General features: G+C 37.1%; 5 protein-coding genes and 1 long non-coding RNA gene across 10 annotated transcripts; 2 read left to right on the top strand and 4 right to left on the bottom strand.

The window, feature by feature from the left end:
* Nucleotides 1–5,264: 5,264 nt before the first annotated feature.
* On the bottom strand, nt 5,265–13,641 carry LOC125266123 (coiled-coil domain-containing protein 60-like). Its single transcript, XM_048186582.1, has 7 exons — nt 13,589–13,641; nt 13,394–13,466; nt 13,077–13,151; nt 11,356–11,496; nt 9,073–9,234; nt 8,238–8,809; nt 5,265–5,655 (listed from the first exon to the last, which is right to left on the bottom strand). The coding sequence occupies exons 4-6, from the start codon at nt 11,439–11,441 to the stop codon at nt 8,461–8,463; spliced, it is 597 nt and encodes a 198-aa protein (XP_048042539.1). The 5' UTR covers nt 11,442–11,496; nt 13,077–13,151; nt 13,394–13,466; nt 13,589–13,641; the 3' UTR covers nt 5,265–5,655; nt 8,238–8,460.
* Nucleotides 13,642–32,113: 18,472 nt separating this feature from the next.
* Nucleotides 32,114–49,594, bottom strand: LOC125267376. 4 transcript variants are annotated; one of them, XM_048188941.1, is made up of 6 exons: nt 49,157–49,594; nt 41,074–41,151; nt 38,153–38,226; nt 34,786–34,909; nt 32,983–33,027; nt 32,114–32,842 (listed from the first exon to the last, which is right to left on the bottom strand). In XM_048188941.1, exons 1-6 carry the CDS (start codon nt 49,373–49,375, stop codon nt 32,612–32,614), a joined length of 771 nt encoding a protein of 256 aa, XP_048044898.1. In that variant the 5' UTR covers nt 49,376–49,594; the 3' UTR covers nt 32,114–32,611. The 4 variants fall into 4 exon arrangements, 3 of the variants coding, with proteins under 3 accessions (XP_048044898.1, XP_048044899.1, XP_048044900.1); XM_048188942.1 differs by having other exon boundaries at nt 32,114–33,027; XM_048188943.1 differs by lacking the exon at nt 32,983–33,027 and having other exon boundaries at nt 32,114–32,203.
* A 1,810-nt stretch (nt 49,595–51,404) lies between these two features.
* si:dkey-1k23.3 (heat shock protein 67B1) lies at nt 51,405–60,339 on the top strand. Its single transcript, XM_048186630.1, has 4 exons — nt 51,405–52,828; nt 58,096–58,159; nt 58,798–58,918; nt 59,782–60,339. Exons 1-4 carry the CDS (start codon nt 52,444–52,446, stop codon nt 60,337–60,339), a joined length of 1,128 nt encoding a protein of 375 aa, XP_048042587.1. The 5' UTR covers nt 51,405–52,443.
* A 1,729-nt stretch (nt 60,340–62,068) lies between these two features.
* On the bottom strand, nt 62,069–70,493 carry hspb8 (heat shock protein b8). The gene is made up of 3 exons (XM_048188940.1): nt 69,752–70,493; nt 67,644–67,707; nt 62,069–63,367 (listed from the first exon to the last, which is right to left on the bottom strand). Exons 1-3 carry the CDS (start codon nt 70,140–70,142, stop codon nt 63,166–63,168), a joined length of 657 nt encoding a protein of 218 aa, XP_048044897.1. The 5' UTR covers nt 70,143–70,493; the 3' UTR covers nt 62,069–63,165.
* Nucleotides 70,494–73,624: 3,131 nt separating this feature from the next.
* On the bottom strand, nt 73,625–141,311 carry srrm4 (serine/arginine repetitive matrix 4). Of its 2 annotated transcripts, XM_048188938.1 has the most exons (13): nt 140,307–141,307; nt 101,897–102,037; nt 89,030–89,119; nt 87,448–87,519; nt 87,303–87,329; nt 86,777–86,827; nt 83,638–83,712; nt 81,854–81,992; nt 79,336–79,664; nt 77,948–78,133; nt 77,747–77,851; nt 77,508–77,636; nt 73,625–76,072 (listed from the first exon to the last, which is right to left on the bottom strand). In XM_048188938.1, the coding sequence occupies exons 1-13, from the start codon at nt 140,435–140,437 to the stop codon at nt 75,805–75,807; spliced, it is 1,743 nt and encodes a 580-aa protein (XP_048044895.1). In that variant the 5' UTR covers nt 140,438–141,307; the 3' UTR covers nt 73,625–75,804. The 2 variants fall into 2 exon arrangements, with proteins under 2 accessions (XP_048044895.1, XP_048044896.1); XM_048188939.1 differs by lacking the exon at nt 89,030–89,119 and having other exon boundaries at nt 140,307–141,311.
* LOC125267373 lies at nt 123,327–125,087 on the top strand. The gene is made up of 3 exons (XR_007184662.1): nt 123,327–123,685; nt 123,838–123,935; nt 124,443–125,087. It is a non-coding gene; the product is annotated as an uncharacterized LOC125267373 (long non-coding RNA).
* Nucleotides 141,312–144,179: the final 2,868 nt, after the last annotated feature.

Raw genomic sequence — 144,179 nt, 5'->3', positions numbered from 1 at the left:
CTTGTATTTGACTGAAATTCCAGAATCGTCAGCCAGATCTAGATGGCGCGGTGAATGTTTATATGGTTGTTAATGAATAGGATGCTTAATATCATTTTGGCTTTAATAAGATTTTCCCAATAAATAGGCAACAATAAACCTGGTGTCCACCATGATTCCTGTTCTTTTCAGCAACAAAGCACTTAAATGCGACAAGCTCGTAATCATGACTTCAGAAGTGGGAAGTAGGACATTTCTGATAATGTAAAGGCAGCATTAGTTCTGGAAGTATTTTTGAGCCAATCACCTGAGCCATGTATGTCATGTGACTGATCTTTCTACATTATTTAGAGCAGGTGTGTGGCCTTCGAGGTCCACGTTCCTGCAGTTTAGCTCAGCCTTGATCAAACTCGCCTGTGTATATCTTTCAAGTAATCCTGAAGACATTGATTAACTTGTTCAGGTATGTTTGATTAATGTTGGAACAAAACTTTGGAGGAAAGTGGACCTCGAGGGCCAAAGTTGAGAACCCCTGATTTAGGGGACGTTTACACGACACTGTTTTCAACTAAAAACTGAAAACGTTTGATGCATTTTGGCCATTCATTCACATAATGGCTTTTTGGGGGCCTGAAAATGCAAGCTTTTGAAAACAGGTTTCAAAGTGCTGTTATCGTCGCCATGTACATTAAACAACAAAAATGCAAATTTGTGAAAACGGTGACATCATGCACATGCATATTACATGTTCAGTCTATAGGCGTGTAGTGTTTCTTTACAAAGTGACATCGCCAACTACTGGCCAGGCATGCATAATACAGCATTTTTAGGCATTTTTGAGGATTCGTGTGAACAGGGATCATTTTGACAATGTTGTCGTCTGTAAGCGAAAAAAGCTAAGAAAAAACTTTTCCGTTTTTAGTACATCGTTGTTGTGTAAACGTATACCGTTAGAGTCTATTTTTACAATGTTAAAAGCACTGTTAAGTTAAGATCACTGGTAAAACATATATAATATAATTAATATTTTAATATAATATAATGGATTTTGTGTGATTTAGGCTATGTTGTGAGCAAAAAACAAACAAAAAGTCATCAGAATCATTGTTATTTTAGTATCCTTTTTATATTTTCTGATTTTTTTTTGTCATTTTTATTAGATTTTTAAAAAAAAATATGTCTCTATAGTTTTTATTATTTATTTTTATTTCAGTTATAGTTTAGTTATTTTAGTACATCAAGTTAAACTAAATAAAAACGAGAAATGTTTTTTTGGCAACTAGCTGAAATAATAAAAGTTTGATGTCCACAGATTTCAAACAAGTGTAATTTATATACAAATGTCTGCACATATATTCCTATGCCTTGCATATATATATATATATATATATATATATATATATATATATTTTTTTTTTTTTTTTTTTTTTTTTTTTTTTTTTTTTTTGTTAGACCGCTACAATGAATTCTACAAATTGTGCCCCACAATCAACTCAGAAAATGCTGTTTAATCCATCTGGGCCTGCCAATGTTGTACAAATGGCAAGGATAGACTCTCAGGAGCAACCCTGGGCTAAATGTATTCCATATTGCATGAGTGTTGATTTTGATCCCTGTTGGGATTGAACTGGTAACCTTTAGCTAGACCTTTAACAATTATACCTTCGTTGAGGCAGCATGCTGTCTGATAAAGGTAGAAAGGCTGATTAAACCGCATTCTGCTGTTGCCATGGTTTCATTTCCTGAAAATAACAACTCTTATCATCAAATCACACATTTTAGCCGCACAACAATCAACCACAACATCCCTGTAGAAAGTGCATGCGATTACATCATGCAGAGACAACAATGGCAAGCTATGCAATTTTAATCAATAAATGATTTTCCATGATTTTGACCTTTGCTAATGTTATTAATCTGGTAGGATGACTAATAATGACAAGAAAACATGTTTAAAAGCATTATTATGTACAAAATTAAAACTCGTCAGAGGAGGTAAAAGTTCACACACCAAAAAGCTGTAGTACTCACTTACTCAACACGCACACACGCTATACATATATATGTAGAGAGAGAGAGAGAGAGAGGGAGAGAGACAGAGAGAAAGACACACACACACACACACACACAACATAATTTATATGTATTTTGTCTCCATACAAGAGTATAGACATGTATGCTGTTTTTAGAGGAAGTGATACCAATAAAAGGCAAGGAACATCACTTGATCTAAATCAAATGTCATTCAAAAGCTCTATAATCTTCATTCACACAGTGTATTATAGGGCATAATCCCATGTTTATTCACCTTATAAAGAAGTAAGTCAAATGTACATTGTTAGCTTGCAGCACTAGAGAAGTAAAGGAAGTAGAAAGAATTATTACACAACATTCTTTTCCTGTAAAGATTATAAACCAGGTTTTCTAGTTGGGGCATGAGTGGATGAACTTCCTTATATTTACCAGGAACAAACAAACGGACTAACTTGTCAGTTTGAAATGTAACATCAAATAAAGTTGTGCAGACACCGAATGCTCATGACTGACCCCCACAAAACCACAAACATTCAGAATGAAGCAAAAACATATCCTGTTTTAATGCTTTCCACAGAAAGACATTTTATCTTCCTGTGCTCTTGACTTCACTACTCACTGCGGTTAATGTGTGGTACTGTGAAACTAGAACAACACAGTCACTGAACTGATGGAAATTATATCTTGCGCAGGCTTGTTTGAGACAAACTGGACTTTGAAATCACATTCTAGCAGCTGATGGCCATAAATGTCCATTTAAAAATATGTTAATGTATGACTATATACGCAGTCACTTAAGTTTAAGTTGAGCAATTTAAATTCAATTCAATTTAAGATCCTAATTTATTTCTTTAAAAGGTTGTATTTCAGTAACAGGTAAAGAGGGATGCTCCGAGGGCCAGGTCACAGTGATCTCACTGATGGCACATCATCGCTGCGACACATGATACCATCAGAAAGGTCAAGACCATCACGCTGTCACAACGACTTTTGCAGGAATGTTGCCTGACAGGCTTTTCTAATAATGTATCGGAATACCTAAAATCTTTGTTTTGTTTTTAAAGGGGACATATAATGCCCCGTTTACAAGATGTAATGTAAGTCTTTCAAATATGCTGATTTGCTGCTCAAGAAATATTATTATCATCAATGTAAAACAGTTGTGCTGCTTAAAGGGATAGTTCACCTGAAAATGAAAATTCTGACATTATACAGAATTAAATTTTTTGGGTGAGTAATCTCATTAAAGGGGACCTATTATGCCCCTTTTCACAAGATGTAATATAAGTCTCTGGTGTCCCCAGAATGTGTCTGTGAAGTTTCAGCTCAAAATACCCACAGATCATTTATTATAGCTTTTCAAATTTGCCCCTATTTGGGTGTGAGCAAAAACACACCCTTTTTGTGTGTGCCCCTTTAAATGCAAATAAGCTGCTGCTCCTGGCCCGCTTTCCAAAAGAGGGCGGAGCTTTAACAGCTCACGCTTCGGTTGCTCAACAACAACAAAGCTGGAGAATCTCACGCAGCCAAAATGGCGATTGTCAGTAACGGTGTTCAGCCTTACATTGATCAAACCGGAGTCAACACTGATGGAGAGACTCAGGAAGATGTTACAACTTTTAGAATGAAACTGGATGTTTCTGAATGGTTAGTGGATAAATTTATGTAGTTGCTGTGGAGTTGATTCAACTCATTGACTAGAATGTGCCGTCATGTTAATCTTTTGTGCAAATCCAGCGTTACATTGACCCTCGTTTGTGAAACAGTCAGGCGTAAAATGACAGCATGGTAACAACACTCCACTACAACAACTCTTCCTCTTCTCCAAAGCAGCCCAACATGGCCTCACCACCTTTTGTACCGTGTTCCCAGGGACAGGGTTTTGTAAATTTTAGAGTTTGTGATGTCACTAACCCGGGAAGAAGCTCGTTGTAGTCCCTACCAGCCCTTTGTTGTAGTCCTTAAACAGAGAATTCTTTAAAAGAAAATATCTCGCTTTGCATTGAACTTTTAACGCCGTAACTTTGCAGATGTTGTTTATGCTCAAGCAGCAACATTACACACTGACTAAAGTTTAAAAAAAGTGAAATCATAATCAACCACCCCTTTAAAAATTTAAAAAGTGGGTTTCTAAAACAAATGCAAAATTTTGTTTCACTGTATTTGATGTACTGTATTTTATTTGACTACATTTAATAGCTTTATCACAATGATACAGTAAAAATACAGTAAAAACAGTAATATTGTGAAATATTATACATTTTAAAACAACTGTTTTCTATTTTAATATATTTGAAACTATAATTTAGTCTTGAAAATCATTCTAATATGCTGTGATTTTTGTGATTCTTTGATTAATAGAAAGTTCAAAGAACAGCATATATTTGAAGTAGAATTTATATAATTAGACCATATTAATTTTTAGATTAAGATTAAGAAATGAAATAGAATTACAAGGTTTAAAGTTCATTATGTCACATGACTGACGGTCAACTTTCCATTCAGTGTACATTAGAGGGGGCTGCTCGTAATTGAAGGGTAAATATTGAATTTTCCCTTGACAGAAATGAGACTGCGGTCAAGCACAAGAACAGGCTTCACTTCTCGGCACACTCACACAAACAAACAACCAAGTGGACGCATGTCCACATATGCACACACACACTCACACTCACACTCTCTCTTACATTGCTCAAACTGGTTAATTTGAAAACACATTAAAAAAGTAATATTCCAAATGGCCAACCTTCTGTCTCCTTTCATGCCTCTTCAATAGAACATTTCTCTTTAAGTGCTTGGCAGAAGCATGTACAGTAATTAATGTGGTTAAATTGCTACATCCCTTTAGAACAAAAATATTGCATCAGCCACTGTTTCTGTAAACAGGAAAAGTATAATGCAATCCCCAGAAAGAGCTCTGAAAAAGGCGGAGATTTGTCCCGGACACAGATGCTGAGGCATTCTAGAAATGTCTGGAAAACAGCACTTACCCATGGGCCTCTTGGGTGAACTTTGACACCAGAGTTTCTTCAACTGGGGGGCAAAAATAGAACAGTTTATCATAGTAGATAAGAAATTCTGCTTTATACTTAAAATTCTGCTTACTTCACAGGGCACACACACAGGTCATGACATGAAAAGAGGGGGAAGTTTATCAGACATGATTTATTTGTAAAATAATGTCTTTATGCCAGGAAGAATGACACACAAACATTCCCATTACATATTCTTAAAAACTCCTAACTGTCACCATCTTTGGCCCAAACCATATGACTGATATTGAGGTAAGTGTATTGAGGTGGATTTGTGCTGTTTGTGTTGGCCAGCTGATAGAAGAAACACATGGACGGCTGCCACGGGTGACAGCAGAGGCAGTAAAAAAGAACAGAAAATGAAAACTGAGCAAAATGACGTTGAAATATTGTGAAATGAGATGAGAAAAATTATATATAATGTTTTCACCTTATTTTTTGGGGTGACATATGATCACCTGACTGCATTAAAAAAAATGTAAAAAGCCAAAAAGAGAGTCAATTACAGGTTGTATGTAGCGCTCTTGGTGGTCTGTGATTGGCTGACTCTGTTGTGTAGCCATGAGTCGTACTCTGCTTTGGGCATCTTTACCACATTCTGCCTCAGTATCTGCAAATGACAGGGAGAAAGAGACACACACAGGGAGAAAGATAAAAGAGCACTTCTCATAATTACCAGCCTCTAGCACCCTAACCTCCCAATTGCTGACAATAGCTTATTACACACTGGATAATCCGTCATTATATGGTCCAAATGGCTGGTTGTTATACCGGCATCCTGTCTGGACTTGATATGAGGTCAGCAACATTTTGGCAGTTACAATTAAAGGAGAGGAATAGCTAGGGAAGCTGAGACACCTGAATTCTAAAACTTAAATTATGCACACATTATATGGATTAAAGGAAACTCAGCCAAATGTCCACAATGTGTCGGTTAAACTTTAAAAGAATGGTTAAATAAATAAATAGTGTCACATTTATGTTGTTTTAAGCCGTCACATTAAGACAAGTAAATAATGACAGGATTTTTGCGTGAAGTCTCTTTCATCTTTGTGGAAAAACCTCCAAGAAAATTGTCAAAATACTCAGGTAAGCTATTGCTATTGGTAGAGGGCAAACTCATTGTGACGTAGAAACATGGTTTGTGTGCTAAAGAAGGCTTAATATTTTTGAAGCAAGCTGGTGGTGATATAACACCTCATAAAAATGATTTGATGTATTCTTGACAGGATCATTATCACACTGATAAAAGACCAAATGAAGTGTCATGCTGATCCGAAAGGAAGTCTTGCCAATGAAATTGCAGTTAATCTGTCAGAGTACAAGACTACTGCACTGAAAGAGTAGATAACTGCAGCTGACAGTTCATTAGCTCCTTGTACTCTATTTATACCCATCATTTTCTCAAAAACTCAGTTTCCATGTGTGGCAAGAAATTACGCACAGGAGCTTCTTAGAAACTTATACCGCCCTATGTTGATATATTAAGAACATTGACATTCAGTTAATAACTTAAAGAGTTAGTTCACCCAAAAATTACATTTCTGTCATTAATTACTTACCCTCATGTCGTTCCAAACCCACAAGACCTTCGTTCATCTTCGGAACACAAATTAAGATATTTTTGATGAAATCCAAGGTTTTTTGTATCCCCCATATAAAGCAACGTAATTTACGTCATTCAAGGTCCAGAAAGATACTAAAGACATTGTTAAAACAGTCGACGTGACTGCAGTGGTTCAACCTTAATGTTATAAAGTGACGAGAATACTTTTTGTATGCAAAAACAAAACAAAAATAACGACTTTATTCAACAGTTTCTTTTCAACCCTGTCAAACTCCTGTCAGAGAAGAAACAATGTCTTTAATACTTTTCTGGACCTTGAATGGCGGTAATTATGACTTGAATGACGGGGGATAAAAAACTCTCGGATTTCATCAAAAATATCTTAATTTGTGTTCTGAAGATGAACGAAGGTCTTACGGGTTTGGAAAAACACAAGGGTGAGTACTTGATGACAAAAATTTCATTTTTGGGTGAACTAACCTTTAAATCAGTAAGTATATGTTAATATACACCACCATTTAAAATTTTGGGGACTGTAAGATTTTATAACATTGTTGAAAGAAGTCTCTTACGCTCACCAAGGCTGCATTAATTTGATCAAAGATACAGTAAAAACAGTAATATTGTTAAACATTATTACAATTGGTTACACTTTATTTTAAGTTGTCAGTATTACAGTGTAATTATACATTTAAGTACTGACTATACTTACTATAGGGTTAGGATGAGGGTTTGGTTTAGGGTTAATTGCATGTAATTATACATAATAGATAGTTAATACTAACTACATGTAAAATGTATTACAATGACAATAAATTGTTACACTAAATGACACTAAAGTGTTTCCTTACAATTTAAAATAAGTTCTCTATTTTAAAATGTAATTTATTCCTGTACAGCCATTACTCCAGTCTTCAGTGTCACATGATCTTTCAGAAATCATTCTAATATGCTAATTTGGTGTTAAAAATTTCTTATTATCAATGTTGAAAATGTTGTCTTGCGGCTTAATATTTTTGTGAAAAAAAATTTTGTGTTACATTTTTTCCAGGATTCTTTTGGTGAATGAAAAAAAGTTAAAAAGAACACCCTTAAATTGAAATATAAATCTTTTGTTACATTTTCTATAGCTGTCACTTCTGTCACTTATGCTGAATAAAAGTATTCATGGTGACTTTAATGCTGGGTATATTAGCCCGATTTTGGCATGATCTGTTTGGCGTAGGGTGTCGTGATGATTTGTAAACGTCAGGCATCGAGACGCAAGAATCGATCATTTCATCTCGTAAAGTGTGTCATAGTGGACAGCAACCGACAATGTCACAATGTCACGACAGAAAGACTAGAGTTTTGTTTGAAATCGCCCCCTATACCCTCATTCACTATTCCCTATATTACTCCACTAATATAGTTTACTTGAAGAAATGAATGAAAACGAGTGAGTACATTCGGACACTGAGGCTGTTGCTTTTGCATAGTTTGTGCTTGCTGTTTAAAAATAATTTGAAACTTAGCAAACTAGAAGCTCCAGTAGTAATGAAAAGATTTATCTTGAACTCTGTCATGGAAACTAGCATGTATAAACCTTAATTAAACAATTTAATAATCAATTAAAGAATTTATACCTGTATGATATTACGCTGTAACCACATTGGACCAGCGGTTTGGAAAAAGGATGGATGGATGTTTCAGCTGCCAGCGCCATCTTCTGGTCAGATGGGGGAATTCATTCAGCACGACCCTCACAGTGCATTATGGGTATTCCCTTGTGTTGAGCGTACATCAGTTGTACACTTGTTATCATGGTGCATTATGAGATCGATGAATGAGTTCACTCAATAACGTCCACTATGGTTTCTGTCCCTTCAAATAGAGCCAAATAGTATAAGGGGTGATTTCAGACATAGCATGATTATTTTTTTCTGACACAGTGACTATCGTAGCGGATAAAAAAATATTGTGTAGTCTGAACCCATTGTAAAAGTGCTTAGTAACTGAGTCTTGTACCTCTATAGCCACACTTAGATCTGGGCAGCAAAGCTCCCACAGCTGGAGGGAGTTTAAGATCCTCAGGAAGTTGTGTGGGTGAAGTCGCAGCCTGTGGCCTTGTGTAAATCGACTCAGCTTCTCCAGCAAATGTGCCACCCTCCGGTCTGAGTTTTTGATGGGGGCTAGATCACTGAGCAACGCTGAGAGCCTTCAGTAGACACACACAAACACACACACACACACACACACACACACACACACACACACACACAAAGACTGTGTTGGTGTAATGTTATTGTAAACAGCAATGTTGAATGCATACACACACACTTGCACCTGCAAGCATCCGGGTCATTAACATTAACATTTACCCACACACACACAACAGCACATTAAGTGGTTTTGCGTCAGTGTTCTCTAGAGGATTGGAACTGATGCAGACCATTAAACATTCACTGAACACACACGCACCACTGAGTGCTGTATGGATCCTCAGTGCTGTCGGGGATTTTTGAGTCTTGCGCTCTTGGAGAGGCCATGAAAGTTATGGAGGTCACGGTAGAAGGGATTCGTCCATGGGACACCATTTTGCAAAGAGACCAGTATGTCAGGACCCCAAAATCCCATCTCTTCCTAGAAGAGAGAAAAAGACAAAACTAGAGATATTCACATATATAATGTTACTATAGCTTAGATAACAATTTTCCTTGTTTTGTTGTGGTTGGATATGCAGTCTTCGAGATTGATTAGTTTTCTGGCTCTTACAATTGACTGTAAATTTTTTAGACTAACAGGCACATAGTGCCAGGGGTTGTTTTTTTTTTTGTTGTTTTTTTTTTTTTTAATCAAAATCCTTTCAAAACTTAATTAGTAAAGCTTTTTTCAGCTTTCTTTGCTCAACTTTTTTGTTAAATGTTTTTTTTTTTGTCACATTAAAACTCTCTTGAATTATTTCTTTGATTTTGCAACTTTTCAAATGTACAGATTTTTAGTTTTATCCTTATCCTAGATCTGCAATCTTAAAATATGAAATTCCATCATAAAAATATGAATGAACAAATGATTTATATTAAAGGTGCCCTAGAACTTCTTTTTAAAAGATGTAATATAAGTCTAAGGTGTCTCCTGAATGTGTCTGTGAAGTTTCAGCTCAAAATACCCCATACATTTTTTTTAATTCATTTTTTTAACTGCCTATTTTGGGGCATCATTAACTATGCACTGATATATAGGTTGCGGCCCCTTTAAATCTCCCGCTCCCGCTCCCCCTCCCCCGGAGCTCGCGCTTGCCTTAAACAGCATAAACACAGTTTACACAGCTAATATAACCCTCAAAATGGATCTTTACAAGATGTTCGTCATGCATGCTGCTTGCATACATCGGATCATGTGAGTAAAGTATTTATTTGGATGTTTACATTTGATTCTGAATGAATTTGAGGCTATGCTCCGTGGCTAACGGCTAATGCTACACTGTTGGAGAGATTTATAAAGAATGAAGTTGTGTTTATGAAATATACAGACTGCAAGTGTTTAAAAATGAAAATAGCGACAGCTCTTGTCTCCGTGAATACAGTAAGAAACGATGGTAACTTTAACTACATTTAACAGTACATTAGCAACATGCTAACGAAACATTTAGAAAGACAATTCATAAAATATCACTAAAAATATCATGTTTTCATGGATCATGTCAGTTATTATTGCTCCATCTGCCATTTTTCGCTATTGTTCTTGCTTTCTTACCTAGTCTGAATGGCTTGATCATGAGCTGGCATATGCAAATATTGGGGGCGTACACCCCAACTGTTACTTAACAGTCGGTGTTATGTTGAGATTCGCCTGTTCTTCGGAGGTCTTTAAACAAATGAGATTTATATAAGAAGGAGGAAACAATGGAGTTTGAAACTCAGTGTATGTCTTTTCCATGTACTGAACTCTTGTTATTCAACTATGCCAATATAAATTCAATATTGAATTCTAGGGCACCTTTAATTTATAACATAATTTTCATCACAACCAATGATTTTTTCAAAAAAACAAACAAAAAAAACAAACAAACATGAAAATATAAAATATGAAACAGGTGATGTCTGAAGAAAACAAAAGAAAATCTATATAAATGTGAATTGTGAACAGAATATTTTTTCATGCATAATTTTCAACCATGCTTTAAGTTTATTACATTATGTATCCAGTTATTTTAGTATAATTGAGATAATATTATAGTGTTTTTTAAAATATTTTAAATTAGTTTGAATTTTTGCATTTTTCAGTTTAATTTTAGTTAAAGTTTTAGTAATAGTAGTAAGTTCAACTAAATAAAAATAAGAAATGTTGCTTTGGCAATGAGATAAAATAAAATAAGTATGTTCTAATCGTATTTAATTGTTTTTACCCTGTATGTAACAAGTGTATTTAGGTATTGAAAAATTATTGTATGTATTGTATCTACATCCGTTACTGAATATTTTAGAACACAAGTTATATAAACTACACAGTAAAAAGTGGCAACCTGTAATTATTACTTTAAAGAGCTATTGTAACCCATTACAATTAATTTTGTTGGTATAGGTTTGATTCAGTGATGCTGAATAACAATTTTGACTTGACTTCATTTAAATATTACCATTTTTAGGTTAATATTTTTTTCAGTGTAGTGACATTGTGTGAAGTATATAAAGGTGTGTTATACAGTTAAAGAAACAGAGATCGCTCTTTCACCGGTGTGGTTCCCCATAAAAAATAACTTACTTGGCACAGCGGTCTAAAGCATCAGATAAATTAAGTCTTAACTCTTCTGCTTTGTCCACAAAAGATGTCGTTATCCCATCCAACATGGCTTTCTTCTCATGGATGAGTTGAATAGTGGCAGAGGTTCGCCTCACGGGGGAACTAGTAAAACACAAGGGAGCAATAAAGAGAAATATAATAGTAATTTCATTCTGTACACAACAAAGGTGCCTTTACATGGGCAGTACGCATGTGATAGATGTACAATGGTGCATCAGAGAGCAAGACAACATGAGGATTGAACAGTAAATCTATGGAGCAGTTTCAGCAGGGATGACACCCAGTCTGCACGCTTTTGCACAACAGCTTAGACAGGAGATGAGGGAGGAAGACTGTTGCACAATCATCCGTGCTGTTTACTTCCCACAAACTGTCTGTAATCCATAGAATATTAGTAGGTGGAGTTTTTGTACAGGTTTGGAACAACATCAGGGTGAGCAAATTATGACGGAATTTAAATTTTTGGGTGAACTATCCATTTAAGCTCTTACTTTGTTTAAGGATTAGTTCTCCCAAAAAATTAAATTACTCACCCTAATATACTTCCAAACCCGTAAAACCTTTGTTCATCTTTGGAACACAAATTAAGATTTTTTTGATGAAATAGTAAGATCAGTAAGATTAGTAAGATCATCTTGGACCCCCAGAGGCAGCTGGGGGAACTGTATATAAATCAGACCAGGAGGAAAGCTTTACAAATAACGCAGGTCTCTATTCACCCTCTTTAACATGAATTTGAAAAACTTCCTTCAGGCAGATGATATAGGGTACCCACAGCAACAAGAAATATTTTTAAAGAAATCTTTTATACCATCTGCTATTACTTTGTTAAATAAATGATCTATGACTATAGGCCTAAGTATGCTATGTAACTAAGGGTTGTTAGGCTATTAGTAATATTACTTAGTTATCCTATTTATGGTCTTAGTGTTATTAGTTTATGTATTTATTTTATGTTTTTGTGTTTGTAATCCATGGGGCAGGTAGTTCTTGCAAGTTTTTATGTTTTTGTGTGTTTGTTGTATTGGATTGTGAAGTTAATGTACCTGTGGTATATGTTTTTTATGTTTTTGTGAGGCTGAAGATGAATTTTCACGTGTGGACAATAAAGATATCTAATGTAATCTAATCCTAGGGTTTCTGAACCACACACAGGCAGCAACGTCATTGCACCTTTTGAGATCCAGAAAGGTAGTAAAAACACTGTTAAAATAGTCAATGAGACTATAGCGGTTCAACCTTAATGTTATGAAGAGACGAGAATACTTTTTGTGTTCAAAAACAAAACAAAAATAACAACTTTAATTCAACAAATTCATCTCTCAACTGCCAGACTCAGACGCTATTTTCACAGCAGCACATCCAGGTTCTACATCAGAACGCTGGCTCAGTATTGGCCGATAACTCGGATTTCATCAAAAATATCTTAATTCGTGTTCCGAAGATGAACGAAGGTCTTATGTGTTTGGGACGACATGAGTACTCAATGACAGAAATTTCATTTTTGGGTGAACTAACCCTTTAAATCTGATTTAAAACTTTATAAGTAAGTCACACCTTCATGTCTGTTTCCGCAAAATGGCCTGATCATTTTTAGTCATTTCTGATGTTTCCAACGGCCACAATATCATCTCAGTTCCTAGTAATTCATTACATGGGAATTCTGGGAACAGCAAACAGACCTCTTCACTCTCTGAGACTCTGTCTTCTCTCCATTTGTGCTTTGCTTGACCTCAGGATGGACTTTGACTGTATTGCTGTACCATAATGGAGAGAATGGTCACATCCCACAATCCCACAATAAACACATCACAGCAATCAGGGGTCATCACATGCCAGTCAGATGATATGATAACCGACGAAACTACAGACAACATTACATACAGCTATGGATGACTGCAATCATTAAATTAACATTTTATAAATATTATATTTAAAATTAAATGTTACTGGTGTCCCTAACTATAGTATAGTCATATAATAATAGTTGCTAGTTCACCTGTCTGGAGCAGAGGTGAGCTGGTTACAGCTGGTAACACTCAGGTACAGTTCCTGAAGGAACTTCTGGAGATCTGAAACACACACACACACACACATGTAAACACAGTTTTTCAGAGGCAAAACAATATTCCAGTCATGACAATTTAAAGGGTTAGTTCACCCAGAAATGAAAATTCTGTCATTTATTACTTACCCTCATGCCGTTCCACACCCGTAAAACCTTCATTAATCTTCGGAACACAAATTAAGATATTTTAGTTGAAGTCCGATGGCTCCATGAGGCCTCCATAGGGAGCAATGACACTTCCTCTCTCACGATCCATAAAGGTACAAAAAACATATTTAAATCGGTTCATGTGAGTACAGTGGTTCAATATTAATATTATAAAGCGACGAGAATATTTTTGGTGCACCCAAAAAAAAAAAAAAAAAAAAAAAACCCGACTTATTAGTGATGGCCGATTTCAAAACACTGCTTCAGGAAGATTCGGAGCATAAATGAATCAATGTGTCGAATCATGATTCAGAGCGCGTGTCAAACTGCCAACGGATGAAATCACGTGACTTTGGCGCTCCGAACAGCGGATTCGATACACTGATTCATTTATGCTCCGAATCTTCCTGAATCATTGTTTTAAAATCGGCCATCACTACATAAGTTGTTATTTTGTTTTGTTTTTTTGCGCACCAAAAATATTCTGGTCACTTTATAATATTAATATTGAACCACTGTACTCACATGAACCGATTTAAATATGTTTTTAGTACCTTTATGGATCTTGAGAGAGGAAGTGTCATTGCTCCCTATGGAGGCCTCACAGAGCCATCGGATTTCAACTAAAATATCTTAATTTGTGTTCTGAAGATGAACGAAGGTCTTACGGGTGTGGAACGGCATGAAGGTGAGTAATAAATGACAGAATTTTCATTTTTGGGTGAACTAACCCTTTAAGTACAAGTCCACCGTATTTCTCTAACTAGAAGGGGCATTGATGTGTAAATGATCCAAGCACGCCCTCTGCTGGTCGATTGATATTTCACACACTGAAATTGTGACCCGCCTCTATATGTAAACAGAAGATGACAGCTGAAATTAACATTCAGTCTCTATATTCATCTAATAAGCATTTAAATCGATTTATCACCATGAAAATATCATCTCCCTCAAACACAACACTTAATTAACTGAGACAAAACATATAAATCTTGAGTAAAAATGATTTTTTATTACATAAAATAAACTAGGATGCTGTTGGAGACTCTTGAATAAATTGGCTGGTTTCATGCCTCATAAATACAAACTATAACGATGTCATTTTCAGTCCTTTGGATTTATTATCTATTAATATTATATAGACTTATTAAATTGGAAGATTAATCATGTCTATGTAAGCTTACATAATAAATAATGAATGTTCACGCTGATTCTTCCCATCACTGATTATTCTCAAATACATTCTCATGCAGCAGGTTTTATCCCAAAACCAATTAAACCGGTAACAATAAAACTCCAGTAAAGAGGGATATCTTCAGAGTCCAGCTCTTGGATTTCACTCTTAAATCGTTTGGATTAGTCTCTCGCTCGATTAATTGGCACGACCGAAAGAGGCTTTATTAGGCCCTTTGATTCCTTTTACAAGGAACGAAATAAACAGTAATGACTGTGAGAAAACAAAGGCAGTATCGCAGAGCCCAAGCTTTCATCAGGACTGAGTACTTCACTCTCTGATCTACTCTGTGGGATCTACAGAATCTTCAGGCAAAAATGCAGGACACCTATAGTGTGCATTTGGCCCCTGTCACAATGTGGGGCCCAAACCACTATTGGAGCACAGAACAGCATCTGGGGTGCAGCAGATGCGTGCATTTTAAAACCCAGGGAAGGATTCTTCAAAGATTCAATGTCAGTGAGAGAACAGAGAAGAGAGAGAGATTAGCACTCACAAACTAGCGCAGAATCACAGGGTATAGAAATGAAGCTATCGTCCACACCAAAGAGCTTTCCTGAAAGGGATCATGTCAAACCTAAAATCCAAATCTGATTTTTTTTTTTTTTTGTCTTTCTTTGTCCTGTGAACCAAACAGCACAGCACTGAAGTGTATGGTGATGATGATGATGGCATGCGCTGTTGCCATGACAATGCGCAACGTGATTGTTAGAGCAAGGCAAGTGACAGTTCAGTTGGCAGTGAGATGGAAAACAGATAACACTCGTTTTGTGCTCCACCCATCCAGAACCAGACATCAGCGAAAGTCACTCAGGCTCTGGATCAATGAGTGTGTTTATCTGTAACAATTTCACAGCAGCTGTACCGAATATAATGTCGATTTGTCCCCTAGTTCATAAAAAATTTATTTTGGTTAAAGCACTTGCATGTTTTGCATGTTTTTTTTTAATTTAAAACAATTACTTTTGTTACTTCAGTTGTATATTTGTCTAAATAATACTTTTGAGGTGGAACTCCCCGTCTCTGGTTATACATTACAATTCAAAAGTTTGGGTCAGTAAGGTTTTTAATGTTTTTAAAAGAAGTCTCTTATGAAAAATGTAAAATATTTAATTTTTTAACAGAGCTTGTCAACTTAATTAGATCCTATCTTTATTCCCATTCTCAATCTGTCAGAATTTACAATCATAAATCTAATTTATTGTGTCTATCAACTGGAGTTCCACAGGGGTCTATATTGGGCCCAGTTCTTTTTAACATGTACATGTACATGATTTGCCTACTTTGTGTGAACAATGAAACATCTTAATGTAGGTCGATGACAGTTATTTTCACACATGGTAAAACTAAAGAAAAGGTTGTAAACAAGATGACACATGTTATGGTGAAGGTTACGTCCTGGCTTAACCAATGTTGTTTTTTTTGTTTGTTTTTTAAAAAAAAAATAGAAATCTTTATAAGATTATAAATATGTTTACTGTCACTTTTGATAAATTATATGTGTCTTTGCTGAATAAGAGTATTAATTTCTTAAACAACAAAAAAATCTTACTGACCCTAAACTTTTGAACAGTAGACTCTATTGGGTTTATTGAAGATGGGCATTTTATAAACAGCTTAAACAGAATTTAAAGCCGAAACTATCTATTTTATAAGATAAAGTCATTATAACTAGACTCTAGAACAGTCTAATGTATTAAATGTTATGTAAATGTTATGGGCATAGTTTTAAAAAAGTTTAATACATTTATTTGTGATGCATGTTTGCATGTTTGTGATGATTTTGAAAATATCCCAAATATTCCTATAAAACAGTCAAACTGTGACATCTTGTATGCCTTAACTCAGGGGTGTCAATCATACGGTCCGCGGACCGAAAACGGCCCACAAAGGAGTCCAATCCAGCCCGTGGGATGATTTGAACTATAATAAAAAAATAGAGATGCACTGGTCCACTGGTCATAAATCCAAACTTTTCTTAGTTTTATTTTGATTAATCTTTATTCTGGGGATGCAAGTGCAGTGCTTTGTAATAATTTCCCAAAATTTAATTTGTGTGGAAATATTTACAAAGTCTGTAAACAGGACATTAACACAGGCACACGCTGAATACGGACACAAAGAGGAGAACAGATGCGCCAGCAGAGAAAATACTGCACCATGCACAAGCTCACTGTTTGCCAAAAATAGGAAGAATATTATAAATATTAAATTGGGGTTGATATGAATGTATCTCTGAAGGAAAAGTTTTGATGGCTTTTCCTCTTATCTCTGTATAAAGTAGCAGCAAATGCAGCGCTGCTTTGTGCATAGCGGTAACCAAGGAAATGCTATATCACTGCTGTTCCATAAGCGCCACCTACTGTCAGAGAGTGAATTTGCATTTTCATTCAGTCCGTCTGATGATTTTGTTTTGTGCAGGTGTCTTATGTAGCATAATTTTACAAAGCTAAAGTCAGACCATGCTGTTTTTGCTGTTGATCTTATATAATAATTTCATACATTATACAATAATTTAAATTAAAAACAACTGCTCATGCTCATGTGCGTAACATCTTTGTTGGGATTGTGATAAAACATATTATTATTATTATTATTGCCTATAATATCAAAGAGCTACACATTTTTTTTGAACAAATAAACAACAAATAAACTTGCTTTAAAAAAAAAAAAAATCCACAACCAGTATCAGAATTGGCCAATTTGCTTCTAAAAAAATGGAATTGGCCACGAAAAATCTAAATAGGTGCATCACTAATAAAAAAATATTTAAAAAAGCATTATTTAAAAAAATTGTACAGTTTTTTCGCTATAAAAACAAATGCAGTTTTAAGGAGCAGTGTACTAGTTTTCTTGCAAAGTAATTTGTTGTTTATATGGTTAATCTTAATGCAACTATCAGTGCGCTAAGGTTTTTCTTTCTTTCTTTCTTTTTTTTTATTAATTCGGCCCGCACATGGTTATTTTTTACCAATCCAGCTCTCAACCTAAAATGAGATTGACAACCCTGCCTTAACTGCTTAAAACATCATGGAACTTTGAAGAGCTCATGTAAATCAGAAAGATTCGTGATTGAAGGTTGACTATTGTGACCTACATTCTGATGATGAAGAATCAGAATTGGATTCTTGTACGCTCAGGGTCTCGATGCCCTTGGTGTAAACAGGTTCATCACAGGTGTGCTCTGGAGCTGTTGCCAAAGACAACAAGCTGCCCACTGATGACCCGTTACTGAGGAGGAAAGCACACTGAGAGTGGAGGTCTTCCAGGTCAGATGACTCCCTGAAGAAACACGAAATGACTTGGATGTGAGATGCCGTGCCTGTTGAAAAGGGATGGAGAGAAAAAAATTAATCTCATGAAAACCTGTCGAGGCAACATTCCAGCCAAAAGAGGACAGTTTTTCTTAAAGAAAGTGAAGCCATTTGTAGGATTATTATTTTTTTGAATTATGACAAATTTTCATTACCGCAATATATATAAAATTTGATATATAATTTGATAAATATATAATTTGATATAATAAAATCAATAAATACAATATATAAATATTAAATTTATTTTCAGATTTTTTTCAAAAATATATTACATTTATTATTATGACCTTTTCAATGGAATTAACCACATCATCCCCACACAACCACCCCAAATTCTCATTACTGTAATAAAAAACAATTAAACAAACAAGCAAACAAACAAACTTTGGATTTTAAGGTGGAACATGACCTAGATATGTTCTTGGTGGGTCTCATGAGATTACAGTTTTTTCTGATTGCTTAAGCACATTTTTTGTAACTATTGTCTAATTTTGCAAAACTCTACACACAAATAAGAAAACCTTTCACCCAATTATCAAAACATTGTAGTTCTCTTGCAAAAGCGAACACAGCTAGATTAACTCTTCACACCTTCGTAAAAATGGTGTTTTCGTATCAAACAGTAAACACAAGCCATCATCTACTAAGCACACAATGTGCCAACTACACACTGATGGTATGAATACAAAACACATCTGGCTTTTGCTTTCTCTGTGTACAGATGTCAATTTGAGGTCATACTTTTGTCATAGTGTCATGTAAACATACAAGGATCCAGACTTCAAGTATTGGTGTTTATTCACACTCATCAAAACCAAGACAAAGTCAGAACACAAAATAGTAATTTCACAAAAAAAAAGAAGAAAAAAAAAGACAATCAGCCTACATCATGTCGTCTTTCTGGGTCCGGCCACAAAATTTCGTCCACATCGCATGCGATATCCTCCAGTCCAAGGCACCGGGGAAAATATCTCCTTGAATGCCGTATCCAGGCCTGACATGATGCCTGGTCAATATCTCCACATGCCTCCTCCATTGCCTGTAAAAGGGCTACCTGTTGATGAGGATGATGGTCGTACACTTCCAGCGCCAGGCAGAGAAGAACTCCTCGATGGGATTTAAGAATGGAGAGTATATGGAGGGAGGTTGAGTGCCATGAAGGATGGGTGGTCTGTAAACCAGTTGCGGACCAAAGCAGCCCTATGGAAACTAACATTGTCCCATATGATGACATATCGGGTATGCTCTGGTCTCTGAACAGTGAGCATGTCATGTAAGGTGTCCAGGAATGCAATAATGTGTGCAGTGTTGTATGGGCCTATGGTTGCATGATGGTGAACAACACCATTTTGGCTTATAGCTGCACACATGGTTATGTTACCACCACGTTGTCCTGGGACATTGATGATGGCACGGTGTCCAATAATGTTCCTGCCAGGTCTCCTGGTTTTACTGAGGTTAAAACCGGCCTCATCTACAAAAAGTAGCTCATGTCCCATGACATCTGCTGCTAGTTCCATCACTCTCTGGACAAGACAAAACAAATGCAACACATCAGGCCCATGCACAGCACTACAGTATGCACTTCCAAATTCAGAACCAATGACACTATAGCTTACCTGCACATAGTCATATCGCAGTTGCTTTACACGTTCTGTGTTTCTCTCGAAAGGAACTCTGTAAATTTGCTTCATTCTTATTCTGTGGCGCGCAAGTACACGACTTAGTGCAGAAATGCTTACACTGTGTATATTTTGAAAGATGGTGTCATTATCAATTATGCGCTGCTGTATTTCGCGCAGTCTTATTGCATTATTGGCAATCACCATGTTCACTATATGGGTCTCTTGCTCTGGAGTGAACATTCTTCCTCTGCCCCCAACATCTGGACGTCTAGCAATTCTGTAAAGTAACAATTTCAGTATTTTTGCATGTATGGTACTGTTGTGTTTCTCATTAGAGTATGGCAGTGCTACGAAGTACTTACCGATTCTCATTTCGAAATGTCCTAATGATGCTTGCCACAGTGTAGCGGCTCAAATTAGGCTGAACCCGTTGGCCAGCTTCCCTCGGGGTCATCCCATGGTTGATGACATGGTCCACTATTGTAGCTCTGATGTCATCAGTTATTCTATTTCTTACTCTTCTTACCCTTCCTCTTTCCCCTCCTCGTCCTCTTCTTGCTCCTCCTTGTCCTCTTCCTCTAACTTCCTCTAACCCTCTCGCTTCTTCACCTCCACGTCCTCTTCCTCCAACTTCTTCACCTCCACGTCCTCTCCCTTGGCCTCCTCTGATTCTCACTCTTCTCACTCTTACTGCTCCTTCCATTGTACTCCACACAGACAGCTTACCTGTGGCTTATTTATAGTGCTTAGGCTGATTGCAAAGTGAACTAATTATCTAAAACAGTTTTCACATGTGAAAGTGTGCCAGACAGTTGGCAAAATAGTGTTAATGATAGCCATACATGTGTATAATTTTGCTAGGAGTGTGTTGGAAATTTGGTAATTGAGTGTAAGAAGTGAGTTGTGTTTAAAGTTTTGCAAAAAGAGTGTTGTGCAGTGAATTGTGCCTACAGTTTTGCAAAGTGTGTGTTACAAAATTGCAAACTGAGTGCAAAGCAGTGTTTGTGCTTTTAGTTTTGCAAACTCAGTGAGTGGTTTTGCTATACGTATTAATAGTTTTAGAAATTGTGCTACAAGAATCACGATTAGCGCTTACAGTTTTTGCCCGCTGCTTGAACACATTTTGCAAAACTTCGCTCATTGTGCCAAAACTCTACACACAAGTAAACGTGACACAACACTGGGAAATATACCATTCACATCTCTGTCAAATTGAAACTCTGCTATCAAAACCTAACATTCCTTTGTCAAAATGTAACTCTGATGACAAAATGACACACACTTGCTTCATATGCATACACTTTCAGATCAGCAGCAACACACTAGTCTACTTTATATAAAACACTGCAGTCTTTATTTTTCACTGTTTTTATTCAGTTCATCAGTTAGCATTCTGTGAAGCTCAATGCAACACTTACAGTTTTTGTTCTGTTTTTTTTTTTTTCTTCCAACAAAGGTTTTCACAACAACCAAAAATGAAAGTACTGAAAGGTTACAAATGACATCAACTCAATACTGCACATCACAGTACTACTTTACAGTACAGTATACAGTAAATGCAGTAATGCAAAAATAATACAAAAATAAAACAAAATACACTACTGTAAATACAGAAAAACAGGCCAATTGTGCGTGGGTGGGATTATAGATCCTGCCGTCTGTTTGGGTCTGGCCACATGATCCACCACCATTGCTCTAATATCATCTGAAATATTGTTCCGTGCCTCTTTGACCATGTCCTACTCCTCTCTCTCTTTGTCTTCCTCTACCTCCACCTCTTGCTCTCCATGCTTGCCAAATTCTCAAAATGGCTTAACTGAGGCCTTTTTGTAGCTGGCTGATTGGTGTTCAGTTTTGTAAGTAAGTGTTTTGAGGTGTGTATTTGAGTGGTTGCAATTACCCGATGTGTTTTGTATTTTGGATACATGTGTTTTCCAAATGGCACCCTGAGATTTCATTTTTGAACAAAGTGTCTTATGTATGAAATAGAGTGTAGTATGCAGGACCAAGTGTGTTGCATAAAGGAGTAAGTGTGTTGCAGAATTGCAACTAGAGTGCAAAGCAGCGCTTTTGTTTAAGGTATGGGTACATGTGTTTGAGGTATGGTAACAATAGCTTCAAGTTGTGTTACTTTAGTCAAAGCATGGGTCTATAGTGTTCAAGCAACAGGCAAAAACTGTAAGCATTCAGAAAAAACTGTAATAAAAAATAAAGACATAAAATTATATATTAAAAAAAAGTATATTGTATATGATCATTAGCCATTTAGCTGACACATTTATCCAAAGCAACCTACATTATGCCTGGTACAACATACTGAAACCTGTTCAGAATAGCATACTACCTAAAACTTTTAAAAATCTCCAACATGACTTATTTGACTGGACGAGTTAAGACATATTTACACAATTGTAATTAGATTACACTTTTTTTTCGAAGATAATAATGAGGTCATGTGACAAGAACTAACACTATTACATTTTGTACCAGCTGCTTATATCTGATTTGAACTTGTTTGAAGATTGATGAAATTTGCAATTATTAATTATGCAGTTATTAATATGATACAGTTATTGAACTAAATTGTAACACTCAACTAAACTGAGCTCAATAAAAACATCTTCAGCAGAGCTGCTTTACAGATGAAATTGAATTTGTTTCATAATTGATAAACTTTACAAAATTAAAGTGATAGTTCACCAAAAAATGAAAATTTTGTCATCATTTACTCACCTTAATGTTGTTCCAGACCCATAAGACTTTCGTTCATCTTCGTAATGCAAAAAAAAAATAAAAAAATTATATGTGAATAAAAGCCTAAATCAAATCTTTTCAGCATATAAAGCGTCTCTTCAGAAAATTTTGATGAAACCACTCAATTCATATGCATTAGTTTTACGATCGCTTTATGAACTTTTTGAAGCGTCAAAGTGGTAGATACGTAGCTGTCAATGGAGGGACAGAAATCTCTAAGATTTCATTAAAAAAACTTTGTGTTCCAAAGATGAATGAATGTCTTACAGGTTTGGAATGACATGAGGATGAGTAAATGATGACAGAATTTTAATTTTGGGGGGAACTATCCCTTTAACACTGTTAATCTTCCAATGTGAAGTTGCTTTGAAACAGTCTATATTGTATAAAGCGCTATATACGTAAATGTGATATATACATACTACTGTTTTAAATGTTTCAGTACTGTCTTTTTCCACACATTATTTTGCATTATTAGTATAGAGTGTATACCATGCAGCATGCTAGTATTTTGGGCACAAACACACCCAAAGTTTCTTGATCAAGGCCGTAATGGCGTTGGCTCAAAGCTCACCATTTGGTTACCAGCTCCGATCTTTAGCCATTAAGAAACCCCACATAATTGTTGTGCGAAATGTGTGTTTGAACAAGTTTCTTATTGCAGACAGTGTAATTAGCCCTTTGCTTATTTACTGTGTCTTCCAGAAAGCAACTAATGTGGCACACTTGTCTAAACCCCACCGGCGTGCTCGAGGAGAACACATCGCTCCAGTGGAAGCGGAGCAACTTAAACATTCCAGTGAGAAAGAGCCGATTTGGAAGAGAAAACCTTTGGCGGAGCGATAAACTGCTCCCACTTGGCCTCTATTGCCTTTTCCTTATTCAGCCTCTTTATCGTGGTTCTGCTCCTTCCAGGGTCCCTGAAAGATACAGAAAGAGAGAGAGAAGGAGAGACAGAGACAGATAAAGAGACGTACAAAATTTCTTGACATATTAATTATTTGCGTGATCTCTCCATAATGTGCTCACCAAACCAGGAGTATTATCAAAATCGTATGTCACCTTGAGAGGACAGAAAGAAATAGAAGGATGGAGCAAAACAAGTGCACACATCTCAAGCTCTCTCTCCTCCCGGCTTGAGTCTTAACGGCGGCTGATAAAGTTTCATTATTTTTTGTAATATCTGCTCTCTGCCGTGCTGTACCATTTTCCCATAAAGCTTCACTTTATTGGAAATTGGATTCTGGGATGGTAGGAGCCCCTCCAGGCTCTTCTGGGAGATGCTTCTTACAATCTCTCTCCCTCTTTTTCCATTTGTCTTGGCCTCCCTCTCTCCGTCCATCACTAGCACCGACCTGTAGCTCCAGGAGATGAAGGATTAAATTCTCTCCTCTGCTCGGTCTCTCTTTTTTTCCTCCGTATCTCTCTATTTAACACCACCTAAATCCGAAGGTCTCATCATTTCTCCATTAACTCTGATCCTTGTTGTTCCAGTTTGGTGTTGTTCCTGTAAGATCTCATTAGTTGTGATATAAGATGTGATATAAGATGACAGCAAACTTCTAGCATCCCTTTCTGGCCACCAGACTCCAGAGTTTAAAAACTCTCAAGTGCCTATATGAATCTATATGAACCGTATTTCCAACATGCTTGTATCTTCAGATATCATTTAAAATTTAAAATATGAAGGGGAAAAAAAAGGAACAAATCTAATTAGGTCGGGGATGAACAATCCTGAAGACAATGTTTAGCTTGTAGGGGTGTTTGATTAGGGTTGGAGCTAAACTCTGCAGGACAGCGGCACTCCAGGGCTAAAGCTGCCTATCCCTAAATTAGGTCATGACTTCGGGGGACACTGTCTGGTTGCCTGTATTAGTGTGGGTCAGTTCACACACACACACACACACTACAATATTTTATACGGAGAACTTCTGCCCAGTCTTCCAGAATCAATGTCAGATGCACATATTGTGATACATTTCTCAAGTATTAAACTCAATTTTATGCATGAACAGACAGGTTTGCAATCACTACATGCACATGAAAGCAATTAAACTAAACCAGCATGCACTCTAGAAAGAGGTTACACCTAAAATACACACACACACACACACACACACACACACACACACAAAGAAGAGTTCAGGCATTCAGTAATAAACAAATCACTACAGAGTGGACCATTTGACCATACAACCATTTGGTTCCATTTGTTATTAACATTAGTTAACTACATTAGTTACAGTTTTTTACGATTGCTTAAGCACAATTTTAAAAACAACGCTCATTTTGTCAAAACACTACACACAATTCACAGATCCACACACACACAAGTAGCAGAACACCTCAGGTCTTTTGCAAAATGAAACACTTCATTCAAAACTTTACATGAATTTATCTGTGAAACCCAACTCAACTTTGACACCGTATGGAACACACACATGGTTCATACATTCTGATTCTGTTTGATTCATTTACACACTGCTGTGCTCAAACTTAAACACTTGTAACTTTTATACTTTTCTAATGATATAGTCCGGGTTTGATTTTTACAGAGATATTGTTAGAGTAATGCACATTAATATATTGACAAAAACAAACAAACAAACTACAAGACCAGTACTGCACATTGATGAAAATATTTCTCATCACAATGTAAAACCATTCAATACATCCATGCCTTTCCAAAGGTTACATTTTGCACTGAAAATCAGAACATATTCTAAATACAATATAGTACACGAACAAAAACATTTTTGGAGACAAAACAGAGCATGATTTTACAGTTTTTGCCTATGCTTACACACGTTTTGCTAAATTTGACTCATTGTGTCAAAGGTTTACACACAAGCACACAAGACACAACACTGGGAAATGAACCATTCACATCTCGAATTGAAACTCTGCTATCAAAACCTAACAATCCTTTGTCAAAATGTCACTCTGATGACAAAATTATACTTTCAGATGAGCAGCAACACACTAGTCTACTTTATATAAAAAACTGCAGTCTTTTGTTTTCAAAGTTTTTATTCAGTTCCACAGAGGGCATGTTTTCACAACAACCAAAAGATGAAATACTGATTTCAAAATCATTAAATTACAGTAGTATCTTTTACAGTACAGTAAATTCAATTAAATCAAAAATAAAACAAACAATACACTACTGTAAACACAGAAAAACGCAATTGGCTTATGGATCCTGCCATTCATGGTCATGTTGTGCTTTACTAAGATGCGTCTGATAGTTGTAATGCTTACTCGATTTATGTTGTTGAATACTTGCCTATCTGCAAGTATTTGTTGCTGTAGCTGGTGGAGACGGATTGCATTGTTTGCTCTGACTAGGTTCACTATGGCAAGTTCCTGCTGTTGGGTGAACAGGCGTTGGCGTCCACCCCCAGTAGGTCTTCTAGCCATTCTGTAGAAAAATGCAACCACAAATTGTTCTCGTTTGCTTCTTTTTTACAGTACTGTGTATACTGAACTTTACTGTATTTACTAGGGGTGGGACAGAATATCGATATGGCGATATATCGTCATCCTTCTCTGTGCGATACGAGAATCGTATCGCTGCGCCAAATATCGATATTTTAATTAAAAAAAAAATAAAGCGCTATATATAGATTTCTTTGCTCAAAGCGTCCTACTTCAAGGCGGCGCTCGACACATGAATGAGGGAAACGTGAACTTAAGTTAACTAGCCTAAGAAAAAGAGGTTATTAACAGGATGGCGGACAGCAGTGTGAGTAAAATAGATGCCCCAGCCACGTTTAAGTTCAAAGTCTTGACGCACTTTTATACCATTGATGTGACAGTCGTAGACATCTTTGACGTTCTTCACCGAGCGCTTAGATATACACGGGAGCATTTGAAAGCATATATTAGGGATCCTCTGATAGACGCCTGCTTTCGAACGCTCCCGTGTATATCTAAGCGCTTGAAGAACGTCAAAGGGTCTGTTTGCACCTGGTGACTTCATGCATTTTCTCTGATCGGATAGCTATCCGATCGTGAAAAGACCAGGTCTAAATGCCTAAATACGCATTTGAGACGGATTTAAATCCGATCGCTCAAACCACTTCAGGAGATGGTCTGGGACGCATTCCAGTCAAAACTGTCTATGCTCAGTCTAAATGCATCTGGTTGTTGAAACTACATATGTAAATTTTACTTCTCCCAAAAATACTAAAACTGAAACATGTGAGAGTCAGATATGACAACGCAGACGCATAACACACAATTATCTTCATTAAAAGTAATGAGACCTTATACCAGTGCTGTTGCCGCTCTCTCCTATTGCAGTCTTTGATTTTGAAATTAACTGATGGTCAATAAAATGCACCTCATATTTCTTGCTTTCGGTGACGTGAACTCTATTAAATGTACATATAAGATCGGATTTATCCGTTAAAGCCGAGTTCAGACTGCACGATTTTCAAAGTAGTCGGGTCACTGTTCTTTTCACACTGCATGACTATCTTGGCCAGCATTCAGTCGCTGCTGTGTTCAAATTGCACGATGGATCGGCGACAGAGGGTTTCAAACTGCATGACTTTACAATAGGAAGAATCGCCGACAACTCTGTCTGGCACGCAAACTACGTTTCACAACCAAACACACGCGAGACGTGACAAGGAAACAACGCGATATCACGCGTTCAAGACCGGAGTTCTCACGTGAGACTGGTCCTGCGTTTCAATCAGCTCCATAGCTCCCTAGGTCGTGAATCAGTATATAATGAAAGTGAATGCGGCTGATACCCTGATCAGTGCCCTGACTGCTGAACTAGGGAGCTGATTGAGACACACGGTGGGATTATTATTAAAAATAGTAGTCCGCAAGAAGCTTGAAATATGAATTGCCTGTGCGCTGATTTGCAGCGAAAACAACATAAATAAAAGAAGAATATGGAGGAGGATATGGTTGGGGAGACTGTGGATTGTGTGTTCTGCAACGAGAGTTGGAACTAAATACATAACTTTTCAATGTGCTGCTGTTGCGGATGGTCAAGCAAATGTTTGTGCTTTGTTTTTGTTTTGTATAATTGTAATGTTTATCTGAAACAAAGCCATGCTTGCTGATATTGTGGTCTATAACTCCTCCCCGAACTCCCCGCTGCTCTGTATCTTGCTCTCTCATTGGCTGTCGGTCATCGCCGATGTAGTTTTCAGTCAGAACACTTTTCACACAGCAGGATTTTGAATCGCCGACAGGTCCAGATATTTAGCATGCCAAATATCTCACGGGCGTCGGCGACTCGTCGGCGATTCTCTCAGATCGCGTCTTTGCTCATTCACACTGCGTGATTGTCACTCGCGTGAACGAGCACCGATTTGCCTGTAATTTCGGGCATTTGTCAGCGATTTCTCAAAACCTGTCGGCGAGCCAAAATCGGGGCTAAAATCGTGCAGTCTGAACTCGGCTTAACCTGCACTTAACCTTTTCACGTGCATTTTGTTTTCATATTAAGACCAATATCGCGATGTATCATTATAGGATTGTCTAGCGATATATCGATTATCACAGAATCGCTGACTCGCGATATTATCGTTATCGTGAGCCATTTATCGTGATCGTATCGTATCGTGAGGTACCCTCCGATTCCCACCCCTAGTATTTACCATACACAGTACTGAAACATCTCAACACGTTATCACGGTATGTTTCACAAAACTACCACTTTTGCTGGAAAAGGAGCATTAGCCACCCTTGAATACAATACATGTGATACAGTAACGTGATATGGTACAGTACTGTAAATACTCTAGATACAGTCTGAGTAGAGAGTTGAAGACATACCTGTTTTCCAGTCGGAATGTCCTTATTATGGATGAAACTGTGAAACAGCTTAGTTTAGGATGGACTCTCTGCCCAGCTTCCCTCATAGTCAGGCCATGGTTTATGACATGGTCCACCAAAGTTGCTGTTATGTCATCCGAAATAATGGTCCTTGCGTGGCTTCCTCTCTCTCTCTGTCATCCTCTTCCTCTGCCTCTAGCTCTCCCTGCCTCCATGCTTGCAAAGTTCTCAAAATGGTTTTATTGAGGCCTTTTTGTGCCCGGGAGATTCAAAATGATGTTTCTCTCTCTCCCTCTTACTGCAACATTGCCTTCCATTTTGTTGAAGACACATAAACTCACCTTTTGCCTTTTTATAGTACTTGCACCTGATTGTTGAGTTTACAGTTAAGCACCTAAGTGTCTGCACACCTGACGGCCATGTTTGATCAATTGGTTTATAGGTGTGGTATTTTGGAAAGTAGTGTCTTGAAATGGCAAAGAAGAGACATTATGTTAGATTTCTGTGTCTAATGTAGAGAAGTGTGTTTAGTGTTGTGCAAAACAATGTGTGTAGTGTTTTGCAAAAAGTGTGAGGCTGAGAATGAGCTTATAGTTGTGCAGATCTGGGCTAAGGTTTTGCTCCTTGAGTGTAGAGTTTCAGTAACTGTGTGTTATTTTTAATTTTAGTGTGTAAGCACTCGTAAAAAACAGTAACATGAACAATGAAAAATACTTCTAAAGCATTTATTAATCTTAGTTTATGTTGATTTTAACATTTAATAATACATTATTAAAATCAAAAGTTGTATCTGTTAAAGGGTTAGTTCACCCAAAAATGAAAATTCTGTCATTAATTTCTCACCCTCATGTCGTTCCACACCCGTAAGACCTTCGTTAATCTTCGGAACACAGATTAAGATATTTTTGATGAAATCTGAGAGGTAAATGACTCGTCCATAGACAGCAATATAACCACCACTTTCAAGGTCCAGAAAGGTACTAAAGAGAATACTTGCACAAAAAAGTATTATCATCTCTTCATAACATTAAGATTAAAGCACTGCAGTCACGTTGACTTTTTTAACAATGTCTTTAGTACTTCTCTGGACCATGAAAGTGTCCGTTAAGTTGCTGTCTATGGACGAGTCATTTACCTCTCAGATTTCATCAAAAATACCTTAATTTGTGTTCTGAAGATGAATGAATGACTTATGGGGTTGGAACGATGAGGGCGAGAAATTAATGACCTGAACTAACATGAACTAACAATGAACAGTTGTATTTTCTTATTAATGTTAACAAAGATTAATACATTCTGTAACAAAATATATTGCTCATTGATAGTTGTTAGTCAGTGCATTAAACTTTTTTTACCTTCATAAATAGTTTTCTAAGTCCTTACGATGGTTAATTGACTTGTAGTGGTGTGTTTGAGGCGTGCACTAACCCCCTCTGGCACGTCTACGCCAGAAAACAGCACTTGCAAGTTGAGCTGCGGCGACCCGATACAATCTCGCCTCATGTTCACGTTCACGCGAGAGTGACAAAATGCTTTATGGTAATTCAAAAACAATGTATATATTATGATTTTATAAGACAATTTCGAAAATTACCCACCTCCGTCGAGATTTCTTGTACTGTATTTGCAAAACTACTGCACTGGTGCGCGTTGTAGTCCAGAGCTGCGCTTGGAGTATTTACGACAGTGTGATTCACTGAAGGAACCTGTAGAGGGAGCTTCGCAAATCTTACTGAGTTCTGCTTTAACTAATGTTAATTCATTTAGTTTATTGTAAAGTGTTACCTTTTCATTTGATGTTTTTTGAAAAGTCTCTTATTCTCACCAAGGCTACATTTCTTTCATCAAAAAACAAAACTAAACTAAAAAATAACAGTTTTCTATTTTAGTATATATTAAAATGTAGTTTATTCCTGTGATGCAAAGCATCATTACTCCAATCTTCAGTGTCACATGATCCTTCAGAAATCATTCTAATATGCTGATTTGATGCCCAATAAACATTTTTATTATTCTACAAGTTGAAAACTGTTGTGGTCCTTAATATTTTTGTGGAAACTGATACAATTGTTTTTTAGGACAAAGTTAAAAAGAGCATTTATTTGAAATAGAAAACTTTTGTAACATTTTGCTGTCACTTTTAATCAATTTAATTAATCCTTTACAGTTTTTTTACAGACGCTAGGACACATTTCTCAATACTTAGGTCACTTTTGCAAAACTCTTCACACAGTTCTCCTAACCAACTTTCAGCTTGGCAAAGCAGTTCATTTCACATTCAAAATGCACTACAACTACCAAAACAATTTATTCAGGTCTCAAATCAACTCACTCCTCCAGAACACTAGCAAAGGTTGACAGCCGACAAACACACTTTGTCACCCACAAAACAATGACCTAAAAAATTTAAATTGAATGCATTTTGTGCCAAAGCAATGATAATTGATCCTCAGTTTAGCCCACATAGACTTCTGTTGTGCTTACTGTGTGAAGAGTTTTGCAAAAGTGACGTATTGAGAAACGTGTCCTAGCGTCTGTAAAAAACTTTAATAATCAGCAATAAATAACATTGCACACATTAATATTGCATGCTTGGTGGACAAGTAGTTAAATTACGCTCTTAAAGAGCCTTGTTGACTATCGGGTTTGAGGCTATATCACTTTATTAGCAATATTTTCTCACACACAACTGAAAAAATGGCTGCTGACAAAAAACTGGAAAGTCTATCATGTATTTTGGAATGTCTCAACACACAAAAATCCTCACAAAACACCACTGGTGGCCTAGTAGAGAATGCTCTAGGCTAGTAATTTTAAGATTGCAGGTTCAAACTGTGGAACAGGCAGTTCAAGAACTAGAACACAATTGTGGCCTTGAGCAAGGCAGATAACTTTTGTTCCAGGTTTTTCCAGTGGGGATGGCCGACGTAGAAAGTATTCTGGAAGATGCTAAGAATAAAAACACTGCTGTTGAATGACAAAGTTTTGCAGTTTTTCCATGTTTTTTCCCATTGTCTCCCTTATTATCTGGCTAAGCTTATTAGGCCCTGTGTATATATAGCCCTTGTGTTTCTCTTTTTGCTTTGTCAGTTGTTGTATGTTCTGGTAGACTGTTTGCTTTGTTTCTGTTCCCTTGCTCTCTGTTCTACTAGTTATTTGTTTACTTTCATTAGGTCTACTTTAATTAAAACCTTGCAGTTAGATTCTCTCCTCTGTCCGCCTTCTCTTGCTCCCCACTCATTACAATAAAAGTGAACATGACATTTACTTTATAAAAATCTACTTTTTGGATTAATACTAAAAGGCCTTTTTCTTGCCAAAAAAGTATAAACTATCAATCAGACAACAGAAGCCACGTAGAAGATTTTAGATTTGATTTTCGGTGAACCATTTCTTTAGGATTTGGGATCAAAGATACAGTAAAAACATATAGTGTTACAAAAAGTTTCCATTTCATATAAATGCTGTTCTTTAGACTCCTGAACAAAAAGTCTCATGGTTTCCACAAAAACATTAAGCAGCACATCTGTTTTCAAAACTGATAATAATAAAAATTGTTCTTGAGCAGCATGTCAGCATATTAGAATGATTTCTGAAGAGTCATGTGACACTGAAGACTGGAGTAATGATGCAGAAAATTCAGCTTTGAAAACAGAAATTCAAATGTGAGTGTGAGTGAATGATGACAAAATCTTTTAAATTTTTTTTGGGTGAACTAACCCTTTAAAGAATGATTTTGTCCTAGAACACTCACTCGATCATGTTTTTTCACTCACTTGGCATCCCAACAGAAAGTAACAGGTTCAAATCTTCCAGAACATTCCAGAGTCAGCGCCTCCAGCAGCCAATTCAAACAGCACTACTGACGATACACATAAGAAAAAAAGATCAGATATATTTATAAAGTAAATATCCTGCCAATCATATTTATAAAGTAAAAAAAAATAACAATAAAAACCACCCCCAGTATGCAAATGCAATTATCCTTCAGGGCGCAACATGTAACCTTGTGTCAACAGCAATGTTCAGCTTTGAAATCTCGTATAATTGCTTAGTTTACAAGTTGATGTACAAAATAAGGCCTAAAACATGCTATTCCAAAGAGAGCCTTTCTGACAGCTTTCTTTTCATTTTTTTTTAAACACAATCACATCAGATACAGAATCAAAAGCTTTGTATATCTTGAAAGCCCTCTTGACAGCAAAACAGCAGCAGACTGATGCGGTCTAGCAAATCTTTCATCCAGCAAAATCTATATATATAAAAAAATCTATATATTTTTATATGTGTGTGTTTCCGCGAGAGTCGCTTGCTTTTGTGGGGACTCCTTTAAGATATCAAAATTGTTTTTGAAGAGAGACGTCTCATTTACTTTATTTGTGTCACCCGGGTGAACACACCTATAGACATTTTTTTTGGCATTGTCTGTGGAAACTGTGAAAATCAATCCAATGGTGATAGATTCAGTGTTTAATCTCATGTTTAAAGTTGAAAGACAAATCTGAAAGGAAAAAAATAAATAAATAAGAAACAGAGTGAGAAAGAGAGAGAGAGAGAGAGAGAGAAAGAGAGAGAGAGAGAGTTATTTGTTACATGCTAACATTTCAATGCCATCTCCATTTATAAATTAATTCCGCTCACTTCCTTTTCAACATGAAGTAGAGGCATCGCTTTGCTGTCTGCTTTCTGTTCAAACATCAAGGTTAAGATGTTTAATCAGGCCTCCAATGAATTACATCCACCTACTCACTGTTATCAGACAACAAGCTTCTTGACATCACACAACCTATACAGTTTAGTTAGCCACAATGTGATACATGGGTTAAATATCTGGCTTAAAAGACTCAAAAAAGATGGAACAGGATTGCTATAACTGTCATATTCAATCACAGATGACCAGGCACTTATAGGGAAGCTGTCAGTAATAAGAACTTCATTCAGAATGTTACATAATACAATCACAATGAGATGCATTAATACAAGGGTCATAAATAAATAAATAGCCATTAATGCATTTTAAATGTGGTGTAAATTCTGCATCGTTTTTACTGGTCAAGTCTTTATAAAGACTATCCTTCAAAGGTTTTGGGTCAGTAAAAACAGCATAGAAATCTTTTGTTACATTGTAAATGTCTTTACAGTCACTTTGATCAATTTAATGCACACTTCTAAAAACTATCAATTTCTTGGGTGTGTCCGAAACCACTTTTGCTAGTTTAACGATGGGAAGCGCTGCTGCTGCGCGTCCCTGTGTGTGTAATAAGCAGAGTGTATAGGTGCATATTACTAACGCACTCTTTAAATAACAAAAAAAAAAAAATATTGTGCCATTGACTTTAGACCAGGTTTCAGTTGGTCAATGGCGCAGTCATTTTCATTTGCATCAAAATAACAACACGCCAACAATGCGGCTGAACACACCTTGTTTTCAGACCAGCACACCCATGGGCACAAATGAGTGCAAATGCATTTGCTGTTTAAACAACGTGGTGCAGAATGTGAAAATGATAACTGTGTCGGCTGAAACTAGCAAAAAACACTTGCGTTGTGCCTGGCGCCGCATTGCACTGGATGTATGATAGGGCCCCATAAGTGTGTGTGAAGTACAATGCCCCACAAAATGTATCTGGACACTTTTAGACACATTTAAAGAGTTTATCAGTGTCACTGCAAAGAAACTGCTTGGTAAATCATCATGCACTGCATATGAATGATATTGACAGCCTTCAGATCCAATAGCCTACACTCCTTCCTACAGGCTGCTTGAGGTAACTACAGTATAATCCCCATCAAAACCAAAAATGTTTTTCAAGTGCAAATGCAAATAGGTTATCAAAGGAGTAATGATGCATCGAAGATGTACTTTGATTCCAGCATGACATTATATTCCATCAAGAGACACTGTAAATGAGCCATGTTTATTTTTTCTTTTCATTTTGCTGCATTAGATCCTTCTAGTCAGAGGGTAATCACTCTATCCTGCTGGGTGAGACTGATGGCTGAATGAATTTTGTTTTTCTGGAAGCTGAGACCCTCACAGTGAAAACTCTCTCAGATTGCTGTGGCTCATTTCAGTAGAGAAGGGCATTATTTTCCTGTTTTCCTTCTTGTTTAATGAATTTTTTTTTTTTTTTGTCTGTGTGAACAAAATTTTAATGTCAGGGAGTTTATCTGAGGTGATGTGTCAGTATTCCAACCATCCGTGTAGACATGTGACACTCAGAGGTTATCAGGAATGCTTTAATCATTTGTAGCCAGATTGTTGAATTATGGCATGAAGTCAGGTACTCAAGCAGCTTGTTCTGAACAGGAAGAGACCACCTGACTGGCATGTAAAGTGACTAATTGTAAATCAAAATATGTATTTCTGTAAACTTTTGTAAAGAAGGAAAAAAAAAAACAGCAGAAAAGAGAGTACGAGAAAAGGATGCTGAGTGGTTTTACCTTGGTAGTAGATGAGAAGGTGTTGAGATCAATGATCTGTAGAAAGGGGTAAATGGACGAGCAGCCGCATTTTCCTCCTGTTGGTTTTCCATTCCGAGAGCATGTTGCCGCAACATCACACCACCTGACAAAACAGCCGTGTTTGGTTTAGAGGGTGTGGAGAGGAAAAATTGTAGATGTATTTAAGTGCAAATGCATCCCAGCTTACAGGAAACATTCTCAGAACATTGGATAACATTCTGTAAAGGTTCTCTCAAAGTTATGAACAAACATTCTTCCAGTAACGTTAACAGAACGTTCTATTAAAGTTAACTAGTATTTAATAATGTTCTCAAAACATTAGCACAAAACATTTATACATCATTCATGGAACAATTAGTTTTTTCCTGAAATGTTTTAGTTGGACGTTTATCTGATGTTCATTTAAATGTTATACTTGTTCTCTGAACATTCTGAAACATTCCCATAATGTTTGCAAAATGATAATATGGAATGTTCCCTTATAACATTTGCATAACCAAGAAAAAACATTCTTTAAAACATTGGACTGGACAATTTATACATTCAGAGAACATTCAAAAATAACCTTTTTAAAACTTTAAAACATTTTTTTACATCTATATAAAGATTTTTAACCGTTTATAATATTTTTATAACGTTTTGGGAACATTAGCAAAACATTCTTAGAACATATTTTGTTAGCTGGGATGCCATTATGGTTAAAAAACCCAACTTCATCTGACATCTATGGCAGTTATGCAGCTTTTGATTAATAATTATGGTGAATTTATGTAAATTACATTAGGAATTCATGTCAATGGCAAAATGATGCACCTTTTCCTCCCTTTTTGTATTTAATTGTTGTGACAACATAATAACAATATCAGATAAATCAGAGATTTTAATCAACATTTTTTCCCCACTTTCCTGCAGGCCCAATTTTCCTGAATTCACCCATATATTTATTTATTACACTTGCAAAAATAAAGTCAGATAATCAAAATATCTCTTTTGTAATCATCTCACATCTTTTACTTGAAAAAAGTGGTTGCAAACAAGTAAATAAATGGGGCTACAGAGGTTGTCAGGGACATTAAACATCATCACGATGAACAGGTAAACTATACTAACTCAAACTTTCCAACTTGTAGATTTTAAACAAAGACTGAAAAAGTTGTCAGAAGCTTACTGATGCTGTGTGTTGCATAGATGCATAGTGTTGTTGGTTTGTAGCCTACATTTAACTTTAAAGGGTTAGTTCACCCAAAAATGAAAATTCTGTCATTTATTACTCACCCTCATGCCGTTCCACACCCGTAAGACCTTCGTTAATTTTCGGAACACAAAGATATTTTTAATGAAATCCGATGGCACCGTGAGGCCTTCATAGGGAGCAATGACACTTCCTCTCTCAAGATCCATAAAGGTACTAAAAACATATTTAAATCGGTTCATGTGAGTACAGTGGTTCAATATTAATATTATAAAGCGATGAGAATATTTTTGGAGCGCCAAAAAAACAACAACAACAACAAAAAAAAAACCGACTTATTTAGTGATGGCTGATTTCAAAACACTGCTTCAGGAAGCTTCGGAGCACAAATGAATCAGTGTATCGAATCTGCTGTTCAGAGCGCCAAAGTCACGTGATTTCAGCCGTTGGCAGTTTGACACGCGATCTGAATCATGATTCAATACACTGATTCATTTATGCTCCGACGCTTCATGAAGCATTGTTTTGAAATCGGCCATCACTAAATAAGTCGTTATTTTGTTTGTTTGGCGCTCCAAAAATATTCTCGCCGCTTTATAATATTAATATTGAACCACTGTACTCACATGAACCAATTTAAATATGTGTTTAGTACCTTTATGGATCTTGGGAGCAATGACACTTCCTCTCTCTATGAAGGCCTCACGGTGTCATCGGATTTCAACTAAAATATCTTAATTTGAGTTTCGAAGATTAACGAAGGTCTTACGGGTGTGGAACGGCATGAGGATAAATGACAGAATTTTAATTTTTGGGTGAACTAACCCTTTAACTGCTGGCGATTGTATTTAAACTTTAAAATTCATAAAAATGGCATTGATTTGTGCAGATTATCATGATGGACACAACGTGTAAGAATCATAATCTTTTGTTGGACACAGAGCTTATTTTCTGCAATAACCCAAAAGCCAAAATAAAAATTCTATTTGGTTTTTTGTCAAGGGAACCAGGGTGATGCTGGGGATTGCCTGCAAAAATACATAATCCCTGCAGCACTCTAACAACAAGAACTTTATTTTTTCAAAATGACTACATCAGCAACATATTTCATCAAGGCCAAAAGTAAAAATAACAAAATAACTAAAGCAATATTGAACCAAAAAACACTTGAAATACAGCGGTGACCTCATCCTCTTGCGACTGTTTCACTGAATGCGGCCACAATAATTGCATTTTTCCTTTCAAAAATGCCAGTCTTCATGAGAATGAGTATGAATATTTCAGCACGCTTGGCTACGGTCGTGTCTGTCATAAATGTCAACCATTTTGTGATGCACAGAAAGAGGAGGAGAGGAAGAGAGTGAGAGAGAGACACACACAGCTCTCTTGCCTGTGGTGAGACCGTGTTAAATTCCCCCACAAACAAAATGCCATTGGTGATGCCTGCCAGGTTTGAAACCATAGCCGCTGGGCAAGACGCATAAGATGCTGAGAGTGGGGTGGAGAGGAAGGACAGATAATAATAGATCTTGCTGCAAGAACTCACAATTTAGCATTGAAATTACTGCTTACATATGAATTTAAAATTAATCACAGCTGTGCTGGTGTCATCAGATAAATGAACTCAAACATTATAGTAAAATGGCATTATGACTGCAGAATTTCATTATCTAAAGACTTTTGTGTTCTTTTTTTGCAGTTGTTCTTTTTGTGCTAAATTTTAAAGCTTGTCAAAATGTTTTGTTTGATTAAATTGAAATAAGGATTTCTATGTAGGCACATGATAACAAAAAAGCTATTGAACATTTCCAGCATTATTGCCTATAGGACAAAAAGATATTGTTCTTTGAATGCACATAAATGCTTAGTGGGGCATGTTGTCACAATGGATGTCTATAATGACAGTGTCTTAATTACTAAATATAAGAAATACTGTATGTATGCTATTTTGGGATTTGTAAAGTCATTAAACAGATCTAAAAAGGCATAATCATATTTTATGAAAACATACATATTCATTATACATAAAGTAAGCAATCAAGTGATTTGGCAGTGCTTAACTAGAGCATCTGTGAATGCTGCTTTCTGGAGATAAACTGCACTGGCATATTGATGCAGACATAAACAATAATTATGCACAGTAGGAATCCTAACCTTGTGCGGCATAAATGTTTTCGAAGAACCATGTCCTCTCTTTTCCGTGACCGAGAACACTTTGGTACCCCTTTCTAGCGACAAAAACCCAAAACAAAGCAAAGCAAAAAAAACAATAAGATCGTTTAGAAATTGTTTATAGATACATAAACAGGTCTCAACATAGAGATTGTTATGTCATTGCATTTTTTTTTTTTTTTTGGCCTAGCCAATATTATCACTGGTCCACCACCACTCACACACAAAAATTCCCTTAATCATCCATCACAATGGGTAAAAAACCAAGAATATAGTTCTGATGTGCAGCAAAAGATTATTGAGCTTCACAAAACAGAAAGTGGCTGTAAGAAAATAGCTAAAGCATTGAAAATCCCCATTTCCATCATCAGGGCTATAATTAAGAAGTTCCAATCAAATGGAGATGTTACAAATCTGCCTAAAAGAGGACGTGTGTCTGTATTATCTTAAGGATCTCAGTCTCCAAGGATCACAGCTGGAGAATTGCAGAAATTAACTGAGTCTTGGGGTCAGAAAGCCTCAAAAAATATATCAAACAGCACTGTCACGTGTAGTCAAACATGCATAAGTCAAAGATGAAACTAAAAAAAAGAGCTTTTTGGCAGCAAACACACAAGATGGGTTTGCTGCACACAGGTATAAAAAAAAGTACCCCATGCCTAATGTTGTGGGCCTATTTTTCTGCTGGAGGTCCTGGACATCTTGTTCAGATACATGGCTTCATGGATTCTATCAAATACAAACAGATAAAAACTCAAAACCTGACCGCTTCTGCTAGAAATCTTATAATGAGCCGTGGTTGGATATTCCATCAGGATAGTGATCCAAAAAACAAACATCAAAATCAACACGAAAATGCATCACTGAGCACAAAATGAAGCTTCTGCAATGGCCATCCCAGTCCCTTGATCTTGAACCCTATATATGAGTAGAGTGAACTGAAGAGAAGAAGCACCAACATGGAGCTGGGAATTTGAATTCTGGAGAGATTCTGCATGAGTCTCTGATCTCTTGTCAGGTGTTCTCCAAACTCATCAGGCATTATAGGAGAAAGCTGTTATCTTGGCAAAAGGAGGTTGCAAAAAGTATTGAATAAAAGGGCGCCAATAATTGTGGCCAATGTGTAATGGAGAAAAACATTTATTTTATAATGAGATCATATATATATCTGCTTACCCCCAGGGCATCCAAGATGTAGGTGACTTTGTTTCTTCAGTAGAACACAAATGATGATTTTTAACTCCAACCGTTGCAGTCTGTCAGTCGTATAATGCATGTCAATGGGAACTCCATCTATAAGAGTAAAAAAAACATGCACAGACAAATCCAAATTTAACCCTGTGGCTCGTGACAACACATTGATGTCCTAAGACACGAAACGATCGGTTTGTTCGAGAAACCAAACAGTATTTATATTATTTTTTACCTCTAATACACCACTATGTCCAACTGCCTTGAGCGCGCACACAGCATCCGGTGCGTGAGGTGTGTACGTGCTCTGGCGTAGTTTACGCAAGCGCCGGAAGTGATCTCTCACGCATATACGTCACTCATTGTTTACACAGTGCACAAACATTGTAGGTATGACGGCTAATCAAAATGGTATTTACTTGCGCTTCCACCATGGCAGCCCTCGGCACCTGACCCTCCACGGATTGTTCAAACCGACTTAAAACTAAAAGATTACATTCTCTCGCTCGAACTTATTCGGGAGTGGTGACTTTCCACGTATTCCCAACTTCTGAGCCTGCTCGCCTGAAGTTATGGTTGATCTTCGGCTGGATATCAACACACTCATTAATGTACTAAAGTTGTTGAGGGTCTGCAGCGATCATTTTTCCCCTGATGATTTTTCATACCCAGGAGAGGATCACATACGACTTAAACCATCAGCTGTGCGTATGGTTTTTCCACATCCAACTGAGGCATGTGAACAAGATCTTTGTATGTGTCCTTTCTATTTGTAAAGCTGCCCTTATGAAGTTCTGATGTAATAAAACCATGTTTTTTAGTGGTTTACTTCCATTTGTATAACAACTGTTGTACTACAGGCACCATGTTTAAACTACGCCAGAGCGTGTACACACCTCACGCACCGGATGCCGTGCGTGCGCTCAAGGCAGTTGGACATAGTGGTGTTTTAGAGGTAAAAAATGATATAAATACTGTTCAGTTTCTCGCACAAACCGATTGTTTCATGCCATAGGACATCAATGTGTTGTCACGAGCAGGGTTTAATTTGGATTTGATTTTTTTACTCTCATAGATTTTGTTACCATTGGCATGCATTATACGACTGACAGACTGCAACGGTTGGAGTTAAAAATCATCATTTGTGTTCTACTGAAGAAACAAAGTCACCTCTTGAATGCCCTGGGGGTAAGCAGATAAACATCAAATTTTCATTTTTGGGTGAACTATCCCTTTAAATTGCCAACAACAATTTTCTAATATATATATATATATATATATATATATATATATATATATAAACAAACCTATAATCATTGTGTGTAAGATGTACTGACAACACACTAGCCTGATGGTCCAAAACTCTTTGGCCATTCTTATTGTTTAGCCCTTCTAAAATTAAAATATTTTAGCAGCAGCTCATAAATGCAAAATAGGCAAGCAACTATAAAATGATGGTATGTGCTCTAAAATGACCCCTTGAAGTTAATTTAATGTGACCGGCTAGAGATGGGCACAATTTTCAGAATGTGACATTCCACATCGAACTTGCACCTATTCGCCCAGCGAATCAGCTGACTTTAATTAACATGTTTGTTTGCACCTATGCCGTGTGCCGTCTCATACTTTTCACTCAGCTGCAGAAAGAGGACCAATGTGTGGAGATATAATCATTGGGTATGTGTGAGAGTATTGCTGATAAAGCCTCACACCTCCTTTTCCTGTGAAGAATGTGGAGGGGTTTCGTGAACGAGATTGTCATCAGCTTCAGAGTTCTCCTCCTTTGGTGCCTAGTAGAAAAAACACAAGTCATTTCAGGATGATTTTCCAGCCAGCAGAGTTGCATAGAAATGAGAATTAAAATACAGCCCACAAATCCAAAGATGTGACATTACGACACAAGAGTTCATTACAGACAAAGTGCTTAAAGTTTTTCCTCACTTAGTGATAATGAAGTTCTGGGAAAATTATCTCAGGCTTTGTCAGAGATGTTGTACAGGAGTTAGCTCATGACACATGCAGTTGGGATATTTTGCAATTTTCCAATTTAATACAGAATCATTCACCACAAGTTATATAATAAGAATAACAGCTGAAAAAATCAACATTAAAGGGTTAGTTCACCCAAAAATGAAAATTATGTCATTAATGACTCACCCTCATGTCGTTCCAAACCCGTAAGACCTCCGTTCATCTTCGGAACACACTTTAAGATATTTTAGATTTAGTCCGAGAGCTTTCTGTCCCTCCATTGAAAATGTATGTACGGTAGACTGTCCATGTCCAAAAAGGTAATAAAAACATCATCAAAGTAGTCCATGTGACATCAGTGGGTTAGTTAGAAGTTTTTGAAGCATCGAAAATACATTTTGGTCCAAAAATAACAAAAACTATGACTTTTATTCAGCGTTGTATTCTCTTTCGGAATCCTTTCCATTGAATTGATTCCATTGAATCCATTCATCTGTCGGCGTTGGTAATGCACTTTTACGTCATTGTTTTTGGCGATTAGGACATCCGCGACATGCACACTTACGCACCATTTTAAAAAATATAGCAATACCAAAATACAAACAATGTAGAATAGCTTGAGTACAGCGTGCGTCTCCCTCAGACTGTAAACGAAGCTTGGGCGCACCGGATAACACGTCAGCAGCGTCACTGGGGAGTCGTGAACCCGGATTGACAACAGACCCGGAAGAGAATAAAATGCTGAATAAAGTCGTAGTTTTTGTTATTTTTGGACCAAAATGTATTTTCGATGCCTCAAAAACTTCTAATTAACCCACTGATGTCACATGGACTACTTTGATGATGTTTTTATTACGTTTCTGGACATGGACAGTACAGTATACCGTACATACATTTTCAATGGAGGGACAGAAAGCTCTCGGACTAAATCTAAAATATCTTAAACTGTGTTCCGCAGATGAACGGAGGTCTTACGGGTTTGGAACGACATGAGAGTGACATTTAAGGACATTTAAGTAGTTTTTATAAACGTGCCTTAGACGATAACATTACTGATGTGCATATTGAGACAAAACAATGACACTAACATATTGCAAGTTGTTTTCATTTAAACAGCTCAACAATACATTTTAGTCTGGGACTAGGCTTAAGCATGTGAAACCGGGGGTTAGTATTTTAGAAAAAGTGCAGATTTTTTATTTTTTATTTCATAATGTTTCATTGTTTAAAAAATCCATTCCATTTTATAATTTTGCAAACATTATGGGAGCTTTACTTTTTGAATGTTCTCTGAACATTCTGAAAAAAGTAACATTTAAAAATCGTTAAAGGGATATTTCTTTTATCTGCTGTACATAAAGGAAGATATTTGTAAGAATGTTTGTAAGAATGTATTTTTTCCTAGATCGAGATCTGCCTGGTTACAAACATTCTTCCAAATATCTTCTTTTGTGTTCAGCAGAACAAAGACATTTATACAGGTTTGGAACAACTTGAGGGTGAGTAAATGATGACAGAATGGGTGAACTATCCCTTGTATATGAACATCTAACAAAACATTTAAGTTAAAAATAGATTTTTTGTGCTAACGTGTTGAGAACAAAGACCATATAAGTTTGAACGAACATTTAACTAACTTTGAACGAACGATTAATGTTACTGGGAGAATGTTTGTTCACAACTTTGAGAGAACGTTAGCCAAAGTTCTGAGGGCATTTCCTGTTAAAGCGGAACTCAGTAAGATTTGCGAAGCTCCCCCTACAGTTTCCTTCAGTCAATCACACTGTCGTAAATACTCCAAGCGCAGCTCTGGACTACAACGACTACAACGCTCACCAGCGCAGAAGTTTTGCAAATACAGTACAAGAAAGAGGAGGTGGGTAATTAGCAAATTCAGTACACTCGATGGAGGTGGCTAATTTTCGAAATTGTCTTATAAAGTCATAATATATACATTGTTTTTGAATTACCATAAAGCATTCATGTCACTCTCGCGTGAACGTGAACATGAGGCGAGATTGTGTCAGGCCGATGCAGCTCAACTTGCAAGTGCTGTTTTCTGGCGTAGACGTGCCAGAGGGGGTTAGTGCACGCCTCAAACACACCACTACAAGTCAATTAACCATCGTAAGGACTTAGAAAACTATTTATGAAGGTAAGAAAACTTACTTAGTTCTGCTTTAAGGCTGGTTCACACTGTGCGATTTTGGCCATGATTTGGTTGTCTGAGACCAATTTTGCAAATCCTAAAAGATTCCTATAATCCTTGCCTAAAATCTGTAGTCTTTGATCGCTAGTTTGACATGTTCACAGTCAGCCGTTTAATGACTGTTGCGTTCAAATTTTACCTCCAACGAAATTCTGGCAGTGTCAGAAGATTTGGCGCACGATCCTCCAGTGTGACTTCTCCTACGACAAATGTCAAATTGTCTTCGTTTTGCAAGACAAGCCGTGATCAAAATTAACGATAGAGGTGTCTTCGTTAGCCATTATTTCAGTCCTGCGTATAATGCAGTGCACTGTCACCGAACGTGTATGGGATGATGATGTAAAACTCTGGACAAGTTTTCATAAGCCATCCGTTTTTAACGCGTCTTGACTGTTGTACAGTCTGACATAAATGACAGCTGAGATCCCACAGTGTGACATGAGGATCATGTTCGTACAGTCTGACAAGCAACCATCGTAAAGGACTATTATAAATCATACAGTGTGCACCTGGCTTTAGCTGGGTTTAAATCTCAGGTTTTGACTGTGGTCTCAGACTTTTGGACCACTTGTGCTCCCCTTCTCAGTCTCTTTTATCCTATCATATTCTGTCAATATTATCTCTGGAACAGAGGTAGAAAAAGAGACAGAGTTTAGAGACAGAGGCTGAAAGAAAGTGTCCTTTCTCGGGCAGAGGTCCCTGCTCCGGCCGCTCCCTCACTCATGTCCTCCATGCCCTTGTCCACATCCTCCCTCTCCCCTGCTGATAGATGATCTCATTTGCAGTAAATCTGCTTGTTTCTGAGCCAGACATGCCAGAGAGCTCTGCCTCCACTGACGGCATACTGTTCTACCCCTACTGGGCCTAAAGCCACAACATTTGAGCCGCATTTAAACACAGTTTAAAGGAACTGTTTCCTTGAAGAGCAAATCAGCTTCACACTGACCATGCTTGGTCACTAAAAACAACATAATATGTTCAACAGGACCATAATCAATAATGGTTTATGGTTTATGTTGAAACAATTAATGCAATTTGATGTTTATAGCTTTGTGGAGTGGGATTTTGAACCATTATGAGACTATTCATGAGCGCTGCTCATAGTGCAATGTACAAAAACTCAGATTTACATGGAAGAGAGAGTTTTACGGCTTTTATTTGTCTTTTTATACAGTAATTAGAAACTGAAGTCCAACAACGAATAATTTGTCTATCCAGCCTGAAAGCCAGAGGGCTGCACAATCATAACCAATCAGAATATAGGCCTATTTGATGTACAATATACACTAAAGGTGGGTTGTACAATATACACTAAAGGTGGGTCGCAAGCTTTATAGGCTTAACTTCTAAAAGAGAGGATGGATCAAGGACGGATTAGGGACCACAACGGGACCAGAGCCCTTGGGCCTCCAGCTGAGACACTCTATTGCAGTAGGCCTACATTGATATCTCTTTTAGAAAGTATTACACACATGGTCGTGTTCATTCTCTAATGTTGATCATTCTGATTCAGTTGAATTATTTTGTTTGAATAGTTCATGCAAATAAACGATTCATTGGTCAAATAAACGATGACTCTACAGTGTGTGCGACTGATGATAAAATATTTGGACAGTGCCACAAGTGACCTGACTGAAGCTCATGAATACAACTCCCAAAATGATATCTACACTGTGCAACTGTTGCGTTTAGCATTGCTTGCCTTTAGTCAACAGAGAAAGTGTGAAAAAAGTTGCGATGGACTACACTTCATAGACATTGTGTTTTTGTGTATTCATGTTTACAAGGTGAAAGATTAATATGGGATGCTATTGTTTCTTTGCACCCTGTGAAATAAAAAATGACAGAATTAAGGGTCGAAAATTAACGGGACTTGAGCCAAAATTGCCACGAAAATTTGAGATGTGAGGGCAAAAATATTCCACTTTAGGAGTTCTTGTTTTTTATATTTATAACATATGATAAAGTTATGCAATATCTTACATGAGCAATAATGCTGTTTTTCCCGAATGTCAGCACGATTCCAAATTTGATTTGGATTTTATACAATACTTCAATACACAAGAGGTTCATTTAAGTGACTTACATTTTAGACACAATATTGGTATTTTTGCTCTATTTTGCCAATGAAAATAGTTCCAAAGCCAGAGCAGAACTGATGCACATCTCCGAGCAAAACACAGTGGTATTTCGTGGCTGAATAGTAGAGTGAGTCAGTGATTCAATGACCCAAGACAGTGGCTGCATCCAAAATCCATACTTCCCTACTATATAGTATGCAAAAAACAGTATGTGACAAAAGAAGTACGTCTGAATTCATAGGCAAAAAGTTCCCAGATGACCTACTTCCACCGAGATTCTGAAGTGTGCATATGACGTACACTTTACTATCACATGAGGCCACAGGAGAGGATTTGTGAATAGCAGTGAAGTAACGCAACTGACGCTCATAGGTCACATGACAGTGACAACATGGTGGATGTAGTATGTCTGGATTAAATTCATACTACACACTTAGTAGTCGTAAAGGAATTACACATTAAAACTAAGTACCTACTCAAGAGAGTATGCACTTTCTGATGCAGCCAGTCACTTGTTTTGTTACTGAATGAGCTGAAAATCATGAATGAATTATTCATTGACAAAGACAGTGCCGCCAACCTACTTGTAGTTTTAGTTTCACATTTAAACATCATTTCAAATTTTATTACTCATTTCATATTTCTACAGTCTCTACAGCTTCTTTTTCAAAAGGGTAGCTTTACTGTAGATGAATTACTTTTAATTATGAGTAGCTTGTATACTGCCAAACTATAGTTTGAAAGCTAAACTACACTATAGGAATACTTTATGCTTTAAAAACAAAATCATCTTATAATACTACCTTTAGAATACATCAAAATACTCCTTAAGCAAATACAAACATGCATATGTTTGCTTCATTGCTTTTGAAAAATTAGCACACAGGTGGCAAATAAAAGCACACCACAGGAGCACAAAGGACATTTGTTTAGTCTATCCTTGGAGAAGCCTCACGCTACTCTGTTTCAACGCAAAAGGAATGTGTACAACAACGATTATGCAAGTAGAATGTTAATCAGACCATCTGGAAGAATGGTTTACGAGCACTACTGGAGCTGTCTGAAAACGCATGGTGGAAATATCACGACAGCAGCAGCTCTACTTATAATCGGATAACAGCATTCCTTGCATTACCGTTGCCATGCTATCTAATAATAATTCACATCACTGAGAACACTCAAAAAGAACCTGCCTCTACATGCCTAAACATATAATGATAATTAATGCAAAGCTCACAGCTCTGGCACTCATTCAACATTGTACATTCTAATGATGCACTAAACTCTCTGCAGATCAGCGCGCTTTGCTTTACTGTTTAAGGCGTGTAGCTATAGGAAGTGATGCCACTGCTCTGGCCCACTTCACAGTAGGAGTAATTGTGTTTCAAACGACAGGCTCTGTGTCTCATTCATTACATCTGCGATGGTTATGTAAAGCCACTGGGAGAAACACAGAGCCGTGCTGAACTCCTCAGCATGACTGAAGAGCATCCTTCACTCTTTATAGCTGCAAGACTCTATGGAACAGTCTGTCTCAACACAAGAGAAAGGAAGTGGGAAAGGGTGATGCCCTTATCACAGGTGATGCTGTCAGTGTCATTAATTTGCTCTGTATCCATGTCCAATAAGAGTAATTGGAGTACTTTAGGCCAAGGAACAAGACAGATGTGTATGGCCTACAGATGTAAGGAGAGCTTGGACATTGTACCATGGGAGAAAAAGTCAACACTTATCACATCAGAGTTAAAAAAGGAAGGTAGTTAAGGCTGAAACAGTGGGGAAAAAACAGTTGAACTGATTTAACAAAAAAGTAACCTAAGATCTGTTATGACAACTCTGAGTGTTTGGCATGGTAATGAATATGAAAATGTTGATATGTTTGATATTGGTGGCTGTACAGGACTTGCTACTGCCAATATATACACAACACACTGCTGTGAGCAAGTAAGACATGCTGCTGCTATACAATATAGAATACATGAATTACCCATAGCAGATCTATACAGGTGGAGCTGGGGAAGGCGGAGGGTTTCTGAAAGTGCACTGCAACTGCTACAGTAAATGCTGACCAGTATTTGAAGGTTGAGGCTCATTGGCTACTGATACAACAGGAACCAATCAGCTGTGCCCTATATAGAATGATGTGATTGCAAGCAGATTGAGTTAAGGACCTATCAGCCTGTGCCATCTAGAGTTTCATAACAGAACTTTGTGTTTACCTAAATAAGCAAGTTTCCGAGAAATAATTTGTCCGTCCATACTGAAAGCAAAAACACTACATTATGTGCAGAATCTTATGTTTAATCCTATAATGTCTACTGTATCATATTTGATATGCTAAATTATTAGGCCTCTAAATTATCAACATGATCAAAACTGCTGAAAATATAATCTCACCGTACATTTAAAGCTACAATATGCATTTTTTTTTTTCGCCGCTAGACGTCTCCTATTCAAAACAAAGGTGTAGCTTGATGACGCATAGTTTGAGCACGGAATCTTGGGAAATGTTGTCTTCACTTCACAGCCAGTGGAAAAGAATCGGGACAGGACTCAAGCAGAAATCATGTTCATGGATGAGATTATTAATGTTACTGTACTATGAAGCAGTGCAGGGCGAGTGCTGTTGGAGCTGAACGACGTCACTGGAGAGATTGCTAATGAGAGACTAACGCGACATGCCTCGAGAGCAGCTGAACTTTTATTATGCTGCAGTCGCCGCTTCCGTTTCTTCCGGTCAAGCGTATGAGGTAACACAGCGCTGTTTATCATATTAGATACATTTGACTGTGTTGAAATGTTATAACGTTACTCTGTGCGTTCGCTCGGTGACTGCTATGAGACACTTGTTGCACACTGCAGTAAGATAGATCAATTTTAGAATATCATATTAATAAATGCTGGATGGCTTGTGTTGATAAATGGCATGCAATTAATTATAAAACGTATTGTATGATGGAGAAAATGCTGTATTACTTAGCTACTTGACAAAGTAGTGTTTTTCTCTGAAGCATGGTAAAGCATGGTACTATCAGAAAATCAAGAAAACTAGATTTAAACAATAAGACTAAACGTGTTGAGCTACATAACAATAATTCGTTTTCTGTCTATAAATGTAACCAAACAGTTGTTCCCTTGTCTAATAAAACATGTAATACATTAAAGCGTCTTTGGTGTTTCTATGGTTTTATACAAAATAAAACCGGAAACCGAGGGTAACGCAGATATAACCAATGCCACTCCCGCACCATACATGCGTGATGCTTCAAAGTAGCTGGAGCAACTGAGCAATTCTCCAATTTCTCACGAAAACCACCCCGTCAGGTATAAAATATAAACACTTATAATAGGCTTACCATAGTGAATCAGGGTAAGACAAAAGCACATTTTGGAAGAAGGATTGATGATGTAATTGACTCATTTAAATTGTGTTCATTTTGAACAAAAAAAAGTTACATCATTTACCTTTAAATTTTACACTACATTCCACAGTCTTATTAGTATGTTTGTGATGTCTTGCATAAACCACACTACCTTCTGTTCTTGTCCCAGATAATTCATGATGAGTTTCTTTGGTTTCAGGTGAAGTGACTCCAACACATCCTCATCGCAGCTCTGTCTGACTGAACTGTAGACTCTACGGGTCAGTGGTTCCTGTCTGTGATGAAATCTCTCCCAAAACATCTCAAATTTATACAGTTTGTCAACCACACATTGTCCAAAATCTAAAGAGACATCGCTCTGAACTAACATTTTCACTGTTTTAGGTTGAAAGAAGATTCATCAGTCCATCAAAATTATAATGCATTATATACTACACATTTTGCAGTCAGAAATTAATGGTTATATAGCAATGATACATTAAATTGATCAAAAGTGACAGGAAAGACAATTATGATTTGACAAAAGATTTCTATTACAAATAAATGATGTTCTTTTGAACTTTCTATTCATCAAAGACTCCTGAAAAAAATGTATCACGGTTTCCACAAAAAAATATTAAGCAGCACAACTGTTTTCAACATTGATAATAAAAAGAAATGTTTTTTGAGCATTAAATCAGAATATTAGAATGATGTCTGAAGGATCATGTGACACTGGAGTAAAAGCTACTGAAAACTGCCATCACAGGAATAAAGTACATTTTAAAATATAAAGTTATTTTAAACTGTAATGTTATTTCACAATATAACTGTGGCGACCAGGGCGGGCGAGAGCCGTGAGGGAACGGCGTGAGACCAGTGGTGCCAGAGGTAATGAGCTTCACCTGTGAGGCGTACCAGCCTTGAGTCTCTCACGGAGGAGCTCAGGGAGCATAAAATGAGAAGCGACGACAGTGAAGGACGAGAGAGGACCAGGCCTGGACTTTATTTTATGTTTTATTATGTTTGTGTGGCCGGCAGACGTCCGCGAGGGTCTGCCGGCATTACTTTCGATTTGTTCTTTGTTTATTTTATTAAAGTTATGTTGAATGTTCGCCGGTTCCCGCCTCCTTCTTCCCGTATTTACGAACTACGTTACATTGGTGCCGAATCCCGGGATGAAGGAGGGACATGCTGTCGGGGAGCCCTCACTGCTGAGGGGGATCGCGGTGCTGCGGAGTTCGGGCAACGCGGGAGTGAAGACCGCGAGAGCCTGCCCGAAGCGGTGGTACTGGAGCCTTGTGAAAGGTGGGACGGAGACCCGGATGCCCTGCTCCTGGGACGAGGTGGGGTGGCTGCCGTCCTGGAGGGAGCGGAGGAGTGCCATTGTCTGCCGTGGGCCGGAGCCTGCTACCGTCCGCCATGAAGGGAAGGAGCAGGGGGCGGCAGACTCGCTGCCGGCTGCCCTCAACCTGAGGAGCCATCGCGGTTGAGGATCGGGCCGTCCACCGAGCGTCCAGTGCCATCGCATGGCACCGCGAGGAAGAGCCTCTCGGCAGGCTGAGGACTGAGCGGCAGTGTGTCTGGGAACTGGACCCAGAATTTTTTTTTCTTTATTTTTCCTCTCTCTCCTCTCTTGTCCTGTCGCTCCCCTTGCATCCGTCTCCTTTCTCTCGTCTCGTCTGTCCTTACCCCCAGGTGCTGCGGCCGCCGAGACAGGCCCCCGGGGGGGAGTAAGCGCAGTCGCGGGAGTACCCCCCGGCCTGCGAGGGGCGATAGGGGTATGTGGCGACCAGGGCGGGCGAGAGCCGTGAGGGAGCGGCGCGAGGCCGGTGGCGCGAGAGGTAATGAGCTTCACCTGTGAGGCGCACTGGCCTTGAGTCTCTCACGGAGGAGCTCCGGAAGCATAAAAGGAGGAGGTACGACAGTGAAGGATGAGAGAGGACCAGGGCTGCGTTCCAGTTCGGTTTTTAAATGCCCTTCCCTCGCTAACTTCCCTCGGTCTCGTTGACTCGGATGTACGTCATTGCTTACGTTGCACGAGTGCCCACTTCTGGCGGAACCTTTGCAATGGGCTGAACTGGAACGTCCTAAGCCCTTTGTGGGTTATGGAGCTGCCTGAAGTGTAAATCGAGTTAAAATCGAGGTTAAAATCGAGGGAGTGAGGGTCTGTCCATGTAAACTTCCCTCATCCACTTCACGAAGTGGAACACACTTCAACATGGCGGCAGGGATTCCCCCGAGGGGAAGTGTGTAGGGAAGTTCGCGAGTGCGTGTCTAAAACTGGAGTGGAACGCAGCCAAGGCCTTGTCTAGACCTTGTCACGCCTCACAGGTGAAGCTCATTACCTCTCACGCCACCGGCCTCGCGCCGTTCCCTCACGGCTCTCGCCCGCCCTGGTCGCCACAATAACTGTTTTACTGTATTTTTGATCAAATAACATTTTTTTTTCCATAAACATAAGAAAAAATCATACCTGACCCCAAACTTTTGAACAGTAGTTCAGATATATTTATATATAAAAGCAGCAGCAGCAGTCTTCAATATAAAGCCTTGAGTTGGCAGCCTAATGTTGTCTCTTGGTCTCCAGTGGTAACAAGACAATTTAAAAACCAGTCTGTACCTGTCAGGGCCACAGTTTTTGAAACATGCTGGATGGATTATTAGTGCAGATGTGTATTACAGATATTGCTCAGGCCATATTGTGTAGATTTAAAATAACAAGCAACTTTATAGTTCACTGAGTGAAATAATATTTTATTATATATATATATTTTAATTATATTGCACACCAGGTACAGACTCCAATATTCAGAATATTAAATAGAGCCTGAACAATAAAGTGTTGAGCAAATATAATTGTGCAGTCAGCAGTACGCCTCTACAGTCGGCACTGAGATTAATAAGGGTGAGTTGGCTGCACTGGGCCCATTAAAGAAAGGTCTTCTGTGCACTTGTTCATTCTGATTCCAGAAAATAAAGTTAACAAGCACTTAGACACCTTCACAACCTCTATATAGACACCTAAACACTTTAATAGTTTCTACAACACTAGTAACGATCAGTTCAATAAAATCTCTTTGCCTGTCAGAGGCTAAGCAGGATTTCACTCAGACTCATCAAACAGCTATTTGTTGCTTCCCTTTTAGATCTATAAATATCCTTAATTAGCATCTCCCATAGAGCCCCTGCACCCCTCCAGCAGCAGATTGAACTACCTAGCCATCACTTCATCCCTACATTCTCTTCTGGTAGCATCATGGTTACTGCTTAGTAAGTGCTAAAACACAAGGACGCTATATAAACAGCGTCTGCAATGTCTACCGGCCACATTTGTCTTTGCTTTCACTGTGAAGTGATTCTCTACAGCATCTCTTTTTGTGTAGTCAGTGTATTGGACTGTGGCTGAACCTTCCAAACAAATCATTCTTCCTTAATTTTTTTTTTGATTTTCTCACTATGGCGGATGCTATCAAGTCACCATCCAGGCCTCAATATTGTCATGAGGTATCATGGAATCCCCTGAGCTACAGATGGCCCAGTGTAATCTTTAACCAGCATTTCGGCTTACCTCCATTATTGGACCCCCAAGACCTCAGCTGGATCGAAGGCATCTTCAGGAGGCTGGGGACGTCGTCTTGGCCCGGGTACTTGCGCACACCCGTGTTCACTCCCTTTACTCAGGCCTCAGGACAGCACATCTCTAAGCTGCACAGGGAGATGAGTGGAGGGGTGTCGGAAGTGGCTGGTGAGATTTGCAAGTGGAAAATTAGCTTGGATGTCAATCACTTCGCTCCCTCCGAGATCACGGTCAAAATACAGGATGGATTTTTGGAAATTGCAGGTATGGGTGATAAAGTGTACTATTCAACATTCAATAGCATTAAAAAAGGAGATCATTTTATATATATATATATATATATATATATATATATATATATATATACCCCTAGGTGCCGTCTGAAATTTTCTTCTTCATTTTTATCAAGCTTGTATGTTTAAGTTAAGTCATTTCACTTTAATGGCAATTAACAGATCCTTTTCATTGCCATTAGAGTGAAATAACTGAACATGAACATACAAGCTTGATATCATGAACTAATGTTTAGCTTTTCTTTCTAATAGTCATCTTTAGCGGTAATCAAGCTTGTAATTTCATCAAGCTGATTGCTCACTAACCCCCACTCCCATTCCACTCCAGTTTTAGACAAGCACTGGCGAACTTCCCTAAGCACGTCCCCTCGGGGGAATCCCTGTCGCCATTTTGAAGTGCATTCCCTCGATTTTGACAGAGAGAGCGAGTCTACTCAAAGAACTGACAAGAAGCGAAACTCAATAGAACGTTCCATTGTAACATCGGCGCCCAACAGCAGCCCTACGTTTCTGCCATTTGGGGGTGAAAGCGACTCGGCAGTCCACTAGTTTATGTCTTATAGACATTATTTTCCAGAGAAACATGCGCGCCGCCATCTTTAGAATATTGTCTTTGAACTTCCGTTTTCGCGGTAGCCCTGTATATTTCTATGGCATCGCTGTTGAAGAATAATTAGCTGGTGAAGTGGATTTACGTGCTGTAGAGTTAACAAAAGTTATCATGAGCATTGTAATGTTTAAAGCGGGTGTCTTAACAAATGTCAGTAGAACGGGAGGATTTTAAAACGAGCAGTTCATTCATATAGAGGGTATGCACGTGACGTCACCGTCGACCGTTACAACTGGTCACGGCCACTGAGTGGCAAAAGACTGAAGGGGCTCGCACACCGGACGCGAAGCTCAGCGCCTCGCCACGTCTTTAAAATTCGAACGCATTGTTTTCTATGAGTGTAACTTACGCACACCGGCAGCGACATTCGGCGCCCAGCTACATCTCAGAAAAAATATAAAACAATGCGTTCGAATTTGAAAGACGTGTCGCGGCACTGAGCTTCGCGTCCGGTGTGCGAGCCCCTTGAGCGGCAGCATTGGTTTTCAGCGTGAATGTCGCGAAAAACACACAAAACACATCCAAAACGGGAAAGAGCTTTGTGATTGACTGTACAAATAGCTTTGACACAAACCCTGAGGTATATATTTAAAAACTGCAGAAAGCAAGAAAAAAACAAATGGATCACTGCAATTCACAGAAACAGCTCGACTCCAGGCAGAAACATGGATTCGCAGTTATCATTTTGTGTCAAATTGTTGGATTTTGAGGTAAAACCATACCGTATATATTGTATTGTTATATATTAGTTTGACAACTCATCAATTAAATATTTTCCATCTTTTATTCTGCATAATTGGGTGTTTTTCAATAAACAACACTGACAAAATCTATACTATAAAACTATATATGTTTTAGGGATGGACAATATGACGATATAACATTGATATAAGTGATTACTCGGATTTAAACCTACCTATATTGTAGTTATATAAATTATTCACAGGCAGATTTGCTTTATGTATTTCCTCGCCGTCGAATTCAGGCACATTTAAATGTCAGGAAACAGGACTCCTGGCTGCATGTCAATATCCATGGATTAGGTTTATTTGATAAGTTGTAAGGAACACATTCAGTTCCAACCTTTAGTGTAATCATTTGTTTTACTCGCGTTTTCGCAGTTTCCCTGTTAAATCCAGTCACGCAGCAGGTTCTTTTGCCACTCAGTCCAGCTGAGGGAGCGCGTTTTCGGCGGGAAAGTGACGTCGATGCATACCCTCTATACCAGTGTTTCTCAACCAGGGGTCCGTGGACCCCTAGTGGTCCTTGATGTAATGCCAGGGGTCCTTATAAAATATCTGAATATGACTGAATATTATACAAGTCAACTAACGTAGTAGTAAAATATACTTGATTGCATTTGGTCGTCACAAAGACATTAATGATACCAACAAGCCAAAATTATTTTGGGGTCCTTGAGGACGGTTCTAAATATGACGGGGGTCCATTACTCAAAAAAGGTTGAGATTCACTGCTCTATACATAAGATCGCTGTGGAAATACAAGCCGGAAGTCAAAACACAAGGAGCGCAGCGCTGAAAAGGGGCGGGGCTACATACGGTCTATAGACCTTATTTTGCAGAGAAACATGCGGGCCGCCATCTTTAGAATATTGTCTTTGAACTTAAGTTTTCGCGGAAGCCCTGTATATTTCTATGGCATCGCTGTTGAAGAATAATTAGCTGGTGAAGTGGATTTACCTGTTGTAGAGTTAACAAAAGTTATCATGAGCATTATAATGTTTAAAGCGCGTGTCTTAACAAATGTCAGTAGAACGGGAGGATTTTAAAATGAGCAGTTCATTCATAAATACATAAGATCGCTGTGGAAATACAAACCGAAAGTCAAAAGACAACGACCGCAGCGCTGAAAAGGGGCGGGGCTACATAAGGTCTATAGGTCTATGGCAATATCAGCTGCTTTTTTTTTTTTTTTTTTTTAACGTAAGCTAAAACCAAACCTGAATGATAAAAAATACTATCACTAGGATCATCAAATCCTTTTAACAGTTTTTTACGGACTTTGTGTTTAAATCTTCCACTTTTTTCACAAAACATTTGCTCTCTAGAAACCCAGTCAATTTGGGTTAAAATTCTTTTAAGTTCAAAGGGCAATTCCAGCATTATGGACGTGACATTTGCAGAACTTGATTTATATTTCAAAACTTGAAATATAAATTCTCAGAGAATCCATTTAATACCAACATATTGAACCGTCCGTTTATATATTCACAGTCCAAAGGAGTCCACACATTAGAAAAATGCCAGTCTACAATTGTTTTATATTTTAGATAAGGGAAATATAGCCTACATGCGTTACGGACGTGACAAAAAAAAAAAATCACCAAGTTTTGGGTGTCAACATATTTTTTAGGAATTCTGTGAATTACACTGCGCGAACCAAAAGTAATACTGCCCACCGAATGAAGAAGGGTTGGCTCTCCACAGAACATAAAATAATAATTTTATTACATTTTTCATGTTCACATTTACGAGGAAAAAACAACGTTAACACTATTGTCACTTGCAATCATGTCAGTTTTATGTTTCATATAGTTTTATGTTTCATACTGTATCATATAGGCCTACCTTCTGAAGTTCATATTTCGTTCTGATAAAGAGGAAGAGAAGATCAGGTAATGTGCGCTTGTGCGGCGCTTACACTGAGGCGCTGCTGTAATCTGTCGCGCACCGTATTAAAGAGCGACATCTATTGTTTGAATTTTGTTATAAAATCGACTGAATTTGAAAGCTGGCACTTTTTTTCGGATTAAAACTAACAAAGCACAAAGAGTAGGCCTATTGCGATTATTGGATATGTTCTGATGTAGCCTATACGGTAAGCCTGAAATAGATCACAGCAATATAAAGAAGCAAAGTCATAAGCATAGAATTTAATATGAAGCGTCCATAACGGTCACATCCGTAATGGTCACGTCTGTAACGCTTATTATGGTTGTTCAGAGCAAAGTAGTGAAATGAATTGTTGATCTTAATAAGAATAAACATAATTTAGCTTTGTATATAAAGTTTCAGGTTATTTGTATTTATAATTGTTATATGACATAAACTTTATCTTTAAAAGGTTATGGACGTGACAGAGCACTGAAGCGTCCTGACCTCTTAATTCTAGCCCTTATAAATTCAACAGACAGTGCTGTTATGACAAAATGAGTGTATTTATTTCTCAGGCATGCCTCCATCTCTCTGCACAATGCTTGCTGTTAAAATACAGTTTAAAGAAGGGGGTCTTTGATCTTTTGAAAGCATGAAATAATGTTGGTTGCAATTTAATTTAAGCACTGTTGCTTTCCTCATATGATGTGAATAAAGGCAATTTTCTTAAAATTTCTGTTAGAGCATATTAATACATTATATTACAGACCTAAGTGGACAACCTAGAAATGGTTTTGTTCTTTTGGTAAAAACTTTATTTTTTATTTTTTCATGGTATGTTTTTGCAACATTTACTAGGTGTCATAAAATTGACTGAATTTGGGAAATTTTTTATTGCATTTCTAATTTGGCTGTGAGATTCGCTGATTTTGGGTGCATACGATGTGATGGATTCTGTTGTCCAGTTGGCATTTTCACCCCAAAATGGCTGACGCGTTACCAAAGCGCCACTTAGTAGCTGTTACCCAAAAAGCACCAGAGTCTCGATTCTTGGGTTCTATACTCTTTGGTCTACTTCATATGTACACTTTAAGCCGGGGACACACCTAACGATTAGCTGAAACATTCTAAGACTGAACTGAACACATATACCGATTGTTTCCTGCGACTGAAGCAGATTTACACATGGAATTTAAACACCGACTGTAATCGCAGACTGAACGCAACTGGCTCTGACTGGACGCGTTTGAGCGCGATCAGTCATAAGTATCAATTTACATTCATAATCGGCCTTACAATAAGTGAGTGCGCGGCTTTAGGCAGCTCCATTTACCACAACGCAACGATTGTGACATCACCGCATATCGCGTTTAATTTACTCCACCACAAACAACTCTATGATATATTCTTTTTTATATATATATATATTTAATACACCATATATATAAATATAGAATACTGCATTAAACAATTTCGTAAGGGAAAAAAATAAATAATAAATAAGCTCCATAGCAGATTCCAAGTGATCAAGGGCTTAGGATGTTCCAATTCAGCCCATTGCAAAGGTTTTGCCAGTAGTGGGCACTCATGCAACGTAAGCAATGACATACTTCTGAGTCAACGAAACTGAGGGAAGTTAGCGAGGGGAGGGCATAAAAAAATGAAGGGGCGATTCGACGGCAACGTGCACGAAAACAAGAGGCGGGATTTATCGCTTGAAGCGATTATATCCAATCATAACCGATCATATCCAATCAAAGTGCGATGGAGGCATTGCCTCCTCTTAAGTGACTTTTCCCCATTCACTCTCAATTACCCCCCACCAACAAAACAGAATATGCCAGGAAATATTAAACGGTTAATAATTTATTAATAATTTACGAATATTTAATAATGCAGTATTTGTTTAATATTTTTTTTTTATATATTTAATATAATTTATAAAATATCCAATGCTCTTCTTCAAGCTAAAGTTAACCGCAATAATTGTGTGTTAATATCTTTGATCCAAAGGAAAGCATGAAGAAAGGCAAGATGAGCACGGCTACATTGCTAGATGTTTTACAAGAAAATACAAGTAAGTTTTAACATGAACAACACTATCTGAATTACTGTTTAAAAGGTTTGGGGCCAGTAAGATATTTAGATGTTTTTGAAAGTCTCTTATGTTCACCAAGGCTGCATTTATTTGATTAAACATACAGTAAAAACGGTAATATTGTGAAATATTATTACAGTTCAAAATAACTGTTTTCTATTTTAACATATTTTAAATGTTGTTTATTCCTGTGATGCAAAGCTTCATTTTCAGCATCATTACTCCAGTCTTCAGTGTCACATGATCCTTCAGAAATCATTAATAATAATTTGCTGATTTGCTGCTCAAGAAACATGTATTATTAATGTTTAAATCTTTTTTTTTTTTTTTTTTTTTTTGTGGAAACCATAAATATATATATTTTTTCCTGGATTCTTTGATGAATAAAATGTTCAAAAGAACAGCATTTATTTGATTTCTTTTGTAACATTATAAATGTCTTTCCTGTCACTTTTGATCAATTTAATATTGCTGAATTTAAAAAAACCAAACATTTAAACAGTAGTGTAACTCATTGTCTGTTTTATTCTGTTTTAGCATACTTTTCACTGTGCAATTGTGTCAAATTGTCATAAAGCAAATTTATTAAAAAAAAAAATTCTCACCACTGCCTATAGACTTCCAGAAGGTGTTGATGCTGAAAATCTCAAGTCGCTTCTGTCCACCGATGGGATTCTTACAGTGGAAGCATCATTACCCAGCATTCCCCTTCCTGCTGATGTCATTATCCCCATCCAGGTATTGGTTGGTTCTGACAGTCATTTAATCTTTAATCATACAGTCTGAACTTATTCACTTACTCAAGCTCAAAATTAGGCACTTAGTGTTCTGGGTGGCACACATTGCACTTGTTTATAAGTTGTTAAATGTGTCACCATTATATTTAAGTGGTGTTTTCTGTCATTCATAGTGAAGTGGCAACATTTTAGAAAACTTTTCTAAGTAAATCCAAGGGCGAACACTAGCCATCCATTCTCCAGTACCTAATTGGTCTTGTATAATAGGTAGAGTAACTGTCTCAGGTGCTGTATTTTAGCCAGTCTAATGTTACAAAGCTGACAGCTATTTGCGTTCGCAAGGAAAAGTAGAAGAAAAAAGGACATCTCAAAACTTATTATTTCAATTATTTTATTGTATTATCTTAGAACGTGGTCATTCAAAATAATTTGTCTTGCTTTAAAAACGGCAGATATTGTTTACCCATTGAATGTCGTTTTCAAGCCAATTTGCAGCACTGTTAAGCTGTGCCATCATAACAGGCTGCAAAACAAAATGGTTTTTTTTTTACATTACAGCAAAAAGGATTTCAGAAATAATTAGAGGTGTACGATTCTGCAATACCCCATAAACGTCAAATGCCAAAGTCGAAGTCAGTTTATAAATTAAACACCCTGCATTTCCAATTACCAGGCTCATAATTGTTCTAATAACCAACAAAGAGATTAAATGCAATCTCTTATTTTCCCACAGGGGACGTATGGCCTTTCTTCATAACCCAGAAAATTAATCATTTTTGTGTACAGTGACCCTGGCATTTTAGGGTCTTGATTTGGCATTTAAGCTCTTGACTTAATTTGAAAACTGTTTCACGTTTACCACAGGTGGAGATGGAGGCACAACCCGTAGGAGAAAAACAACAAGATGGCGACGAGCCTCAAGATGCCATTGAAGCCGAGGCTAAACCAGAATCATCTGAGGGAGAAATTCCTGAACCCTCCGTCTCAACTGAGCATCCTGAGGGTGAACAAGACCAGCAGACTGTATCTGATGTAGATCCATCTAGAGAACCACAACCCCAGTCCACCACAGAAGCTGCACCAGATGCCTTTGAGTCTGGAAGTGAGCAGGTTGGTGAACCCAGAGATGGCATAGAGAAGGACAAAGAAGGTGCTTTTCAAGAGGCGGTTGAGGGCATCGAGCAAGACACAGAGGAAGTCCATGAGTCTGCAGACAAGCCTCAGGCTTCAGAGACTCCAGACACCATCACCTCCGAGCAAGGAGAGCAGGCAGAGGTCATGCAGCCTCAGGAAATGGAGGGTGAAGAGGGATATACAGACCCTGCTGTGACAGAAGATGAGCAATCAACCTTCGGGCAAACCCAGGAGGTGTTCACCCCTCAGCTAGAGCTCCAAAAGGAAATGGGTGAAGAGAAAATGTAGGCTACAAAAAAACAACATCCCCAGCTCTTTCCTTAGGCTACATCTACATTAATCCAGATGCATTTGAAAATGGCATTTTCTCTGTTCACACTCCCATTTTCAAGTGTTTTCCAAAAGTTTCTCATGCACAGTGAACATAGCAAAATCCCAAGAGTTAAATCAACTATGCTTAGAGTACATATGGTCCCCTCTAAATAGTGTTAAAGTAACACTGAAGCAGAGTTAAAGTCAGTTGTAGTTTCTGTTTCTCTCTTTTCTTAAGTGATTCTGCTTGTTAACAGCAGGTGTTCATCACTAATGCTCAATCATCACTTAATTAATCGCTTAATTATCTCATTAACTTTAACTCTGCTCAGTGTTACTTTAACACTACTTAGAGAGGGACCATATGTACTCTAAGCAGATTTGATTTAACTCTGGGGATTTTGCTGTGAACCATCAGAGATGCTAAAATGATCTTACTGCGCATGTATAAAACATAAAAAGCTCACTGAGATGATACCAGACATAACGCTATTCATCTGGCACGATAACTGGAGCATCCAGATCACACTCAATCACCATTACATATTTGGTCTAAAACACGATTGTCCTCATGTTTTGCCGCAGGATAGCAAGTACATTTTCTGTAATGTAATATGAAGATTGTACAAAGTAACATTTTTCTTAAGCAACACTGCGAAAGTGAATACAGTAGCACAAAGCAGGGACATACCGGTAAAAACATAGATATCTATCAGAACAATATGTGTCACATGACTAAACATGCATCATCATTTTCGAACACCTCCAGTGTTTTCAAATGTATCACCTTGGGAAATCATCTTCAATAAGCTTTGTTTTCGCAGGACAAAAACATTGTCTCAGTGTAAATGGAAGGCCAAGAGAAAAAAAAATGTTTTCATATGTATTCAGAATAATGTAGATATAGCCTTAGCCTCTTAATTCCCAAAGATGTTTTTGAGTTTACTGTAACATGCATCCTCTTAGCACTAATAAAGACCTGAGCAAGATTGTGTGAAGCTTCTTGTTGTGTTTTACAAAAACAAGAATGATTAAGCAGTGAAAGCTGAGAAATGTTTTAACTTAGGTGACAGACAGAAATCTGTCACATTGGCACCTAGTTGACTTTTTGTTGCGCTTACAGAGATTTTACAGTAATTATTTATGCAGTGAATATGGTTACGCATTACATCCCTTGAGTTCTAGTAAATAACTAGGATGGTTATGATGCCAGCTCCTCTTAAGCACGGTTATATTCGTGATTCATTAACCTCAAACCCTGAAAATTAGACAACGAGAGATCTCAGATCGATTTGACGAGAAAAATCCAATGGGAAAACACATCAGTTAATCAGCAGTGGAGTACCGTTTTCTTCAATATTTTCTCTCCATATCCTTGCGGAGGAGATTGAAAGTGAGCCAAAGCGTTCGGAATAATCTCCACACTAATCTGTCACCCAATTACCGCCACCGTGCAGAGACAACTCCCATGGTGTCGCTCCCATAAGCACACAGCCAATCTGCCATCCGAACACCCAGATGTGATAGAGGACAGAGGATTGTGAGACAGAGAGAAACGAAGGAGAGCATGGTGGTTGATTTATTACTCGAAAACATCAGAAGGTTATATAAGTGGGATAAGCAAACAGGTGTAAAGCTGTAGGAGAAATAACGTCAGCTCATTTATTAACTTGATAGAGATTTGCAGAGAGGAGTAATAAAAGGCTTGCTTTCGTAAAATTCATTTATTATAAAAACGCATAGCATACATCCCTACACAAAAAGAAAAAAGAACACCCACAAATAAGAAAGAAAGAAGAAGAAACAATAAACAGCACTTGAGAAAGAGCTCCAGTATTCAAGCCCGGTTCTCAGAGAATACCTTCAAATAAATAGTCCAATGTGACAAAAATTCAGATGATTCAAACAGAGCTTCATTTGAAATCAGCAACAAAACAAGTTTAGGTTTAAATGTGGGACAGAAAGTCCAAATCATATAAAAACATTAGCTACGCAAACTTGATTTCACATCTGAAATGTGTCTGAATGGAACTTATAAATCAACTCAAGCACACATTGCATCAGATCGGCATGGTTGAGCAACAGTTTAAAGAGAATCTTAACTTACAAATTAGTTCAAGGGATGGGTCAAATGAAACTTACGAGATTATTTACTCACCTTCATGTAATTTCAAACCTGTATGACTTTCTGCTGGAAAACACAAAAGAAGATATTTTGAAGAACTATTTTTTGTCCATAAAATGAAAGCCAAAGTGGTTTAAAACAGCAATTGACATTTTTGGTTTGGACAAAAAACACTGTGTTCCACAGAAGAAAGAAAACCATACAGGTTTGGAACAACATGTAGGTGAATGAGAGATGATTTTGGGTGAACTATCCATTTAATTGTTGACATTTAAAGGGAACTCTATTGCCCCCTTGAGGACTGAGAAGATTGCATGTTAAGTATATATAATGAGATGTGCCATTGCAATGTTGACCATGCATTCGCATCTACGTATGTGTGTAGAGTATGTTTTCAGGCCTATTTCCAGCTGTAGACTCTTTACTATAGAAATTGAGCCTGTCTCATTCCTTTTCGCACCTTCGTTACCTTCTCACTTCTCACCCGTAGCTCTATCACATTTGTTTATCTTCATTGACATAGTAACTGAAAGCTACTGGTATTTGATCCAACCATTTGATTTATGGACTATTCCCTAGCAGATTAATGACTTTTGGTTTAAGTAATTTTTTGAAACTGATAAAACTAGATTTTAGCACTGGCTTGGAACAAATACCATGGGCATGTGAGCCCCAGTTCACTCCTGACTCCTGACTTCAAAGACTGGGGCTGAAGCCATGCTGGGTTCCTGCAGTCTGGCGTCAGGTTCTTCCATGGGTTCTGTGGGCATTTCGCTGCTGTAGAGGTAGTATGGAGGGGTCTGTCGGGCTTCAATGATGAGAACACCTTCCGGAGACAGAGATGCGAACACAGTGAGAGGGTCCACATCTGATGGGATTCTGTGAAAGAAGAGAGAGTTCAGAACGATGTCCATTTTCCATCAATAGCAATGTTCCAAACTGGGTTTTTGCTGCTATAGAAGAACCATTTTGGGTTTCCCAAAAAAATCTTTCAATTAACCATTTTTTCTTGAACACTGAGCATTTTAATAATCAAAAGAAACTTTTTCCCACTATAAATAACCTTTTGTACATGTGAAAGGTTCCATGGATGTTTAAATTAATAGTTAACCCCAAAATTTAAATTATTATAATTTTTTATTCACCCTCAAGTTAGGGCTGCACGATTTATCGCACAATACAAAAAATAATCACGCTTAAACGCGATTATGAAATCGCAAAGGCTGTGATTATTTTTTATGAGCAGCTTGTAAATGAAGTATGGTTCCAAATGCTAATCCATCCTAAAGCACTGCGAGTTTGAGTCGCTTATAATGTACATTTGAAAAAAGCAATACGCGTCAAACATCTTTCCAGACATGAGAAGCATTTTTTAACATCTTGTCCAACAAAAGACAACATTTAATATGTTTTTATTCCAAACTCACTTCATAACAACATTTGAGCATCCTTCTGTGAGATGATGTGGCTTCTTACACAGAATAAGTCAGTCCTGTGTTTATTAGTCTAGTTTAATCAAAGCATTTCTGTTTATTCAGCTACAGCAACACTGATCAAAGAGCTGTAAAGGTCTGACAAGCTGCGCATAAAATAATCCCCAGCCTTTGGCAAATCGCGTGTGCAATAAATCGTGCAGCCCTACCTCAAGCCATCCTAGGTGACTTTCTTCTTTCTGCCGAACGAAATCTTAGTTGTATTAAATAATATCCTGGCTCTTCTCAGCTTTGTAATGCCATTGAATAGTGTCAGAGTTTTTAAAGCTCCAAAAAGCGCATCCATCCATCCATCCATCCCTCCATTCATCATAAAAGTAATCCATATGACTCCAGTGGGTTAATTCTGAAGCAAAGTGATGATTTTTGTAAGAAATATATCCATATTTAAAACTTCATAAACTATAACCACTGGCTTCTGTCAACAACCATGAGAGCATTCATGAGAAAGTGGAGTTCCGGTGGAAGGGTGACCTCTGACCCGAAGTATGAAGTAGGGCGTAGCTCCTCTTGTCTTGAATTGAAATCCTCCGTCATTTTTTTTAAAACTTCTCGTTTTGGACTTCTAATTCATGACTGGCATTTTGTTTTGCTCTATCCTCTGCGCTACCATGTTTGTCATATCTCACCATGAACGCGTGTACAGCCAATGCCGGAAGCCAGCGATTATAGTTTATAAAGTTATAAATATGGATATTTTTCTTACAAAAACCAATTGCTTCGCTTCAGAAGGCATTTATTAACCCACTGGAGTCGTATGAATTACTTTTAAGATGGAGCTTCAAAAACTTGGGCGTCATTCAATCCCATTACAAAGCAGGGAAGAGCCAGGATATTATATAATATAACTCCGAATGTGTTCGTCTGAAAGAAGAAAGTCATATACACCTAAGATAGCTTGAGGTTGAGTAAATTAATAGATCATTTTCATTTTTGGGTGAACCATCCCTTTAAGGTTCTTCATGGAACCATAGATGCCAAGAAAGAATCTTTCTTTTTAATAGTGCAAGTCACTGACACAGAATGGCCTTTTTTTTTTTTTTTTAATTGTGGCTGTACATTGAACATGTTTGATATCTAAATGCACGCCATATTTTGCACCTTAAATAGCTCTTTTGGGTTGCACCTTGCAGTTGCACTGAAACAATAAAGCTTGAAACCAAATGTTACAATAAGAACTTGACAATGGTCAGTTGTAATATTACCATCTACACAGTATTGCCTGAACATAACCCAGACTAACTGAGGTCTAACTTAAGTCTAAAGTTAATATTAAACCAAGAATCATGGGCATTGCACACACTATGCCCTTGTATACTTAGTATATTCTCATTTTGGTTTAATTTTCAACAAACTTCATTTTCTCTGTGCCAGCTTGTGGCTAGAAGATAATTCTCAATGCATTTTGTGGTTTTCATTTAAATGTTCTGCCTGCCATCACTTGCAATGAGAAAGAGAGAGAGAGAGTGTGAGCGAGGGAGCCCTGCTCCAGGTGCTGGGCTCAGAAAGAGAATCTGTTGCCAATTATTACAAATCGCCTCCTGATGCAAAGTTTATCACCAGAAATTTCCATCTACACACTAGTCTAATCATCCAGCAGGCAGACTGACTGCAGCCATTTTAATGAGAGGAGTTCTCACTGTCTGTTTGAATGTGATGCCTTTAAGGCTGGATTACCATAAATTCATATCTGCTCTACAGAGAAAGGGTGGAACTTGTTTTGAACATGAATGAATGGTGATATCATACAAAGCTTCTTCCCGCTGGTCTTCTATTGCGAAAGTCTAGAGGTGGAGGAACTTTTAGGGCAGCTTTAAAATTTCGAGAGAAGAATGCAGTGTTTGGATAATGCTGGATAAAATAATTGCACTTAACAATAATGAATTCTCACTATCAGCAATATATTACCAAGTGTACTGCAAAAGGCAACATTCTAACTGTCCATGTAATGCTTTGTATATCTAGCAAATAGCATGCAGAAATGTAATTAAATTAAATGTAAGGAAGTACAATTAAATGTAAACAAAACTCTAAATACCTCATATAACTACACTACTGTTCGAATGTTTGGGGTTGGAAAGGAAATGCTTCCTCCACAAGGAATTTATCTAGAAGAACAAAGTATGTTTGGATCAGCATTTGACACCTATGATACTTTAATGCTAAAGTACAGGTAGCTCAATAAGGTTTAGAACATAGCTTCTGTATTGTTTTTTTTGTTTTTTTAATGTATTTTGGGAAAGAGAGTGAGAGGACATAACAGAGAGAGACAGATAGAGAGAGTGTCCCTGAGCTTTGTCAGTTATCATGGCCAAATAAGGCTGGAAGGTTCCACACTTGTTGCCAAGCGTCTGTTGAGTTTATATAAACCTTAGCATGTAGCTGACTGCAGTAGCCTGTCACTATTCAATTAGCACAACAATGCTACAGCCGTCCTGCACTGTGACTCAGACATTGCAGCTCTACTACTGAGGAGCATATGCAGAGATTGAGATTTTATTCAAAGCTATCAATAAAAAAGCTCAATGTAATTTATGCATGGCCTGTATCTTCTATAAGTGTGTTATGTTTTAGCTTAGCAGAATGCTAATGTTCAACACTGTTGGACTTTCGCACAACCAACACGGGCTGTCAACATCAGCTCAAATAAACAGTTTAGAATGGCTGTAGACTTAGTTAACAGCTACTCTCCATATTACTTGTATTTAGATTTCAGTCAAATACACACACAAAAACACTGAGAGGAAACTTTATCAATCATACACTATCATCCCAACATTTGGGGTCGGTAAGATTTCTTAATATTTTTGAAAAAAGACTCACCAAAGCTGCATTTATTTGATCAAAAATACAGTAAAAACATGAATATTGTTAAATATTATTACAATTTAAAAGAACTGATTTTTTTATTTAATATATTTTAAAATATAAAGTCTTTTGTGTCACATGATCCTTCAGGAATCATTCTGATATGCTGAATGTAATGCTCAAGAAACATTCCTTATTATTATCAAGGTTGCTTAATATTTTTGTGGAAGCCATGACACATATTTTCATTTTCATATATTTCAGGATTCTTTGATGAAAAGAAAGTTCAAACCAACAGCAATTATTTGAAATAGAAATATTGTCTAACATCAATAATGTCTTTACTGCCACTTTTGATCAATTCACTTGTTCTTGCTGAATAGTAGTGCTCATTTCTTTCAATAAAGAAAAAAAAAAAATCTTACCGACCCCAAAAATTTTGAACAATAGTGTATATCTCTCATGCTAGAATACTAAAATAGTGCCAAATTTGTTCAATAATTAAACTCTCTTTCTTTCTCAGAGTGTCTTTCTGTGTGTCTCTGTCAGAGAAACAGCATGGCGACAGAAAAAAAATCAAATCACGGTGTCTCTTAATTACTGCAGGCATCAGAGCCACATGATATGTTGTCTATTTTATCTCTAACTTTGATTCTTTTCCTCTGCCTCTACCATCCAATTTGACTCTCTGAAGAGCGAGAAGAAAGCAGAGAGGTTGGGGCGGGTGGAGGAGTGGGAATGCTTTGTGTCGCTTTAATAACTCCGAGTGACATTCCTCGGGAAGTTGCTTCATCATTCTAGAAGGCTCCAAATCAGAAACCCCCGGAAACTTTTGATACAATCATCATACTTACTGAATTTTCTTTGTGAAGTTTTTGGTAACAATTCCACCCTCGTCTTGCTTTTCCTCATGTTTCCCTGGTGAAAAGAGACAAAGGCAGTTGTTAACACAGATCGATGCCTTCGAGAAAGGTGATCGATACGACCATACAACACTTATGAATAAGAGCTTGTAGAGAACTACTTTAAAAAAAAATCAGGTATCAGTGCAAATGAATCCCACCACTGGATGCTCATTTGGCACAGAAGAGTAACCTTTGCCACACTGACATTAAATTACACCCAAACAGGTTTATTAATCTCAGATTTTGTAGCCATATAAGGTTTTGTTCCTTCACATTTTATAGACAATGTAAATGCAACACTATATGATTTTGTGCTATTTCAAATCAAGAAAGCCTGTTTAAAAGCCTCTTGGCCTCATTCTCTGCAGCTGTTGGTAACTAAATACCAGTCATGCCATACCGTGTCTCGGCGCAGCCTACATATCTACAATAATGGGCTCACATTTGATTCATTATTCTCCTATCAATATGCTCATAATCTGCACTTTCAACAGCCAATATAATTCTAGCCAACAACAAATGAGAGCAAAATCTATCCATATAAATAGACATTTACATACTTACATACTGTGCAATGGCCTTTCCCTATTTAACAAAGACGTTCAAACATGGCTGTGGAATTTGTTTGACAATGCTTTCCTTCAGGAAAGGTTGAACTTAAATGTTTTGCGGATTTTCAAAGTGTTCCAAAACTGAGAATCTGAATTCTGTGAAAAGGCCTTTGGTAAAACAGAGCGTAGGGTAGTTCACTTTGATATCTCTGGGTGACACTTTTAGAATGAGGTTATGTGACGTTAAGTCTTGCTGTCCCCACCCTCCTCCCACTGTGACTGAGTGACCCAGCTGGAATACCAGCACAGTGTTTATAAAAATCCCATCGCACCAGGCCTTTGCTCTCGCCTGAACCCTGAACTTCTGTCCTGCCGTCACAGTCAACAAATGTATTTCTGGAGCAGACAGCAACTGGCCTTTTAATGTTCTGCATTATAAAGACACAATTTCAGTTTTACAAAAGAACTTTAGTCATTAAAGTATGGGACTAATTCAATGTGTTTATTGTGAGTGGTCCTCAAGGGATCTCAGCAGGTGGCTAATTACAAGAGATTTTCTGGTATGTGCAAGTCATGCCAATGGCCTTCCATTCTCCAACTGCGACAGATATGTATGAAATAAGCACATGGGGTCCAAAAGGCAATATTTAATATCTCAATTTTTAAAAAACCTTAAAACAACGTTTTTGGATAAAAAAATTGAAAATAAAAGTTGAAGTATGGTGCAAAATAAATATAAAATATATAAAGTTCTATATTATTTCTAGGTCACTTTCAAGGTTCTTTGCTTCCTTTAAAGCACATAAAATGCTCTTGGGATCAATCTCAAATCAAGCTGGATAACTTTATTAACAGGTCTTGCTCATGCAAGGGTTAGAAACAACCCATGTTGGGTTAAATATGGACAAACCCAGTGAGTTGGGTTAAATGTTTGACCCAACATGCTGGGTAATTTTATTTAACTCAAATATTATTTAAAAATTACTATATTGCTTGCTTAAAATGAAGCCAAAATAAGTTGGAAATTAACGTTTTGAATATGTTTAATAAATTAACATTTATTCATGTTTAATAAATAATAATTAATTATTAAACATTTATTAAACTGCTTATTAATAAATGTTCACCTTTTGATTATTACTGTTGCCTCTAGTAATTATGTGTCTGATTTTTAATTTCCAACCTATAATAAATAAATGGCAGCAAGACTTGATGTTTATTATTTTGTGAGAAAGGGCCTTATTAATGTAGGGGATAATTGCTAAAAAACTACCAAAAATGCCTTGGTAATATGTTTTAAAAAAAAATGCATGTGTTTAATTGGAATGTATATGATGAATTATTTAATGCTCCTCTGTTTTGGATAAAAATGTCTAGTGGTATATTCACAAATTTAAATGATGATATAACATTCCACGTTATTCTATGATTAATTATTATAGGCTACATGGTAATGAACTTTGTATTCTCATAAAAACTCATCCTTCTCAATGAGTGTTTTCTCACCTGACACCTCTACAAAACCGTCTCTAGTTTTGACATTAAGCTCCTCAGGTTTGAAGCTGTGCACGTTCACGCACACTTTCCACGGCTCGTCTGGGTTGGACGGGGGCGCGCTGGATCGGCGAGGGCTCTCGCTGTACCTGGAGCTGAAGCCCTGCGGAGAGCCCATGCTCGTCCGCGGGAAGCCCGTGCGCAACGAGCCCGACCACGGCGCGTCGAGGCGGGCGCTCAGTCGAGGTCTCGCCCAGCCGGGCCAGTCCATCGATAACTCGTCGGCAAAGGGTGGCAGTCCAAACTCATCGTCCATAAAGCGAGATGCGAGTGACTGTTCCCGGAACGGATCCCGTGGAACCCTCTGTCGGTTGCCCATAGTGTAGTAATCCCCTTCTGCCATTGTGAAACTTGAAAAAAAAAAACTGAGTTTACAGAACTTTTATTGTTCAAAACGTCGCGTTGCTGTCAGATACCCGAATAGGATCAATTATCAAAAAGAGCGCAAAACAAATTCCGTTTTTTTTGTTTTTTTTCGCAGCAAAAGTACAAAAACTCTCCTGGCGCGTGATTACGCACCTAAGTTTACCCTTACCACTGTGCTCATGTATGACTACTAGAAGTTTACTGACGATGGAAGTGCTCTTTCCACTGGTTTATATGTCATTTACCGGTCTATAAAGTCTAGAAAGTGCTCGGCGGTACACGACAGCTGACTGAAGACCCTCCCTATCCAAGTTTAGACCCCGGGCTGTGACTGGCTCCACCGGACAGCGACTGGTCCAATCTCACCCTCCCCCAGATGACTCATTCACTTCATAATAGAAAACTACTCACTCTTCAAGGCCGGAGAGCAGTCACACACTCATATGAAGAACACTAATAATGTTCTAAACACGAAATGTGACGAAATACAACACAGGCATGCAGTATCTCCCTTTCCTTCTTCAGATGAGTCCTTCTTGCATACGTAATGTACGGGAAAGTAGTACGTAAGATGAGAAAAACATGCACCCAAATTATATTTTAGGATGTCTTCCATCTGTTGAAAAGTATACAGTGGCCTCAAAAGCCTTACTTAATTTGTATTTAATTTCATTATAAGTACCAAAATATCAACAAGTGACATTTGACTTTTCAAACAGAAAATAATATTATCAGTAATAAAATATATAATCTGTATTATTTATATATCTTTTTATATTTTATGTAAGCAATAAGGTACTTGAGGCTGTGCTGTATCGTGAATAAGTCACGGCTGACGGGCGTTGTTAGGCACGACGCGAAGCGTGACTTATTCAACCCCTTCAGCCGTGACTTATTCACAATACAGCACTAGCCTCGAGTACCTTATTGTTTTTTTTAAAATGGTTACCACACAATACAAATATTAAAGCCAAAAATATGTATCAATGCAACTTTCATGAAGTAAACTCTTACTAAAAGCCTTCCTTCCACCATTAAAATAGTCCCTGACCGTGAACAGCAACAGAAGTTACATTATTACGCCATTAGATGGAGGCAAAGACTGTCTTTATGAGTGTGTCAGTCAGTAGCGAAGACTTTTACATTGAAAACACTTAATTGTTGTGAACACAGAACAAGACGCAACTGACAAATGATTTGACTAGCGCTGTCAGTCACGGGAAAACCCTTTAACTATTAAAAGGACAAGATAATACATTGGACATTTAAACAGATGTTTTATTATAAACATGGGACTGACCTGAAGGAAAATTCTAAACCTGAATGCAGGTAATAAACTCGCTCACTCGATCTCTTTCTCACAGTACTCTTCTACATAATGCCATACAGTAAGCTTCAATGAGCAATATTGATTGAGAACAGTTTACGTTGCTAAGAGTGGTTGCTAAGGGTGTTGTGTAGTGATACACAAACCATTGGGTATTGGGTGAAGCGGTCATAGCCGTGTTTTAGCATGAATAAGCTATTGACCAATCAGAATCAAGGACAGGAACTAACCGTTTTATAAATATTTTTAAATATTATAGTTTTTAAAGTTTTTGAAAATTTAAAAGATACAACAGTAGACAATGTACTGTTAGACAAAAACATTTTGAACACTTTATGGTTTTCATAGAAATAGGGCCATATGTGTCATGAAAAAGTGGTCTAAATGTTAAAGGTGCATTGTGTAAATTTTAGCAGCATATAGCGGTGAGGTTGGGAACTGCAACCAACGGCAACTCACCCCTCCCTATCGAAGCAAAATGGAGAATTTATGCTGCGTTCACACCAGACGCGACTTGCGGGAATAAATCACGCTATTCGCGCGTAGTTGGACGCTTGAACATTTTGAGTTTATTCGCTTCATTCGCGCATGAAAATCCCTTCACAACAGACGCGAATTCGCGTCATGAGAGGGGCTCTCCCGCTCCTTTATGTGTCCCAGACTCTCCCACTGCTTTCTGCACACTTCCTCTGAATAAACACAACTTGTCAGTGGGGAAATAATTGTAAATTACAGCGAATAAGCTCAATTGGTCGTCTTTAGTTGGCTTGTAGTCTTAATATGTATATATATATAGCTCTAATTGAGTAGACCGTTTTTTACAACTTATCAGATTGTCCGACCTCCTCACTCACTTTCTTTCAAACACGATCCTTTTTATTTTTGTTTCTATAAATGTATGAAGATGTACAGCGACGATGATTTTGTCCTCTGTTGTTTCGAAATTCTGCCTCAGCTCGCTACGTCACGTCATTACTAGAGCAAGCTCCTGATTGGTTAACGCGGCGCGGAAATTCGCCAAAGTTCAGATTTTTCAACTTGCGCGATTCACGCGAATCGCGCCGCAGGATGTCAATTTGCGTCTTTGCATTGACTTAACATGTAAATCACTCGCGCTTACCGCTTCATTCGCGTCTGGTGTGAACGCACCATTACAGTGGCCGTCTGGCCGACACAAGTCAAAGATGTCGTCATCTGAGACAGCAGAGAGTACGTTAGACAGTCAAGCAATGAGTTTCTTTTTACTTCTAACAAAGAATGTTCTCTGCTTCTAATAAATCAGACGACTACTACTACTTCTTCTTTGTGTGGTTTCAACATGGTGACGATGCAAGCTGCCTCTAAAAACACAAACGATTTATTCACGAGTTCACATGTACAAATAATTCAATAGAATAAAAGTTATGCGTATTTGGCGTGCTGTCTGTGGGGAGGGCTCCGAGCTTGGAATAGAACTTCTATAGAACTAGAAGTGAGGAGATGGGGTGGAGGAGGGATGCTGATAAACTCCCAGATGAACAGAAGTCTGCTGTATTTATACCTCTAGTCATTGGTTGAGTTGATTAACTGAATGCTCTCCACCTGTGCTAATTAGGTTAATTATCTGAACCTGCTCCTCCCGAATTTTGTTAATAAAACATCATGAAGAAGAACAACATAGTTATGAAACATGCTCTGTAGAGTGTTTGTCCATTTAGGGCTGCTGTAAAAACATGCCGGCGCAAAATGACGACTTGACATGGAGGGGGACCCACGGTGTATGTAGATAGAAATGGCTCATTCTGAGGTAATAAAAACATAACGGTTCATTATGTAAGGTCTTTATACACCACTGAAAACATAGTTATGTATATAATATTGCATTTCTGTCAATTAGATCCTCCCAAATTTTACACATTGCACCTTTCAAAAAATACTTAGCACGTTCATCATGTGCTCTTCTCAGTCACAAAAACCTAAAAACGTTGGGCACTTCCTGTTTATTTGGTCACATAAAAATCAAGCGCACTTCTCTGGGTGGCTTAGCTTACCCACTGACTCATCTTACCCCACCCTCCCTTTTTTTACTATACAAGTATATCATGTTAATGTTAATATAAAGAGAGTGCGATTTTAAAGAAGCAAAATATTGGTTGAATTAATTAGATGAATAATTTATTTAGAACTCTTTGAATATCATTACAGATTCAGACCACAGAGAACTAGTCATTAATTTGAAGAGCAAGGGAGACATTGATATTCTTGTGCACATAGACAACATTGTATATACATTGTAGAAGAGGGTAATATAAGGAATGTTCATAACATAATCTTCAGCCTGACGCCCTGCACTGAGGTTTTTTACTTTGCGTTAAAACAAATACACACTTGCTTTATATCTTTACTGCTCATTCTGTGCAAAAATAAATAAATTATTGGTATTACCAATAGCATGTTTTGACTTTGTAAAATAGGTTGGATTCATGGCAACATTTCAGCATGTTTCTTTTTTAGAAGGAATGCAAATTATGTAAATTAGAAAGCCAGCCTTGTAAACAGTCAGTACCACTACTCCATCTCAATAAATAAAGCCCATGCCTAATATTGCCGCACTAAACGTTTGCATATTTACACAACAGATTTACATAATCATTTACTAAACTCATTTACGGTTTGAGAGACGAGAGAACAAGATGAATTCAAGAAGATAAAACATTTGATACACTTCAAGTTTTCCCCCCTTCATCTACAACTAATTATCTGTACAAGTGTCAGAATTCACAACAGTCAGACAGCTAATAATGTACAGTGCATAGAGATCACCATGCCTTCGTTTAACAAGCACTCCAATAGACTTTATGACACAGAAACAACGAAACTGCCATTATCTGTTGTGATGAAGGTGATGATTTTTATACGCTGTTTCATCACACACCAAATATAAATCTTTGATCCTTTCAAAAAATCCTTGATCTAGCCAGATGGATTTCTTATGACAGCCATCTTCATTTCTCCCAGTCTGTAATAGTTTCTCTGTTGTTGCATTGATGTGCAACCAATAAATATGCTTTATAAAACATTTGTATTTATAAATACCATCATCATTTACAGTTGCAAAGTGTGTGATTTAATCACTGCAGGACTGAATGTTTAAACTGTGGGGTTTTGTGGAAAACGAATACAAAATATCAAAACAGTCAAAAAATGAATGATATAATCAAAAAAGTTTTCTTACCTTATAAATAATTCAAGTGATCTGAGTAATAAATATTTGTACCGCACTATTTGCATGCCTAACAGAAATAAATCACACATAAAAATAGGCATTAAAAGAATAAATAATTTAAAATATTATACAATTGAACATGACTCATGTTAAAAAATTACATTATACTAGTAATAATATGTATACCAGTGCTTTCATTTTAGTCAGTAGAGCAGAAAAAAAATGTACCTTTTCTTGAATTTGATGGATAAAAATATCTTCATTCTGTCTCTTGAGGTTTGCCAGATTAATTGTGTAGTTTAACAAATTTGGTAACAGAACGGACAGCTGGACCTTGCAAAACGGTTCCAGTGGAGCATAACTGCTGCATTTTGATTGTCCACCATCATCATCTCCATCACAGCCAATGACATTTGAATTGTTTTCCAGTTCAACAGAAGATAAATAAAGCTGGCATTTGGGCTGATGGGGTGTGCGTTTGCCGGTGGGGCCAATTCGGATGGCACATTTTTCAAAGTGAAGGTGTGTGCAACACAGAAGCGGCTGCTCTCAGTAAAAGCTGTTATGGAAGCAATAAATCTTTCTCCTCAAGCGCTTTTGACATCCCATAAAAAAAAAAAAAAAAAGGAAAACACTACAAAAATACAATAGATTCAAACATCGGCTTTTACAGTCAAGGTTATGAGCGTCTCATGAGTGACCCTGCACATGAAGACACTTCCTTTTATCTACTTCGGCTTTTTTGATAAATGAACAACAATATCCTCACACCTATGAGCAAAACAAGGTATAGCAGAAACTCACATACTGCAGTGCACATAGTAAAACCTCCAGTCCGGTCCCTCCTACAACAGCAGGCTTTGTGATTGATAGACAAGTTTTTCCTTTCCTTTGAGCGGGATGGATGAAAGCACACAGTTTAGTACACAACAATATGGAAAGCTTCAGTCTTATCTGACACTGAACAGATGATCCTGTCACTGCCTGGTGTTCCACATCCAAGCACAGCATGTTCTCAGTGCTGCTCCATTTCATTTCCAGTTACAATAAGATGCAGTCCTGGGCTTGTGTGTAGCTCAGCATTCCCACATCTGGTTCATCCGTAAATTAGCGCCGGGCTTTGCTGTAGCTCACCATCGAGTCATAGCTTCTGCTCCGACTGCGACTGCGTCTGCTATATATAGAGTTCCACGACGAGCTGCGACTGTAGCTCCTGTATGAAGAATAAGTGTGACTGCGACTGCGGCTGCGACTCCACGAACGACTGCGAGTTCGACTGCGACCGAGAGAAAACAGGCGCCAGGACAGGAGGCTGGAGGATCGGCTGCTGACAGAGGGGCTGGGACGGTAGTAAGGGATGGGCCTCTTTCTGGCACTGTGCAGGACAGGAAGGCATGTAGAGAGAGAATACAAACAAAGACTTACTAATACACAATTTTAAATTTGAAAAATTTAAAAAAGGATGTCTCTATATACATATATACAGTTTGGGGTCTTTTTTTGAAGGAAGTCTCTCATGCTCACAATATCTGCATTTATTTAATCAAAAAATACAGTAAAAACAGTAATATTATAAAATATTATTACAATTTAAAATAAGTGTTTTCTATTTTAATGTATTTTAAAATGCAATTTATTCCTGTGATGACAAAACTGAATTTTCAGCATCATTACTCCAGTCTTCAGTGTCACATGATCCTTTAGAAATCATTATAATATGCTGATTTCTTGCTCAAGAAACATTAATCATGTTATCAAAGTTGAAAAAAGTTGTGCTGCTTAATATTTCTGTGGAAACACATTTCTGTGGTAATACATTTTCTTCAGGATTTTTTGATTAAATAATCAACATTTAACATTTATTTGTAATAGAAACCTTTTGTAACATTGTAAATGTCTATATATATATATATATATATATATATATATATATATATATATATATATATATATATATATATACACACACACAGTTGCAGGAAACTTTTTTACAACATTTTACATAAAGTTGACTTTAAAATTATTTGATTTTGAGTCGTTTTACTTGATTAGCTAGATTTAAAACCCTTTCAAACTTTCAAATGCAGACTGACCTCCTAAATCAAGACTAGGCCTACATGGTATATCAGCTGGTATGCACGGGTGGGCAAGGGTGGGTAATATGAACATAATATGATAAATTTTATAATTGTATAAGCTATTTTTGTTAGGCTATGTAAAAAGAACAAAGAAGCAAATTAGCAAATTATAAATACAGTAGTAAATTAAATAGCCTAAACTCTTTTTTCAGATACAGTAAGTTTATTTAACATGTATACATTTATTTAACATATTTTGTTAATGACAGACAAGGTTTTAATTGAGCTGGTGAATGCATGGACGTAATATACTGACACATATCCAGTTTTTACCCACTTTTTACGTCCACTTAAGCGATAACTGACTGTATTCACGCAAGATACTCCACACGATGGACATTTTGACATCTGTGTGTGCGTGTATTTGACTATTCAAGCGCAAGGAGATCTGATCTCACGTACGCGACAGAGAGAGTGCTTCAGTTGTGTGTCATTCAGTGCGATTCCGCCTATCCCACCTTCACTAACTGCAAGTTAATTGATAACAAATTGTAATTGGATTGTAATTTTGTGCTACGATGAGCTTTGCTACCTTTGATTAGGCTGTAGGCTGAAATTATAGGAAAAGTATGTAGACTCTGTCTGGGTTAACTGGTCTCCAAAGTAAGATCAGCTTTCAGCTGTGATTCATACAGTTTGTGTTGTAACACTATTAGTTCTCTAAGAACAGACCTTGTAATTCTACGGGCTTCCAGGTGACTGGGGGAATCTCTTCTTCTCTTCCTCATTGGGGAAGAAGGTCTTCTCCTGCTGTGCTTTCTACTCTTGCAGGAACTGCAGTCTCTTTTTCGCTCTCGAAACCTTTTCATCCACATATAAAAGAGATGCGAGCATGTATGTGTTCAAAAACAGATTTCAGCAATGCCATAGTAATTGTTCAACAATTATTTTAGATAAAATTACAAAATCACCTGTCTGTTGTGCACCGTGAGTAATTTAGACTGCGGCAACTGCTCACACTAGACAGACTGTCTCTCCGTGAATCCAGCGAATAACTGGATGAACGGGAATATGATCTGTAAATGAGCCAAGGGAGATGATATTGTCAGATACAAACATGTGAGTTTGTGACTAAATAGAAAGCTATAATAAACAGCAGCTGTGTGACCCACCTCCTCCCTGAGGATAGGGATCGGTTTCTGGAATAGCGCCCTGAGTATCTGCTTTGGGATGATATGCTTCTGCTGCGGGACCTCGTTCGATCCTGATATCTATCATAAGACGGACTCCGATTCCTATCGGTGACGAGACCCAGAGGCTGCGTCTTCTCCAAATCAGCGTACCTGCCTGTTTCTTCACTGCAATTATAAGAGGGAAATTATTTTAGACCTTTACTATTACTATTACTTCATAATATAAGTGACAGGAGTACTGGATCTTTCCAGAAAGAATCCGCACTTTGTACCAGGGTTATTATATTTAACTAAACAGACATATTAAAACACAAAATCTAGTGAAAACAAAACAAAACAAAACAAAAACACAACAAAATGAGTAAAACCAAGTAAAATTAAAATGAATAAAATCTAATTCAAACTATTAATAAAAACTATAATAGAATTTCAATTATACTAAAATACGGGGCTGGGACAATAAATCGATGCATCGCAAATCGAGAAATGACTCTGCGATTCTGAGATTTTCTAAGTTGATCACGATTCTCTTTCGAATCGTTTCTGAGCTTAGTTTTTTAACAGCAGATGGCACTGATTGATTTAGAAACAGCCGTACTCTGCTTTCTTCCATTTACTTACACACACCACTTGAGCCTTCAATAAAATAATCATTCATAAAGTTCAAAAAGGTTGAAGCGAATTACAAGGGTGTTTGCAGTGGGTTGTTTACATTAATCTTACGTCATAAAAGCATTCTGAGGTGCAAGTACATACTCGGACTCAGCCAAACGCATGAGCGCTCTTCAGCACTCTTCTTCATAAGCATTTTGAGTGTGCGGCACGGTTGCCAGGTTTTCACAACAAAACCCACCCAATTGTTACTCAAAACTAGCCCAATCGTGTTTGGCAGGGTTTCCCTGGTAAAATTTGCATTCCAGAGGCTAAATATCATATTATGAAATGAAAAACAACCAAACATGAAACACAAACAACCAAAGGCAACAATGTTAAAGTAGCCCAATTCCGCTGGAAAACCTCAGACTTGGCAACATTGCCATGCAGTTAAAAACTAGCCTAGAGCGCCATCTGCTGCTCAGAATCGATTCGAGAGAGAATCGCAACATATTCAGAATCGATCCACGAATTACAATGCATCGATTTCTTATCCCAGCCCTACTAAAATAACACTGCTCTATGTAACTCTTGTTTTGGTCTGATTTTATTTTATTTTATTTGAAAAGTCGCTCATCAGTGGTTACACCAAACCAACACCTAAAATTCTTACATTGGAAAGATATTGTTAATGTACTTGTTATGTTTTAATGGCATGTTAGTGCCGTCAAAATACAATTCAGACAGATGTAAAGTTGACAAAACAGCCTCACCCTTTGAGCTTGTTGAAGACAGAGCTGTGTAGGGTATTTTCTCTGAGTACTGTTTTACCCAGAGAGTCATAGCTGGTTAGTGAGTTGCCTGAATCCGAGGCATTGTCCCCATCGGCTAGTCTAAGCTTCTCAGGACATGTTAGATCCTGACAAGAGAACCTTCCATTTCTGGTAACTTTTGACCTTGTGATGCCAGTTTTACTTGACGGTGGAGAGGACGTGTCATTTCCCGAATCGTAATCTGCCTGACCTTTGCCCTTATTGGATATTGAGTCCTGGACGATCATCATTTTGTTTAAACCCTCAACCCCAGGACGTGATGGTGAGACCTGCAAGCAGACAAAGCAAAGTTGTTGTTTTTCTAAAGAAAAATAAGACCATATCATTAATCTGCTACCTGCATGATGCAGTCTGAGTACTCTTTAAAAGGCACATATGTCCCTACAGAGCACAGAGAGGAAATTAATCAAGATTTTTTTGGGACAGAAACTAAAAGATTAAAAACCGCCATGCAAATCTGTCACATGCGAGAAATTTGAAAAGAAAGGAGAAGAACAAAGCAAGAACTCTTACAAAAGAAACTAATGAAAAAGAGACTGAAGAGAGAAAATAAACAATGAACCAATGCTAATGAAAACGGCAAATTAAAGAAACATCCAGATCAAAAAGAGAGAAAAGAACCTACATGAATTAACTTCCAGCTACTTTTAAGTCAGAAGAAAGAGAGAGTAAAAGGAAACAGAAATTCCCGATTTGAAAGTTGCTTTCCTTTAAAGAACATTAAACAGACATCACAGAATGGGCTTAAAGTAAAAAAATAAAATAAATAAATAAATAAATATATATATATATATATAATCATGAAAAGGGTTGCAGACAAAAGAAATATCTCCATCACTCTAACTATTTAAAATCCTTGAGAAAAACAAAAAGAACATGTTTCAGCTTTAGTCCCCTGTCGGAAGAGATTTTACAGTCCACCAGCGGCCTACAGTAAGTCCCTAAATCTGCGGATAGCATCGACTTACCAATCAAGACTTCCTCCTTAAGTAGGTAAGGTGTAAGAAAAAGGGAAGAGCGGGTGACATAAGTGCATCATTAGAGTGGTAAAGTGCAAGAAAAAGACAATAACCCTCTCTTCTTTGTTGTGCACCTGTAGGTCTTAAATTAGATCTCATTTTCTATTGTCGGACTGAAGGAGTAAATTTAAATAGACTCTGCATCCTAAACAGAATATTTGTCCTTTATAAAAAAAAAAAAAAAAAAAAAAAAAAAAAAATGGAAAGAAGCTGCTAAGTTTCAATAAGATTCTAGTTTGCTAATATGGTTTATGGTGGAATTGGCAAAAATCTGATATAACCCGGTGGCCATTTGTAATGATCTAGCTAAGTATGAGACTGAAACAGTTATGTGCAGGTTTATATATTTTATTTTGCAGGGCATCAGCTTTTTGCAAGCTTCAGAATATGAAACAAACCACACCAGTGCAAAAGCATGCTTTTGGGGGATCCATGTCAGGGCCAACAGATTAATAAAATTTACCTCAAAAAATATATTTTTCGTGAAAAAGGAGGCTTTCGTACAAAGATGTTTATGACAACATCTATGAAATATTTTCTTCACACTATGGACAATCTTTAAACATGATTGCACAGGACAAAAATATTAGCAATGATTAAAGTTTAGAAAATGTAACTTTAATGGGCATTATTTTTGTCTGTAGCAAACAAACAAGACTTAAAAGATATTTTACAAAGGTTTATTTAAAAACCTTCAGAAAAGAATGGTTAGAAAATCCATGATGCAGTGTATAGGATAATATACATTATTAACTTAACTAAAATATTCGTTTTTATGACGTTATACAGACTAGGCATTCACTGGTTCTCCAGGACCATGTTCTTTATGTAATAACTTTTTTATTTATTGAATGATGTTTGATATTTCTGGTTGGAGTGGATGCATTTAGAGTGTGGCAGTAGGTTGCGTGTCACTTTTAACAAGTGTAATTACTGAGAGCAGAAAACACTTGAAAACCACTCTCATTAAAAAGTTAATTAACTTAAGTTTAAATTGTGTGTCAAGCATGTGTGCAATATGCAAATCACATGTTGGTTAAAAATTCTAACCACAAAAATAACCTCAATCGAAAGCCATTTCTACAATGATGATTATTGTTCCTATTAAAAATGAGATGGAAATGCAATTTTAGCCAATTTACAAAACAAAAAAGACTGTAGAAAAACTTGGTATAACTAAGGCTAGTTTCAGTCTAAATCCTATCCACAACTATTGTAAAAGAACTAAAAACAAGCAAACAGTCACATAATAAATGTTTCTCCATGGGGGGAAAGATGTGCACTAGGTGACATTCAAATGCATTAGTTTAACAGATAGGTGTAAAACAACATTTCTTGACATCCATTAAGTAAAAAGAAATCAATGGTTTCACAAGGGCCTTTAACAGAGCAAGAGTTTGGCATTGTAAGCGCATCAGGTAGCCATCAGAAACACTTACGGTGCTTTCAGAAAAGTGGCAGCAGCACTTAGAGGAGATTTTATTGGTCAGCTTGATTGCCGACCTGCATGCATCGCCTCCGTGGACAGCTGATGAATGACCACCATCTTGGAAGCCAGATTTTTCACAATCTTCATATCTACACAAAGCACATAAAAACATTGTAAAAGGCCCCTTCAACTCAAGGAGAAATTAAAATATTTATATTCACATTAAATATACACAGTACTGTAAGTTGAACCATTTTAGCTTATCAAGGTGCTCACAGCACCTTTACAACAGTAGCAATAAAATTATAATGTGGGACAACAAGAGTATAATAGTCATTCTTCAGTTTTTCCTTTCTACAGGATTTAGGCAGTGGAGTGGAAAGGTGAGTCCTCCACAGGTTAACATATGGGAATGTCACTGGGAGCTTTTGTCTCTATCAATGTTATATTTCTGCTGAAATAGCAGTGGCTGAGAGATCCAGCTAATGTCCATTTACTTAAACAATTGGCAACAAGAAGATTTCTATTTCATTGTCTTAGACGATCGCCTAGTTCCTCTGATCTGCATAGGCTTAAGGTGGAATAAAATGGTTTCCCTATGAAAGGACATGCCAATTACACCAGCTCAGGACACAGATTATATGTAATGGGTCTTTGGAAAGTGAATGAGGATTGGAAACTGACGGCCATTGTTCCTGTTGTGTGGGTTCTCTGTGCCTTTTCAGCTCCTGAAACCATGTAAAGCTTCACTGTGCTCGCTTTCTATAATGATTTCGTCCTTTGAATATCCCTACGAAATTCCAAATAATGGAGAGATCAGTTAGGGATTTAAAACCAATCATCTCCAGCTTAAGATTATTTCAATTTGAAACCTGAGCTCGCTCTTCTCCTGTCTCAAAAAAGGCAGAAATTCTGTGATGAATGAATGAGAGTGGCTTCTTTTATGAAGGACTGATAACACCTGGGAGAGCATTTGAGGCCAATTTAATGCATGAAAAACTCTTTGTCTATGATTACTCTGATGTGTTCATCTAACTCAAAATGTATTTTTAAAATACAACTTTGACCCAGTACAAAATGGCCTTATTTTACATCTCATAAACTACACCCATTTGCCTAATAAGGAAGCCTGTGCTCCAACATCCTAACTTGTTTGAGCATTTGTCATAATATCTGTACATGGGCAATCAGCAGGACTGACTTTTATATGATTTACAGGCAATCTTCACTGACACCTACTATCAAATAAAACAGATTTAAACCTAAAACTTAATTTCATCACTATTCCCTATAGTACCTCAACCCCATCACCCCACAACCCACTCCAAAGAGGCACAACTCTCCAGTGGGGCGAGATCTCAAATTTCATTCCTTTTCCCGATTCCATTGATCCACACGCCAAATGTTGGACATCAGCTGTGAGAGGCAGATAAAAGAGTTTCCTCTGTGTCACCTCTACCTTTATCAGTCATCGCCACAGTGGCACTGGATGCTGACTGATAAGATAAAAAACCTGTCTGGCCAGCACGAAACCATGAATATCTCCAACCCCCAACATTCTCCCAAAAATGCCAACACTTTATTGTTTTGGAATTTTTTGTTCTGTTCTGTTCTGTTCTGTTCTATTCTTACCTGAATTTGTTTTAGATCATTAGATGTGATGTTATAATTCCACTGATAGACTGGACAACATAGCAGCTGTCCTCGGTTTTGGACTCCACCATGGAGTTACACTGAATTTTACATTTAAATTGGCCTTCTCCCAATTATTCAGTTGTAAGGTCACACGTATACCTGTTTTCCATGCAGGAAGAACTCCTAATTTCAGCTTTCCGGCGCCGGTGTCTGCGATGAGAGTGGCTCCTTGACCTGAAGGATAACCAATAGAGACATACATGCAAGAAATTAATTATCTCACCTGCATTTATGCTATTTTGTGCTGGTACAGCAACATCAAGATTTGAATTTACATTACTTTCCCATTACACCTCTTATTTTAATTTATCTTATGGCAGTGATAGAGAAAGAAAGAGAAAGCGCTAGAGTAATTATGACGCCATGAGACAATAAAAATACATGACATAACACCCCAGTAAGAGTCAGGGCTTTTTGTGTGAATGTCTCTGAAGTGTTATAATTTAATATGGCACATGTAAAACAGTGTTAACTGAGTCTGAAATGGAGACAGTCGAATTCAATTAAGGTTCAAAATTGAATTTAGCTGCCCAACAAGCCACACATTACAAAAGAGCAGAGCAGACCATGTTAATGGATTGAGATTAATTAATACAGTACATTTTAAACAGGTAGTTTAATATCTTTTATAGCTAGTACATTCTATTTATGTATTGTTTTGAGTATGTTTTTATATAGCCTATATGTATTACAGTAGTTGCATTACTAATTTTATACTTTGAGGACACTATAAGGAGAACAGCAATCATAACCCAATGTAATGTGACATATTCCTGAATAAAACAAAATATTCAATGAGAGGAACATTAACATTAATTAACATGATTTTTTTTTTATTCTGTGAAAAGTAAAGCTGTTTCAGTGGTAGAGATTTCCATTATTAAAAGAAACACCTTTTTTTATTTCTTTTTGAAAATCCATTTAAAAGTTTGTTGTCAGTAAGATTTTTTTTTTAAATGAACTTTTATTCAGCAAAGATGCATTAAATTGATCAAAAGTGACAGTAAAGACATTATGTAACAAAAAAATGTATGTATCAATAAATTTTTAATTTTAGTGGACATAATTATGCACAAAAGACCAGTAACATGTTTAAAAAGTAAAACTTTTTATTTTAAAACTATTTTTGCAAGTAACTGGTTGAAAATGTTTGGTAACAATTTACAGTACGGGTGCACTAATATGCATTAATTCATGCTTAACTAATGCACAGATAAGCATGTTTTAATGTATGACTCATTAAGAACTAAACCATTAATTAATGATTACTGCATCAGCAACTAATAAAGAATCTATATGATTAATAGATTAAGTAATGTATGAACCGTTATTAATTAAATGTGCGTAATGTGTTAATTCAATAATAACATATTTTATTAACTAATAGTGTAAGTTAATGTATTAATTACCACAATGGGTTGAAGCCATGTACTTCAACTTCCAGTTGTCTGTTGGAAATTAATCATTAACTAATGATTTGCAAATGTATCATTATGTTATGACTTTACTTGTTGAGGCACATGACTATTAACTAATTGTTAAGTAATATGTCATTATGGTTTTGACATCTACACTAAGCCATGGATTTCAATTTCCAACTATCTAAAACTGTGATTCCACTGTACCAGATGAACTGCTGCATCCAGAACCTTGATGTTCATGGCACAGGAATGTGTCTGGTTAAGCTTGAGGTCTAGAATTCAAAGGTGGAACACTGAGAACATGCTATTTCGTAACACTGTGTCAAGATCGGACAAAGAGAATAGAACCCATTATAATCAGTGAGAGTGTTACTACACTGGATGCGGCACGACGCAACACAACACAACACAACACAACACAACACAACACAACACAACACAACACAACACAACACAACACAACAAAACATTACTTCTGTTATGAAGGACAAATGAACTTGCAATGGTCCATCATGTCCAGTGTAAACAGCTGTTGCGGCATGACTCGATAATGGTCGCATCCAGTTTAAACACAGTGTAACAGTGGTCAGTAGTTCAGATTCTGGCGTGCTTATATTTGTGTGCAGCTCAACTTATCCATACTTCAAACACATTCTCTGATGTTACACATACTGCATGTGCAACTGTCAAAACCCATTAATTACATATTACTTAACAATTAGTTAATAGTCATGTGCCTCAACAAGTAAAGTCATAACATAATGATACATTTTCAAATCATTAGTTATTGATTAATTAAAGCAGACAACTGGAAGTTGAAGTACATGGCTTCAACCCATTGTGGTAATTAACACATTAACTTACACTATAAGTTAATAAAATATGTTATTAAGGAATTAATACATGACACATTTAATTAATAACAATTCATATATTACTTAATCTATTAATCATATAGAAACTGTATTAGTTGCGGATGCAGTAATCATTAATTAATGGTTTAGTTCTTTATTAGTCGTACATTAAAACATGATTATCTGTGCATTAGTTAAGCATGAATTAATGCATATTAGTGCACCTGTATTGTAAAGTGTTACCACATGTTCTTTGTGAGCAGTATCACTTTTAACACATCATAAACAACAATATCAGATCGAATAAACCCATTTTTGTGGTTAACATTCCTGACTATTTCCTGATTTGCCCTCAGCATCAGTATAATATAAAATGTAACAAATCACGTAAAGACAAAGAGAAGATTATGTAAACAGCTTCACTTTAAGTGCAATTCAGTTACAAAGCACAAAGAATTTAGAGTCTTGGGTTGTGAAGCAAAACCACTTTGATTTAACACACTCACAAAACCTGAAGGTTTTGAGGATCAGAAGCCCAGCGAGGCACTTCTTCCCTGGCTGTGTGCGTGGCAGACTAGCGCCGTGAAATTGGTTCATGTTTCTGTCTCTCTGGCTGCTCGCCTGCTTCAGTGAGGAGCTGCTCTTAGACTGCACCAGCTCTCCTTCAGTTCGAGAGACCACACGACAAAAGCAACCAACAACAGCACTCTTTGAGAAGAAGCTGAGGTGCACTACAGAGTGGCTGTCAATACACCGTAATCTAATCTGGAAAATATGACTCTTGTGCATGAAGGGTCATGCAGGTGCTTTATAGTGTAGAATGCATTAAGCCTTTGACACTAAAGGATAAACCACAGAGGAGCTTGAATAATAACTCAATAAACTGTCAGTGCTTGAATACTTTCAACTGAAGTGTAAGCTGATGGGTTTTAAATAATTTAGGCACATTTTGAAATCACCAACCTCTTTTTATGTTTTTTCTCCTCTTTTCTTTTACGTCTGGGACTCGATCCACTGTAAAAGAAACAACAGAAAAATAATTGATGGGGTTTAAACTAAAAGGTCACATAGGAAAGAAAATTCACAAGTGAGATCTCCTTGCTGTTTCTACTAGACAACAAAATTAAATGTAGAGAGCAAATGGAGACTCCTGCTTTAAAGATTTTTATTCTGAAAAAAGACCCCAGTACTGTAAGTATAGATCCCTATATTCTCGCTGTATGTGGGTAATAACTTTTTTTCTCCCCTAAGAAATTTGAGGAGAAACATCTGAGACAAAGTCGATGCTTAAACAATTCATAACATTCAAACTCCTGAGCTATGAGTAAGTAAGCTCTGAACAATAAAATTGTCTCCCTGGGGAGCCATAAACTACATAAAGCACTTAACAATAATCAGCAGGTATTATGTGTACCGTGTGAAAAGCATTGTGCCCTTTATTCTAGGAAACAGTATAAAAACAAACAAAATATTAAATAAATAATTGTACCTGTGCCTCCCCTTCCTTGAGGCAGACCTAGAGGCAGAGAGGAGATGACTTTAAAAGCAGTCTTGACAAAACAACCACACCAAATCAGAAAAGCATACTCAAAGCAAACCTCTAAACATGACCTGATGTGAAAATCAATCACTACCTATGTCGCTTCCTTTTCTTTGAGCTCTTCTTTTTCTTCTTCCTCACAGGTGATGGACTGCAGGAGGGAGATCTGGGAGATCAAATATAGCCATGTATAATTAGCATGTACAATACGTTCAAGATTTTGTTTTTACAATAACACTTGAAGGAATATTTCATCCATATTAGACTTACATATAGTTGAATACACTTTCAAATAATTTAGAATAAGATGCACAAGATGTGTGGATAAGTTTATTGTTATTATTCCATCTGTGCTCTATATCAGTTAATTCAAATTATTTTAGCTTTTGAGTGAAGTCCTTTTATGCACCTTCCTATTTGTAAAGTTATTAAATTCTTTATCTTATTTCATTCTTTATTCAGCAAAGGCTGAATAAAGAATTGATCAGGTAACAGTAAATACATTATTATGTCTTTGACAATATTACAGTAGATGATTTCAAATAAATGCAAAGAATGCTGAATGCTTTTCAAAGAACTATTAAGCAACACAATTGTTTTCAACATTGATAATAATAAGAAATGTTTCTCGAATCAGCATATTAGAATGATTCCTGAAGAATCATGTGACACTAAAGACTGGAGTAATGATGCTGAATTTATTTATTTATTTTATTCAGCTTTACAGGAATAAATTACATTTTAAAATATATTAAAATAGAAAAATGTTATTTTAAATTGTAATAATATTTCACAATATTAATGTTTTTACTCTATTTTTGATTAAATAAAATGCAGGCTTGGTGAGCATAAGATACTACGAAAATTTTATGATCTCAAACTTTTGAATGGCAGTGTAAAGAAAAATATGTGAATAATAAGAAACTGTAGGTATACATTTTGAAGACAGAAAAGTTTTTAAACTGAATGGAATTCAGTGAAGAAATGTAAATGCATTTTCTTTAAGCATAACAAGCTTAGAACAGTTCTTCTGTTGAACGGCTCTTCTTTATGACACTAAGGGCCAGATTTACTAAACAGGGAAAATTGGCGTGAGAGCGCCACAGACGCAGTCAAATAACTTGCATAATGACCAACACAATCTACCAAGAGCAGTGCAAATTAGCGCTGGGTCGCAAATAAGCAGAGCTGATGCTCATCAGGTGCGGGCCCTTCTACCATGTGCTCTCTGTTCTCTGCAGTCTCCTCCTAGCAGCAACAATTGCAGCCATGTCGCAAAATTGCGTTGCGTGATTCAATTAAATACTCTCCTCCCATAAATTTTGCATCCGAAAGGGAAACACCTACAAATGTATATACAATAAGGTCAGCCACAAAAACAACTCAGTCCACCCCTTTTCAGCACTAATTTTGCACTGCGTCTTTAGTAAATCCTGACAGTAGTTTTTTAATGCCAAAAGAGGGTTTGCGCTGGTGCAAGCTGTTAGTAAATCTGTCCCTAACACACTATTGTTCTCTAATATAGCCTACTTGTGAAAGTTTTTGTTGGATACTGACAGCAGACATCATTAATGCAGCATGAAATCTTTCTATCTATCTATGTCTTTTTCAGTGTTGTTGACTGTTCAGAATAAAAGATCACTGTTATCACGTGATCATTTGTTTTGAGGGCTGACCTGTGTCTCCTCCTCTTCCTCTGTGACTTCTTCTTCTTTTTCTTAGTTTTAGGCACTGGCCGAGGGGAAATATTGGCATCAAGAGACACACTGGAAAAGCAAAGCAAAGAGAGAAACACATTTTTCAGATTTGGCTTGTTATTTCCATTTTATACGTCATTCAATGACAATTACACAATAGTAAGAGCTTAATGAATGACCATAAACTTAGACATAAACTGATTGATTTCTAACAGTAAAAATGACAGAAAGCAAGTTTTTCACTTTCAAAGTTTGTTCAGAAGTAATATATCCGGTGAGTGGTGCTAAAAAGTTAATGCTCTATCATGTTTAAAAAATAATATACCAGGTACATTTAATCCTACCCAAAACCTAACCAATAGGGATGTGACGGTGAGGAAATTTTCCCACCGGTTAATTGATGTGTGACAACACCGGTAATACTGGTATCACTGGGGCGGTGGGAGGAGGGGGATCTGGAGTTGGAGTTTTCCCCTATTTTTCCATCTGGCTTTTAAATCACTTATGGTGCATGTCCACTGGCGCAGAGCAGAGCAAGCATTTGCAATTAATTCCTATGGAAGCTCAACTTCCATAAGAATGAACTGAAAATGCTCACTTTGCTCTGCACCAGTAGACATGCACCATTATGAATGCCTGTGCACCTGTGCGCATTTTACTTTCACTTTAGAATTAGCATCAATTCGGGTGCGGCAATTGCTTGAATGGTGGGTTCATTATTTTTCTTCATGAAAAACACAACAACAAAACAGTACAATGACAAAGTCGCTTAAATAGGCACTTTTACATTTCACTTTGAAACCAAATCTTCCATTATCGTCTTGTCAGTCAGGAGTGTGGCAACATTGGCAAAGCGAGGTTACTCCTCACTTTGCCTGACTCCTGCTGCTGTTCTGTGCCGCAACCATTGATTGGCTCACACTGAATTGAGCAGACTTGTACAGTTTTTAATTTAAGTGTCTGTTCTCTAACTGAACAAAATGTTTTTTTATTATAAAAAAAATCAAAACGACGGTGGGGGTGGTGCTGCGGTGGGCAAGTGATGTAACCGGTGTTGTGGGTGAACACCGGTAACACCGTTAACACAGACTATTGCAGCAAGCCTACTAACCAATAGTTTTAACAACAGAAAATGTGAGATGATAATGTATTTGCTAAGGCAACCATACCATTTTAGCTTGCTTCTACAAGTTTTTCAGATATTTTATTGTGACTCGTGCTTCACAGGACTAACCGAGTACTCTGCATCACAAAAGCAATTCTGTACCAGCTGACCGAGCAAGTTTACTACATCAGAAAAGCCATACATATGGAGTTGGTTGTGATGCAAATGTCAAAATAAATCACTTTACAAATCATGCACTATGATAAAAGAATTTGGTAATTCGAATTGGTAATAAGTCTTTATTGATTGATAATCTGCCCCTGTAATAATAATTTGTGTGAAAAGAAATATGTGAAAAAAAGTTGTTGGTGTTTTACTGCCACTACTGTTAATTTCACCTCGAAACTTCAGTGAATTGATGCGCTTTTGGAGTTTTACAAAAAATGTAGAGGCAAGTTTTTTGACTAGTGAGCCTAGGTTGGCAATCTGTCACCCAAAACAACTACTTTCTCAACAAAAGAAAAGGCATATGGAAAAATAGAGGTTAAAGAGGAAGGATATAGGAGACAGCAATAAGGAGAGAGAGAGGGAAAGCAGCACGCTCGGACAGGTAGATGACAGGCAGCTTTTAAAATCAATTTACTTTTAGTGGCAACACTTCTGCAACAACAAAGCAGAAGATCAGAGAGAATGGACGGCGTGTCCTGACTGAGTGGGACATGTGTGCCGTTTCAAAAGCACTAAGGTGTCACCTCAAGAGCGTCTTTTAACTCCCTGAGGTCCGAAAACGCGCCGGCGCGTTTTGCAGGATTTTTTTCACATTGCAGCAAAACAGACTTAAAATACTCCGTAATTTCTTGTCATAGAGACATAAGTAATATATCAATTGAAACTATAGAAGGTCTTCTTTTATTTGTGTACACTCAGAGTAAAAACACAATGTTGTGCTTTTTGTAAAATAAAGAAAACTAACATGATGCGTGATCTCTCCTCTCCCTCTGAACTAGAGCCCTGCGCGGGACTTATTTCCTCAACCCGCACCCGCCCGCTCCCGCTGAATATCTGACCAAGACCGCCCGCTCCCGCAACCCGCATGTTCCACTCCCACCAGTGCCCGCAATGTTTGTGTCCAAACCCGCCCGCTCCCATGGACTTTCTCTCAAAGCTTTTGAAAATAGGCCTAAACAAATACTCTCAGACTAAATTCGTTCAAGTTAACATCCAGAATAACAGACTTTAAACATGATTGTGTTTAAATAAGATGAAGTAGCCGCAAAACCAAAGCACCACACGTTATAAAAAACATTGGGTATTTTTTATTAGCGTTATGAAACATTAACCGTTAAAACAAAAATACTCCATATAATTTACTGAAGGAAAAGAATATTGCTGACTGACTGCGGTTGCAGACTTGTGCGTCTTTCTTCCATGATCCGCCCACACACACACTGAATGCCCTCTCTGACGGTGTACTATATCATGCGAAAATGCTAAAAATAAAATGGGCGAATTTTAAGAATTGTTTCCAAGTGTCTGACTTGCTTTGCTTTTGTCAAGTAAAGAGCCGCTTTAATTTTCTTCTCATCATCTTCATTTGTTGACTCCGTTTCTATTACACGCCAAATTCCACCATTCCCCGCGGGTCTCCCGCAAAGTTTTCTGACCGCCCACTCCTGCCCGCAGCAAAGGTAAAACCGCCCGCTCCCGCGAGATTTGCGTTGGGTCCCGCGGGTCCCACGGGAGCCCAAACCCAATGCAGCCCTCTACTCTGAACGAAGTCCAATCTGATAGTTCTCAGAAAATGAACTGTAACTTATGAATACTAATGACAAAAAAAATGACACTTATGTCTAAAGAAACGTTGAAATGTCAGGTTTTAAATCGTGCAAGTCAAATCGAAAACAAACATTCTGTGTTTATGTAATCTGTATGAAAAGAGAGCCATGTCAGAAGTCCGAGATTCAGCTCATTACCCGCTAATGCGGCCACGCCCACGGAGCCAGCGCTATTCAGACGCAAATTCAGAGGCAATACTTGTATGCATTGTCTCAATCGTGTTTTTAATGTCTTGAAAAGTGTTTATTTGGATGTTAAAGCCATGGTTAGCGATCTCTAGAAGACATGCCGTTAGTTCCTGGTTCCTTTTCTTCTTTATATGAATTTGTGGCCTAAAGGTGTACAGAGCGCCCTCCGGCTGCAAGTATGAATTGAAAACACAGTATCCAGCACTCATAGTGATGACAATAAATATTACTTCTCAGTATAGAAAATTGACATAAATATATAAGAATCCATCAATATTTCTCCAAATGTGCATGCTTTTAAGCTAAAAGCCTATATGAAATGCCACAGAGGTAACATAATTGTTCAGACACTTTGCATCACAGAAATACATTATATTTTAAAGAATATAATAGAATACCATTATTTTAAATTGTAATAATATTTCACAGTATTGCTGTTTATGATGAGCTGAGACATTATTACAGAGGGGTTTTTTCACAGCCTACCTGACTGAAAGGCCTCATTAATATGCAAGTCATTTCAGGTCATTATTATGTGATTCTTTTGTCTTCCCAGGTGTAAATGGCCCATTATTCATGATGATTCACGCCTCCACGCATACTGTGTTTCTTGACAAAAAGTGTCTTACAAAAACTAAATCAATATATTGTTATATATGAAGGAGTAGGCAGCATAATTTTTACATAATTCTGAAGCAAAAACTCTAGTCTACAACCTCCAATACCCAGAAGTCTTGTCAATACAGATTTAATATACTTTTTTTGGTCTTATTTCAGTGACTTAAGTTTTTTGTTTTTTCAATAACCACGTATAAACATTATTCCTTCAAAAATACAAACATGTACATACATGTTCCTGACATATTATTGTAGCCTAGTTTGTGCTGAATACAGTGTAATGACACTTGTCATTTATATGTTTATGAACAACTGAAAAAAGCACAAATGTCAGGGCATGTCAAAACTTCTCCAAGCCCCAAATCAGCCTCAGACTCCAGAGGGTTAAAGGTAATAACATAGAGGGGAGTGCAAGGAAGGATTTGAAGCTTAACAGAGAGATATAACACTGCATCTACTACTGAGAGTCTTCCTCAGGTAATTCTAATGCAATCATCAACAGGGAGACTATACTCAGACAAAGAAAGGACATTTATATCACACATTTTCAATGTTTACTAAAGCACTGGGCGCAACTGTTATTATCGTGATTGCAGCAATGTCACACCACTCTCATTTCATCAAGAAAACAGAGAGGATCAAATCAAAAGTGCGCGTGAAATGCTTTACCGTAACCACTAATATTCTTGATTCAACCAGAAGGGAAGAGGCAAGCTGATCGAGTTAAAGACATTTTCCGAGCTAATTGCAAAGGTTACATTTCCGACCTCCTGAACAAAGAGGATTTATCAAACATATAGACCGAAAAGATGGAATGAGCAAACACTATTCCCATGTGCCTATCTTATTTAGCCACATCAAGTAATGTCCTTCCATCACTTTTAATCCTTTGAACCCCACCAAAAATCCATTAGATGCTTCAAACTCCCCAATCTGTACCATTCAAAGACTGATAAGGCCCATGGAATGGAACAGCTGACCTCTATAATATTTTCAAAGGCAGATTTTCTGATACTCATCCTATTTATATCAAAGAGACTCATTTTAGCTTGCTATATTAAGCTTAAAGTGCTCTGTGAAAAGAAGCAAAGAAGCTTTCCTCATAAGAATTAGCACAATGGAAGTAGGAGGGATAAAACACTGAAAATGTAGATGTTATTGCCTTCATAGAGGTATGTGTACAGTAAATAGAACTTTATACCTCACCATACATCACAGACTGTCAGAATGACATGCATATGACAGGCAGCAATGAAAATATAAAGCGTGGGAGAAGGTATACAGGATATCCATGACAAATACACATGACTGGTGCAGGTTAAAGGTACAGTAGCAGCGGCAATGAGATTTGCTTCTTGTGGCACATCGCTTCAGCAGGATAATAATATTTCATAGACACAAGGGAGTGCTGTCCGTGACAGTCGATGAATTACAGACTGTTGTAGCTTTGGCTTTGCCCAGCCAGTCAGTGATTCAATATGAGCACTGAGAGGAAACCATTTAGATGGATCAAAACACAGACGGTGAGCCAGGCAGGCCGTGCAGATGTGCTCGCGGGGGATCAGGCCGCTTACTCCATCTCTGAGGGTGGAAAAGGCTGTTTGGTCTGATATAGTAAGGCAGTTTATCCAGCCATTGCTGCATTAGCAAGTCTGAAATGCATTAGAAGCTGATTAGCAGAAAAGTGCCATTTCTGCTTAATTAGGAACCTTTGTCTCACATTACACCCTCGGCACAAAGGCACACACACACACACACACAAACAAACAAACACACATAAACACTACAATAGTCCAAGATTTTTACAGTTAATCTTGGTCCTGCCTTTTTTGGCAGACTAAATGAGATTTGGTTGGTGCAGTTTTTAAAAAAAAATACAGAGAAGCAATTATGACAAGCAATCACAAGTAACGACAAGTCACAATTAGGGCTGTCAAACCATTTATATTTGATTGTAATAATTTTTCTGTCCTTTTTAAATGTAAATAATTTGTAATATACTGTATATGTGCATATCGATATAAATGGATCACAGTTTTATTTTAGTAGGCCTATCATTAAGATACTATTATAGCTTCTTTTATAGTATAATATTTTTATTTTTTTTATCTATTTTCATTTTAGTTCAGTTTTTACTCATTTTGTTCAGTGTTTAAAATATATCTACAGTGCACAGCATAAATGAGTACACCCCCTTTGAACATATACAAAAGATGTATTTTCTTTATGATCACTAATACAATTCATGGAAAGATGGCAAAACTAAAATGTATTAAACATATACATAATAAAAACTGGGAAATATATGTCATTAATAGCCATAAAATAAGTAAATTAGCCAATTTTGTTTAATTTAAGGATTGCAGAAATGAATACACCCTAGATTTAATTCAACAAATGTATAATATTCTAGTACTTAGTATGCCCTCCATAATTTTGAATATACTGCTCTGACCCTTCTTGGCACGGAGAGTACAAGTTCATGACAAACTGTCACATCTGTCCTGTTTAACTCCTTGATGATGAGCTCCTTAAATGCCCTGATCTTTAATGGGGAGTGTTGCTCAACTTGTCTCTACAGAATCCCCCACAGGTGCTCAAGAGTGTAAAGACTGAGTGCAATACATGTCCACAGAAGGTTTTTCACCTTGGGAGAATGCATATCCTCATTGTCATGTTTAAAAAATGTCCAACAATGCAGGGAATGAGGAAAGGATAACATCTTCTGTTACAAGTTTGTGTATTAAATTACACAGTGGTGTGGGAATTCATGACAGCATTGATAAAGCATAACTCCCTCACACCTTCAGCACTCATACATCACTATATAAGAGCTTTACTACCACTGAACTTTACTGTGGGAACCAGGCACTTCTCACTGTACTCCTCCTCTAGCAACACCATAACATTTTGGATGTTGTTAGATCCAAAATGATTGATTTGGTCACATGAGACCAGAGTATTGATTCCCAGAACCTATATTTTGTAAATACGAGCTTTGGAAATGGCTAACTGACTGTATTTATTTATTGTGCTTTGGCTACAGTGGGTAGTTTCAGTGAGAACAACAACCATGTATGTAATTTCTGCAGGCTGCTTCTTACTCTGTAAGATAAACAGTCTCTCTTTTCATAGCTTTTGCTGGCTCTGAGACACTCGCTTGGTATTTCTCCTGCTCTTTGTCTAGCAAAAAAATCCCTCATCACTAAATGAAAGCTTAAAATTAAGGCCTGATTATTTCAGGGGCCTTGTCACAAGTCAGTTGTTTTTGAATTTCTGTGTTACTTTTGTTTTAATTGTGAAAATAACAATGATTTGGTAATCCTCTTGTAGCACTGTCCTCTTTTGTGCTAAGAAATAAGTCTCCTGACAGTTCTCTCCCAAGAGGGTCCATTGTTGTCAGCATTAAGTGTGAGAATGATTCAGTGGGCTATATAACAGTTTTAATTGTCAAGAAATTACTTCTCTTTAAATGTTTTGGTTCAACATACTTACCTGTTGATCAAACATTGCTTTAAACTTACACCAGAATTTTTTTATCTTGTTTTATTTATTAACTTTTAGGAGGGTGTACTCATTTTTTATACACAACATTTTATCACCTAGATAAGAAAATCTTATTTTCCTGAATAATTTTGACATGCTTCTTTGGTAATTGATTAAGCAGACTTGCTGGAACATTATATATCTAAAGAACCCTAACATGTCTTCTAAGTAATTGAGTAATTGCTGACTTTCAAAAGTTTCAGAGGGGTTATATAGTTTGAATAATTTTTTATTTCAGTTTTAGTTATTTTAGTACATCAAGTTAAACTAAGGGTGCTTTCACACTTCGATTGCCTGGTCCGAATTAGAGTTCGATTTCTCCCTTTCTTACCTTACCCCTGCTGGATTATACATTATATTATTTGGGTCCAAACCACGGCACACTTGCCTCATTAAAGCAGCATCTGTTTACCCCTGTTGCTTGGTAACAATGATGAAGGAGAAGGCAGCAAAATGCATAGCATTGCTCGCCTCAATTTTATATTTTGGTTTTTGAAGCTTTGTTTTTGTTTCCAAAGCATCAGCACATAATTGCACTTGTGTCGATCTGCCGCAAATGTATGGCAAATGTTCTAAAGAACATGGGAATCCAGCAGATACGAGGTATACATTCTCTCTGCTTGCAGTGCGTCAGTCACGCTTGACAGGAAAGTGAGTGAGAACACACTGGGGTAACCAGACGTTTCATTTTTTCCCGGGACAGTCCCATATTTCAGCTCTATTTTTAGTGTCCAGACTTATTAAGAAAAATCATGTTTTGTCCCGTATTTCATCTTTCCTAAAATTTTGTTATTATTGATAGAACGAGTAGGAGTAGTAGTGTTCGGTCACGTGAGAACAGCCCAATCAAATTTGTCATAGAACAAAATTACCATCCAATCACAATTCGTTATTGATTAACTTGCCGTTAGTGAAGGCAGGATAGGAGGAATCACGCTGAATGACACACACCAGAAGAGCTCCCTCTCTTTCCTTCCGCGCGATCCCAGTTCTCTCAGACAGCGCGCGATCAGTTCTCATTGCGCCTGAATGGTCAAATGCACACATAGTTGTCGAAATGTCCATCGTCTGCAGTATCTCTTGTAAATACAGTTGGTTATGGCTTAAGTGGACGTAAACAGGTGGGTGAAACCCAGATATGTGTCAGTATATTATATCCATGAATTCGGTCTTAAAGGAACAGTAGCCTAATTAAATATTTGTCTGTCATTAAAGGCATAGTTCACCCAAATATGAAAATTTGATGTTTATCTACATACCCCCAGGGCATCTAAGATGTAGGTGACTTTGTTTCTTCAGTAGAACACAAATGATGATTTTTAACTCCAACCATTGCAGTCTGTCAGTCGTATAATGAATGTCAATGGTAACAAAATCTATGAGAATAAAAAAAACATGCACAGACAAATCCAAATTAACCCTGCGGCTCGCGACGACACATTGATGTCCTAAGACACGAAACAATTGGTTTGTGTGAGAAACCGAACAGTATTTATATTATTTTTTAACTCTAATATACCACTATGTCCAACTGCCTTGAGCGCGCACACAGCATCCGGTGCGTGAGGTGTGTACGTGCTCTGGCGTAGTTTACTCAAGCGCCGGAAGTGATCTCTCACGCATATACATCACTCATTGTTTACACAGTGCACAAACATTGTAGGTATGGTATTTACTTGCGCTTATCCGGATTGTTCAAACCGACTTTAAATTAAAAGATTACGTTCTCTCGCGCAAACTTATTCGGGAGTGGTGACTTTCCACGTATTCCCAACTTCTGAGCCTGCTTGCCTGAAGTTATGGTTGATCTTTGGCTGGATATCAACACACTCATTAACGTACTAAAGTTGTTGAGGGTCTGCAGCGATCATTTTTCCCCTGATGATTTTTCATACCCAGGAGAGGATCACATACGACTTAAACCATCAGCTGTGCGTATGGTTTTTCCACATCCAACTGAGGTATGTGAACAAGATCTTTGTATGTGTCATTTTTATTTGTAAAGCTGCCCTTATGAAAAGTAACAAAATAAAATGAAGTTGATGTAATAAAATGTTTTTTAGTGGTTTACTTCCATTTGTATAACAACTGTTGTACTACAGGCACCATGTTTAAACTACGCCAGAGCGTGTACACACCTCACGCACCGGATGCTGTGTGCACGCTCAAGGCAGTTGGACATAGTGGTGTTTAAGAGTTAAAAAATGATATAAATACTGTTCGGTTTCTCGCACAAACCGATTGTTTCATGTCTTAGGACATCAATGTGTCGTCATGAGCCACAGGGTTTAATATGGATTTGTCTATGCATGTTTTTTTTACTGTCATAGATTTTGTTACCATTGGCATGCATTATACGACTGACAGACTGCAACGGTTAGAGATAAAAATTATCATTTGTGTTCTACTGAAGAAACAAAGTCACCTACACCTACATGCCCTGAGGGTAAGCAGATTCAATTCAATTCAATTCACATTTATTTGTATAGCGCTTTTCACGATACATATTGTTTCAAAGCAGCTTTACAGAGAATGCATGTCAACATTACAATTTAAAGAATGCAGTTAGCAAATAATGTAACAATTTAGGCAATTAATTTACAATCACTGTTAGCAGTTTAACTGAAGTTAGAAGCAATGAGCTCCTGGAAAAATGAATTACATATTAACAATAATTAGGATATATAGAAATTTGGGAATGTGCATGTTGATCCAGATGATTGCATCTTCTGAAGTCCTCGCAGATAAACATCAAAATTTCATTTTTGGGTGAACTATCCCTTTAAAGTTAATTAAAAAACAAAATATGTTAAATAAATGTATACATGGTAAATAAACCTACTTTATCTGAAAAACAATTTATTTAATTTGTATCTCTATTGTATTTGTTGTATTGTTTGTAAATTTTTTTATTGTTTTCTTTTTTATAAAACAATAATTATCGTGAAATAAAATTTCTCATATTACAAATAAAATAGTCATATCGCCCACCCCTTACTCACCTGTCCCATATTCCAACATAAGAAATACTGTATGGTCACCCAAGAACACACACAAACACAGTTTTATCAAATCATACATCATCAATAGCGGTTCACTTCCTTAATTTAGTACGACTGCATTCATATCAGCAGCGAACCATACTGGAGTTCACATGAACCGTACCCCAGACCACCCTTTTTACGCGGACTTGGGTATGGTTCAAGGGTGCACACCTGAATTCAGAAAACAGTGTTCACGTCATCCAAACGTATCGAACTTCGATGTCAATCGAACTCAGGGGAACACCAAAAGTGCTAGTGTAAAAGCACCCTAAATGAAAATGAGAAATGTTACTTTGCCACCTAGCTTTGGCAACTAGTTGAAGTTTAAGTTTAGGTTTATTATATTGTATTTTATTTAATTTTAATTAACGTTTATTTTATTTCAAGTAACTAAAACGTTTTTGATTTTAGTTTTAGTTAACTACTATAATAACCCTGATGGATCTATATTTCTTAAACTGCATCCAATGCATAGGAAATATTGCTCTTCTAAGGACTCCTGTCAGCTTATGGTGCAGCTCCGATCAGTCACAATTATGGGTGTTGCAATATACCAGTATCGACAACAACTGTGATAATTAAATAAAAATGAAATATTGATATTGGTAAACACTACACATATGATAATGTCACAAATATTCCAGTGCCAGTAACCATCTGGTTAACACTCCAACATGGCAAGTGGCGGTATTGCACAAAATCATGTCAGAGATGATGACAGATGAAAATGAGACATTCTATCCACACCTGAAGTAAGTGTGATTCATTGGCCAAAAAAGTTGAAAATACAAAATAAAGTTAAGCATGAATTTGAAAGATTTAGCATTTGAATAATTTTTTCCAAAATTTCTATAAATATTGCAATAAAAATATTGTTATTGTGAAATTTTTTGTTCATGATATTTGTGTAGTGAAATATATCATGCTATAATGGCAGCCCTAATTCCAATCAGCTCTGAAATCAAACTGATGTTAGTAGTAACACCTTTGATGTAACACATTCTGATCCATTGACCAATGTGACCGATTTCACAGAGATGTATCTAGTTTTGCCCTTTATTTAGTTTATGGGTTTGCTCTTCAGCTTTTAAAGTCTTTCCGTCAGTTTCAGTTGACCTTGAAGGCGCACAGGTAACGAACACACCCTTAATGGCCACCATCACTTCAGCTGTCAGAAGGAACAGCGCAGAGACGGCCGTCTTATGAGTTAGACTGAGCACTGACACACTCAGGAGAATAGACAAGGTTAGAGAGTTAAAAGGCTGTCAACATTTATAAATGACATTTCACTGAGGGCTTCTGCGCTGTTTACATTCCCAGCACTGCTGTATGTACCTTTCAGCTTTGGATAAATCATGTTTCCCAGAATTAAAATATAGAGGCTTAAGCTTGTTACCAAAGTTATGAAAAGAAAACTGTGTAAGTAAAATAAATAAATAAATCACACATAAATCTTTTACTACTGACACACTCCAAAGGACGTCAAACTTATGGAGTGAAAGAACTGTCAAGACTAATAAAAGACTTTAAATAGAAGGGTCTTCCCAAAAGGACAGAAGCCCTCTATTTAAATGTCACTTTACTGAGACTGAAAATGACACTACACAATAAGTCTTTTCACATTTTAGATGTTTCTTTTATTTGGATAAGAAAGCATGTCGAAAACTACTGTCTGTCTACATGATTTAGGATTCTTTGGTTGTACAGATGAAGGAAAGCTGTTTGTGGATTTTGTGGTTTAGCTTGATCTGACTTAATCATTATTCAATCTTGCATTGTTTAGCTGCCGTTGTGTACTTGATTATAAAATCTCAGCTGAAAAAAATGCATTTGCATCTGCTGTTTTCTGGCAGAAACCTGAGCATGAACTCAACTAGAGATTAGCATGTTTAAGATAACACTTGATCTGCCGTCCTTCCTGTTTTACATAATGATGCACTGCTTTTGGTCTGTGTTATCGTGCACACTTTGAAGATATCAGTGGAATTATGCTGTTGAGAATCCAATCCTGAATCAGTTCCTTTCATCAGGTGGAGTCTGAATTTTAGTGGATGGGAAGTAAGAGGACCCCATAAAAGACACCCGTGTTAAAAAATTCCAGCAACACCTAAATGTTTACACTGTGGCAAGGAGATAAGAATGTTTGTGCCTGCCATGCTTTAAAGTTTGGGGTTTCTAATTCATGCTTACAGAGTGAGGATGAAGCTTAGAAGTGGATTCAGTGCTTCATATTTTCATGTGTTTGATCTTTCCTGGGGTCAAAATAAAATTCACATTTGAATAGCTGTATCTGTATAAAGGTTCTATGGTTATATTGAACAATGTTTTCAACAGCACATGCTGTTTTAAACCACTTCAAAGTTGGTTTAAATCAGCTATTTTACTTTCAGAGAGTCTACAAATAGCTCTTTTCTATAACAGCAAATACATACTGAAGTGTTTGCTCCTAAGCAGTGAAAAGTCTTTGATGAATATGTGTGTATGAGGAACAGCTTTACAAGGTACAGACCTGCGAGCTCGGCGGTGACTGTGGCGTTTTCGTCCTCTGCGTTTTGTGTGTCCATTTTTCTCATGGCTTTTTGCAACCGTATCTTTCGTTTTCACCTTCTCCTCTTCATCTTTAGGTGCAAGGCTAGCTGCTGTCTCCAATCTGGAAGAAAAGAATATCAACAACTCTTTAGCATCAAATATTTCACAGTCAACAGGTTGTTAAGGCCATCCTTAAAAATATTTTGGTTTGCAGTAACAGTAAAAAAAAAAAAAAAAAAAGGGTCGGTAGGTAGGTCTATATTTTTTTTTTCAAGTTTCAATGTAAAAAAAAAAAAGTACAATTTTGGTGATGGTGATTACGTAGGTATGAATTTAAACAAATTAGCATATCGTGACGTCACTGACTGGGTCTTTCAACCCGTGCCTTCGGGCGCAGCCGTTTTTCCACTGTCTGGCCTAAAGAGGGGGTGCTAGTGCGTGCCAGGGCCAGTCCCGTTTCCACTGTCACTTCCGGGGCTTGATCGTGCCTCATCGGGGCTTCCTCGGGGCCAACGGCCCGGGTTTTTCGGCCCGCCGAATAACTTGGTCCAAAGCGGGCCAGCTCGGGCTTGAGGAGGGAGTGGTTACGAACAAAGGCGGAGTTTATCTGTGTGTGGAGACGGAGGTGCCGATGATTACATGTAGGTTACCAGCTAACACCAGCATTAAAAGACTTTTAAAATCATTTTAGCTCAAAACTCACTTTCAGACAGCAGCAAGTGTTTTAAATAACTTATGTTTGTGATCCGATGTGGATTCTGATAACCAAGACTATGCGCGCTATTACCATAGTAAACATGGTAAATACGACGGCGATTTACAACCGGCAAGTCGGTCGGACTTAAAGCAAAAAAAAATAAAAATTTGAGTCGGTCCTAAATTGACAGGGTCGGTCGGGTTACGGCAAACAAGAATATTTTTAAGGATGGCCTAAATCTGAATTAAAATCCAGAAAATAACATGATATTTTTTGTTTGTGTTACCCATTGGTAAAGTTTGGGCAGTTATGTAATGATCTTAAATAATAATGGCTCAATAGTGAAACTAAAATACATTGTTCTGAAGGCATAAAAATGCCCATCATTTTGTTATTCAGCTTGTAAGTGCACTCATGTTTGAAGAATGGGGCTGGGTTTGGTTCTCTGCTGAGAAACATTGAGCATTTTCATGTTTCTCTTCTAGACCTTCATAAATGCAGAGGTCATCTGCTCAGCATTCAAATGAGGTGTCAACAGAGAAGCCTTTATTTACACGCCTCAGTTGAACTGACATTTCTGAAATTATTTGTGCGTATCCCAAGGTTGGCACATGGTTTGGAGACTCAAGACTCCTATGTGCTTGTCTTTCTGTCAGTGGAGGAGAGCAAAAAATGTGATATGTGTATTCTTCATGATCTGATATTTAAACCAGAGAAAACTGAAAATTTCACACTCAAGCCATTGCCAGATATATTTTTCATGCACTTTGATGATTCACTGATTGCAAAAATGTAATAATTGGTTGACATGAAAACTATAAGTAATTCGGTTTGTGTTAGCTGTACAATGTATTGCTTACTAAAAAGTTTATGTGTATTTGTTCATTTAAACACACACACACACACACACACACACACACACACACACATACACGCGCACACACACACACACACACACACACACACACGCGCGCGCACACACACACACACACACACACACATTTAAAAACACTGCCAATTACTGATCCACATTTGACCAGTTACCAATGATTTAGTGTTAGCAGTTTTCATTTTTGTAACACTAAAGCTGCAGCTTAACACTCTTTACTCTATTCACAATCAAAATGTGTCTGATTGAAATGGCACTTGAGAAGAGAAAGACCCAGGTGATTCAGCAAAGACCGTGCCATGACACTTGAGTCATTCTTTTCTTGTCATTGTTATGTTCCTCACAAACAGTTTGAAAATAAATGCATAAATAAAACTGATTGCTAGAGCTGGGTAAGTAGGTCTGACTTGATCTCCATGGCATAATTACAGATCCACCTCTGGAGTGTGAGAGTGTATGTTGCGTGCATATGTCTGCGTGCGGCCCCGTACATTTGTACATGAATTTGAGTGCCTGCGTGGTGTGTGTGTGTGTGTGTGTCTGATTGTAATGAGAAGTTAATCAGTCTTGCAGATTAAATGCTGATTGCCTCTCTCTCTCAGCAGCAGGAGGAGGTCTGCCCTCTGCCACCTCTGGATAAGAGAGGGCAAAGCACAATCACATTATTAATGTCAACCTTCCGGCACCGTAGCCCTACAAGGCCCTCCAATGGGCCAGTACGTGATTGGAAAATACACTACCATTCTGGGTATAATAAGGAGAGGATTACAGACGGTGAAACAGTGAAAACATGTTGGTGTGAGGGCAGTTGAATGACATGTTCATGAGTCTGAGCATGATCACACGTTATTGGTGGACAAAAAAAGGTCTGTGATTTTAAAAAATTAATTTTCAAATAATGTCAAATAATAATAAAAAAATATACTCATGAGAATGTTGTTCAAGCCTCAGGAATAACTCTAAACTTTACAGAAATTATTATTGGTTGATATAAATGTTGTTCGATATTGTTTATCCAGTAACATGTCCCTTGGCGACAAAATCACAATAAGAGTGGTTGAAGGGTCAGAACAACGGACTAAACAGTTCCGTCAGGAACACAGTGATAACCATGGTAAACAGAACAGAACCAACATAAATGTATTGCAGATATCATTAATGTTCTTAATGGTAATAATTTAATGTAACAACATAAATCAAGATAAATGACAGGTCTGATTCGAAAAGGAATATCAGAAGGCCAAGTCCTGACTGTGGATGAGAGGAGGAGCTAGGGATGGAGGAGGGTGATTAGCTCCTGAGCAACATGATAAAGTCGCTGAAAACACTGAATGGACCTTTATAGGGATGCTGTGATATTCGTCGTATTCCTATAGGTAGATGTGGATCAGCTGAGAGTCAGCTGATGTGAGCTTGACTTGTGTGACCTGCCAGAACTAATGCTAAGCTTGATTTCTGTCAGGACCATTATCACCAAAGATGAGTGACAAGTAGCATACAGTTTGGATTGGCGGTATGGTTCTGTTCTGGGCAAGAACTACCTGCCCACTCCCTGCCCATCCATGCAGCCTATAGACCTTATGTGGTCCCGCCCCTTTTCAGCGCTGCGCTCGTTGTCTTTTGACTTCCGGCTTGTATTTCCACAGCGATCGTATGTATTTATGAATGAACTGCTCATTTTAAAATCTTCCCGTTCTACTGACATTTGTTAAGACACCCGATTTAAACATTACAATGCTCATGATAACTTTTGTTAACTCTACAACACGTAAATCCACTTCACCAGCTAATTCTTCTTCAACAGGGATGCCATAGAAATATCCAGGGCTATCGCGAAAACGGAAGTTCAAAGACAATATTCTAAAGATGGCGGCGCGCATGTTTCTCTGGAAAATAAGGTCTATAACCCCTTAAAAAACAAAAGCATGTATCGACAACCACCAACCACAAACTGACAGTGAAAAATCTGAGTGTCAAGATCCCCCTTGCCCCTTTAAATGCAGTTACCCAAATGAGCTTAGGCAACAAGCATATTGCCAATACCCAAAAAAGCTTAAGCAACAAGCATGTTGCCAATAATAACCAGAAAAGCATTTCAGATTAAGAAAAACATCCAGATTAAGCAAGCTAACAACAAAGTCAAGAGGGCACATGCAGAAGGGTTATTCTTCTTCCAAGCATTCCAATTTTCAAAAATTACATATGGAATTTCTGGAAATTAAGAAAGTATAGATTAAATGATCAAAATCGATTTGCCTGCTTATGGTTTGTATATCCGCAGTTAAAGTTCCAGTTACTTTTGAGTGACGAATACAGACTACTATCACCTGCTGGTATGGACCGTTTCTCTCATTTATGTGTTGAATGTGCATGATTGTTGACTGTAGTCTTGCGCAGAGTTCGAGCGCAACTTGACCCAGACGTAGGCAACGTAATGCGACAACACGGATGCTTGTTGCCACTAGTTCTTGATCTTGGCTTGGTGTATCTGAGCTGTTAAACCACAAACATGTTACCAATAACCATCAGTAGTCTTAGGCAACAAGCATATTGCTGATAACCTAAAAAACCTTGAGGTCAACATGAAATTCAATTTGATCCTGCTTGATGTTAGAGCAACTTGCTAGTCTTGCGGTAAACCTTTCATTCATGCAAGTTGTCTTTTAAAAATCTTACTCAAAATGTGAAGATTGCTTCCATTCTGGAATGGCGTTCCTTCTCTGATGCGTCAGTTGCCTACTTGGGAAAAAAAAACATCCTTAACTACTCCCCTGCAACAGATAGACTGCTGAGAGCTAGAGATAAAAAAGAGAGCTTCATGAGAGCTTCATTTGGAAATACGTTAAACAAACTGAAATAAGGTCGGTGGCAAGTTCCGGTTCACACAGACTTAAGCAACAAATATGTCGCCAAATACAACTGGATGGCTTAATGCGACAAGTGTGATGTCAACACGTAGATAGCTTTAAAGGCATAATATGTAAGAATTCCAAAAATCACCAGAACAATGCTGAATATTTTGTTGACTTGTGTACTTGCATTATCCCAAATATTTCTAACAATGTTTAAATTAAGAGACTGATTTCAGTGAAGTGGTCCTAGTGTAGCCTGTCAATGATGTTATATTCTCATTATCCTCAGTTGTTAGTTTAACTCCTGTAGAAACCAAGAAAACACATAGAGCTGATAGCCAGGAACTTAAAACAGCATGTTGGCAATAACCAAACAGGCCTAAAGCAACTAGCTGCCTTAAGCAACAAGTATGTTGCTGATATCTAAATAGGCTTAAGCACAGCATGTTACAACAAGCAGGATTCCTATAATAAACAGATAAGCCTTGAGCATTGTGAGCAGGCCCATTTGCAGCGCATTTCTGTATTTACTTGTGTTGTGAACTTTTGCAGAGTGTTTCTGTATTTGCATGTGTTGTGAACTTTTGCAGAGTGTTTCTGTATTTGCATGTGTTGTGAACTTTTGCAGCACGTTTCTGTATTTGCATGTGTTGTGAACTTTTGCAGCGCATTTCTGTATTTGCATGTGTTATGAACTTTTGCAGCGTGTTTTTGTATTTGCTTGAGTTGTGAACTTTTGCAGTGTGTTTCTGTATTTGCATGTGTTGTAAACTTTTGCAGCGCGTTTCTGTATTTGCATGTGTTGTGAACTTTTGCAGCGCGTTTCTGTATTTGCTTGTGTTGTGAACTTTTGCAGCGCATTTCTTTATTTGCATGTGTTGTGAACTTTTGCAGCGCATTTCTGTATTTGCTTGCGTTGTGAACTTTTGCAGCGCGTTTCTGTATTTGCTTGAGTTGTGAACTTTTGCAGTGTGTTTCTGTATTTGCATGTGTTGTAAACTTTTGCAACGTGTTTTTGTATTTGCTTGAGCTGTGAACTTTTGTGGTGTGTTTTTGTATTTGGTTGTATTGTGAGTATTTGCAGTGGGTTTTTGTATTTGGTTGTGTTGTGAACTTTTGCAGCATGTTTCTGTATATGCTTGTGTTGTGAACTTTTGCAGCGCGTTTCTGTATTTGCATGTGTTGTGAACTTTTGCAGCGCGTTTCTGTATTTGCTTGTGTTGTGAACTTTTGCAGCGCGTTTCTTTATTTGCATGTGTTGTGAACTTTTGCAGCGCATTTCTGTATTTGTATGTGTTGTGAACTTTTGCAGCACATGTGTTGTCAAACTGATGAAGATGTTTTCTTTATTTGCTGGTGTTTTTTCTATTTGCATATGTTTTCTTCAGTTGCAGCACATTGAGCTCTCTGGGCCACCGTACAGATAAGTTTAGTACAGTATGTAAAGCCTAACAAGCATGGTACCAATAACAATGCTAAGCATGTTGAGATTCCCAGATAAGCTTAGCAAAGCATTTTCGCAATGATACCATTTAAGCCAAACATAACAAGCATGTTTCCAATGACAACTAGATAGCCTTAAGCAACGCACAACATAAGTAATGCACAAAGCCAGTTACTGAAAACAATTAGATAAGTCTTAAGCATCAAACATGTTGCTGATACCCGGATAGCCTTAAGCAACAAGTATGTTGCCAATAACCAGTGTTGGGCACGTTACATTAATTACTAGTTACTAGTTACTTCTCACAAATAGTAATGGAGTTAGTAACTGAGTTACATCATTATAAAAGTAACTAATAACCAGGGAAAGTATCTATTGCGTTACTTTAAAAAAAAAATTAAATAGGTCAAATAACTTGAATGCCCCCATTATTAAATATAAGTCTAAGTATAAATAATTCTTGATCCGACTCGTGACTCATGATCCGCTCTTACTTATGAAATTTCTCTGTACTGTACAATATGTGTTGGTAGCCATTAAAGAAAATGTAGTTTCATATATATATTTAAATAGTCCTATGTTATGTTTTAAATTAATTTACTAGATTATGAAAAGTGAACACCATGAGTAAGATGCATCATTTTGACCACTTCATTAAGTTTTGTTTTATAGAAAGCCTCTCTTTAAAGTGAATTTCGTTTTGTAAAAATTTTATCTTAATTTTAATCAATGTTTCATCAACCAGTTGCCTGGAGTTAATAAATAAGAAGCAAATATAGCAGACAATATAATCATGGATGCGCAGGCGCGATCACTGGCACGTAAACTGGAGCGCGACTTATAGGCTAAATGAACCGAAAATCAGCATATGGGCTGCTTGCCTCGCAGACATGAGAAATATAAATAAAGCTTGAAATATCTAAAAAAGAAAAGAAATAGGCTACTCTGATTATGTAGCCTAATCCGAATGAAATGTACATTCTTTCTCTAGGCGTGTCCAGTATGTGGAGATGATGAGAGTCAGCAATGTCAACTTCATCTTTGCAGCCGACACTGATTCAGAAAACATTAGTTTATTAATAAACAATTAAAATGTCTCCTTGCTGTTTTTTGTCATATTCATAATCATTACTTTTGCCGGTTCTTTATGGCAAGTCTTATGCGTGCGCTTGAGTGCATATTACATAAACGTTCATTATTAGTTTATTCTTGAGGCAGTCATATTACTATAACTTCAGCGATATTTGTGGGCAAAGAGTCCATGTTGTAACGATGATGTTATGATGCAAGAAGCTTCCAAATCAAGCAGCATAAAATGATCAGTGCGGCAAATTCACATGTTCAAGTTCACAAACTTGAATTTGATGTGAAATTCAGTTGGGAAACAAATCCTTCTTGCAAAATTCAATTCTTATTGAGATGATGCAGTTTTGCCCATGAAATTCACCATCTAATTAGTTCCTAAGCAACTTGATAAAGCTGCTGATAATACTCTGATAATACTATATAGGGATACTGTGATAGTTGTAATAGAAGCTTTCTTTCAATTTTCCACGGACTTCTTTAAAGCCAGACTCTTTCTTACTGGCCATCAGCTAGAGAGACTTGCTGATGAGAGCTTTAAATGAAATTGATTTCTCCATCACTGAATGACTTTTCTCTGATCGGCTTCAGAATTTATGGAAGAACTTCTCCACAGGGAGTCAGATTTATGGAGCGCTGTTTATATCTGTCTCAAACACACCACACACACACACACACGCTTGCATCGGTTTGGCTTGCTAACTTTCAAAAGCAGTCTTGAGTGCTTGTAATCCATTACTCTGGAAAGTACAGATCATTTGAAGGGTCTAAATGGAACTATTCAGAGTTCACAGCAGGAAAAAGCTTTCTAGCAAATACTAAGCGGCAGATTTTAGCTGCAGAACATTTAATGTAGAACTGTTAGACACTTAAGCCTTTCTGTTTGTTAGCAGTTATGGAATGGAGACTTTATTAAAAAAAAAAAAATACTGTGATTGGGTTTGTGACAATTCACAAAAACAAAACACAATGGTCCAATAATAAGGAAAATCTGTTATGGGCAAGGATATGGGCATGATTTATATAAACTTACATACATTTATATAAACTCAAATGTCATTACTGATTTACATTTGGCCAGTTCCCAATTATTTAGTTTTATCAATGTTAATTTGTCTAACACTAAAACTGCAGATAAACCAAATGCTCAAGAATTAGGGGTTTGTTCATATGGTATGGGCAATATTAAAAATGACATTTACCTTAGAAATCGCCACTAATAAATATTTTGATGATTAAAAAAGCTTATGACAACCACAAACTTAGATCTATAAAAAAAATCATTGTTCATATAAATAAATTAGTCAGGCTTAAGAAGATAATAACTGACAATCAGGGACTGTAAAGTGTTGAAAATGTAGGGCCTTGTCCTGTCTGTGGAGTGTTGTTTGTGCTGTGATATGAAGTCTCGGTGGCTGTCTAATGGCAGCTCTCCAGGTTGTGTTGATGTGTTTCTGTTGTTGAGAATGAGTCACGGCTCCTAGCTCAGGTCTCCTCACAGCCACTGTCATATGACACTGATACTGGTGTGATGGGAGAGAAAGGCAGGGGAAGAAATGGAAGACTGAGAAGGGAGCGTGATCTAGAAAGAGAAGGCAGATGGCCCAGGACGCACACAAACACACAGAAAAAAGTAGGTGGGAGAAATGTCACATCTCCACAAAGACGACAGAGAATTCAGAGGTCTGTTTTAGAAGGTTGTAGCCATGAACACACACAGGTATTTGCCACAGGTATAGTGATGCAATTTTTGTGATCCCATCACAAGAGGTCTGCACTAAATACAAATAGGAACAGGGTCTAAAACAGGGGTCAGCAACTTTTGTCATGAAGTGCCATGTCTTTTACGTCTTACAAACATGCATATGTTTATCTACCTATTACAAACTGGTCAGTGGAGGAGGCTAAATATTTATGAAATATTTGCTAAAAAACTTCACATGTGCTGCAGTTTTTTTGGGAATACATGCAATGCGCATCAGATTGCAACATTACGTTTTTATAAAAAAAAGTTTCAAAATGTGAAATTGGATTCATTCATGCATGCAAACATAAATTTTTTTCAAGATTAGACCGAATTGACTTTGCTGAGATATTTTTCAAAAATATCTTTACTATTCCACAGAAGAAAAAAAGGGTAACATTTTATTTTGATGGTTGACTTTAGACATTCTACTAACTATGAGTAACAATGCACCTACATGTCAACTAACTCTCATTAGAGTATTAGTAGACTGTCTGCTTAATATCTGATAACAATTTTGATGCTTCTCCAACAGACATTCTACTGATTATATGTAAATTTATGAGTACATGTCAACTTATTCTACTAACCCTAATCCTAACAGTCCACTAACAGTCTACTCTAATGTATGTTATTTGACATGTAGTTGACAAGTTACTTATAGTTAGTATAACGTCTAAAGTGGACCATCGAAATAATGTGTAACAAAAGAAAGTAATACAGGTATGGAATAACATGAGGGTGACAGAATTTACATGTTTGGTGATCTATCCCTTTAATATGCAGAGACTACAATGAAGCACTTTGTTGGGGAATTCCCTGAAAAGGCATAAACACTGTGGCACTATCAGTTCTTGTTTAGTTTTGTTTGATTGACCCGATACAGCAAACAATGGCTTGAGTTTGGGGCGGGATCTGTGCGTCCGCCCAATGTTTGGAAAACAGTCATTATTTTTGAGATTCCGTTGGTTGACACTAGTGGGCTAGAAATGACACACTTCTGCTTTAATTACCACTCAAGGAAGTATGCTGCTGTCCTTCAGCAATGAAATTTAGAAAAGCATCATGAGTTGAGAGCAAAACAGAGAAAAATGAACACATTTTACTAAACACAGGCTTAACCCTTCTTGTCATAACCTAACTTGCTTGGATGCACATACATATGCAGCACAGTAGTTTATGTATCTGTGAATAAGCGTAAATCAAAATACTTGCCGAGTTCTGATAACGAACTGCTTATTGTTTCACTTTCCATTAAATCGCTTTTAAAGACACTCATAGCCTGATCTGATTCATCTGGGAAGAAGAGTTATTTAAGAATGCTGCTAGTTACCATGGCAGCCAGATATGAACAAGTATGAGATGTTTCATGCAAGCTAACTTATGACCCATAATTATACGCCTTAACACACAGACTAATTAGTGCCGTTAACACTAACAAGAAGACTTGTCACAGACAATAAGAAATGTAGAACAAATTCTTCACATTGATACAGATGGATGTTTAATTTTTGGGACATTTATGTTCTTTTATCCTTGTGTTTCCCTCTTGTAGAAATTACCCCCCCCCTCCCCCCTACACACACACACACAAAAAAAACACCCATTAAAATCAGAGCTATGTTTTATCTCTAGTACTAAAAGCCTCACAGACTACTCCCTAGGCTCTCGGTCTGCGAGAGGACAGCAGGCATAAAACGAGACACCATCCTCTCACTGCGGACACATTTGATATACGAGTCCCCAGTCCATCCTGTAGTTCACTGAGGCTATCCAGTGCTATTAGGCCTGTCAAATCCACACCCAAACAACTGATAATCACTATCGTGAAAAAGGCGGGCAGCAGATCATTTTGAGAGAGACATGATTGAGCGTGTTAATTAAGGGTGGATACCGATTAACTGACTCCAGAGCTTCATCTATAAAAATGAAAAGTGATTATATTGTTTGTCTAACATTCGGGTTAAAAGGCAACCTCTTTTTATTGTGATATTGATACTAATGATGGGTATGCTTAGGCCAGACATGGCAATTAAACCATGTTTAGGCAAATGGACATGTCGTTCTGAATCAAGACTTCATATTCATCATTTAAAGATTTCCAAAAATAAGAAGATCCTCTGCATGGAATGTAATCTGATTAATGACCGGAAAGCAAAGGAAATTTTATATTGTAAATCTTTGCGACTTGCTCCAGTAATCTAAAGCTCTAAAGATAAGTAAACTTGCGGCATCACACTGCTACCAGGTCAAGAACAATACGAATGGATAATTACACTATGCTAATTATGGAAGTTGTATAATACACACACACACTTGGAACCCTACATGAGGAACTGATCTCATGTCACCTTATGGAAGCAATTCTAGGATCTGCATCCCTCCTAGACCCACCCATAGACTGTAAAAAAAGATGGACGATGCACCTTCACTCCCTTCCATTGTAGAAAAGTGAAGCTGCCAATTTCCATATGGTGCTGACATCTTGCACTAATTCGAGACCTGAGTCTGAGCAGTAGTGAACTCGGGACACAAGTCTGCGCAGTAGTAAGCGAGAAGTGGAGGCGCGATATCTGTTGGTGCTTCAGAGACTACTTCCCAGAGAGAAGCTGTCAATCTCAGCAGTCAATCATGATGTCACACTCCCATTTTCATAGTATCAAATAACTAACTAAAACCAAACTTACTTAAAAAAAAACGAGCACTTGAAAACAGTAAAAAAAACTTTAAAAAAACCTTTAAAAAACAGTGTGATAAAAACTCCCTAAAATGACAGAAGCCATCTTTAGAAAAAAAAGCGTCATTTGATTGTTTAGTTTGTCTCACGTACCAGAAACCCCTGGGTTTACTTAGTTTTTTTTATGCGTACGCTAGCATATGTCACAGTCGAACGCACAGCCTTGCAAAGTATACTTCACTTGACTCGTACGCGTTCACAGGTGCTCGACGTATGCGCAGTTTTGAGAAATCTTTCGCCCCGAGTTAAAACCCATGTAAATATATTTGCATTCTTTCATTCTTCTAACCTCTTCGCACAATCTGTCATCTATATAGGCCTCCGTTACTGCATTCTCTTCTGATGACGAAATTCGTGTCACGCACACTGTACACTGACCCTCACTGTTACGTTTCACGTGTGTTGTGTGTGCACTTTTTACGCTCTTCTGCCCTACTTTCTCTCTGTCTGCAGGTCGGCGTTTATTGGCTGCTTCGGCTGCCAATCTTTATTTCTGACGTCATGATGCCCTGCCTATTTGTTGATGCGCCAGCTGTATTTAAGGGCTTGAATTGACTGTGTGTGGCGTGCGCCAGGCCAGCGTACCTCGTGCTCCAACGTGGCCAGTTGTTTCGGGCTGTTGCCATTCGTTTTGGGCTATTGCCATTTGTTTCGTCGGTTAACTCACTTTGTGCAGTTTTGCTTTGTGACGTGAGCTTTGATCTATTTATAGATTTGTGTAACAATGTCCGTGTTGGAGTTTTGCCGTTGTGCGTGTCAAATTAAAGTTACTCCATCTAACTAAGTAACATAGCCTTGAGCTTTTGTTTATGGTTTTGGTTAGATTAATTTGTATTATGTTAGCCTAGGTTTGTGAGTGTCGCACCACCTATGTATTTTTGTTTGTAGATTATGATAGTTTAGTTTGGGCGTCGCATATGCTGAAGATTTCAGTTTTATTTTCACATTTTTTTTTGTTAGTCAGTTTAGAGGTTAGTTGTAAGGATCGGTTTATTTTGTTTATTTCTTTTATTTGGGTGACACTCCAGCTTTCTTTGTGTAATGTTATATATTGTTTTTCTATTCTCTAAATTCTTTTGTAAACTCATTCACAACGTCAAAGTAAAGTTTTTCAAAAACTACCCTGTTTGTATATCATTGATCTGCACCACACTTGGTAACAGTTGTCTCGCCCAAAATGTTATGAGAACATCCCATTCTTAACATCAAACACGTAACACTCACGTACACGTAAAAAGTTTAGAAACATTTTGGCTTCACTTTTCAGGGCTTGTGCGGGACACTTGGACCCACCTATCAGAATAGGGAATATCAAACTAAAACAAATCAGATTAGCTGTTAGTGTGAACAAACACTGAAAGTTAAACATGTAGCTATTTACAACAAAAAAACTTTGCAAGTACTATTGAAATTTGCACTTTGACCCAAATCATTTTGGTATATTCATGCCTTCGGCAGTTGATGCAGGCCAACGAACACATCCAAAAATGGAATCCACTGTCAGATGCAATTACACATGAATGTGTATGAACATATCACTCACCATCATATCACTACAAGTCCAAGTAGTCTTCAAAGTTCTGTACTTTCTGTAATTCTTTTGTCAGGCATTGATTTCTACTCTGTGTACAGCTGAGCTGTTGCTTCTTATTTGATAAAATGGGAAGACAATAACCCCAGCTTAAATTTCTGCAACATGAGGCCTGCTGCCTCCACTGAGAAAATAACCTGCGTGGCATCATGGGAGAAACAAAATCACAGCACCAGACCTCATTATCTGCCACAGACAATGTCCTCGCTAAATCCCAAACGAGCAAGGGAAGGTAATTGATTTGTAGAGACACTTTCAGAGTGAGGGGGAAAAGGAAAGCGAGTTAGGCAAGTGGGGGTGGGGTGGTGGTGGGGTAGTCAGCGAGAAGAAAATCCACAAACAGAATTGGCTGCCCTATTTCCAACTCTGCATGAAGGCTCCGCTGAGCGATACAAGTGGACATGAAGGATTTAAGAACAATCAGACTGATTTAGCAGCGTATTCCAGCCCTCCCATCTCTCTCACATTTGTTCTGCTCAGCGGGAGGTACGCAAAAACGACATAACAACAGAAAGTTACAACCTCGCTGTGCATGTGAATCTTTTAAATCTCACTGGATTTCTTTCTTTCTTCGATTGGAGTGCATTTTTACACAGCTTGCATTAGTGTCTAAAGCAAAGCTTCTTTACAACAGATGCAGTTATAGACAGGTATGATGATGAACATACGGATAGGCAGATGGAATGATAAAAAGGAATCATTTCAGAATAATTTTCTTGTTTATATAATAAACAACAGGAAAATGTCCAACCTTCTGTGCAAAAGATGGTCGGCACATATAGCGGGGAAAGTCATTCTGAAGACAAGTGAAGTTAGTTTATTCAATTATTGCTACCTGATGATAAAACGGAGCAACATAATGGTTTGATTAATTTCCTTATCACACCAGGCACAAAGAGTAATTATGGCCCGGTCCACTACTCTATGAGCCACCAATCAATCAATTTAAGCACTCTTCACTCCCTACCGTCCCCTCTGCTCAAACAAAACAAATTACCCCTCTCTTTCTCTCTCTCTCTGTCGCACACTCACGCTCTGGAAGACTTTTGCCCCAGGCTGTGGAAATAATGCCAGGCAAACTCCAGATGTTCACACACACACGCACATTGACTCAAGCCAAAGTCTCTATACAACAGCTTAACAATTATTCTGTGGATATGCATTGTGAGAAAAATGGCACTGTTCACAATGTGCAATCAACAGCTTGCCACTCCAACTTCACCCAAGTGCAATGGTGGGTGAAACATGTTGAAGCATATGTTAATGATTCAATGGGTGCATTCAGAGTGTTTTCTCTTGCCTGATTGGACTCATGTATCTGTATATCCTTAACTGAGACTTGTCTGAAGTCATGATCAGGGGTGAAATGAGAGTCCTCTGAATTTTGTTCACATTTACATATTCATCTTCTACACCATGCAGTTAGTTTTAAAATGCTACCTTAAGTCATGTCAGAATCATATTTATGAGCTGAGTGTACAGTCACTGTTCTAAAATAATTACCATTGGGATTTTCTTTGCACACTGATTAGTTTTATGTGATGTCAATTAAAGAATCATGACAAAAACGTAGGTTTATTTATCATATTAAGTTGTATTTATGTATGAGGGAATGAATGAATGAATGAATGAATGACTACAATTTAGTTTGTGTGGAACTAACGACAAACTACATTTTCCATAATTCGCATTGGTAGCACAAGAATGATAAATTGAATAAATAGATAAAGCATCAGTTACAGTTAAACATCTAGCATGCATCCTTTGCTCTTAATCTTGTTGCAGTAAGGCAAAAAACAAACAAACAAACAAAAAAAACATTTGTTTGTTAAAAAATGAAAAAGAAATATGACAATGTCTTAACATGTCCATTTCATTCAGAACAAAATCACTTAAATCACTTACCAGAAGGCAGCATTAGCAGAACTCTCATCATCGTTAACTGGATACAGGTTGTCTTTCTCTCTCTCTTTCCCTCTCCATGTTAAACATAACTCTATTTTAGAAACTCAGTAATGCCTTAGGAGCTTTTGGAATTTGTGGAGTCTGCTGGGAGAGTTTCTGTTTGTCTCTGACCAACCTCTCTATCTCATACTGACAGATGAGAAGGCACATGGTCTGCACTTGATATCTCCATCGTACACTATAGAAAATATTACAACAATCTCAGAATAGAAATATGATGTAAAAAATAAAAAATAAAAAAAAAAGCTAAGAGAGAGACAAACATTACAAAGAGACTGAGTTTACATTTATGTCATGCTTACTGCAGTTTTTGTGTGTGTGTGTGTGTGTGTGTGTGTGTGTGTGTGCGTGTGTGTGTGTGTGTGTGTGTGTGTGTGTGTGTGTGTGTTTAAGTGTATCTAGAAGAACAGCAGTGATGAATATATTATGATATGATATGATATATAATGATATCATGATTTTTAATTGATGAAAGGTTTGGGGATGGTTGTATAAATGAGTACCTTACTCTCTGGACACATTTAGCTCTCCTCTATATCGCCGCTTCCATGTTTCACAGCCCTTGAAACACAGACCTCAAACAATCTCCGCCCCATTTCCCCATTCTCACTGACACTCTTCAAATTCCATTACCTTTACAGTCTCCCATGCATTACAAGCCAATTTATTTCATTTCATTAACCTCTATCAAAAAGCTTTCATGATTGCTGGGAGACAGAAAGGGGAGAATGCAGTGTAGGACAAAGAGTTCATCTCCAGGATGAAAATAAATACGCTAATCAAAGGTACTCTCTTCTTATTGCCTTAAGCCAAGCAATATGTTCTAGGTTTGCTTTGAGAAATTACTGCCAGTATGGCTAAGAGTGAATCTTACAAAACCTGTTAAAAGTACACCCAGGTAATATTTCACTCCAAAATCAAAAGGAAAAAATGATATATTTATACACACACATACACAAAAATGATATATTTATACACACACATACACCTATATATATATATATATATGTATATATATATAGGTGTATGTGTGTGTATAAATATATCATTTTTGTGATATATTTATACACACACATACACCTATATATATATATATATATATATAGCGTATTACGGTCGAAGAGAGAGAACGAGCAAGAAGGAGATTTGAAAATAATAATAAAAAAGAGCTGGAGAGAGCTAAGTGGGAAGGCGTTTTTTTGCTTCCTTGTCATTTGTTCATCAACTGTGCTTTATTTTTCGTGAAGCATTTTGTTGCGCGTCAGCTGTGATAAACAGACATCCACTCGCATTGCGTGTGTAACAGTGGCCAGAGTTGTGCAGGTAAAACACTGCGCGCTGACAAATGCTAGAGAATGTGGTGTTTAGCGTCATTGATAGTGCATTTGCCTCGCATGCCAGCAGCGATCAGGCCGGGGTTTGAGACTGACTCGGAGCAGGGTGGTTCGGATTGAAGAGTGAGTTTTGGAGGCGGAGCAATGAAGAGAGGGGTGGGTTTGTTTGGGTTGATTTCAAATATTAACAATGTCCAATAGCGTAGTTCAAGATCTATTTACCGCACCTTTAAGCAAAGCAACATGTTCTATGTTTGTTTTGAAATAGAATGGCCAGTATGGCTAAGAGTGAGTCCATCCAGGTTTTATTTCAAAATCAAAAGGAAAAAATTAAAAAGTTATATACACATATTTACGTAGTACGGAAGAGGATGAGGGCCAAGCAATAATAAAAAAATAAAACCATCTCGAGATTAAAGTTGTTAAATTTCGAGAAAAAACTCGTTAAATTTCGAGAAAAAAGTCTAGATAAAATGTTGAGAATAAATTCGTTAAAATACGAGAGAAAAACTTGTTAAATTTCGAGAAAAAAGTCGAGATAAAATGTTGAGAATAAAGTCATTAAATTATGAGAAAAAGTAGTTAAATTACGAGAACAAATTCGTTAAATTACAAATTTGTTCTCATAATTTAACGACTTTTTTCTCGTAATTTAATGACTTTATTCTCATAATTTAATGAGTTTATTCTCAACATTTTATCTCGAATTTTTTCTCGAAATTTAACGACATTTTTCTCATAATTTAACGAATTTGTTCTCGTAATTTAACGACTTTTTTCTCGTAATTTAATGACTTTATTCTCAACATTTTATCTCTACTTTTTTCTCGAAATTTAACGAGTTTTTTTTCTCGTAATTTAACGAATTTATTCTCAACATTTTTTCTCTACTTTTTTCTCGAAATTTAACAACTTTAATCTCGAGATGGTTTTATTTTTTTATTATTGCTTGGCCCTAATCCTCTTCCGTAATGGAGCCCCGCACATGACATGAAAAAAAAAAAAAAATGTAATAGTGCGCATAATTTAGCCTACTATTTTTTTTCCTGCATGTAATGTCCATGGCTCCGTACATATATACCAATCCATTCTCAATCCCAAGGAATTAAAAACTGAAGCATGGTCAAGCACATCACTATAATATGCTAAAGGTACATAAAGGTGTCATAATGACTAAATTATACCCCAGTATATAATCTTATAACAATAAAATTCCTGTGCCCTTCATGTCCGTGTATTGATGCCATAGGTTTCTTACTGAAAGCATTTGGTTTCCTAGTCTTATTAGTGATGCTAAATATAAATCAGTAGCCTATCTACTGTAAAAAGTAAAATAATAATAATAATAATTTACTACAAGATAAAAATTATAACATATGAAATTATTATTATTTTAAAATATGATATTTGAGAGATTTAACCATAAAGAAAACTAGCAGTGCTGTAGTGCACTCACTGAGAGAATTGTAATGCCTCTCTTAAGGTCATAATTAACAATGCTAATCTCACCCTCATCAAGAACAGATATGTTTTCTGTTCAAAGAATGCGTATTAGATCACAATGACTCACAAAGCCCATCAGCTAGTCTGTAAATTACTCTGCAAAATCAAATTTTAAAAAATTAGGCATTCTTTGTTGCGCAATGATAGAGACGAAATGTTCCTTATTTAGATTTTCATGATAAGCCCAATCTCCATGATACTTCTTGTCTGCCTCTTGGGGAGAAAGAAGATGTCTCTCAGTACACAGCTAATAGACAAAGAGAATAAGGGGTCCAATCAGTGGGCACACTGTAGCTAATTACAGTGAAAGGGATGTGCGTGGAGGACGAAAGAACAAGAGTCAGCTGGGGTTGCTGATTGGAGTGTGGCATTTCAGAGGGAGCAAAGGATCCACCATTAACACATCAGGCATGGTTCACTGCAGCAGATTTAGATTCTTACAACAGAGGAACTCCATTGAGCGCCAGGCTTAGATGTGGGCCAGTTGCCACTCAGAAGCAGCGGGCCGGGAATTTGATTGAAAAGATAAGAGAGCTGGTCCAAACCCATGGGCTCTATTTTATACACAAAAGAAGACAGATGGCTCGGCTTGAGATGAGAAACTTCTGATTTGTAGTTCTTTTGATTTGGGAAGCTTTTTTCCATGTTAAGGAGAAGGACAGGAACTTAGTAGGAAGTCTGTACGAAGGAGGCCAATTAATTTCAAGCGTGCTGATTTTAGATGGCTGAGGAGATGAGCAAAAAACCAAATACAAATTCAAGTTAATTGCTTTTCCACCAAGACTGTTACACTGTATAAAGTCAAGTGTGGTACTTCTTTTCATGTACTAGAAAAGTTGAAATTAATGTTAATGGTGTTCAAACGCCACAAAACAGAAAAATCAAATACTAATACTGTTATTAATAAATACTAATAAAAGTGCATATTGCATTTAATGATAAAATCCTATTAATTTCTTTGTGTAAAAGTTAACAAGCACAGAACTACTAAGTGCAAGTAAGACAAAATATTAAATGAAAGGGAAAAAAATACTACTGAAAGAAGAGCGCAAATTAAAGTGAGTTAGTTAGCGTAGCTGAGGTGAATAAGGAGGCAAACAGAAAAAAAAGCAATTCAGTCTGTACTGTCTGATAGGGCTGGCAAATGCAAATAGAGCTTATTATCTTTAAATTACACATGGCTAAAAATAGAACCACTAGCAATGGACCCTGCATGCTCCCTCCTTATGTGGTACTGGCAGAATTTTCAGACACATATCACGAATTCAGAAAATGAGTATTGAAAGAGAAAAGTTATGGTGTGTCATTATTCAAAGGGGCCATTTAAAAATGTGGTTCAGTTACAAAAGGTTTTGAAAAACCTCCAGAATTATCTCAACGAAAGATACGTTTGTTCTTTGGGACTGTCTGGAAGAACTACTCTGTTAACCCTTTCGCACGTAAGTTTCAAATATTCTGGCTGACCCCCCAGCGTGAGTTTTTTAAGGCGACCGTTATTTAGAACGTATCACTTTATGGTTTCCATGGTGACGCGTCATCGCTTGTTATGTGACACACCGCAGCGCTGTATGAATGATGATCTGCTTTCATTTAATTTTTCCTTTTTTATTCAAAATATTCACAAATTTGTTAACTATAGCATGAAATATCTAATATTCCGATTGCCAAATATGTGCAAGTGGATGTGTTTTGCTGTTTAAACACCTTTATAACGATCGCGTTAGTTGAGCCATATGAGCGATGGGCGCCGCCATGTTAGTTTGCGCCGACAGAGAATCGGATCTGTTGGATTTACAACCCGTGAATTTATCCACTTCTCCCGAAATACATGAAAGTAAGTGTGCCGGTGAAATGGGGAAGAATAGAGTAAGCTTTTAAGTTACTTTCACAATGTGTATCTGATATGAATTAAACGTGTTGTCAAGTTATAATGGAAAGGGTTGTTATTTCCGCTTCTATAGACATCATTGTGTATTTTACAAACTCTAAATATATTGTTTTGTTAGTACTCATGTGCATTTAAATGGCTGAAACCTGAAAACTAAAACATTATTTGGTTGAAAACACTGCATATATGTGATGTATGAAAAGCGCTGCGCGCGTCCGTCTCTGGTTTAGCGCCAGTTAAAGCGCGCACGCACATTTGAATTTGGCAGTTGATCACGTAATGCACTGAACGTTCTAATCACACCAGTGTGATCGTACGCTCCTGGGGCCAGCCAAGACTGATCACACCGGTGTGATCGTACGCGTCAAAGGGTTAATTCCAGTGGTGTACCAATATATTGAACGTATGAAAAAAAAAGAAAAAGAAAAAGAAAACTCAATTGAAACTCTCTGTCCTATACTAGCCAGGGATATGTGGTGAGTACTCTGGGTTCGGGCCCAATTACAAGCTTTGAGCCCTCCTCTTGGATATGCATACTCTTTACTCTATTATACAAAGCACTATGTGTGAACTCATGAAAATCTGTAAGTATGCAAACTGGGTGTGCGGCGGTGTCTCATAGACAGAGAAAGGATGACTGTAACAGCGATGAAGCGAACAGCTAACGTACTGTGCAGTGGAGCAAGACTAAGCAGCTTCACACTGAGACTCAAAATGGAAACCACAAATCATTGATTATTTCAGTCCTGACTGAGTCCCTCTCTCTGAGGAGAACGCCATTTGAGGAGGATAGAGTTTGCGTCATTAAACCAAACCCCACCGGAGTGTCCCTAATTATTTCAGGCTATTGACAATACAACATTTGTGAGTGGGGGGTTCATTTTGTGACAGCCCTGGGAGAACAGTTGAAGAAATAAACATAGAATAAACTCTACAGCAGTGTTTCCCAACCCTGTTCCTGGAGGCACACCAACACTGCACATTTTGCATGTCTCCTTTGTCTGACACACCCATTTCAGGTCTTGGAGTCTCTACTAATGAGCTGATGACTTGAATCAGGTGTGTTTGATTAGAGAGACATGCAAGATGTGCAGTGTTGGTGTGCCTCCAGGAACAGGGTTGGGAAACACTGCTCTACAGTAACCATCTTGTTTATGTAAGTCTCCTTTTTATTATGTTATTAAATTAAAGCATGAATAATTAAGAGAAAACAGACAGATGTGTCCATTTTGAGGTGTAGTAATTGACTTTTTATCATTATCATATCACAGCAACAGGTGTGTGTGATTTTTGAAAAATATGATTCAAATTTTTGCTAAATCTCAAGAGAAAAGGTATTGCTACCATGTACAATCAAGTCCCCAAGTCTCCAGGATTTAGTAATTAGGATTTGTATCTCACTATTCTTTAGTTTAAGTGACGTGACATTTAATAATAGTAATGTCTGTGAATATGGATCAAATCCAATGATCAACTTTTTTGTTTTTCATTGCTGATGGTCATAAATATTACAGATTAGCAGAAATGTTATGACTGAAACAGTTGAATATTCTCCTAAAAGTCATTCTCCTAAAAAGTTATTTACATGGTAATTTGTAGCTTTAAATGCATCAATCCCTCCCTGAAAGCAAACAAAGGCAAACATCCTTTTCTTCCCACTGCGACAGAGACTCAAGAGGTACTGTGGCCCCGACGAGAGCCAGATACGGTAATTAACGTGATGAGAAGCTGAGAGGAGGAAGCAACACTGTGTCATTCCTCAACTCAAGATTCACCCGACTCCACAACCCCCTCCTCTCTGCTGGCCTTTGCTATGCAAAACAGCTCACTGAATAATTCACAAAGCTCACTTTTTTACGAGCAACCAACACACTTCACACAGCACTCTTTACGAAATAATGAAACTGAATAAAATAGTTTTTTTTTTTTTTTTCAGATTTTCTGTAGCAAATTTACAGTTCCTCATAAAAGCAAGGGCAGATGAAACAGTTTTACTTCCATTGCCTTTGGAGGAATTTCACCTATACGACTAGGATTGAACAGTAAATCAGCGCTCTTTGTTAATATTCTATGAAATTTAGGCACCCTACAGTGCTTTTCCTGTTTAATGAATGCACAGTATTCTCATTACTGAATAACTAGGAGGAATGCATTCTCATATATGTCTCTGGTTCATGATATTTTCTATGTACAGCTTAGCTGCATGCTCTACAAATGAGAACACCACCTAAAGAAGAAAACAAAGAAGTTTAGCTACTGTTTTACTGAAAGCTGTTGTTATACATATAGCAGGTACATTACATTTTGCATATGTAAATAAAAAAATGTATATTATTTTAATAACATCAGCAGGTTCCTTACTTTAAAAATAAAGCAAAACATACTATACTCCACTAAATAAGCATGTTTTGTATGTCTAAACAGATTTTAGACAAATTTCTTTTGAAATTTAAAATATAAAATTTGACTAATTCATAAAATAGCTATACCTCCGGTTTCACAGACAAGGTTTAAAGGATTAGTTCACCCAAAAATTAAAAATAATGTAATTTATTAGACATATATTAAAATGCCAATGTCAGTGCCATTGTTTTGTCTCAAGATGCACACCAGTAATGTGTTTTTCTAGTGAATGTTTATAAAAACTACTTAAATGGCCTAATTGAACTAAGACCTAATCCTAGCTTAGGCTAAGTCCTGTCTGTGAAACCAGGCCATAGTGTATCACAATCACAATCTAAAGTATCCATAAAAAAAATCTTACAGCCTAATCTACTGTATGTTTCACCTGCTTTTCAGCCTTACTGAAACACCTCCAAACACACACAGGCATTCCTTGGACCTGCTCATTAATTCGATGCACAAGGTATCAGCTATGTCCTCTCCACCTGTGCTCTGTTACATGGGCAGATGGAGAGAGGGCCCCTCTCTGAGTAGGACTCATCTGTCTACTTTGTGAGTTACAGTACCCAGCCCCTCTCCGCTCTGCCAGAGACTGAAACCAACCAGGCAAACACTGCAAGAGGAGCTATTTTGGAGTTGGATGCTACTGACAGTGGCCCGTGTAATGGCTGCCTGCTGACACCGTTCCGCTTGAAAGGATGGGAGGCTGCTGGGACATGCACAGAAAGCGTACACATGGAGCCAGACCACCAAGCCAAGTCCTTTGGTCTTTTATCCGCTGTTTTCAATTTGTAATTATTGATTTTATTGTAATTGAATACAAATGTTCTATTTGGGAAATCCTATTAAAGGTCTTCTAAATTTTGACAGGGAGTTAAGAAAAGAAATAAAAAGGAGAGAATCATTGACTTGGTGGGAACTGACCCCTATAAGCGTTCCTAATCTGTGAGTCCTCATTAAAGACACTGTGAACTCCCTCCTAACAAGCAGGTGTAGGAAGACCATTATGTGGATGCCCAATAAAAATGCTGTCATCATTTCCACTAACCTTCTATATTATTTAGTACCTCATCACAAAGAGGCTATTTCCATTTTATGTGAGGGAGGTTCATTCAGGGAGGTTTGCTGAGTCTCCACAAGTATACTCTCTTTCAAGGGCAAGTGGATTATTCTGTTGTTCATAATGCATCATATGAAGTGCCCTCAAGGACTTACAATTTACAAAACAAAGTGACATTCTGTATGTTTAATGACTGATATGCTAAACAAAGAGGTTATTTATAATATGCTATACAGAAAACACTTTGCAAACAGTATGTCACCTTATAACTAAGATTTCAAAAGTCAAAATGAAATCAGAATCAGAAAGTCAAACAAGGACTCACTAATAATGTGTTCTGGAATTACTACCAAAACAAAAAAAGTTTATTTTATTTCAGCATTCAATTGTTGAATAATACTGTTGATCTAGTAATGTTTAATTAATTGATTGATGTTATTATCCGGTTTTTAAGCTTAAACCTCTGGTGGTGAGGCAATCAAATGAAGTGAATATTATAAACTTGCATGAGCTTAATTAAGCTCTGTCCATTCAATTTGCAGGCAGCTCAAGGAAATGACCAAATAGTGCAACACATGCTTCTGTATGCTTTAATTACATTAAGTGGAAGCTAATGAGAAAAATGGTGGCATTAATATTAGGATTTAATTGCAAATTCTAAGAAGCTAATGAGTAATTGCCTAAATTAGCATATTTTATGTTATTTTTTGTGCAAGTGTAGGCAGATTAAACAAGGTATTTAAATCCTTATGGCTACATTTATTTGATAATCACAACAGAATTCATTATTAGGAGAAAATGGTCATTATCACGTAGGAAAGAAATTCTGGAACAATTACAGTTACATTTTAGACAAACTGCAATCTGAATGTTTGATTTCCTGTCCAGAAAATCATAATAAACCATAAAATATGGAAGGGAGCATCTTTTTTAAAGTGAAAAAAGAATGTTATTCTCAAAAGAAAACACTCGACTCCAAGTTTGTGACATTACATTGCCCTGTTCTTGACAGCTACTTTATACCAAGTCATTCAGAGGTGTCAGTCAAATTTGTGCCGTCCTTCTCCCACTCATGTCAGCTCTTATATCTTTTCTCTTATGACCCTGATACTTTAAAGTAAAAAGGGAGAGAGGATGAAAGAATAATGACTATGATTAGTCATAAAATTTCTCTACAGGTTTTGACACAAAGAGAAAATTTGATATCAAAGCAAAATAACTTTATTGTGGATCAAGAGAACAGCTCTCATAAGAATGAATTCATAGCCAATGTAGAGGACACTAATATGTTTCCCATATTACTTTGTACACTATGATCAGAAACTCTTTGCCACAGACTGAAAAAGGCACAAAAAAAAGAGAGAAATATTGTATATTGAGGGGATTTAAATAAATAGCATCTGATTTACTCCAAAAGTCACATTATAATGGGGAGGGGAACATACCTACGCCTTGATCAAAGACAAGTGTCATTACTTCGGTTCTGTGTAACAGGCCTGAATCACTGTAGCACTTCCTTTACTAAATCTTACCTGGAGAATGAGAGCGAAACAAAGCCTTTTCTACAAAGCCTTTTTATTTAAAAATTGAAATAACTACTTAATTTCTCACCTATCTACAGGCCTTTCATGTTCTGCATATGAATAGAAAACAAATTGAAATATATGTGAAAGTATTACTTTCTGAACACGGTTCAGAAAGTGTTTGAAGTTAGCCTCTGAAATACTTTCTTCAAAGCCTGTGAAGATACAATCTTTTAATAGCTTAATCTTCACGTGGGAAGAATTAAAAAGTTTGTGGAAATTAAAATAATTTCTTCACATCATTTCGCTCTGGTTTGGAAGTGCACAGAGAGGTTAGCAGAGAGTGTTTAATGAGTAAGAGTAGAACGCTTTAAAAAAAGTCCTCGCTGTAGGAGAAAATATCTCTAATGCACTTCACAATGCGCCACAGCATCGAGAGAAAGACAGCAAACCTGTCAGCTTTGGTTTTTGTAATAACTGCTCAGCTGAATCTGTCGGCTACTGAAATGTCAGTGGCAATATTGCTCATTCAAAGAGACCATCGCAATTTACAAAGCACCTCCCAGACTGCGTCCTCTTTGCGGCTGCCTGGCATGTCTCATATTACATCTCTTTTGGGCTCAGATGGTTGATGTCTCTTGCAAGTTCTTCCCTTTAAAATGTATAAATTTGATCCTTGAGCTATCGTTCACTGATAAATAGATATGATAGAATGTTAATGATCAAAGGGAAGACAGATTTTCCTAAATTACTGTGAACCTCCCATGCAATATGCAGTAATACTGCGTACAGAGAGCCATCTTAAAAAACATCATTATAATTCTGCCCCATTACACTTTACTGCTCTGTATAGAATTTTGTTTCTGCCATGAAATAAAAATAAAAAAGGTAACTTCAACTTTTTATCTCACAATTGTGACTTTTTTGTCACAATTGCGAGTTAAGTCAGAATTGTGATATAAAGTCAGAATTGCATGACATAAAATCAGAATTGCATGATATAAAGTCAGAATTGCATGATATATAGTCAGAAAGGCATGATATAAAGTCAGAATTGCATGATATAAAGTCAGAAATGCATAATATAAAGTCAGAATTGTGAGTTATAAACTCAGAATTGCATGATATAAAGTCAGAATTGTGAGTTATAAAGTCAGAATTGCATGATATATAGTCAGAATTGCATGATATAAAGTCAGAATTGTGAGTTATAAAGTCAGAATTGCATGATATACAGTCAGAAATGCATAATATAAAGTCAGAATTGTGAGTTATAAAGTCAGAATTGCATGATATAAAGTCATAAATGCATGATATAAAGTCAGAATTGTCTGAGATAAAGTCAGAATTGCGTGATATAAAGTCAGAATTGCGAGTTATAAAGTGAGAATTGCATAATATAAAGTCAGAATTGCATGATATAAAGTCAGAATTGCAAGTTATAAAGTCAGAATTGCATGATATAAAGTCAGAATTGCGAGTTATAAAGTCAGAATTGCGAGTTATAAAGTCAGAATTGCATGATATAAAGTCAGAATTGCATGATATAAAGTCAGAATTGTCAGTTATAAAGTCAGAATTGCAAGTTATAAAGTCAGAAATGCATGATATAAAGTCAGAATTGCATGATATAAAGTCAGAATTGCGAGTTATAAAGTCAGAATTGCATGATATAAAGTGAGAATTGCGAGTTATAAAGTGAGAATTGCATGATATAAAGTCAGAATTGCATGATATAAAGTGAGAATTGTCAGTTATAAAGTCAGAATTGCAAGTTATAAAGTCAGAAATGCATGATATAAAGTCAGAATTGCACGATATAAAGTCAGAATTGCGAGTTATAAAGTCAGAATTGCATGATATAAAGTCAGAATTGCATGATATAAAGTCAGAATTGCGAGTTATAAAGTCAGAATTGCATGATATAAAGTCAGAATTGCGAGTTATAAAGTCAGAATTGCGAGTTATAAAGTCAGAATTGCATGATATAAAGTCAGAATTGCATGATATAAAGTCAGAATTGTCAGTTATAAAGTCAGAATTGCAAGTTATAAAGTCAGAATTGCATGATATAAAGTCAGAATTGCACGATATAAAGTCAGAATTGCGAGTTATAAAGTCAGAATTGCATGATATAAAGTCAGAATTGCATGACATAAAGTCAGAATTGCGAGTTATAAAGTCAGAATTGCATGATATAAAGTCAGAATTGTCAGTTATAAAGTCAGAATTGCAAGTTATAAAGTCAGAAATGCATGATATAAAGTCAGAATTGCACGATATAAAGTCAGAATTGCGAGTTATAAAGTCAGAATTGCACGATATAAAGTCAGAATTGCACGATATAAAGTCAGAATTGCGAGTTATAAAGTCAGAATTGCATGATATAAAGTCAGAACTGCATGATATAAAGTCAGAATTGCGAGTTATAAAGTCAGAATTGCATGATATAAAGTCAGAATTGCGAGTTATAAAGTCAGAATTGCATGATATAAAGTCAGAATTGTCAGTTATAAAGTCAGAATTGCAAGTTATAAAGTCAGAAATGCATGATATAAAGTCAGAATTGCACGATATAAAGTCAGAATTGCGTGATATAAAGTCAGAATTGCGTGATATAAAGTCAGAATTGCATGATATAAAGTCAGAATTGTAAGTTATAAAGTCTGAATTGCACAATATAAAGTCAGAATTGCGTGACAAAGTCAGAATTGCATGATATAAAGTCAGAATTGTGAGTTATAAAGTCAGAATTGCATGATATAAAGTCAGAATTTCATAATATATAGTCAGAAGTGTGAGTTATAAAGTCAGAATTGCGTGATATAAAGTCAGAATTGTGTTATAAAGTCAGAATTGCGTGATATAAAGTCAGAATTGCATGATATAAAGTCAGAATTGTGAGTTATAAAGTCAGAATTGCATGATATAAAGTCATAATTGCGAGTTATAAAGTCAGAATTTCAGGATATAGTCAGAATTGCATGACATAAAGTCAGAATTGTCTGAGATAAAGTCATAATTGCATGATATAAAGTCAGAATTGCATGATATAAAGTCAGAATTGCGAGTTATAAAGTCAGAATTGCATGATATAAAGTCAGAATTGCGAGTTATAAAGTCAGAATTGCATGATATAAAGTCAGAATTGTCAGTTATAAAGTCAGAATTGCAAGTTATAAAGTCAGAAATGCATGATATAAAGTCAGAATTGCACGATATAAAGTCAGAATTGCGTGATATAAAGTCAGAATTGCGTGATATAAAGTCAGAATTGCATGATATAAAGTCAGAATTGTAAGTTATAAAGTCTGAATTGCACAATATAAAGTCAGAATTGCGTGATATAAAGTCAGAATTGTGAGTTATAAAGTCAGAATTGCATGATATAAAGTCATAATTGCGAGTTATAAAGTCAGAATTTCAGGATATAGTCAGAATTGCATGACATAAAGTCAGAATTGTCTGAGATAAAGTCATAATTGCATGATATAAAGTCAGAATTGCATGATATAAAGTCAGAATTGCGAGTTATAAAGTCAGAATTGCATGATATAAAGTCAGAATTGCGAGTTATAAAGTCAGAATTGCATGATATAAAGTCAGAATTGTCAGTTATAAAGTCAGAATTGCAAGTTATAAAGTCAGAAATGCATGATATAAAGTCAGAATTGCACGATATAAAGTCAGAATTGCGTGATATAAAGTCAGAATTGCGTGATATAAAGTCAGAATTGCATGATATAAAGTCAGAATTGTAAGTTATAAAGTCTGAATTGCACAATATAAAGTCAGAATTGCGTGACAAAGTCAGAATTGCATGATATAAAGTCAGAATTGTGAGTTATAAAGTCAGAATTGCATGATATAAAGTCAGAATTTCATAATATATAGTCAGAAGTGTGAGTTATAAAGTCAGAATTGCGTGATATAAAGTCAGAATTGTGTTATAAAGTCAGAATTGCGTGATATAAAGTCAGAATTGCATGATATAAAGTCAGAATTGTGAGTTATAAAGTCAGAATTGCATGATATAAAGTCATAATTGCGAGTTATAAAGTCAGAATTTCAGGATATAGTCAGAATTGCATGACATAAAGTCAGAATTGTCTGAGATAAAGTCATAATTGCATGATATAAAGTCAGAATTGCATGATATAAAGTCAGAATTGTCAGTTATAAAGTCAGAATTGCATGATATAAAGTCAGAATTGCACGATATAAAGTCAGAATTGCGAGTTATAAAGTCAGAATTGCATGATATAAAGTCAGAATTGCACGATATAAAGTCAGAATTGCGAGTTATAAAGTCAGAATTGCATGATATAAAGTCAGAATTGCATGATATAAAGTCAGAATTGCGAGTTATAAAGTCAGAATTGCATGATATAAAGTCAGAATTGCGAGTTATAAAGTCAGAATTGCATGATATAAAGTCAGAATTGTCAGTTATAAAGTCAGAATTGCAAGTTATAAAGTCAGAAATGCATGATATAAAGTCAGAATTGCACGATATAAAGTCAGAATTGCGTGATATAAAGTCAGAATTGCGTGATATAAAGTCAGAATTGCATGATATAAAGTCAGAATTGTAAGTTATAAAGTCTGAATTGCACAATATAAAGTCAGAATTGCGTGACAAAGTCAGAATTGCATGATATAAAGTCAGAATTGTGAGTTATAAAGTCAGAATTGCATGATATAAAGTCAGAATTTCATAATATATAGTCAGAAGTGTGAGTTATAAAGTCAGAATTACGTGATATAAAGTCAGAATTGTGTTATAAAGTCAGAATTGCGTGATATAAAGTCAGAATTGCATGATATAAAGTCAGAATTGTGAGTTATAAAGTCAGAATTGCATGATATAAAGTCATAATTGCGAGTTATAAAGTCAGAATTTCAGGATATAGTCAGAATTGCATGACATAAAGTCAGAATTGTCTGAGATAAAGTCATAATTGCATGATATAAAGTCAGAATTGCATGATATATAGTCAGAAGTGTGAGTTATAAAGTCAGAATTGCGTGATATAAAGTCAGAATTGTGTTATAAAGTCATAATTGCGTGATATAAAGTCAGAATTGCGTGATATAAAGTCAGAATTGCATGATATAAAGTCAGAATTGTGAGTTATAAAGTCAGAATTGCATGATATAATGTCAGAATTGTCTGAGATAAAGTCATAATTGTGTGATATAAAGTCAGAATTGCATGATATAAAGTCATAATTGTGAGTTATAAAGTCAGAATTGCATGATATAAAGTCAGAATTGTCTGAGATAAAGTCATAATTGCGTGATATAAAGTCAGAATTGCATGATATAAAGTCATAATTGCGTGATATAAAGTCAGAATTGTGAGTTATAAAGTCAGAATTGCATGATATAAAGTCAGAATTGTCTGAGATAAAGTCATAATTGCGTGATATAAAGTTAGAATTGCATGATATAAAGTCAGAATTGTCTGAGATAAAGTCATAATTGCGTGATATAAACAATTGCGAAGAAAAAAAGTCAGAATTGTCTTTAAAAACATGCAATTCTGACTTTATAACTCACAATTGCAAGTTTAAATCCTGCAATTCTGACTTTTTTCAGAATTGTGAGATATAAACTCGCAATTGTGTTATATGTCCAATTTTGAGGGAAAAAGACTGACGTTTTCTCACAATTGCATGTTATAAAGTTAGAATTGCGAGATATAAACTCAATTCTGAGAAAAAAAGTCATATCTCGCAATTCTGATTTTATAAGATACAATTGCGAGTTTTTATCATGCAATTCTGAGAAAAAAAGTCAGAATTGTGAGATGCAAACTCGTAATTGCAAGAAAACAAGTCAGAATTGTGATATAAAAAGTCGCAATTACCTTTTTTATTTTTTTTATTTAGTGGTGGATACAAGATTCCTGCTTTGACAAAAACATACACTGTAAAAAGAAGAGCCAAAACCAAAAAAGCTTTAGAGAACCTATGGAAGTCAACAGAATATCCAGACTCATATTTGTCTATTTTCTTACAGGCTATCCTGAATGTTGAATAAATCATTCCATGACTTACTATCAGAGTACTGCAGACAGTTGAAGCCTGAACATCTGCTCAGCCAGAGGGTGAAGGAAATGTCAACTTAAGGAACACTTGTCCTTGACTGCAAGATTGATCCCTAAATTGAGAGGTGGGAGAGTTCCATTCGCTCGTTATTGCTGTCACTTCCTTGCCATTGTGCAGTGACATCGCCACGGAAACAGTCCCAGCCCAAATGAAGCATCAGTTATGCAAATGGAAGCAATTTTGCGTGAGTGGCAGATCGTCTTCCTGAAATGAGGATGGGCAAGGGATGGAAATGAAAAATGAAGGGGAGGTAGAGAAGAGGAGAGCCAGCCAAGCTTGAAATGATTTAATTTAAGTGATGAAGGTTTGACTTTGACAAGTTTGCATTTTAATAATGGCCTTTGATCACTCCAGGGGTCCAGTGGTGAGGAAAATAGCACTACAGCACGTGAGTATCAGGAGTCAACAAGCTGATAGACAGTAACCTCTGCAACACGTGAGTCACAGCTTGTAGTAAGATGTGCCTGCCTACTCGTCTCATGTTCTGTTTGACGCTACCTGCTTGATTGATTGTCCAAAGACTGCATGTATTGAGCAAGTGATGTTCAGCATCACCAGTAAAACACCATGAGTAAATAAGGTACGAACAAATCACAGGAGGCATGTAAGTTGGACATATGGCATATTAATTCGCTGGGGAATAATATAACATTTCTTAAAGTCATGTAGATTTAGCCTTAATACAATTTTATGAACTTCAGAAACATCAACAGGGACTGTGCCAAGCAAATTTCTTGTTTTTATTTCTTTTCTTGTGATCAGAGATGCTCAATATATAGGTGACCACATCTTTATATGCAACTGTTTAGTCAGATATTACTAGCAGATAATATGAGGGCTTTCATTGCCAGGTAGTTTTTGAAATAGTATATATCACTACGTTTGGAACGCTGCACAGCCAATCAAATTTAAAGACTAGAATGTTTGTATAAAATGTTTTGATACATGATTCATTTCAAGAATATAAAATTGCATTTTTGCAAAGAATGCAAAGTTTGGCTTTTTGCTAAAAGACGACAATATGCCTGGAAAAATAATCAGCTTACTGCTGCCTACACATTGAGCATACATTGCCAGTGGAAAAACAGGTTATGTCCGTACATTGACAAGATGCTTAAAAACATTCATTTGCCTGCTCTCTCTTCCCTGCTATATTTCCTAACAGTCTTTTGATACATTTGCGTATGGGGATTGTGATTGTAAAGGGAAATATAATTTGCTTATTTAGAGACACATTTCTGTAAATCCTTTGCACAATAAATACTGCATGAAAAGTAACAAAATGTGACCCTGGACCACAAAACCAACAATTTAGCCAACAATACATTGTATGGATCAAAATTATCGATTTTTCTTTTATGCCAGAAATCATTAGGATATTAAGTAAAGATCATGTTCCATGAAGGTATTTTGTAAATTTCCTTCATTTGGACAACTTTAAAGGCGATTTTCTCAATATTTTGATTTTTTTTTTTTTTGCACCCTCAGATTCCAGATTTTCAAATAGTTGTATCTCGGCCAAATATTGTCCTATCCTAACAAGCCATACATCAATGGAAAGCTTATTTATTCAGATGATGTATAAATCTCAATTTTAAAAAAATGACCCTTATGACTGGTTTTGTGGTCCATGGTCACAAATAACAGCAAATGTGACCTCTCAGAAGTTCACCTAGCAAACAAAACCACACATTTTAAACGCTATGGCTAACTCTACACAATACATGACAATCTATACATTACATTTTCATATTTGTTAAACCAATTTGCTGAAAAAGAGCTCCTGTTAAAACTTTATTCAGTATTTTATTCAATGTATATTGGTTTTAGTCAGTCCATTATCAAGCCATGGCAAAAGTGCATAAGTGGATTTATACTTATTAAATATGACTGTTAATATTTAATGGAATCAGTATTACTTCTCTAAATGTATGCAGTCCTGTGCCAACACTTTATGGATTATTCATCCTGGTAATATTACTTCAGCATAACCCCAGGTTGTGCCTCGTTCTCATTTTCCTTAATCTCACCAGCTTTTCAGTGATTCAGTGAGATTGTACAGCGCCTCTGTACATAGTTAAAGCTTGTGGACTTCACGATAGAAGGGCAAGATGAGAGTGAAGCGTACATTTAGAACTAAAACTGTCTTCTAGTCAGATGTAATTTAATGTGGGATTCACTAGGACTAAATTATAATCAAATCTGTTTACAAGAGGAAGTACAATGTTTTGGTATAGATTTAATGTTGTGCATCACAGCCTTGAAAAAGGCCAGAGAGATATCGTAAATTGAAAAAAGTGAATGGCACCACATACTCTTGCAAACATCTTTATGTGCAAACACACAGTTGATACTTTTATATGAATGGTGACCAATACATACATTATATACTGACGATTCAGACTTCATTTGGATTTTCTCAGCACAACTGTTAAAGACATTAAATATTCTTAAAGCCTTCTTACTCTAGGTCTTTGCACACTGAGTCCGCAATTTCCATCCAAAATTTTAGCATGTTAAAAATTTACATTTACATTTATTACATTAGTTTATTTTTCAGAAAAAAAACTATGCTTTCACTTCCTTAAATCCCACCCTATTCTAGTTTATTCTACTCTAAGCGATGTCTGAAACTTGTATTGTGAGCACTTCTTGTGTCGATTTGCCTCTTGACAATGAATGTTGTATTCCTCACTTGTAAGTCGCTTTGGATAAAAAGTGTCTGCAAAATGAATAAATGTAAATGTAAAAGTTAAAAAATAAATACGACCTCACGTTGTGTAAATCACATTCACACACTGAAACTTTCAAATTTTTTCGCAAGAACTTAACATCAGAAAACCACTTCCTACGACAAGTCGCCAACATAAGTCCTCCATATCAAGACCTCATACTGCATTTCAACATCTCCCTGGTGTTTCACAGCTGTGCCTTTCATCTGCTGCTGACTGAATGTTGGACTAACTTTCGGCTAAATAAAAATGTGTCTCTCCTACCTCTTAGATGATGTGCTGGAATGTAACAGTGGCTACATTTAAAAGGAATTATAGCTGAACCCTGGAGGCCTGGCAACCATATCAGCATTTCTACAGCTCTGCAGCTGTCTCTGAGCCAGAACTCAGCTCCAGGGGTTACAGTCCCTTCAGAGACTCCACCCACCCAGAGAGAAAGAGAGAGTCAAATGCTCTTCTAAAAAACAAAATAAGCATTGAAATAAGATTGTTTGTAATTTAACAACTCGATTTGTGACCACCACTTCAGCTGATTTAAATCAACTGAATTAGAACTAAACAGAATTGAGAATTCTGACTTGCTTCTACATTATGCCCTGACACACACAACATTTGAACAATGGCGTATCCTTGTGCTTACAGATCAAAATCAAAAATGGTGTACTAGACCTGACTGGTGAAGGGTGCTTTCACACCTGAGCGTTTGTTATGGAACCTGGTGCATTTTCTCCCTTGGTTTAGTTCGTTTGGGGATGTGTGAACACAGCAATAGCACTCGGACCCGCACCTAAACAACCGATCAAAGACCACGTGAACAAGGTTGTCTCGGCCCGATTGCAAACGAATTCTGGGATGGTTCGCTTGAGATGTGTAAGCAATCAGACCCAACAGACCAACGGACCAACGACCCAAACAATATCATACTTCATCACGGGAAATGTGTTACATAAAATGCAGCAGTGTTTGATTCTGTGAGTGAGCATTAGTTACTGCAGTTGAAAACCAAAGAGCTTCTCTGTGTGAGGATGCTGTCCTGACGAAGCCTTGATTCCTGCTCTAGCTGCATTATAACATTCATAAAGTGTTTACATGTGTCTCGACAGAGTTAGACTAGACAGCGCTGGGAGATCCAGAGAGAGCACGTTTAAATTTACCACAGCATTAATACTATAATTTAACATCTGGAATGACACTACATAGTGTTTGTGTGTGTCTTGACAATCAAATAAAGCCACAATAAGTTCATGTAATGAACTTGTCAATCAACTTGAATTGATGGATGATGCAGGAGAAACTCTGACCAATAACAGGACAGTTTTACTCGCATGTGATTTGCATAAACACATTTTAGTACACTTTGAGATGTTGTCTTGTGAAAGCGAACAGAACCAAGAAGAAAATGCAGCATTTTAACAAATTAAGTCCTGATTTCGGAACAAAACAAATGATCTATAGGTGTGAAAACACTCAAAGATCACTAAAATCATTGTCCTTCTGTTCATTTTATCACCTCAGCAGTAGTCTGAGTGTGGGTCGACTACTTAACTAGGGACAAAAAAATAATGGCTTGAACCAAGCTACCATGCCTTACATTGATGTTACATAAAAACAAAGTATTTTTATATGAGGAATTTGCAGTGCAATAGCAGTTAAATCCATTTGAATTATGGAATGCTTCTTTCGTTATAATTGCTATGACGTTGCACAAGCTGAGTGGGTTATGATAATGAACGAAAGGGTAACCACAGTCTTCATTTCATTTCATTTCACCCAGTCAAAACAATACCAGAGGAACGATCAATCTTTGAAACAAGCAACTCAATAAACTCAATTCCTTCTCAAAACAAGCATGGACAAACCTTTTCTCTTCAATGAAAATAAAAAACTCTTCCCAGAAGAGTGTTGTAAAAACTAAAAAAAAAAAAAAAAAAAAGGCATGAAAATAAGCTTGAATGATAGCAGGTTGATTTGAAAAGCAATTTGAGGATTAAAGATGACAAGCTTGTTTAAATGTTTTTTTCTGGAAAATAAGTCGCATCATGCAGGTCAAAACTGAATTGTTGAGAAAACACAGATAAGTTGCACCATTGTATGAGTTACATCTTATTGTTATATAAAATGTAATTTATACATTTTATTCTTACATTCATAAATAAATGTAAAATAGCACTAAATAAAATGCAGCATTTATAAAATAAACACTATAAACATGTATTTTAGTTCCCCTCACTCCACAAAAAATACTTTAAATTGAACAGTATTCAGAAAAAAAAAAGTATAAAACAAACAAATTAGTTGCATTCATTATAAAGAACAATTATTATAAACACCAATTTATTTAAAGCAAAAAAACTGAAACTACTGGTGCGTGGGAAATGCACAATACAAATAAACGTGGGCTCGCAAATAAACCTCTCTCATTCAGCACAAATCCAAATGTGTGTGCTTTTAATTGCATTATATAAGTCACAGCACATTTCACGTTAAAAAAAAAACGCAACTTATATCCAGTAAATACAGTATAAAGTATAGTAATTTCTCTTCTTTTGCATTTGGGTGCAGTTCCATTCCCAGGTTACCCTAATCTCTTTACTCTTCTCCTCGTTAAACTAGCATCTGCTAGGGTAAAGGGTTCTCCCCCTTACCCTTTCTCCCATGGGCCATCTGCTTCCTAACCCACGCAAACACACTTACACTCAGGCCAACTAAAACCCTCTGCATTTTTAATGAGGTTTGCCACTGAGAAGAACAGCTTGCGGGGCTGCAGTGGCCGGGGGCAGGACCCTCTGGCTGCACAAGAGTGAACTCATCTCTCTAGCGTTGCCAGAAAACACTAGGTCTACAGAGGAGGATCAGCAACACCCTTTGTAATTGCCTTGCACTGTGGGCCTCTTTAAAGCTCAGTGACACCACAAGAAAAGAGGAGGAATAAGAAAACGAAATACGGTCGATTAAGTAGGGGGGAAAAAATGTGTAAAGTGAGCTAAGTGTACGCATAGGTGACCAGCATTTTTCAGCTGACATAACCGATAATGATGTTTCTCCAGTCATGCAGCTGATACTACAAGCTAATGGACCTTATGCTCTGTGATTTATTACTGCAAAGCGAAAGAAATTATTTTATTTCTCATGCATTTTAACATCTTAAAACGTCTGCGTGTCTTGTCTGAGCCTGGGGTAAACACTGTGAAGATGATCCTGAAAGCTGAATTTGCAGATGGCACCGGTAAAATCAGTGACATTGGTTTGGTTGTAAATGTTGCTGTCGTTACCAGCCTTGTACACATCAACATCAACGTCAGGTGCACCCTGAAGGGTGAGTAGCTTTATGAATATGTAAATATTCACAGTGAGAGAAACAGATAGAGAAGAGGAGACTAATATTGAGGGGGGTGGGGGGAGAGCGAGAGAGAGAGAGAGAGAGAGAGAGAAAGAAGAGAGAGGCTAGTGAAAAAAAAATCTCTTTAACATTCTCGCATTTCTGGGAGTTCAAAAATCTTTTGACTAATTATTATTCATTTATTTTTGCTTTTTGCAGACCGTTTTGAAAATACACTTTTTATTAAATCAAAAATGAAAATAGACTGGACTTTCACTATATCTCTAATCTTTTTCACAAGACATTTTTCAAAATATCCTCTTTTGTGTTTCAACATGATGTTGAGAAAATGATGACAGAATTTGTATTTTTGGGCAAACTTTAAAAATGTTTTATCAGGTAACCTAAAATATTCTAAATAACTAGTATTATTATAGTCTATAAGTCTATAATAATATTTGATTAATATGACTCAATCAACCTGACTACATTGGGTTACACCATCAAAGTCACTTCTAACTATTGACTATTTCTGTTTCAGGTTCAGTACAAAAAGCTTCTTAAAGTAACAATGCCACATTTTCCATTTTTATTGAATACAGACAACCAGAACAAAGTAGTTTTGTGGAATATTTAGACTATTGATCGAATCAAATCTTTGTCCTACAGCATAGGACAAAATTGTAATCTGCCACTTTTTGATACACGCCTTAGGTGCCTTGATAAGGAAAAAGTGGACTAAGCACTGTGAAACTCCAGGTTCCTGAGACTGCAAGATGGGATAAACAGTACATGATACATGCACATATATAGGGAACAAGAGTGAATCATAAATCAGTTACACACTCCTTACTGGCATAATGAGCGAGGATCAAGCAAGTCTTGATCCTGATTAAAAGGAAAGGAAGAAAAGGGAAGCAAAACCTTGGTTTCTTTATTCGTTATCTCTTTTTCTCTCTATTCGACACGCTGCCATGCCTCCTAATTCATGGGTGAAGGCGGCGCTGAGATCATCTTCATGTCCTAACCTAAGGGCATGATGAAGGGCTCTACTCTGACTTGATTCATTAGGACTCTGTGTAGCCTCTCGCTCTGCTGTGCACTTGTGTGTGCACAAGTGAAACTGACTGGCCTCCAGTGAAGGACAGCCAATGATGAATGGAGAGAGAATAGGCAGAATTCAGGCTCTATGTTTGTGCGACATGAAAATGGGACAAAAGTTGCATGAACACAAGTGAGGGCAACCAAATAAGAGGGGACTTTACCGAGATCCCAATCCAAAACAGACTGTAAGAAAATAAAACTGCAACCAAATTTTCACTAATCGGAGAAATGAATATTATATCTAACGTAGAAGGAATAAATCTAATACATCAAATGTCAAGTAGCCTATTTTTTAAGCTATTAGAATGGCCTTGAGGCTGTTCTGTAACAAAGTGATTGCTAAATATTATATAATTCTCAAGATAAAGACTGAGAAAGGACACAAGAAGCCTCAGGCTAAACAACTCACTTTGTCACGGCTCTCCGTGCGGTGATGCTGGCGACGATGATGCTCTCGGGTCTCGGCATTGCCACGGCTTTGAACGTGCCCTTCCAGAACTTCTCAAAAAGCTGCTTCTCTCCCTGAAGTACACCGGCCATGGCGTCTCAGTGTTCTGGGGGTGAATACCGAGAAGAACTGGGCCGGTTTTGGGCTGTAGTTTCGATGAATCCTCACACGGTCGGTTTGTGTGTAGGCGGCTGCACGAGGGAGCTGTCCAAGTTCTGAAACCAACGGATTGTTTGAGGGAATGCAGCTCCTTTCTTAATATTTATTTTTTTTCTTAAACGTTTTAACTTCTTTTGAGAGTCAGTTTTTACGTTTTCCCCATCACTTCCATGACGACGTTACGGCGACCGTTACAGCGGGCAGCTTCTATTTATTGGCTCGGCGTCCCCTCTCGCGCTTCATTCCTCTCAGCGCTCGCGCTTCCCGCCTTCAAATCAATTTGAGAGCCTGAGCTCGCGACCTAAATCCTTTTCTGCACAATATCCATTAAACTCCTGGCAGTTAGTGAGAAAAGTCCAGTGCCAGCGTATTTCTTTGCGTGTATGTGGACGGAAGAGTTGTGACAGTCTCAGCTGATGGTGGCTCGTGCGCGTCGCGATGTGAAGAACTCAACTGATGGTGGCTCGTTTTTGTTGCGCGCACCTTGTGACGTTAAAGAAGAGGAGACTGGGGGGCTTTGGGTCACTTGGAGCGTGACCATCCCTCCCTGCTCGTTCTCTTTCTCTCTCGCGTTCTCTGACTTGAACAAAAGACTGTGCCTGTTGCCTTAATCAGCATAACAAAAGAGGCAGGGGTCGGCGCAGAGGCAGCAGACGGAGCATGTATCAGGCACAATACTTCCGAGGCAAAGCATTTCCCCCCTATATCAGCCCTCGGGGCCTCACAGTAAACCATCCCCCTCCCTCTTACAACAACCACCTGTCACTGAAACCCCACCTGCACCTGCAGAGTGCACAGGTGATAGCAGTACAAACAAAAGCAACAACTCTCCTCATAAAGTGCCTTTGTATCTATGTACACTTCTCATGTCATTCTTTCAATTTGAAAGACACTGAGTCAAATGTTTGGACAGACCAATTACTATTTTGGAATGATTGTCAAGCTACACTGTAAAAAATGACCGTGATTTTAACAGTAAAAGACTGTAAAAATGCTGCGGTGAAAAACTGTCAATTGGTTTACAGAAAGTTTCCGTACTATATACGGTGAATAACTGTAATAGATCTAACGGTACATTTAATGTAATTTTACGGTAAAATACCGTTAAATTCACAGTTTTTGGAAGTGAAAAATTACAATTCATTGTAAAAATTTACAGTGAAAAAACGTAAATTGACATTCCCACAATTCTCTGCGTGACACTTCACATTTGATATATTTTCGTTGAAATAACTCTGTTTCTTCTTAGTTTTTCTCATTTTTTTCTAATCAGTTATGTACATTAGGGTTTTATGTTACATCTAATGTTGTTAAATTAATGTTTATTGCATTTTTAAAATTTCATGCATGTTACCATGATGGTGTTTAGTGTGTGTGTGAATGACACTGAGTGCACCTTCTATATGTTCAGCTTGTGGAAAATCTGCTTGTGATGAACTTTGATTCATCATGTGACTCTCATCACCACTGTGTTTGGTGACTGTCAGTGTATTATAAAGATACAAAACAGATATTAGTACTTCATTAGGTTGGTAACAAACATCAAAAGTTTTTAAGATCATGAGAAACAAAAGCACAGTGAAAATATATAATAAAACCATAACTTACCTTTTTTTGTATCCTTGGGGGAATACAGACTTATATTGTGAAGCCACTGCTTAACTAGTGACTAGTGAAAATTATGTCATTAATGACTCACCCTCATGTCGTTCCGAACCCGTAAGACCTCCGTTCATCTTCGGAACACAGTTTAAGATATTTTAGATTTAGTCCGAGAGCTTTCTGTCCCTCCATTGAAAATGTATGTACGGTATACTGTCCATGTCCAAAAAGGTAATAAAAACATCATCAAAGTAGTCCATGGGACATCAGTGGGTTAGTTGGAATTTGTTGAAGCATCGAAAATACATTTTGGTCCAAAAATAACAAAAACTACAACTTTATTCAGCATTTTATTCTCTTCCGGGTCTGTTGTCAATCCGGGTTCATGACTCGGAAGTAAGACACTGCTGACGTGTTATCCGGTGCGCCAGAGCTTCGTTTACAGTCTGAGGGAGACGCACGCTGTATTCAAGCTATTCTACATTGTTTGTATTTTGGTATTGCTATATTTTTTAAAATGGTGTGTAAGTGTGCATGTCGCGGATGTCCTAATCGCCAAAAACAACGACGTAAAAGTGCATTACCAACACCGACAGATGAAAGGATTCAATGGAATCAATTCAATGGAATCAATTCAATGGAAAGGATTCCAGAAGAGAATACAATCTAAAATATCTTAAACTGTGTTCCGAAGATGAACGGAGGTCTTATGAGTTTGGAACGACATGAGGGTGAGTCATTAATGACATCATTTTCATTTTTGGGTGAACTAACCCTTTAAACTAACAATCTTTATCCAAAAGTAACATGGCGGCATGCTGCGAGAAAGTTAGTGGTAATTGTGAAATCTTGTTATTTAGGAGGTACAAACTGTAGAGTTTAAAGCGTTAGTTCACCCAAAAATGAAAATTGTGTCATCATATACTCACCCTCAAGTAGTTCCAAACCTGTATAAATTTCTTTGTTCTGCTGAACACAATGGAAGATATTTGGAAGAATGTTTGTAACCAAGCAGATCTCGGCCCCCATTGACTACCACAGTATTTCTTTTTCATAAACTACTAAGATCAAGTGCACTTGGTATAAAACTCTGCCTTAAACTGGCAGTCTTTTACATGAAATTGAGACCAAATGGGTTTCGCGTCCAAAAAGCATGAAACCTTGATTTATATTTATGTATATAGGCCACGGTAAATTCATATTTGAATATATCTGTTAAGTATTTACATCTGGATGTATATTTTATACTCATTAATGACTTAATGATAGCTTTCATAAAGTGTATATAAAATATCAGTATATAAAATTAAATTCACAAATTTGACAAATTTATCAAAGTGTGATAATAAGTGACATGAGCAGACATAGCAGAGTGAAAAAGAAATATGACTGAGTACGCTGAAAGGAAAACGATGGCTTTCAAATATTTGCCACACAAGTAAAGCATCCGATCACTCATCATAAGCATATATAATAAGTGTGAAGACACAGGCTGATAAGCTAACTGCCATTCATTAGTTCTGCTTATTTTAACTGCTAACATGAAACTCCATGTGCCTTGCCACCATCCACTCGATTATAAAAGAGAATCACATTGCTGTGGTATGAATGAGGATTAAGCTTGGCACGCTTCATTTGAACCAAATTCAAAGATTAGTTCATCTTAACAACCCATATGTTGTGTTTTTATAACTTTTTAAATATGTGCAGATATCAGGTTTACCATTCGGAGTGTATTGTTTTTTTCCCATTTATCCAATTACAGCTGTTCTTAAATGGTTAGTTCACCCTTAATTTTATGAAGTGACGAGAATACTTTTTGTGCGCAAAAACAAAACAAAAATAACTAAAATTAAGGTTGAACCACTGCAGTCACGTCGACTGTTTTAACAATGTCTTTAGTACTTCTCTGGACCTTGAAAGTGTAGGTTAAATTGCTAGACAAGTCAGATACCTCTCAGATTTCATCAAAAATATAATAATTTGTGTTACAAAGATGAACGAAGGTCTTACATGTGTGGAACAGCATGAGGGTGAGAAATTAATGACAGAATTTTTATCTTTGTGTGAACT

This window comes from Megalobrama amblycephala, linkage group LG4, assembly GCF_018812025.1.
Source record: "Megalobrama amblycephala isolate DHTTF-2021 linkage group LG4, ASM1881202v1, whole genome shotgun sequence".
Taxonomy (NCBI): Eukaryota; Metazoa; Chordata; class Actinopteri; order Cypriniformes; family Xenocyprididae; genus Megalobrama; species Megalobrama amblycephala.
This window is presented reverse-complemented; position numbering and strand designations above follow the sequence as displayed.

What these genes read in the sequence shown, in the direction of transcription:
- si:dkey-1k23.3 (XM_048186630.1), top strand. Translation starts at nt 52,444, where the DNA reads ATGGCGGATGCTATCAAGTCACCATCCAGGCCTCAATATTGTCATGAG. An exon ending in TGGATTTTTGGAAATTGCAG is followed by an intron (nt 52,829 to 58,095) that starts GTATGGGTGATA and finishes TTTGATCCAAAG; the next exon opens with GAAAGCATGAAGAAAGGCAA. An exon ending in TGTTTTACAAGAAAATACAA is followed by an intron (nt 58,160 to 58,797) that starts GTAAGTTTTAAC and finishes CACTGCCTATAG; the next exon opens with ACTTCCAGAAGGTGTTGATG.
- LOC125266123 (XM_048186582.1), bottom strand. Translation starts at nt 11,441, where the DNA reads ATGTTGGATGGGATAACGACATCTTTTGTGGACAAAGCAGAAGAGTTA. An exon ending in GCTTTAGACCGCTGTGCCAA is followed by an intron (nt 9,235 to 11,355) that starts GTAAGTTATTTT and finishes TCTCTCTTCTAG; the next exon opens with GAAGAGATGGGATTTTGGGG. An exon ending in GATCCATACAGCACTCAGTG is followed by an intron (nt 8,810 to 9,072) that starts GTGCGTGTGTGT and finishes TGTCTACTGAAG; the next exon opens with GCTCTCAGCGTTGCTCAGTG.
- srrm4 (XM_048188938.1), bottom strand. Translation starts at nt 140,437, where the DNA reads ATGGCCGGTGTACTTCAGGGAGAGAAGCAGCTTTTTGAGAAGTTCTGG. An exon ending in TCTTCCTGCATGGAAAACAG is followed by an intron (nt 81,993 to 83,637) that starts GTATACGTGTGA and finishes TGCTTTGTGTAG; the next exon opens with ATATGAAGATTGTGAAAAAT. An exon ending in GCCACTTTTCTGAAAGCACC is followed by an intron (nt 79,665 to 81,853) that starts GTAAGTGTTTCT and finishes GTCTGCTTGCAG; the next exon opens with GTCTCACCATCACGTCCTGG.
- LOC125267376 (XM_048188941.1), bottom strand. Translation starts at nt 49,375, where the DNA reads ATGTTAGTTCAGAGCGATGTCTCTTTAGATTTTGGACAATGTGTGGTT. An exon ending in ATTCTTCACAGGAAAAGGAG is followed by an intron (nt 38,227 to 41,073) that starts GTGTGAGGCTTT and finishes TTTTGTCGCTAG; the next exon opens with AAAGGGGTACCAAAGTGTTC. An exon ending in AAACATTTATGCCGCACAAG is followed by an intron (nt 34,910 to 38,152) that starts GTTAGGATTCCT and finishes CTGTTTTGTCAG; the next exon opens with GTGGTGTGATGTTGCGGCAA.
- hspb8 (XM_048188940.1), bottom strand. Translation starts at nt 70,142, where the DNA reads ATGGCAGAAGGGGATTACTACACTATGGGCAACCGACAGAGGGTTCCA. An exon ending in CGGTTTTGTAGAGGTGTCAG is followed by an intron (nt 67,708 to 69,751) that starts GTGAGAAAACAC and finishes TCTTTTCACCAG; the next exon opens with GGAAACATGAGGAAAAGCAA. An exon ending in AACTTCACAAAGAAAATTCA is followed by an intron (nt 63,368 to 67,643) that starts GTAAGTATGATG and finishes CTTCTTTCACAG; the next exon opens with AATCCCATCAGATGTGGACC.